The sequence below is a fragment of the Marmota monax genome, unplaced genomic scaffold, assembly GCF_021218885.2.
Source record: "Marmota monax isolate L192 unplaced genomic scaffold, Marmota_monax_Labrador192_F-V1.1 WCK01_AAM20220418_F8-fsc00128, whole genome shotgun sequence".
In the NCBI taxonomy this organism is placed as follows: Eukaryota; Metazoa; Chordata; class Mammalia; order Rodentia; family Sciuridae; genus Marmota; species Marmota monax.
The window spans coordinates 4,378,663-4,501,718 of NW_026693452.1; the positions used below are offsets into that span (position 1 = coordinate 4,378,663).

Consider the following 123,056-nt stretch of genomic DNA (forward strand, 5'->3'; position numbering starts at 1 on the left):
AAGAAAGCAAAATTGTTGATAAGATTACTTCTCAAAAAATAATACTGTTACACTTTTAGAAAAATATATTTCTACAAAAATAAGCTAAAACTCATCATATTATACATTTAGTATGTTTATATTTGGAAATTTTTTTTTAATTGGCGCATTTAAAATGTGATATTTATGGTTCTGAAACTCCTTCCTATGTGATAAGAAACAGCAAAAACTCTGTATCAGTCTGGATCATCTGAGAAGCAGTCCCAAAGATGGCATTCAATGTGCAAGAGACATCTGTGAAGAGCAGGATAAAACATGAAGAAGCTTCAGAAAGTCATGCATGTCTGACAGCTGGGAAAGAGAAAGGGAAGAGGGAGTGTTGGACAGGAGTCTCAGACTGCCTTGCAAGCTATGAATGCTGCATCCTAATTGGTGGGGAGTCCTTGAGCCACAGTCCCTTGTTAAAGCAATCTCCTAAGAATGGGTTCACATTAACACTAGCACCATGCTCAACTCCTGGCTGGTACAGGGGGCTGGTGGCTACAGCATTCATAGATGCAGCAGGTAGAGGTCCTCAGCCAACTATGCCTCCACACAGGGGGTTCTCTTGTGGGACACCTGAGTTGGTCAGGTCCATGGCCATTACTCATGCCATTCATCTTGAAGAAACTATATCATTAATGAAGATGACTTATGTTTTTCTTTATGATATTTTTTTATTACTAATTATTACTATATCCAACCTTAATACATTAAAAAATTATACTTGCTCAAAAATTGAGCTTTCTGTATTTCTCTTACAATTCTTTTCATGAGAAAAACTCTGTATCTGAAAATGTAAATAGAGTAAAACTACAGTTTTTCTTGAAATGATTTGAGTTTTCATTAGTCCATCTATTTAAAATTCCACAAATGTTTAATAGATACAGATATCATTGGATTCCAACTTATGTAAGCACATCCCTCTGTAGCAATCAAATTTATAATTCACATGAGTTTAATAAGGGAACTAAAATATTGCTCTTCTCTTGATAGGCTTTTTTTTTATTCTAGTGTTATTTGACAATTTGGTCAATTAGCTTTATTTTTCCAGTGGACATAAACCCTTTTCTCTTATACATATAAAATAACTACTGGCTTTCACAGAAATTCCAAATATAGAATAAGACTATATACCTCATTTCTTATTTATTTATTTCTCTAAGGGAAAAACTGTAAGCACACCAACAGTTTAAGAGTTTTTCATGGAATTCTCATTACATGGGCAAAATTAATTACATTGTGCCCCATTTTGATTGACTGAACTCAATCCCTAGCCTCCCTACCTCCCCCAGAGGTGGGGTGGGGACAGTGATGGTAGAGCTGAAAGTTCCAACTCTCTAGTCACATGATTGGTTCCCCATCCTGAACAATTTAGAGACATTCCCTCTCCTGTGGATCAGGCATTAGCTTACAAAATCCCATGAATTCCTAGGATTTTGAAGCTATGTCTCAGGAACCAGGAACAAAGATCAAATATTTACTTATTATACCACAGGCAAGTGCCTGGTCTTTGACCACACACCCCTTATAGTAAAAGGATCACAAAAGTCAAAAGATAATAGCACATATTTTGAATCCCATTCAATCATTAATAACCAGTCTGTCCACTATCCCATCATAGGAAAATGTCTCCCAAGGGGAAGCTACTCAAGTTACAGGCTTCAGTTTGATCTTGTCAGTTTCCTAAGCAGGAAAGGTCTTAGAAATATATGGCTTCACCTTTTTGTTACCAGACCCAGTTAGGGCTGCTCACTGCTCAAAAGCCAATATTTAGCAGATGAGAATGATGGAAAGGAGTCAGGTTTATTCAAAGGCCAGAACCTTGGAAGATAGAGGCATTATGATCCTCAAAACTCCATCCTGATGGCGTAAAGTTCTTTTTTTTTTTAAGCTGTCAATGAACCTTTATTTTATTAATGTGCCATGCTAAGAACCAAACCCAGTGCCTCACACGTGCTAGGTAAGCAACTAGCACTGAGCTATGACCCCTGCATCATAAAGTTCTTTTGAAGTGACAGGAAGTGCAGGGAGCAATGGGCAGGAAGACTATGCACTGAGTGGGTTCTTCAGCTGTCCTCCAGGGTTTATGTCTCTTTTTCCCTTCTTCTCTGGTCAAGATATCACTAGGGACCTCAACCTCCTGGGGCTTGTTTCTGTTACTCTTTATACAGGTATATTACTTTTTCTGCATGTTAAACCTCACATTAATTTATATCCTTTGTATTAGCTGATACACAGGATTAGAAGAACAAGGTGGGGGAGTGGGGATGTAGCTCAGTGGTAGAGTACTTGCCTAGCATGACTGAGGCCCTGGATCCTATCCCCAGGAATAACACACACAAACACACACAGCGCAAGTACAGGCATTACACATTCTGATGTTATCTGAAGGTCTCAGATGTTCTGAGTTCTGTAAAGATACAGAAAAATTATTTAGCAGTTAACATCTTAACCACTTAGGTAGGGCTTTTCTTTAGAATTCAGAATACTAGGCATAGGGAGGGAACATGACCCTTGCACAAGGCACAGGGAAGGGAAGTAATTTTGTAAAAGGGCAAAGGAAACAGAAGTCAAAGTAAATGCCCATGACAACTCCCAAGGGAACAGCCACTGTTATACTTTCAGGCATCTGATATAATTGTGCTGAGAGACAATATCATCGCTTGCTCTGAGTTTCTGTCCAAGTGTTGATATAATATTGAATTTCCCTCATTACACAACCCATTTATTCATTCTTTTACTTTAAGCTACTATTCTTCTCTCCACTTATATCCACATTTTTTCCACCTTTGGAAGGAACATTTGCCTAAGCACACTGTGGTGTTCTGGATTTCAGGCATCAATGCTAATCATTTTGTTTGTTTCATTTTTGCTTTTTGGTTGTGTGTTTTTGGGTTCTTTTTTGGTTTTGTTTTTGTTTATTGTTGTTGTTTGGGGTTTTTTATTGTTCTTTTTTGTTTGTTTGTTTGCTTGCTTGTTTCTTGTATCAGGGATTAAATCTGGGAGGCACTTAACCACTGAGCCACATTCCTAGACCTATTTATGTTTTATTTTGAGACAGGCATGTAATCTGGCTATCAGTGCTAATGTAATGGGGTTCTCTTGCTCTGTTCTCCTGAAGCAGGCATAAATCACAGAAAGAATTATCTTAGTCCAATTTTTTGCTATTAGAATACTACAGATTGAGTAATTTATAAATATACGTGTGTGTGTGTGCATGTGTGTGTTTTCCCCCTCACAATTTTGGAGGCTAGAAAGTGCAACATGAAAGGCCCTATCCAGAGGCAGTCTTCTTGCTACTCCTGCATGGTGAAATGTATCACATGGTGAGGAACTGTGCACAGAGACAGGGAGAACAGAGACATGAAATCAGGCTGAACTCATCAGGAACTCACATGAGATAAGAGCATTAATCTTACTCATGAAGAAATCTGCCCTCATGACCTAATCACATCTTAAAGGTCCCGCCTTTTAATACCATCAAAGTAGCAAATTTCAACATGAGTTTTGAAAGGGACACTAAAACCAAAGCACAATCCTAGACTGAAGCGCGCGACAAAATTTGTGAGTACCTCCCAACAATGAATACTTAGATTTTGGACTAGATAATTTCCAACTGAGAGAGGAGGTGCCCATCACTGACCTGACCAACTCTAAGTTAACTGCAGTTAACTTGGATTCTAGCAATCACAAATCTGATTGGTAAGTATATTTATGATGTGGGACCAAAACTACCCTACAACAGTTATCCTCACAGAACAGATCTCCCCATGATGAGATTGTTCCTCTAAGACAGAACTGAGGCTAGCTCCTAAAGCAGTAGCAATCAAGTTACGATGGGAACTGAATTGCCCCCTTGAGTGATGATGACCTTCCCAGAGCTTTAGTCCTGAGATATTGATCAATCAGACCATAGTCTGATCAGAATGAGTTACTCTGCCAGTCCAAGTAAACCTCCCAGCCATACAAACCCCCAGACCTTGCCTTTGTTTTCATTTTCTATGAAACCTCAGTTTTTGTGAGCCCCTTGAAGATAGATCTTTGTCACTGTATTGCCATCTGTTCTTCCTGGTGTGGCCACACTGATTAAAACTTTACCACTGGTTATCTTTGATTAGCAAATTGGAGTGTGTGGGCAAGACTGATCTGTTGGGACCACTAGAGCCAGGGATTTTTGTTCTAGGATTGTTACAGTTCAGATATAAGGTGTCTTCCAAAAACATATGTGTGAGACAATGCAAGGATATTCAGAGGTAAAATAATTAGGTTATGAGAAGTCTAACCTAATCAATAGCATTAATCAACTGTATGGATTAAATATGTAACTATAGGCAGGTGAGTGTGGCTGGAGGAGACAGGTCACTGGGGGCATGCCTCTGAGGTTTATATTTTGTCCCTCATGAGTAGAGCTCTCTCTACTTCCCGATTGTCTTATCCTGAACTGCTTTCCTCCTCTGTTCTGTCTCATCTTGGGCCCAGAGTAATGAACTCAGCTGTCTATAGACTAAGACCTCTGAAATTGTGAGCCCCAAACGAACTTTTCCTTCTCCCTGTTTTTCTTGTCAGGTCTTTTTGTCACAGTGGAAAAAAGAAAAACTAACTAAAATGAGAACTCTGGTAACAGTAGTACCAGCTTGCTATCAGATATTAATTTAAATTATCCCTAATGGCTGAAGGAGACAAAATATCAAAACCCAAAATACTCACACTGTCTTGGGTGGTATGAGAGAATCACTCTTAATAGAGGATGGTGTCCAGAATAGTGTCATAATAAAGTAGAAATGGCTTACTCAGAAACATGTGAAGAAAAGACACTCATGACATGCAGGAAGCCTCTTTTCTCTTAGACTGACTCTGGAACCCCTTTGTTCCAACCTTATTGATGTCTGTTTATTCACCCCCATTTATTTTTTTCTAATTTTAAATAATTCTTTCTTTATTGCAGTGCTGGGGATTGAATTCAGAGCCTTGTGCATATTAGGCAAGTGTGCTTCTGCTGAGCTACACCTCCAGACTAGCATCTCATTTCTTAATAACCATCTAAGCATTTTCACCCTACTGGTATATCTACATTCTCTCTTCTGGTTTTCCCCATTTTCTTGATAATTAATTTAATGTTTTTATCAGCCTCTGTAAGACCCATGAAGGGAAGATAAGACAGCCAATTTGATAAGGCTTTTCAGGATATTACTCAGTTTTGATCTTTGGTTGATTTTGTGACCCATTGTTTCAAGTTTAATGGTTGTTTTTGTTTTCGTTTGATACTGGATGTTAAACTCAGGGGTGCCTTACCATTGAGCTACATCCCCAGTCCTTTTTTATTTTTTGAGACAGGGTTTTGCTAAGTTGCTTGAGGTCTCGCTAAGTTGCTGAGGCTGGATTTTGAACTTCTTTTTTTTTATTGGTTGTTCAAAACATTACAAAGCTCTTCACATATCATATTTCATACATTAGATTCAAGTGGGTTATGAACTCCCATTTTTACCCCAAATACAGATTGCAGAATCACATCGGTTACACATCCACATTTTTACATAATGCCATATTAGTAACTGTTGTATTCTGCTACCTTTCCTATCCTCTACTATCCCCCCTCCCCTCCCCTCCCATCTTCTCTCTCTACCCCATCTACTGTAATTCATTTCTCTCCTTGTTTTTTTTCCATTCCCCTCACAACCTCTTATATCTAATTTTGTATAACAATGAGGGTCTCCTTCCATTTCCATGCAATTTCCCTTTTCTCTCCCTTTCCCTCCCACCTCTCATCTCTGTTTAATGTTAATCTTCTTCTCATGCTCTTCGTCCCTACTCTGTTCTTAGTTACTCTCCTTATATCAAAGAAGACATTTGGCATTTGTTTTTTAGGGATTGGCTAGCTTCACTTAGCATAATCTGCTCTAATGTCATCCATTTCCCTGCAAATGCCATGATTTTGTCATTTTTTAGTGCTGAGTAATACTCCATTGTGTATAAATGCCACATTTTTTTATCCATTCATCTATTGAAGGGCATCTGGGTTGGTTCCACAGTCTAGCTATTGTGAATTGTGCTGCTATGAACATCGATGTGGCAGTATCCCTGTACTACGCTCTTTTAAGGTCTTCAGGGAATAGTCCGAGAAGGGCAATAGCTGGGTCAAATGGTGGTTCCATTCCCAGCTTTCCCAGGAATCTCCATACTGCTTTCCAAATTGGCTGCACCAATTTGCAGTCCCACCAGTAATGTACAAGAGTACCCTTTTCCCCACATCCTTGCCAGCACTTGTTGTTGTTTGACTTCATAATGGCTGCCAATCTTACTGGAGTGAGATGGTATTTTAGGGTGGTTTTGATTTGCATTTCTCTGACTGCTAGAGATGGTGAGCATTTTTTCATGTACTTGTTGATTGATTGTATGTCCTCCTCTGAGAAGTGTCTGTTCAGGTCCTTGGCCCATTTGTTGATTGGGTTATTTGTTATCCTATTGTTTATTTTCTTGAGTTCTTTGTATACTCTGGATATTAGGACTCTATCTGAAGTGTGAGGAGTAAAAATTTGTTCCCATGATGTAGGCTCCCAACTTCTGATCCTCCTGAACTCAGCCTCCTCAGTTGCTGAGATTACAGGAGTGTACCACCACACCCAGCACCACACCCAGCTGGTTGGTTGTTAGTTTTTTTTTTTCTTTAGTTGTAGTTCTTTATGTATATTTTGGATATTAATCTTTTATCAGATATATGATTTTCAAATATTTTATCTTATTCTATGGGTTGACTTTCTCTCTCTCTCTCTCTCTCTCTCTCTCACTACTGGGGAGATTGAACAGGTACTCTTTAACGCTGATCTACACCTCCAGCCCTTTTTATTTATTTATTTTAGTTAATATTTTTGTGTGATGCTAGGAATTGAACCCAGGGCCTTGTACATGCAAAGCAAGCACTCTACCAACTAAGCTATATCCTTAGCCCCCTGTTTATTTTAATTTTGATACAGGGTTTCTCTAAGTTGCCTAGGCTGGCCTCAAACTTGCAATCCCCCTGCCTTAGCCTCCTAAGTCACTAAGACCACAGGCATGTGTAACGTCTCACTCCCTCCACAGTATACTTTGATATACAAAAGAGTTCCATTTTGTTGATGAACTCCTTGTCCATTTCTTCTTTCATCATCTATGCCATTGCTATCATATTCAAGAAGTCATTGCCAAATCCAATGTCATGGAGATTTTTTTTCCCTGTATTTTCTTCTAAGAACTTTGCAATTTTAGCTCTTGCATGTAGATCGTTGATCTACTTTGAGCTAATTGTATACAATGTAAGGTAAAGATCTAACTTCTTCTTTTTTTTTTTTAACATTTGTTGAAAAGACTATCCTTTCCCCCATTGAATGGTCTTGGTACTCTTGTCAAAGATCTTGTAACTGTGTACACTGGTAATTCCAGCAAGTAGGGAAGCTGGGGCAAGAGGATCACAATTTTGAGTCCACCTAGGCAATTTAGTGAGACCCTGTCCCAAAATTTTAAAAAATTAAAAAGACTCTGGGATCTAGCTCAATGGTAGAGTGCTGCCTAGTATGTGCAAGGCCTTGAGTTCAATCCCCAGTACTGAAAAAACAAAAACATCATTTGACCATATTTTTTGGGACTTATTCCATACCTTGTCATAGGTTTTATTTTATTTTTAATCCTTTATAACATTAGTGCCCACGAAACACAAATGTAGAAAAATCTTTTTTTCTATCAACTGTGATTCTGTTGAAACAGAGGCACAAAATTTAATTTTATGGAATATATAACCACTCAGTGTTACTCAGCTAAACATGGCTGTAGCGCAACAAACTCCAGAAATGTGCAATACTAATTCAACCCAGTAGTGCTATATTTTGCCAGCTTTCAGTCATTAAAAAAAACACATAATTTTCGTATCTATATATATAAACATGGGTGTGTAAAATATATTTTTCAAGCCCGGGTCTTCCCAACCACTTTAATATTTAATCAAATGATCCAACACAGTATAATCATGCTTATCAAACAAGCAAGCAAATAAACCGAAGAACCACACCAAGCATACACACAACTCCGTATGAAATCATTGGAACATTCTAGAACCAACAATCCCAGAAATGGCTGTTAGTATTCTAGGAGTTTCAATAGGTGAAGGGCAGTGTAATGCAGTTTGAAAACTACAAAGGTGTGCTATTACAATGTTGCTAAGAAATTCTTATTCTTGTAACCATTATTTCTCTTGACCCTGTCGACATTGTTCATTTTCATGATTTTGCATATATTCCACGTGTTGCTCTGCAGCACCTGGCCCCTGAAACCTGCTCCAGGTCTCTGCAGGGGTACCCCTTTGGAGCCCACAGCTGCGCGAGGTTGCCAGTATAAACCAAGGAAGCACCCCGCAACAGCCGCCTCGCCAACAGGGGGCGCGCCTCCCTCCGCAGAATGCCGGGAGGCCCTAGCCCGGGCTCCCGGCCCCGCCTCCACTTCAGCCCCGCCCTCGCCGCCAAGCCGCGTCCGGGTCCGCGCCCCGCCCCCCGCGCGGGTCGTCTCGGTAGCGCTGCGACGGCGGTATGGAGGGCGAGAGCACGTCGGCGGTGCTCTCCGGCTTTGTGCTCGGCGCGCTCTCCTTCCAGCACCTCAACACCGACTCGGACACGGTGAGCCGGGCGCGCAGCCTCCCTCCCTCACCGCGCCGCGGCCGGATCCCCGCCCGGGGACTCTCTGCGCCGCCAGGCCGCCTCTTCCCTCGCGGTCCAGGAGGTGCCTCCTGCCCGACGAGCCTTTCCCAAGAGTAGCCCTCCAAGGCCTAATCCCTGCTCCCCTTCCCCGGCCCGAATGCCCCACACGCCCCAGTCTCATTCATCAGTCTCCCTTTTTCCTGGCCAAACTTGGGCGCGAACGGATAGAAAGTTCATCTCGTGCTCCGCTACCGCTGGGGAGGCAGCAGGTTAACTTTCCGTTTCGCCTGACTACCCGTGATCGATTGCAAAGACAACCGTGGACTTTTTCATGCCGGGCAGCTCCTATGATAGGAAGGTGAAGGAGTAAAAATAGGTGTTGCATCCAGTGTCTGTTTTTCGGCAAATCCTAGTGAATGAAAAAAACCCTTAATTTGATGTATCAGATACCTGATTTGTTTGCACGTGCCATCAAGTTTCTTAAAATTATAAGGTTTCTATTTACTTTTCTGATACTTTTGGTTATAACTTAACCACAAATTTCCCCAAAATATTAAACATTTAAACGTTTTGCCTAGCTTCAAAACCACTGGATGAAATTAAAAAGTGAAGTTTTTAAAAATATAGTGCCTATTTTCTAAAAATTTATTAAATGAACAAGTCACAGTAAAATTCTTGTAAATTACGGTACCTTCTTGTCAGACAGCAGTTTCTCAGATCTTTTAACTAAATTCTTTAAATGGTGTTTTTTTAAAGATAGACTTAAGTTATCCTTGCTGCACATTTCTTAGTTTTTGTTTTCGAAGTACCAAAATCAAGAACACTGGAGTGTACAGTTCTGGGTTTTTTTTTTCACCTTGATTCAAGTGAAAACATTGTAGAAACATTCCTTTAGCGCTTTTTATCCTTTGATGAAACGGGGGGTATTAATAATACGTATTATTACGTATTATTAACCAGTTTTTAAAAAGGTAAAATTTAATTACCAAGCACACTAGGTCTATTTTTGGTACTGGGGTTTCAACTGAGGGGTGGTTTACTATTGTGCAACATCCCCAGCCCTTTTTATTTTTTGAGAGGGTGTCTCAAGTTAAGTTGCTGAAGCTGACATGAATTTAAGATTCTCCTACCTTACCCCCCAGAGCGGCTGGGTCACCCTGCCTGGCCACACTTGGTCTTTAAATGCACCTAAAGGAATATCTGAATACTCTGAACCAGGACAAATTCACCACTGCTGTGAGGATATACCTGTAGTTTCACAACGAATCAGGCCTACAGGACCCCTTTTAGAAAGCAGACTCAAATTGAATTCCAAAATCTTTAATCTTTCATATTTTGTACATTCTTCCCCATTTTGTACAATTTTAAATCTGAAAACACTTTCATTGTGTCATAGTTTAGAAACCTCCACTGACTCCTAGAAGCACTTGTTAAATCCAGACTCCCTGGCTAGTCATACAGGATGTTTTATTATTGGCTCCACTTAAGTTTGCCTCTGTTTCAAGGCAAACTGTTCTACTAGTGTGTGCTTATTTTTGGCTTTAAGCCTTTTATGCTTTCAGGTGTGCTAAGTGCTTCAAGCTCTGCCTACACAAATTATCAACTTCATTCTCACCTCTTCCACAGGGCCTTCTCCAGTTATTTCCGTCTATGTTAATCTCTTTCCCCTTTATAAAATCACAGTGGTGTTTATAATCTCTTCTTATTTTTTTCTTCTAATTCTTATTTAACTGGTCATGTTTTACAATTAAACTGGAAGCACCTTAGGTTTTTATGTGTCCCCTAGTAGCACACACATGTATACACTGTAAAATACTGGGAAATATGAATTATTTAAGAGACTGGACAGTAATTCTATCAATGTATTCCAAATTCTGCTTCTTTTTATTTTATAGGAAGGTTTTCTCCTTGGGGAAGTGAAAGGTGAAGCCAAGAATAGCATTACTGACTCCCAAATGGATGATGTTGAAGTTGTTTATACAATTGGTGAGTTACATACTTCTGTCTATTTTTGATAGTTTATGATGAAAGGGATCAGCATAAGTTATTACTTTTAAATTGTTAAAAAAAAATACACTGATTTTTAAAAGCAGAATTTTTAAAATACATTGCACTCATCTTCAATTAAAATTATGGCCATGGACTGAAACAATGTGAAATATAGGAAGCAAATAAAATTGCTGCAGGGAAACTAAGAGGAAACAGCTGCTGTTTCCTAAAGGAAAAAAAGATAAGGGAGCTTTAAAATATATAGGAAGTCTTCTGATTACCTAACATATACAGTTTTTAATAAGGAGATGTGTGTGTGTGTGTGTGTGTGTGTGTATACATTTTTTTCTTTTTTTTGTATTACTGGGTGTTGAACCCGATTGTGCTTAATCACTAAGTTAAGTCCCCAGCCCTTTTTATTTTGAGATAGGGTTTTACTAAGTTACTTAGTTAGGGCCTCCATGAGTTGCTAAGGCTGGCTTTGAACTTGCGATCATCTTGCTTCAGCCTCCTGAGCTGCTAGGATTACAGGCATATGCCACTGTGGCTAGTAGGATATATATTTCTTTTTTAAAACAAAATAGTATTGTACTTTATAACAGGTTTGACATCATGACATATTTTGTCATGACTGATATCTCTATAATATCATTTTTCATAACTGCAATATATTCCACTATGACCTTTCTGTGATTTAAGCAGACCTTTAAATAAATTATAATCAGCTATTTCCATTTTTTATTATAGATTACACTACAATGAATATTCTTGTACATAAACATTTGACTTTATTATCAATTCCTAGATATTATGCTGTTACAGGGTAAAAAACTTTTTTTTTTTTTTTTTTTAATGGCATGAGGATTTTGCTCTGGTGCCTAGGCTGGCCTCAAATTACTGGACTCTAGTCATCCTCCTACTTCAACTGGGACTGCTTGGCAAGCTGATATAATTTGCCTTGCATATAACTTTTCATTCTTCCTAATGATTATAACTGTCCCATTGTGTGGACACAGCATAACTTTTAACTACTATGAATAAGTTTCTGTTTATTAATACAATATTACAGTGAATATTTTATATATCTTTGTGCCCTTGTCTCTCTGAAAACCAAATTCATATAGGTAGACTAGCTAATAGTACTTTGGAAAATTTACTGCATTTTAGACTCCTCCGCAGTCTATAATAATGCCTGTGTCTCCATATTCAGGCTAACATGAAATATTATAAGTTCTTTTAATCTTTGCCAATTTGATAAATTTTTTTTTTTTAGAAGTTAAGGTACTTTTTTTAGAAATATTTTTTAGTTGTCAATGGAGCTTTATTTTGTTTATTTATATGTGGTGCTGAGAATCAAACCTAGTGCCTTACACATTCTAGGCAAGCGCTCTACTACTGAGCCATAACTCCAGCCCCAATCTTATAAATTTTTTAAAAAGTAGTTTGCTTTTTTTTTTTGGTGTTGCTGGACATAGAACCCAAAACCTAGAGCGCTGAGCTACTGTTAATTTGTATTTCTTGAGTATAAAAGAAGTTAAATATTCCTGGTTTTTACTTTTTCTTTTTAGCCTTTGAAAAGCACAGACCTATTCTATTCTTTGACTATATTTCTACTGGCTATGTTACTTTAATTGATTTGTATAACATTTTAATAATGGCCTTTTGTCATGTGCTATACACATGTTTATACAGGTTGTTATTTTGTTTGGTGCTGGGGATTGAACCTTAGGCATACTAAGTATACACTTCCCACTGAGCTACACCACCAGCCCAAGCAGTCTGTAATTCAACTTTGTTGATTTTTTTCTTTTTGCTAGTCAGACACTTGGAGTTTTAAAAGCAAGATTTAGAGCATTTTTTCCCCTAACTGGAATTAGCATGCCACCCAAAGAATGTAACACATTTAGAAAAATTTAATTAAGCAAACATTTCTTGACCAACTACACTGTGTACACAGGTACTTTGCTAAGCTTTAAGGTATTTGGTCAAATTATTTTAAAAGATTACTTTAACACAGATGGAGAATAGATGAAAATCCAAGATAGACAAATTACTGCCTCACATTGGTCATAAGATGTTCATCATTTTTACACTTTTCTTTCTTAGTTTAACATTGCTATTGACAGAATAAAATTTGCCTCTTAAAAGATATTAGGGTCTGTTTTTGTTTTCTTTAGTTTGTAGCTAACACAGACAAAAGTTTTATGAAATAACTACTTAAAACAAGATATTTCTATTTGACAGATATTTCTAACAGTTGGTGTAAATTTAGAGCATAACCTTTTTAGTACACAATGAAAATATTGCAACTTTAAACTTATATTTTGTACTGTATTTATTAAATCATTATTTGAGGGAATATGGCATTGTGGTTCCCAGGGAAACTCTAGGTTTGAATTTTGGCTCTATCACTAGCTTGAGGAACCACTTCATCTCTCTTTTTTTTTTTTTTTTTTTTTTTTGGTCCTGGGGATTGAACCTAGGAGTGGTAAAACCTAGTTTTACCACTATACCTCCCCAGTTCCACCCCTTTTTAATTTTGAGACAGTATGTCAATAAGTTGCTGAGGCTGGTCGATTTGCAATTCTCTTACCTCAGCCTCCACAGTTGCTGGGAATACAGGTGTGCACCACCATGCTCAGCCTATTCCTCATTTTTGAAAGGGAAAGAATGATGGCATCTGACTTGTGAAGATTAAATGAGATAATACCAAAGTACTTCCTGGCATGAAGTAAATGCTTGGAAGTGATTATTTAATTAATCATAACCAAAAATTCAGTATAATTGTGCTAAGAGTATCATATCTTGCTGAGTTTCAGTCCAAGTATTAATGTAATTTGGATTTCCCTCATTATACAACCCATTTATTCATCCCTTTTTCCCCCTAGACATTCAGAAATATATTCCATGCTACCGGCTTTTTAGGTGAGTAATAGTACTAGTAAGAGCAAGTAAACCATACATTGCGAAAGTTCATTCTCTGCAAGTGAAATAAGTTTTAAAACTAACGTAGTATTTTAGTTACCAATTATACGATGAAGGTTTTGTTGTTGTTGTGTTAATACCTGAAAATTCACTTGTGCATTGTCAACCCTGTTTATAGTTCTTTCTCTATTATATTACTGACTTTAGCTGGGCTCTGCTGCCTCTTGCAAGTACCAGTTTACCTTGACAATTGCTTTTCCATCTCACAACCAGTCACCCTTTTGCAACTTCATTGCATATTATAAGCTCACTCACTGGCATGTTCTTGTAAATTGATGGCAGACTTTCTTTTTAACCCTTTGATTCTAGTTTATTTTAGCAACTGTTTCCTCATTGATATTTTTTAGTGTTATATTATTTATCTAACCTGTTTCCTGTTGCTTTTTTAGGGTGAAAGCTTGTGATTTTAGTCCTACAGATAATAATAGAACCATTAGCTCTAATATACTGTATTTTTTTAAAAAAACTTATTGAGGTATAACATACACACGGAAAAGTAGAAAATAAATGAATTTTCACAAAGAAAACACATGTAACCATAATTTTAATGTAGTAGCTTTACGATTTACTTAAACTACATGAGAAGAAGCATTATTATTGTATAGTCACACTGTCTATATACACATCTCTAAGAATGTGTAAAATTTACAGTAGAGTTCATGGCTAAAATAAGAAAGATCTATGCCAGGGATGTGGCAGAAAAAGGGGCTAAGTGTGGTCTTAAAAACCAATGTACCAGAGATAGGGATATAGCTCAGTTGGTAGAATGCTTGCCTCACATGCATAGTGCCCTGGGTTCAATCCCCAGCACCACAAATAAATAAATAAATAAAACTGATATACCAGAAAAAAATTACCTTATGAAGTGCTTTAATGTACAATTGACATTCAAAATATCTGTTGATTAAATGAGAAAGGACTTCTTTAAGGAACCCAATGGACCAGTAAAGAGAGAGAATAAAAAAGTGATTCAGTTTCGTTTGGCAGCTCTATTATCATCAGACCAACTGAGCTGAAGAAACCATCTAATCCAGTAATGCCTGAACCTTTTTGCAGCTACCAAAATTAAGGGACGGGTGCATAGGAGAGCCATTTGAAATACTTGTTCCTCAAAAGATTTTATACATGTCATTTTCATTTAAAAACAAAGAGGCATAAAAAGTTCACGGTTTAATGAAGGCCAAAGAACTAATTAATTGTAGAGTAAAAACTAAAAGAAACAGGATTATTTCTTCTTCTTCTTTTTTTTTTTTTTTTTTTTCAGTGCTGGGGATGAAACCCAGGGTTTGTGCATGCTAGACAAGTGCTCTACCACTGAGCTACATCCCCAGCCCTTTTTATTTCTTGAGACCAAGTCTCCCTAAGATGTCAGGCTGGCCTTGAACTTGTGAGCCTCCTGCTTCAGCTTCCTGTATAGCTGGGATTACAGGCATGTGCCACACTATCTGGCTTATTAAAATAGTTTTTTTTTGTTTGTTTGTTTGTTTGTTTTTTGGTGTGAGGGAGTTGTTTGTTTTTTGGTACTAGGAACTGAACTCAGGGACACTCAACCATTAAGCCACATCTCGAACCCTATTTTGTATTTTATTTAGAGACAGGGTCTCACTGAGTTGCTTAGTGCCTGACTTTTGCTGAGGCTGGCAATGAACTCATGATCCTTCTGCCTCAGCCTCCCAAGCTACTGGGATTACAGGCGTGCACCACCATGCCTGACTTAAAATGTTTTTAATGGGAAAATTTTCAACTCTTTTAAAAACATATTGCCTATTAAGTTACATTTTTTTCAGCTTTCTGTAACTGAACATTTTCAGTGTATGCTTTGGAAGTGCCCAATAAAAGCCTGTTTTAATTAATATTATTTATATAGGATTTTGTATAACATTTTATCATCATAGAAAATATTGTTGATCTCAATGCTAAAAGGAAGGAAATAATTTGCGATCTCATAGGAAGGGAAAGAAAGTCAGAAGCAAATGTTTTAGAATCCTAAATTTAGGATTATCTTCTGATTCTTGGACATTCCAATTACATAATAAAGACCACTGAACTTAACCAAAATCTATTCCTTTCCCCCACCACTCCCAAAAACCCAACCATGTCCTAAAACAATAATTGAAATCAGCAATAATTTGTTCTTTTGTTAATGTGCTTCAATACTCAGTATGCATTCTTTCATACATATCAATAACTGTAAAAAAATTAATAAGTAAAACCAAATTAATTGTGAACTGGCTATATGAACTTTCTAATACCTGTATTTAATGGATAGTTTGTTTCGTTTTAGGTTAATAAAAATATATGATGTGCAAACTTATCTCTTGAAGTTTCTCCATTCCTTTTCCTTTCACTGCTTATGGACCTCATGTTTCTATCATTTTAAGTCTGTTAATTTGTGAATTTTCTCTACTATTTACTTTAGGACTTCCATCTGACAGGCAAGTAGGTATTGATTTTGGTTGGGTAGTTTGAGTTAAGAGTAACTAAAATTTAAAACATTAATAAAAGTATCCAACTTCTACCTTATTTGAAATGTCTTTGTGACTTTTACAGCTTTTATAATTCTTCAGGTGAAGTAAATGAGCATGCACTGAAGAAAATATTTTCAAGTGTCAAAAAGGTATTCATGGTTTACCTTTTATTTTTGATATTATATGCATTATTTTCAGCTCTTGAAAACAGTATTTTGACACAAATTTTAGCAATATTTGTCTTCACAGTATCCAGTAAAGCAGATAAGAAAAGGCTTGCTCTTCCCAAAAATTCAGAGAAGTTGCTTTGAATACAAAACTAATGGTTAAAAGTATTTATCTTGTTCCCATCCTTCCCTTGACTACTCTAATTAACACTTAATACTGATTTCTTCTCTTCTATATTTCCCTATCCCGGTATGATTTATTCTAGGACTTAATCCATTTCTGTTATTTTATTTAGCTGTGGTTCTTTTTTTATATATACAGGGTACAGGGTCTTGCTATGTTTCCCAGGTTGGTCTCAAATCCTTGGGCTCAAGTGATCCTCCAAACTCAGCCTCCTAAGTAGCTGTGACTTCAGGCACTTGCCAGTACACCTAGCTTTGCAGTTAACTATTTTTATACCACAGGGACAACTTCCTATAGAGCACTTAATTTGAATTCTCCACAGCTTGCTTCAGGTTCAGTTAAAAGTTGTTAGACAGTCAAAATGGATTATTTTTCCCCAATGCAAAATTTTCTCAAGTTAATAATTTTTCCCCCTTAAAGTTTGTATCTTTGACTTGAGAAGAAAAACAGAAGTATCATTCAAAAAGCATCCTTAGTTGAAAATGCTTGGGCTTTTTTCACAGTTACATTTGAGTATTTAAAAAAATGTCCCTGCAAAAATGTTTTAGGTTTAAAAAAACAGAAGCAATTTTAGTTTAAAAGTACAAATGTCAAATTTAGTTGTTGAAACTGTCACAGATTTCTATGAATCATGGTGATTATTTTTCTCTTTGTTCCGATTACTAAGTTTTCAGTAAATCAATTATTTTTCTGATTAAAAAATGACTTAGTGATACTAACAACACATTTGTTTAGCATGTTATGTTTATAAAACTCGACTTAGTCATCTTGAATTTAACTTTTGGGGCTATGTGATAATCATTCTCGTTTAAATTTCAAGTAGAAGCTAAGGAATCAACCAAGCTTATTTAATAAACTAAATATCAATACAGATAACTAACTGTTTTGAGGGGAGTGACTATCCATTAAGTGAAACAATGGCATTAATATTTTTTATGTGTATTTACTAAAGATTAAGATTGCACAGGCCTGAGGTTGTGGCTCAGTGGTAAAGCACTTGCCTGGCGTGTGTGAGACCCTGGGTTCCATTCTCAGCACCACATATAAATAAATTAATTATTTTAAAATAAAGATCCATTGACAACTAAAAAAAAATTTTTTTAAAAATAGATTGCAATATAGTACATGCCCTAAATAGACTAGAGTAAGTGAAGAATTATTTTATCTCTTTAATCTACATTGATCAAAACTGTGTCCTTTTAACTGAATAGAAAATAAACTATAAGACAGTTTGCATACTTTGCAAAGGTAAAGCATATAACCATGTGAATTCTTTGTTTATCTGTGACTCAAATCTTACTATTAAGAAAGTCATTTTAAAAGCCTGGCAAGCTGGTGCATGCCTATAATTCCAGCTACTAGGGAGACTGAGGTAGGAAGATCACAAGTGAGGCCAATTTTGGGCAACTTAGCAAGACCATGTCTTAGAACAAAAAGGACTGGGGACATGTAGTTCAGTGGTAGAACACTTGCCTAGCATGTATGAAGCCCTGGGTTAAAACACTAGTATCGAAAAAACAAATAAGACTCAGTTTTATTGCTAAATTATATTAAGACATGCAATAATAATTATAATCATTAAGATATGTATTTAATTTTTTTCTGTTTTTTTTTTTTCAGACTGTGGTAGGTTGGTACAAATTCCGTCGACATTCAGATCAGATCATGACATTTAGAGAGAGACTGCTTCACAAAAACTTACAGAAGCATCTTTCAAGCCAAGAACTTGTTTTTCTGCTGTTAACACCAAGTATAATAACGGAAAGCTGTTCTACTCATCGGCTGGAACATGCTTTATATAAACCTCAAAAAGGGTAAATGTTAGTTGGTCATTGGCTATTTTAAGCTAATAGAAAAAAAAAAACTAATATTTTTATAGTACTTTTGGCAGTTTATAAAGTTTTCATACAGTGTTGTATTACATTGTCACAACAACTCTCTGAAGTGATCTTACCCATCTGTTAATTACAGATGAGAAAATGAAAGTCAAATAAGGAAATCAGAAACTAAGTGCAGAATGATGAATTGCTGTTATTTACTATGTGAGGTAGAAAAATAATTGTTGTAGATATTGGTTAATTAGGATATCATGTAGAACTTAAGCCTGGGTACTTGTGCAGCTTTTTTGTAACCTTCTTCAAAGAAGCAAGGTAGTTTTTGATGGTCTACCAAAACGAGTCTAATAGGAACTCCCCTTCATTCTATAAACATTTGCATTGAACATAAGAATTAGGATAAAGAGTACCAGTTAAAATAAAATTTATTGTTCATGGAAGATAGGATAAATCTCAGACTTAATACCGTAAGGTTATCTGAAATGCTTGGGACCAGATTGGACTAAACATGTATCAGATTTTGAAATATTTGCAGATATCTAGGAAATGAGACTGAAGTCTAAACACAAAATTCATTTATACCTTATACATAGTCTGAAGATGATTTTATACAGTATTTTTATTGCTCCTGTGTTTTGAGTGGGAACTAAGGGGAAGTATAGAATTTCCCTTGTGGAAGGTTTCATATAGCGATTTCATATTTTGGATAAGGGATGCTCAACTCATACTGCCACCCCCCACCCACCCACACTTTTTTAAATTGCAGTGCTGGAGTTTGAACCCATGGCTTCATACATGCTAAGCAAGCACTCTACAGTAGGCTACATCCCCAGCCAAATTTTCTTTCTTTCTTCTTTTTGTGGTGGTACTAGGATATTAAGAGATTGAGTCTAGGGGTGCTATCACTAATGTACATCCTTAAACATTTTGATTTTTGTTTGTTTTTGGTACCAGGGATTAAAGCCAAGGGCACTTAACCAACTGAGCCACATTCCCCAGCCCTTTTTATTTTTTATTTTGAGGCAAGGTCTCACTAGGTTGCTTAGAACCTCACTAAGTTTTTGAGGCTGGCTTCAAACCTGAGATCCTCCTACCTCAGCTTCCAAACTGCTGGGATTATAGATGTGCACCACCACACCCAGGTCCTGTTGATTTTTTTTTTTTTTTTTTTTTGAGACAGGATATTGCTAAGTGGCCAAGACGTAAACTGTTTTTTTCACAAAATTTTCTTATACCATGTTCATTTCACAGCTTTTAAAAACAGGTTGCTTTGTGTTGCTCAAATAAGTAAATTCTATCTTGGTAAACAGTAAGGAATGGGGGACCATTGTTTAATCTTGTGGAGGTAGTCTATTGGGATTGTACATGCTATTTTTTCTCTTTATATTTTAAACTTATAAAATTTTATTTCATCAGACTGTTTTATAGGGTCCCTTTAGTGGTTGCCAATCTGGGCATGTCTGAACAGCTGGGTTATAAAACTGTATCAGGTTCCTGTATGTCCACTGGTTTTAGAAGAGCAGTAAAAACACACAGGTAAGATTCCTGAACTGTTTTTCCACTAAACCTACTCTTACTTATTTTTTGAAATTAGGTTTATCACACAAACAGAAGAATAAAAATGAAAGGAAAACTGATAAAATGAATATATTACTCAAGAAAACTAGACTGTTTGGGCAGGGAAGGAGGGGTACCAGGAATTGAAACCAAGGGCACTCAGCCACTGAGGTACAAACCCAGCCCTATTTTGTATTTTATTTAGAAACAGGGTCTCAATGAGTTGCTTAGTGCTTAACCATTGCTGAGGCTGGCTTTGAACTCTCGATCCTCCTGTCTCAGCCTCCCAAGCCACTGGTATTACAGGCGTGCACCACCGTGCCTGGTGAAAACTAGACTGTTTTACAGTCTCCAAGTTTCATTCTACTACTAGTCTATTTACACAAGTTATGTATATTTACCAGAGGAAATTGTAATTTTTCACAGCTCTGAATTTTTTAAAGAAGATGGATCTTTAAAGGAGGTACATAAGATAAATGAAATGTATGCTTCACTACAAGAAGAATTAAAGGTAAGTTAACTAACATCAAACACTTAAAGACTACTTCAGAGTTCATATCAAATGACCACTGAAATTTTTCATGATTAACCTGACTTCAGATTTATATTATATTCCTTTAGTCATAAAGACTGTGATCTTAGTAGTGAATAACAGTTTAATCTTATCCACATTATATCTTGGCTATAGCCATTCATTTTGGAGATGTCACCTCCATTCCAGAATCTATGCTGAAGAATCAGCCCTTATTTGGGACATGTTCTTGTGTCAAAAAGAAAAAAGCCAGAAAGATTGGAAATTCACAACAGCCTTAAAATTTAGCTCAAAACTGCCATGCCATCACATATCAATGGCCAGGGATACATAATCCTTTTACAGGATGAACAGGGAAGCAAATATTTGGTAACAATGCAACTACCATAGCATTGCAGTCTATCTTATTATATCATGTACTTTGAGAAGTAGCATCAATATGGGAATGGAAGTGCAAGAATTTACTGAGCCTGTGAAAGATAAAGGAAAGGGATCAAGAACAGCCAAGAAGAGCCTTCAGACTGCAATTTTGCAAAAATCTGAGAAAGAAGAAGGGGATAGGACTACAGTTGGTTAGGTAGAACCTCAGATTACAGTGCCATTTAAGAAAGTTCAGGTAGGCTGATGAGCAAAGTTGTTCTACAGGTATGGATTTGCACTGTTCTAGCACCTAGCTCATTAACTGGTTGGAAACAGCTGTGGCTTAAGCCTAATCCAAAGCTGGTGATGTCCTTAACTATGCTTCCCCCAATTGGATATCTAAGTAATATATGTCCATGGATACCCTACTTGTCAATAGAGCACATTTAAGAGAAAAAGGGTTAGTATACTTTACATACCACTAATATTACATACTGTTTTTAATATGAGGGGGGAAAAAAAAGCAGGAATTTTAGAAAGTAGAAACACCCAGATCTCATCATTTAACATAACTATTTTCACTTTGCTATAGTCTCCAGTTTTTCCCCTAATGTATACACACTTTGTAGTTGACAATCATGGCAACAAAAATGTGTTCCGTAAGTTAAAAAAAAAAAATTCCTATATCATTAAACATTTTTCATATTGCTACATATTCTTTATTTTTAATACAGTATATGTACTTTTTAAATTTTTAAATTGTCAGATTTATCATGTAAAACATGTTTTTATACACATTGTGGAATGGAGAAATTGATCTAAATAACAAATGTATTGCCTCACATAATTATTATTTTCATGGTGAGAACACTTAGTTTTCACTCTACATTTTTTAAGAACACAATGTATTGTCATTTACTATAGTCTCAAAGTTGTACAATGGATTTCTTTTTCTTTCTTTCCATTTTAGCAGTGCTGAGGATTGAATCCAGAGCCTCATGCATGCTAAGCAAGCACTTTACCACAAAGCCACATCCCCAGCCTTGTACAACAGATTTCTTGATCTTATTCATCCTACCTGCCTGTGATAATTTTTTGCAATATGTCTCTGTCCCCATTTCCCTACAACCACTCCAGCCCTTGATAATCACTTTTCTATGAAATCAACTTGCTAGCTGGGCATGGTAATACATTCCTAATAATTCCAGCAACTCAGGAGGCTGAGGCAAGAATCACAAGTTTAGACCAGCCAGAGCAACTTAGCAAGACCCTATCTCAAAATGTTCTAGGGATGAAAAAAATAAAGAGGAAGAATCCTGTCATTGGTGACAACATAATCAAGCTGACTTCTTTTTGTTTTTCTTATGGTACTGAGGATTGGGCCCCGGGTGCTCTCCCACTGAGCTACATCTCCAGTCTTTTTAAATTTGTTTATTTTGAGATGGGGTCTCACTGAGTTATTATTGATCTTGCCAAGTTGACCAGGCTTGCTTTGAACTTGCAGTCCTCCTGCCTCAGCCTCCTGGGTTGATGAGAATACAGGTGTGTACCACTCATTCTTTTTTTAAGAGTGAATAGTATTCCATTGTGTATATATTACCACGTTTTTTTTTTCTCCATTCATCAGTCAGTGGACATTTACATTGATTCCATGTCTTGACTATTTGAATCATGCTGGGTAGATATCCTAAAAGTATCCACTGAAACTGGCTTAACTTTTAGCCTATAATTAGAAGTTAATAATATTAAGTTTGATATAATATGAACATGATCTTTATAAAGTTTTGTTGCATATTGAGATATACTCAGGAAGTGGAATTATTCATACTTTTAAAATTGATGATACACAGCCACTTGCTTTTCAAAAGTATTGTCTAATAAGAATTAAAAACTTTCAGTTTCCTTTCATAACATGGAAATAGTCATTTGTCTTTTTTTCAATGTGTACAGGAACTTTTCATCTCAAAATTACATCAGTGAATTAAATATTCCAGTTTATTTCTATTGTCAAGGAAATATTTGGTATGATAAATCCATCTCTTAATGAGAAGTTAATATGTCCGAAAAGCATTTTACAACCTATAAAGTACCATACAGAGTTATTATTAAAGTCCTCTAGAAAATAGCAAACTAAAATAAAATTTATAGGAAGTGTACCATTGAGGGTTTTATATTACTTGTGAATCTAGACTGTTATTTCATGATTTGGTGTTTTACCTATGCTATTATCTTACTTTGTAGACTGTATGCAAAAAAGTAGAGCAAAGTGAACGAGAAGTAGAGAAATTAATAAAGGATGTAAACAGATTAAAACAAGAAATTAAAAAAAGGCAACAAGCACAGATTCAGGCAGCACGTAAGTAAAATGTTAACACATCACTACTTTCCTTGCATTTCTCACTGACTGGAATTATGGATGGACCAACTGCGCTCACTGAAGAATATGTCCACTTTGGGATTAAAAGCAGTCATTTTATTAATACTCTTAAATTTTACCAAAAAAAGGAACTAGTACTATAGTAGGTATGCTGTATTTGTTGATATTAAAGTATATAACTTAAAATTTAATTTTCTCCTAGAATATTATGGCATAAAAATAGGAATTTGGGATTATACATGTCATTATTCTCACTTTGAATAATTTGATAGAATTGTTGAAGTCTTTTTGACTCTTTTGACAAATAGCTAATTATAAAAGAACATGGAATTTTTATGGAATAAAAAATGTTGATCCTGTTGTTTTCTTTTGTGTAGGAGAGAAGAATGTCCAAGAAGACCCTCAGGAGAACATTTTGCTTTGTCAAGCTTTACAGACCTTTTTTCCAGACAGTGAATTTCTTCATTCTTGTGTTATCTCTTTGACCAATAGGCATATTTCTAAAAGTAGGTGTAACACCAACCACCATCTGGATGTGGTTGACAACCTGACCTTAATGGTAGAGTATACCCATACTCCTGAAGCTAGCCCAGCTAGTACACCACCAACAACTAAGCGAAAAGCTATAGACATAGAGGACAGATGGAAAATGAAGAAATCACGATTGTTAAAGAGAGAACACAAACTATCTAAGACAGGTACTGATAGTAGTAACCAAGAAAAAGCATCCACAACCAGTAGCCCAGAAACAGATGAAGAGATTGAGAAAATGAAGGGTTCTGGTGAATATCCACTGTCTCCCACATTTTGATCCTTTTAACCCAAAATAAGACTTTTGATTTGGTCGAAGGGTAAAGACAAATGTTTATTATTTTTATTATATTCAGCTGTTCATAGTAATACATGGATAATGTATTTTGTTTTTACTATGTTTACCTTTTTACAGTACTACATAGACAAGTTCTACTGCATTTATTTTATAAAGTACTTCCAAAAATATCAGATGCTTTTATTTATTTATATTTTCGTGGTGCTGGAGATTGAACCCAGGGCTTTGCACATACTAGGCAAGTGCTGTACCACTGAGCTACACCCATAGCCCAAGATGTCTTTATTGTAAAATCAAAACTTTTCATCTTGCTTTCACAACTGTTGAAGGAAAGGCCTTAAAAAGGCACAACATTCTTTTAAACTAGTATGGCTCTTAGAAATGGGAAAGAGACTATTTTTCACAACATGGGAAGAAGCATAAAGTTCATATGAAAATTTATATAATCTTTATGTCATTAACCTTATGTAAGTCATTAAGATTTTAGTCCTTATGCAGTGATACAAAGTATATTATTAAACTGGACATGATGGTACACATGTGTAATCTTAGGTACTTGCTACTCTAAAGGCTGGGGTAGAAAGGTCACTTGTGCACAGAAGTTAGAGGCCATCCAGGGCAACATAGCACTCAAAAGTGTCATGACAGGTACCGTGGCAGTGGTGCACACCTGTAATCCCAGTAGCTTGGGAGTCTGAGGCAAGAAAATGGCAAGTTCAAAGCCAGCCTGAGCAACTTAGGCCCTAAGAAATTTAGTGAGACCCTATCTGTAAATAAAATATAATAAAAAGGCTGAGGGTATGGCTCACTAGTTAAGCACCCCTGGGTTCAATCTCTGGGACAAAAAAAAAAAAGTGTTTATGTGCAGTTGTATTTATATGTCTTCCATCACATGAAGGCTTTACCACTGGACATCATACTGAATATACACTTTGAACTTTGTACTCCTATTGCTTTTTAGAGACATTACTAAATAGAAAAAAATATATAATCTAGTAACAGAAACTTGAATCTTCTGTGTTAACATGCATTAATTATTTATTATGGGATGTTTATGAATCCACATCATAAATCAGGATGACTTGTGTAGATTTCTAGTGTTGTTTTAACTTAAATAACTGGTACTGTACACAGCAGGAAGACAAGAATCATTCTGAACCTTATTTGCAACACTGGAGTAAGAGAAGATGATTGGCAGTAGATTTATGCATTTGTCATCCCTTTATGTAAAGAATACTATCAGTTTAAGGATAGATTCATCCAGGAATGAATGTTTTGTCTTTCTGAGACAGCCGAGTGTACATCTCTGCAAAGAGAAGAACCGCCCTCCTAACCAGGCACACTTACATTTGATAATTAGAAAATGATTTCAAGCATTTATAACTTCATGGGATCCAAACATTACATAAGAACTACACTTTGCTGCACCCATTTCCCTAAAGTCATCCCATCTGTAACACAGAATCTGACCCAAAGTAGTATTCCAACACAAGCCATCCCTCCCATATTTCCTATTCCTATTAGTGGTTCATTACTTTATGAATGAACTACTGGGGATATAAGTGACAATCAGACAGGACCACTTTTATTCAAGGTACGTACCATTTAATGAGTATTAACATTTTAAGTAAGCAACCTATTCCATGAATAGTCATATAAAGGAGATGCTTCACTCCTGATCTCTTGAAACACTTTTCTTCGAAAAGGTTAGTTTGAGTCAGTAGAGGTCAATTTATTATAAAATAAGTTTATTGTTAATAACCTTATATCATTTATTCCCGATATTTGATGTTACAAACTTTAGGGTCTTTGAGATATGCAGGATCCTTGTATGTAACTGGCATAAACCCTGTAAAGAGATATTAAAGTTCTTCACAAAAAATAATGAGCAAACTTTTTACTAATTCAGTTGTTCAAGGCACACTTACCCATTATTTGAGCTCTCTTAATAGCTTTTGTAATTTCTTTCTGTTTCTTCCCACAAAGACCTATAAAAATTTAAAAAGAGCTGTTTTATTCATAAAAATGCCAGTACTCAAACTATAACAACTTGTAAGTCAAAGGTCAGATTTTCTTTTTTTTTCTGTAAAGGGCCAGAATATTAATATTTTGGCCTTTGGGGCTACAGTCTCCATTCACAACTACTCTACTCTGCTGTTTTAACTACAAAGCAACCATGTGGCACTATGTAAATAAAACTACAAAAACAAGAGGCAGATTGGATCTAGTCTATTTATGGACAGTCTGCGATCAACAAGTTTTAGTTTAGAATGTCTGAAGTATAATTCACAACATAAGGTATAATTTTTTTAAGCCCAAGTTTTTCACGTGGCCAGTGTATAGTTAATCCTGAGTGTTTTCCCTTAAGTACCTAAATCCAGTGTGGTCTAACAATGTAGTATCTGGTCTAATAGTGAAATAACATGATCTGAAAATTTGCCAGTTTTCTTAAGTGACAGAGATACATATAATTCTTATTTAAATTGTTATGATTAAAAAACAAATACCTGTTATATGTCTTCCATAAATGCATCCAGTAAACGGAGAAATAAATTGGGATAGAAGCTGTGTTTAGAGTTTTATGTGGAGGGAAAAAAATTTATATTAATACATTGGTTATTCAACCCTGAATGTAAATTTCAAGGAAAAAAAATCCATATACATGACTTTCAAGTAATATAAATATCTAATAAGTTTTAGACAAATTTTAATTGAGATATCATGTTAACAAGTCATCTCTCTAAATACTGAAAGTTAACATCTAATCCAGCATATCAAAAAGTCTATATAGCAATAACATTAATTAGCATATGCAATCAATGCTAAAGCGGTATTGATAAATCACAGATATCCTTCTAAAATACTGCGCTTATAACAAGTTACCAAAATATTTCATCTATCATTATAAGCTATTACATACTCATGAAGATAAATTATCAGACTGAACTGGGATCTTCAAGAAGTACACGCATCGGGCCATTTTCTACAACTTATGTTCTATTAACTTAAATACTGTTCACTTTGTAGGTGCCAGACACTGTTCTTAGCACTTTGCATAATCTTCCTCCTATACTGTATTCTAATAATTTTTTCCCTCAAAGACAATTTACAATTTATATTACCATCAGTACACTTAACTCCAGCACCATTCACTCCCCCTAAATTTACCACTTCTAATTTACTGAGAGTAAACAAGACAAAGCATTTGAAGCAGTGACAGGGATAGTGAGGTACAAAGATCAGCTTCACCAGAGGAACTTTTTTCCAAAGTATTTACATCTACCAAATGAGAATCACTGCTATGAAGAGCTATATTATCCAAACCTTTGGAGCATAGAAAATAGAGAAATTCTGAGCTAAAATAATAGTAAATAATTGAAGTTGAATAAAGATACCTTACAAATAGAATTATAACCAGATTTGAAATTATGAAGTTACTAAAATAGTTGCCTCTACATAAAACCTGCTATAAAACTGATTAATAAAAATTAAGTATCAGAGTAAAACCAGATCTCACCTGTACATTTTTATAATCTACACGTTTCTCACACAAGATACATTTCTTAAGAGGCTCCTTATAAGGATTTTCCATTGGAACAGGCTAGGATAAAGAAAGAGAAATCTCATGACATATTGTGATCTGGATTTGAAAAAATATATTAAAGTTAACAAATGTAAATCCATTCAAAGGCACACAGTACATTTCTTCCTGTGTACATATTTTGCACAAGCACTTTATTTTGTGTCAATTTGGCTTAAGAAGGAATTAACTCATGAAGATTCTGGAATAAAATATAAACTTTTTAGAAAAGAGTTTATAGGAGAAACAATGCAAGTCTGGTAAAAAAAAAAAGTGACTTTATGTTCAAATGCTTTTTTCCAATTACAGATGTTTAAACATTTTTAATTTAAATTCAATAAACTTCTTTAAACTAAGATAAACTTAAAGCAGAATAGATGACATGCTATTCCTATGTTAGTATAATCATTAAATAGTTTATTCATCCCCTTATTATGCTTTATCTATGGCCCCAAACTGTTCTATAAGTTAGTGTTAGCCTTTTTGACTTCTCTGTCTTCACTACGGTCTCTGATGCTTCTGTTACGCCTTCCTCCTACTGTCAGAATGTTTTGTCTCCAGTATGGAGGTGCTTTATAGAAATGTTTTTGAAGTCTACAATCCCCTGTAATTGTATGCAAAATTTTAAATGAATATGACCATGTCCCTTTTTCTGTAGAGAGGATCTATATCTTTCATTAGTCTCAGTGGGGTTTATGGCCTAAAAAGGGAGTAAACTTCCTTTATTCTCTTAAAGTATGGTGTGTGGATTAAATGACCAAGATAGATGCACAGAGGGAATAGATAAGTGCTTTTCTTTTTTCCCCATTTCTCAAACTTTCTTAGTCTGATTTATATTCAGCTCACATATAAAGACTATATTCCTTCTCAACACTGGCTAAGTGCTTTGTATGGGATGATTAGTGTCAAACAAATTACCTTTGCATGTAGTAAGGAAACCTATGCTGCCCAAGTCCATGATAGTACTTCAATCCTATAAAAATATAGGTTAGAGGAAACTATTAAATGTCCTGGTGTAAAACTTTAATTTTGATGCCACATTTATTAAGGCAGAATACCAAAAGTGACAATTGAAATAAAGGTAGGACAATCCCTTTGTTCAATTATATACAATTATTCTATTCACCTAAACTACCTTTTGAAATTCCCAAATAACATAATCTTATGTTTAATATCTAGGAAGAAAATATGGCAAGAAGCTATGCTTCTAACAAGAGTCTACGAATTCTCTTACTTCGAAACTCACCTAGGAAACTATAATCAATGAGTTATAAGTTCCAAACTCAGAGTAATGATAATTATATTATTTTATCCTACAGCTGAACTCCAATTAGTTATAAAAATTTGGTCATATTTGCAAGTGCTTTACTAACATAAAGAAAAAAATTCTTACCAGGTCCTCATTGCTGGTTCTCTGTTTATATTGTGAACAACCTCTTCTCCACAGCACTGCAATTAAACAGAAACAGTAATAAACAGTTCCTTTTGTTAGCTGAGTAGCTAATAAGGATTTTTGTTTGAGCTCAGTGCAGTGAGTGTTTGTAATCCCAGTTACTATAGAGCCTGAGGCAGGAGACTCAAAAGTTCAAGGCCAGTTTGGGCAACTTGGACCTGTGGCAAAATAAAATTTCAAAAGGATTGGACAAGTACTTCAGTGACAGGATGCTTGCCTAGCTTGAGGGAGGTCCTGGGTTGATCTCCAGTACCACACACACCAAAAAAAGATGTATGGAGTTAAGACTAATCAAGGGACAAAACATAAAGGTTTTATAGTCTTTAAATTTGGGTCAGAATAAGACATAAAACGTGATTCCTAGGGCTTTAAGGATAGGGCATATATTTTCCTCCATAAAACCTTTCACCTGCTCTCTTCCTGACATTTACTCTTTTATTCCACAGTTATAGACAGATTTTAACACTAATACGTATAGAAACAAAAGAAAGGCACTGTTATACCAAAGGGAAAATGAAAAATGGATTCTTTCCAGAGAGTAATTATTGATAGCGAAGAACAAAGATAAACTTCCATAAATTATAGATTCGAGGACCTATGTCACAATTCCGCTCTGATCTGGGACCTTAGACCTCTGAAGTTTGTTGTTGGGTGACTGTGGAAATGTTCCTTTCTCCCCAAGTTTATACGTAAAAATCTTAGGCAGGGCCCTCCCCTCGGTACAGAGGATTGAACCCTGGGGCTCTCTACTATTGGACTAGATCCCACTATTTTTTTTTTTAAAGCCAAGGTCTCGCTAAGTTGAGGAGACTGGACTTGGATTTGTGATCCTCCTGCCTTAGCTCCCTGAGTAAATGATTACAGGCCTGCACCACCGGGCCAGCGCCCTTTTTACAGAATTATTCCACCCATCACTTTCCTTTTATGTTCAAAAATTTTTAAGGAGTTGACTTAACATCTCACGGCCCCATCAGGTCTAAAGCAGCAGTCGTGGACATTACTGATTCCCACCCATTTCAGAAAAACTTTATCGCCTAGAAATCAGCTTCGTTTTGTTAACAGTGATGAGTCCACCGACTAATAGGGCCAAAGCAATGGCTATGGTGCTACAATGGAGACTTTACCCGCGCGAGTTCCGGGATTTGGGAGGCAGACAGTAGCCGTTATCCAATGTGTCAACTTCTTCCCTAAAGTACCGCAAGAAGCAATCACACCTGCCATGGTTCCTCGTTATTCCTTTTCCTTTCCTTTTTCTAAGTCGTCCAAATAGGTCCCTTCCGGTAATCTTCCCTGTGGACTCGAGGACTTCATTCTAAGGTTCCGTAGGCAAACGCGGAAAAACCGCGAAAGGGGGTTTCTTAGTGCGCCTGCGCAGCAGGTTATGAATCCCGTCCTCACCGCGCCAGAATCAAGTGACATTTGTGATTGGACCGAGAGGGCGGACGCCTAGTTTGTCTTCCAGGTTCCGGTCCGAGAGCCCTGGGAATAAGTTTGAGGTCTTTACGAAAGGTGGATGGAGACGCCAGCACTTTCTCCCTGTATCCACCTCCGCTCAGCCCTCCTTTCGAGGTCGGCGGCTGAGTCACTGTGGACAAAGTCGGGGCAGCGTTTACGGACACAGTCATGGAGGAAGGTTGTTCCCGCATCCGCCGGCGGGTGTCGGTCTGCAAAAGGAACCGCCCTAGCCTAGCAAGCACTTCTGCCATCCCCTCGGCGGCCCAGCTCCAGTCCCGCGATGAGCAGGAAGAGGAGGAGGAGATGGTAACCCGGAGCCGGCGGCGGAAAACCGTGGGCGTGCAACCTGTTGAGGTACAGCCCCATCAGCTCTCAAATTCCCCCAAGGGCCTTGTCCTCCTTATGACCTTTGGGGCGCTGATACAAACCTGGGCCTCCTACTTCGCTTGCCCACCTAAAGGGGTGAGAAACCAGATAAAGAGGACGTGAAACTGCCAAATTGAGGCAGTTTCTTCCCAAGTGCGGACAATTAACCAGTTAGATAAAATACCTTTCATTTCCTCCCTCACTTTTGTTACTGCTGTTGTAACTTATTTTGTTACTGCTGTTGTAACAATACTGAGGTATTGCCCAGTTATCCCCACTTCTATATAGACATGAAAGGTAGATACAAAAATTTTACATCCAGCAATTAAGTGACATAACTGAGACGCAAACCCAGACTTCGAAATTGCTACTGCCCCTACTTTACTAATAAAAGCTGTTTATTGAAGACCCATTACGCCCTAGTTACTGTGTTAAACAAGCTACATTATCTAGATTTTACAACAGTAATCAGACCCTAAGAAATTGAGAAACTACTTTCTCACTTCAAATTCTGTGTCGCTATACTCTTGCTGTCTCAAAGTGTCTCTTCTGTTCAGTAGAGCTCCCCAAGTCAGTGTACACGCATTCTGTATCAATTCCAAATTCAACAGAATTTCTCTGTAGTATATTGTGGTACAACTTTTTGTTATAGGCCAGTCACTGCCTCAGAGGCTGGGATTGGAAGGGAGAGATGCAATTCCCAGAGGCTGTCGTTCTTGCAGTTGTTTAACAATTTAGCACAGGTTTAAGCATTAGAATCCTAGGGGCATTAGAGAGCCTGTGCCAGGCCATGGGTTCAATCCCCACCACCAAAAACCAAAGAAGTAGCCCAGTGTTGCTTCCAGTAGCACTTCTGGGCTTCCATGTTTCCATCTGTAAAATGGTAATAATTATATCTATTATAGGGTGGCTTACAGGACTTAAATATAATTATGTACTTGATACAGCCCTAGGCTGAAGATTTTATTATTTGCTTTAGTAATGAATTTTTTTTCATTCCACATTTTTTTAAATTTATTTTTTAGTTGTAATTTGACACAATACCTTGATTTTATTTATTTTTATGTGGTGCTGGGGATCAAATGCAGGGCCTCACACATGGGAGGCAAGCACTGTACCGCTAAGCCACAACCCCAGCCTTCATTCCACATTTTTTATTTATGCATTTTAGTTGTATTTAAGATGGGATTTGTTGTTGCACGTTCGTACATGCACACAATATAACAATATGATTTGGCCAATATCACTTCCCAACACTTTCCCACTCCCTCTTTACTTCCCACTCCTTAGGCCCTTTCCTCTATTGATCTTCCTTTGATTTTCATGAAATTCCCCCACCCTACCCAGCCTTGTTTTCCTTTTTCCTCTGTAGTGAAACTTCTGTCAGTCATGAATCTGGAATTGCCTGTAAGTATTTTTGTTTTCTTTCCAGCATAATGACAGTGAAGAGGACATGTTTGGTGACTATGATAGCTTTACTGAAAACTCCTTTTTAGCTCAAGTTGATGATTTGGAACAGAAATACATACAACTTTCTGAACAAAGGAAGCATGCTACAGACTTTGCCACTGAAGATTTTTGTTCAGAAAGCATAAAAAACAAACTCAGTGTTACTACTGTAAGCAATTTTACTGAATACAAAAGTGATGAGCACACGGAGAACCAGACTGAGCATGAAGATGTCCCTGTTGAACCTGGAACTGATGTTTTGTATGATTTGCCTTCTTCTCAGGTTTTATACTTTGAAAATTTGCAGAACTCTTCAAATGATTTGGGTGATCAGTTGACTGAAAAAGGGGATGGGAGTTCATCCTTTCCCAAAACTGTGAATGAAGAATTGTCCCATAATTGCATAAAGCAACAAGAGCAAAATGATGGATCCTCTTCTAAAGTCAGAAGTAACTCAGATACAAGTAGGAGAAAAAGTATTAAAGATCATCTAAAAAGTACCATGACTGGAAATGCAAAGGCCCAAACACCAATATTTTCTAGGAGTAAACAGCTCAAAGAGACTCTCCTATCTGAAGAAATTAATGTTGCTAAGAAAACAATTGAGTCTTCATCAGATGATCTTGGTCCTTTTTACTCATTGCCCAGCAAAGTGAGAGACCTTTATGTTCAGTTCAAAGGAATTGAAAAGTTATATGGTAATGCTTTTTTCTGGAATAAAAACAAAATTCTCCATTATCATAAAATTAGTGTAAATCAATAGAAGTAAATGCTTCCATGATTATATTTCTTATTTTGAAAAGTCCAGTATTATTTGTCTCAACCTTCCATCCCTATCCTGTCACCTTGAACCTCTTTTCTTCCCTTCATACTCAAACATTTCTCAAACCGTTTTTTGTGCTTATTTAATTTTTCCTTATTTTGAGTATTTCTTTGGCCCACTCCAATTCCGGGTTCTGTACTCTTGCCTGAGAAATGATTATGGTATCTAAACTCAATGGTAATTCCAATATTTAACCTACCTGACTTCTTGGTAGCTTACCTGCAGATATTGACCACACTGTTCTTGAATTTTTTTTTTTTTTTTTTGACACCCTGTTTCTGTTTTTTCTTTGATTATCTAGCTGTACACAGTTTTCTTAGCTGGCATTAGCTAGCTTTGTTTTCTCTACCAAATTTAGTTGAAATTTCTTTGAACATTCTCATGTCTTGAATGAAGAAGTTAATAATCCTATTGATTAAAATTAAGCATGTTAAAAGACAGTGCCATTAATATTTAAGTGAAAAAAAAATTGTAGCAGAGTAATAATGTACTTTATGTTTTTTTAAAAAATCTGGGTCCTTTTACATCATTTTAAACAAAGAAGGGATGGTTGCTGCCGTACTAAGAGATCAGTTCATCAACCTATCACTGTATTAGTATTTCTGAAACTCCTGTTGGGATCTTAGGAGCTGTATGAAAATGTGGGTTTTCAAGAAGACAATCAGGTTGGAGAAGCAGGACTACAGGAAATAAAGTCTCTACAAGAGTAATATAATCATTGTAAATATTTGGGACTCACTAAACAAAACAACAAATAATTTTTAACACTTATTCAGACATAACTATTTTAAATAGCTTTGTAAATATCCTATAAACCATTCCTTTAATTCTTAAAAAACTATATTTAAGCCCAACTTATGAATAATTTTTTTCAAATATTTGCACATGCTTTGGTTCATGTTCAACACATTTATGATCTGCTTTAACTATATATTGAACATATAAAAATTGTCCACATATGGATTTCATTTTTTTTTTTTTACTTATCTGTTTATTTGGTACCAGGACCTCACACATGATCACTTTTCTACTGGGCTACACCCACAGCTTTTTAATTTTATTTTGAGACAGTCTTGCTAAATTGCCAAGTTGCCCTTGAACTTTTGCTCTTCCTCCCTCAGCCTCCCAAGTAGCAGGGATTGCAGGTGTGCACCACCACACATGGCTTGTACTTTTATTTCTGATACTGCTAGATTACTTTCCAAAAAGATTGTAGTAGTTTATGTTCTCACAAACTATACAGAAGAACACCTGTTCTTACTCTAGTCAGCTCTAAATTTCACAAGCATGGGACATTTATTTTTTATTTATTTATTTTTTTTTGATAATTTGTTTACTTTTCCAACCTAACAGATTATAGTTGAGCATATTTTATGTAATTATTGGCCACTTGCAATTCTTCCTGTTGTGAAATATGTCATTTGCTTTTCTTCTGATAAAATACTAATGCATATTTTTGAAGATTTTTAATGTTCTGCCTTGTCAAATTACTCTGGAGTAACTATTATAGTTTTCACATCATATCTTGAATCTGATCTGTTTTCATGAATCCCATTTTTGCAAATTGTGGGAATTGACTGCCAGGTAGTAATCTTTACCTTTTATGATTTAAACAATTCTGTCAGTTTAAAGTGGTTTCCATTCCATATGAAGTTCAAGTCCCCAAGTTTGTGCAGAATCTCATAGGGTTTTTTGTTTGTTTGTTTTGTTTTGTTGTTTTGTTGTTGTTTTGGTTTGGGTTTTTTGGGGGGTTTTTTTGTTGTTGTTTTTGGTTTGGTTTTGCTTTGTTTTATTTCTCCTCCTCCTTCTGTTTCTCTTTAAAATGGCTTTTAGGTAAACGAGGAAGGTAAGCTTACATATTCTGCTTACAGGATGTAAAAGGAAGAACTTAGAAGTCCCACAGGTCCTTTTACTGTCCTTTTGATCCTCTGATGTTCTAAATGACATGCCCTTGTCCACCGGGCTGCCCTGTTAGAATCTTACAACAAATCTCCAGCTGGTGATGAGGTAGAGTAGTTGTTCACACTGTTAAGTAGGCCTGAACTAAATTCTTACTGGCTGTCCACATTGCACATTTGGTATTTTTGACATTTAACATAGATTATAACTGCATTTGCTTCTAGGAGAAGATTGCCACAAGACGAAGGAGTTGATTTTTACCTTCTTGGAAAACTTCCTTGAGATTAACAATAAGAAAAGAGGAAATAATTTCTGTTTTTTCTCTGTAATTCCACAGAATGGCAACATACTTGCTTAACACTGAGTTCTGTGCAAGAAAGAAAAAATTTAATATATTCCTTACCAACAAGTGGTGGAAAAACCCTTGTGGCCGAGATTTTAATGCTACAAGAACTGCTTTGCAGGCGGAAGGATGTTTTAATGATCCTTCCATATGTGGCAATTGTCCAAGAAAAGGTGTGTTTAAAAAAAAGTGTTATTTGCTAATATTGTTGTAACATTAAGATCTAAACATCAGCATAAACACTACTAATGACTTTTACTGACTATAAAGCAGTACCTCTTTGTGATAATAATAGAACATTCTATCTTAAATATTTACTACTTTGTAATTTATTGACATTTTTATTATACTAACATACTGTATTCATCAGTCTGATTATTATGTGAAACTGCTTAGTAACTATATAATAAATATTAATTTATACACACACACACACACACACAATTCAGTAGTACTTTTAGGATGTACAAAAGCAACAGAATACTTACCTAAAATCTCTTCTAGTACTAGTTTTTTTAATTGTGGATTGAATTCTACCCTAAATGTTCTATTACTATTTAGCCTGTTTCTAAGGCAAAAAATAACCAATTTGTATAAAACAAAAGAGTTATTCTGATACTTTTTTTGACATCAAAAGAGGAAGTTTATTTTCACATTTATTATGTGGTTTAAACATTGCATTTATTTTGCAAAGATCAACACCTTATTTTTATGATATTTATTAGATATGTGTGTCTAATCTGACCCATTCCTATTGACTGATATTAAACACCACTTTAGCTTTTCTTTTTTAAATCCTTGTGAGCACTTAATAATTAGAGTTCTTTGTGTTTTGTTTTTGTTCATTTTAACTAATATTCTAGATTTCAGGTTTGTCAAGTTTTGCTATAGAACTAGGTTTCTTTGTTGAAGAATATGCTGGAAGCAAAGGAAGATTTCCTCCAATTAAAAGAAGGGAAAAGAAATCGCTATATATTGCCACTATTGAAAAAGGACATAGCTTGGTGAACTCCTTGATAGAAACTGGAAGGATTGACGGTCTGGGTCTGGTTGTTGTAGATGAGGTTGGTTACTACTTTGTAATTTATTGACATTTTTATTGTACTAACGTACTATATTCATCAATCTGATTATTATGTGAATCTGCTTAGTATCTATATAACAAAAAGTATTTTGATATATATACAATTCAGGTGAAGATATTTCATACTTGATAATCTTAAATTTGGTTTTATGTCAAGTGTTTCTTGCAGTGCAAATATTTGTATTTATAGACAGTTTTATAATATTACTTATGAATCTCTGATTTGTTAGAGTGTTTCCCCCAAAACTCATTAACTTAAAATACCAGTGGATTAATATATATGTACTATAGTTGTTATATTCAAAATGTTGAAAAGTTATAAAGCAAGGATTATATATTCATTCTATACAAATATATTCATGGTTTATGTGGGCATTGTATGAAGATTTACTTCTCCGACCCTTTTCTTTTCATTTCAAAGTTGCACATGATTGGTGAAGGGAGCCGGGGTGCTATACTGGAAATGACCCTAGCAAAAATTCTCTACACCAGCAGTAAGTATTTATTGACTTCTAATCAAAATACCTATATATAAATAACTTAATTCTACCAGTAGATTACGTAACCTATAGCAACATTCTTAAGCTTTCTGCCTTAGGGTGTTTTTTTTTTTTAATTTCTAAAGTAAATATATAAATTTTTGTTGAATGAGTAGAATTCTTTTATTTGGTGGTGGATGGGGCAGTACCCAGGATTGAACTCAGGGGCACTCAACCACTGAGTCACATTCCCAGCCCAGTTTTATATTTTGTTAGAGACAGGGTCTCACTGAGTTGCTTAGTGCCTCAAAGATGCTGAGGCTGGCATTGAACTCACGATCCTCCTGTCTCAGCTGCCCGAGCTGCTGGGATTACACATGTGTGCCACTGCGCAATAGGAATGAGTACATTAGTATTTAAGGAATACCTCTTATTCCTGTACACTCATTAGGTCTGTTTGCATAGTCACATCACTCAATTTTTGTGTTTCTTTATCTATGGAGATAGTAACAGCTTCAACCTGAGGAGAGAATTGTGAGTGTTATGAGTTAAAACATTTAAAGCATTCCACAGTGCCTGGACCATTCCACTCAGGAAGGATGTCATAACTATCATCATCATCCCAATAAAGTAGGATATTTAAGTGGTTACTTTAAGGAACTAGTTTGCAACATCAAATAGTCTTTAAATGTACATGAAATATTTATTCTAAATGTCATCTCTACATTTATTGATATAATGCTGTAATACTTAGCCTGTATATGGAATAGTTATTAACAATAAAATCAAATCTTAAGATTTGTGGATGGAGATGCTGGGGATTGAACTCAGGGCCTCACACTTGCTAAGTGCATGCTCCACTACTGAGCTACACGCTCAGCTTCCCCAAATTAATTTTGACAACAGCTGTATTTAGGTAGGTTACAGCACTTTAAAATCATTCATTTAAAAAAAAATTTATTGAACACTTACTGTAAATACAGCAGTAAATAGAACAAATCCCTTCTTTCATCAAGCCTATATTTTAATGAAAGTGAACAGATAATGAGCAAATGAATAAGAAGACATATGGTGGCCAGGTGTGGTGGTGACACATCTGGAATTCCAACTACTTCAAAGGCTGAGTCAGGAAAATTGCAAGTTTGAGACTAGCCTGGTCAATTTATCAAGATCCTGTCTCAAAAATAAATAAAAAGGGTTAGGGATGTAGCTCAATGGTTAAAACCTGCCTGGTTTCAAAAGAAGAAGAAAAGATGGTTTGTTAATGGTCATAAATTCTGTAGGACTTAAAGAAGAGGAAGAGAGGAAATGATCACCTATTTGTCAAATTCAATGAACATCTTAATTTTATTTCAATGTTTGACTATTTTTCGTTTGTGTGCAGAAACATTTTCTCTTGACTTTCCTACTATCTCTTTGTAAGTGGGATCATAGCTTAGCATTGAAAGATAGCAGAGCATAATGGCTGAAGACAGACTTTTTGAATCTTGGCTCACTTTTCTACATGACCTTGGGCAAGTTATATCAACAGTGCCTATGCTTCCTTAGGCATTAAATGTGGGTGAGAGTAATAGAACTTTTCTCACTGAATTGCTGCAAAGATGACACAGGTTAGTCTTTGTAAAACATCTGTACCTGCTACATGATGTTTGCTATTGTATAATTTGGCCTATCACCAGTGCCTTACGCTTAATAGATATTTGAATAAAATTAACCTTTTTAGTGGCTCCTTCTTTTTATTCTGTGTCATAGCTAAGCTTATTCATTTTGTACATTTTAGTTAGCATAAATTCATCTTAGGCTTTTCACATGTTTCCTATAGTGCCTACTAATTGTCATCCATACTCCTGACTTCAAGGACTACTTGTGTGCCAGTGACTCCTAGTCTGTATTTCCCAGTCTGTGTTTCCAGACTATAACTCTCTTCTGAAAAATATCAGCTGCCAACTGGAGACTCATGTTTGAATGTTCTGTGAGCAACCAAGCCTAACCAAAGCTTGGTCAGAGACTCACTCATTTCCTTCAAACTCATTCTTCAATCTGAATCCTTAGCCAGCCAAGTTAGACCTCACCACCACCACCACCAGCCCACCCCCGCTTGCATTGTAGCCCCATCAGACCTCAAACTCCTGTACTCAAATGATTCTCCCACCTCAGCTGGATAAAATCTTACAGTCTTCACACTTCCTATCTGATTTACCTCATGAATGTATTTTAAATTATTTTCTTTCTGCCCCTTTTCACTACTACCTCTTTAATTCAAGACCTCACCCTTTACTTACTTGGATTGCTACAGAAAGTACCAAGCTTCTCTTTTGTTCTTTCTTCTGCACTGTCTAATGTAGAATCAATGATCTTTCCCAGAAGCAATTAGTTTATTTTACTATTTGCCATCCTTTAATAGCTTCCCTTGTTTTCTGCGTAAATCCCAAAATTCATAGCACTGCCTTTTTGATTTGACCCTCTGCTCACCTCTTCAGATTCAGAGTCCACCTTAATGAAGTAGGAAGGAATAGCACTTAGTTCTTTTTCAGATAAGATCCTGAATGATCCCTTCAAAACAAGAGAGTAGCAATGAAGAAACATTTGCTAAAAAGGCTTCTTGGGTTTTTAATTTGGTAGCTAAGTACAAAAGCAACCATTTTTTACTCCTAGGAATTCATAGAACTTCATGAGCTTCATGTATTTTTAAAAATTTTTGAAAAAGTTGGCAACCTGATAGCAAGATTACGTGAAGAACTTTCAAGTTGCAAGAGTTTTGGACTCATTTAGCCCTATATCCTACAAGTGTCCATCACCCAAAGAAACATACTGTAACTTCTCATAAAGATGATTCAGATAGCCACATACGCATTTATACCCATTATTTTTGTTTAAAAGCCTTAATAAATATCCTACTTCTTGCCACATTTGAAATTTTATAAAATTCTAAGTAATAACTCTCAGGATTTCTGAAAGATTGCATTATTTGATTGCCAGATTAATATTCTGGTCAAATGCAGTTTGAGCATTCCCAATCTGAAAACCAAAAATATGAAGTGTGTCATAATCCAAAACTTGAGGGCCAAGACAATGCTACAAGTGGAAAATTTCACTGACCTCATATGATGGTCATAATATTCCTGCTTGAAGGTTCTATGAGCAACCAAGACTAAGTCAAAATGCAGGTACACTAAAATATTATATAAAATTACCTTCAAACTACGTGTATAAGATGCTTATGAAATAAATGAATTTTTTGTTTAGTCTTTGGTCTACCTCCCTAAGATATTTCTTTATGTATATTCAAATATTCAAAAATCTGACAAATCAAAAATCTGAAACAATTCTTTTACCAAGCATTTCAGATAAAGGGTATTCAACCTGTATTTTTAGTTTTCTTACTCTCTCCCCACTTCCCCTTTCCCATATTACTCAGGAAGTATTCAGAGCATAAAATATTGCTAAATTGTTTTATGATATATTAAATGCTGCATTTTCTTAATACTTTTAAGATTTTTTTGTTTTTGTTTCAGAAACAACTCAGATTATTGGCATGAGTGCAACATTAAACAACGTTGAAGACCTCCAACAGTTCCTTCAAGCAGAATATTATACCAGTCAGTTTAGACCAGTATGTACCCTAAGGTTTGCACTGTATTGATTTGTTATATATTCATATTAGAAATAAAAGTAAATATAGTATATTTTAAAATTCTATGGGGTAGTGAAGGGGCATAACTGCACTCACCATAGTATATGCTAATAGTTTGTATATAGAGAATATTAATTCTGTGAGGTCATGGATCTTGGCTTGGGTCCCTAATGTATCCATAGCACTGGGAATAATGCCTAGCCTATGTTGCCTCAGTGAACATTTATTGAGTGAAATTTTTTAAAATATTTTTTTTAGTTATTGATAGACCTTTATTATTTTTTATTTATCTATATGTGGTGCTGAGAATCGAATCCAGTGCCTCACACATACCAGGCAAGTGTGCTACTGCTGAGCCACAGCCCCAGCCCATATTGAGTGAATTTATTCAGACTATTTTTTTCACTTCTTATTTTCTAAAGTAAATTTTTAGCTGGCGACAGTTTAGTGAGATGTGCTTGGAGTTACTGACACATTGAAGATTTTATCTTAAAATATTTTCAAGTAGCTATGTTTTGGTAGTTATTCTTTCTTAATAAGTTAAGACTTAACATGCATTTAAATTTAAACTCCTCAGTAATAACGTTCCCAAGGTATTTGAAGGAAATAAACAAACATACTTCATATTTATTTGAAAATATCTCATACGTGTACTGCCTGTCTACAGTAATAGTACACATGTTCTTTGTCTTAAGTAGGCTTTCAGAAAATAATGTTTGAAAAACACCAGTTCTTAATTTGAAATATAATATTTTTACATTCCAAATTTGAAAATTTTCTAGAAATAGGTTTTAAGGTGGGCATGGTGGTGCATGACTATAATCCCAGTAACTTGAGAGACTGAGGGAGGAGGATCACAAGTTTGAAGCCAGCCTCAGCAACTTAATGAGGCCCTAAATAATTTATTGAGAAACTATCTCAAAATTTTTAAAAATGAAAAGGGCTGGGGAATGTGACATTGGATCTAATCCCCAGGGAATATTTTCAAATATTTTTTGAACTTTACATTAGACACTATCTTTTTTTATTTTTTGGTACCAGGAATTGAACTCAAGGGCATTCAACCACTGAATCACATCCCCAGCCCCATTTTGTATTTTATTTAGAGACAGGGTCTCACTGAGTTGCTAAGCGCCTCATCATTGCCGAGGCTGGCTTTGAACTTGTGGTCCTCCTGACTTTTCCCAAGGCACTGGGATTACAGGCATGTGTCAACATGCCTAGCTTAGACACTGTTCTTTTAAAAATGAAATGAGATGTGTTCACAAACTATTTTTGTCCACAAATACTTAAATTAAAAATAATATGTTGGTGTTTGGAATTAAAGCTGATGACTAACATAGGAAGTTTTAGATCTTAAGAGAGAAGGTAATTCCTTTACAGAAGATAAAGGATGTAAGCACTGTGACTCCCTTGTACTTCTTGTAACAAATACCAAAGCATTTTCCTTTTGGACATTAGACTACTTAATTCAAATCTTTCTTCAAAAGTATTAATCCCTATGTTGATTTAAAGAGGCAATAAAGAAATGGTAAAGCAAGAACTTTACCATTTTAAGTTGAAACGTATTTTAGATATCTTAAAAAAGCTAAAATCTTTGCATAGCTGTCCTTTCTATATCATATTTCACAAAATTTAAAATTGAAGCTATGTGGTATTAATTGAAATGTTTTAAAATTCAAGGTTGAACTAAAAGAATATCTGAAAATAAATGATACAATATATGAGGTCGACAGCAAAGCTGACAGTGGCATGACTTTTTCACGTCTCCTCAATTATAAGGTAATGTTTATAACCTTTATATCCCAGGTTCCTGTACTTTGCCCATGTGTGCTGGGACATCACAGAAGATTTGCATGGATGCCATGAGACAGTTTAAATTTTTGAGAAAAATGGCTCATATCTGACATATGTTGGACAAGATACGACTGATTCAGTGTAGCTAGTTTCCAGTTTTAACACCATATCACCTTATCTTCCTTTCTGTGACACTAAATACTTGTGAAGTTGTGTTTGTGTGGGTTTTGTGTATGTGTGTATGGTGCTGAGTATCAAACCCAAGACTTTACAGCAATTACTGCACCATTGACCTAAACCGTGGGCACTAAAGTTGGGGTTTTTGTAGTCACTGTAAGCCAATGCCATGTGAAAATTAACCTGGAACAGAAGAAGGCAGCTGTGTTTAGTTTCATTCTAAAGTTATAAAGACAGTACCAAGTTTGTACGTATCCCTTTATTGAGTTATTTGAGAATTAAATTTTTTTAAAATTCAAGTGCTACTAAGTTGTGAGGAAGTATGGATCTATTAAATTGTTTGGATCTAATAAAACTGTTATGTATATCTTTTTTTGGAGTTCTGTGAACCAAGAAAATTTGGAAACTTCTATAAATGTTTATTTATTTAGCAGTAACAACAAAAGAATAATTCATGGTCCAGGTAGGTCAGATATTGGTGCATAAAAATGTTAATTTCTACTGTGTTAATGTATTGTGACTTTTATGAGGAATACTGAAAAGAAGAGAAAGGAATTTTATAGCAATCTTAAAATTCTTTAAGATATCCTAAATCTACATCTTAATTCATTTTCAGTAAAGTAAAATGAACTGAGATCTTATATAACTTTACCTTTCATGTTCTTTGAATTCCTCATGCCTGTTTAATGTTACAAAAAAATCATAGTTCAGTGTTAAATTTTTTTATTTTTTAAAGTCTGTCCTTTAGTATTAGTGAATCTGTGTTTAAAAAATATATATTTGAAATTGTAGAGGATATGTCTTATGCAGTCCTTTGACAATATTAGGATCAATCTGTTTCTCTCTGGACTCTTGTTCTGCTTTGGTGGATATAGATATGTAGTAGAGTTATTAATAATATTAACCGTTTTCACTTCTGCTTTTTTTGCCATCAGGGATTGAACTCAGGGGCACTCAACCACTGAGCCACGTCCCTACTACTTTTTTGTATTTTATTTAGAGACAGGGTCTCACTGAGTTGCTTTGCACCTTGCTGTTGCTGAGGCTGGCTTTGAACTCAAAATTCTCCTGCCCCAGTCTCCCAAGCCACTGGGATTACAGGTGTGCATCACCATGCCCAGCTCCATTATCACTTCTTGAATTTAATTCATTTTTTATACCTTTTTTTAAAAATTAAATATACCCAGTAATCAAATCTCTAACAAATAACCTAAAAGTGAAATTTTGATATATTGTGTAGGTTTTCTCTTTTCTTTGAAATGATAAGATTAATTAAATGATAAATTCAGAATTATGGATTATTTGTTTATCTTTTAAACACACAGGTTAAAAAAAAAAAAAAAGGACAGACTTTCAGGGGGGCTGGGGTTGTGGCTCAGCAGTAGAGGGCTTGCCCTGGGTTCAATCCTCAGCACCACATAAAAATAAATAAATAAAATAAAGGTATAAAAAATTTGTTTTAAAAATGGTAGGCTTTCATGGTTTCTAACTATCTGGTTTCTACATCTTATTGTTTTGCAGTATTCTGATACCTTGAAAAAGATGGATCCTGATCATTTGGTAGCATTGGTAACAGAAGTTATTCCCAATTATTCTTGCTTAGTTTTTTGTCCCAGTAAAAAGAACTGTGAAAATGTAGCAGAAATGATATGCAAATTTTTAAGCAAGTATGTTAATCATTTAAAAATATTTTGTTTTATTTTTATCATGAATTATGGACTATGTTATATTTATTGAATAAGCACTGACTACTTCTTGCAGAACACTGTATTCATATGTTATCCTAAATTTTGAAGGAAATGACCGTAAAGAAAGAAAACTTAACTGTGAAATTCACATGTGAATTTTTATAGAGGTTTTACATGTGAAATGGAAAAATTCTAAGGTTACATGTAAGCTAATGCTGGCCAATGTAAAGGCTGAGATCAGTGATTGGAAATATTGGCTGCCCTGTGAATTATGTTGGAAATTAAAAAATTCTAGTGTCCAGGATACATCTTAGACAAATCAGAATCTGGGAGCAGGACCCAGGCAAGTCCAGCATACAGCCAAGGTCAAGAACTACTATCTTAGATAGTCAAAAAGGACTAATCATTACAATGATTATGGGATAAATCGTATCCCATATTCAGCTTAAACTTCTCTTTAATTACATACCGTTGCCTTTGTTTTCTTAGTCATCTTCACACTTAAGTAATTTGGACATTTGAATTTAATTTTCTAAGTAATTAAGAAATTAAGTCTTGGACTGGGGTTATGGCTCAGTGGTAGAGCACTTGACTAGGATGTGTGAGGCCCTGGGTTTGATCCTCAGCACCATATGAACATAAATAAATAAAGATATTGAGTCCAACTAAAACTAAAAAATAAATATTAAAAAAAAGAAATTTTAGTTTTCGGGACACAACATCTTTGTTTGTATGTGGTGCTGAGGGTCGAACCCAGGCCGCACGCATGCCAGGCGAGAGTGCTACCGCTTGAGCCACATCCCCAGCCCATGATTTTTTTTAACATTGGCTTTGTTGTACCCATAGAGATAAGTATAAAATGTCTTTACAAGTAGTTCAGTTTTTTTCTCCACATGTTACTCTTGTGTGGTTTTATCATTTTTTTCAGACTCTTTTTGGCCCCTTAGCCAGTGACTATTAACCTGGATCCTAATCTAGTCACCTTCCATCTACCCTTCCAATCCTATTGTAGAGATTAGTCTAATATAGAATTGATTTTATTGAATATTATAAGAATATAAATGTTTTGGAATAAGATTAAGGAGTTGCTCTTTTCAGTAAATGATAGTGTGCCTTTATAATGATGATTTAAAAAAAAAAAAAAAAACTAAGGAAGTTAAATTAGCATTGAAGTAAGGCAAGTATTCTACCACTGAACTATATACCCAGCCCAAGAGTTCATATTTCTAATGGATCTGTATTTTAAGGGAATATCTGAAACAAAGGGAGAAAGAAAAATGCGAGTTGATTAAGAACTTGAGGAACATGAGCAGTGGCAACCTGTGTCCTGTCTTAAAGCGCACCATCCCATTCGGAGTTGCCTACCACCACAGTGGTTTAACAAATGATGAAAGGAGGCTCCTGGAGGAGGCCTATTCCACAGGCACTCTCTGCCTTTTTACCTGCACATCCACCCTAGCAGCAGGTGTCAACCTACCAGCAAGAAGGTAAGAGATAAGAATGTGTTGGCCAGGCTCACAACTTTTTAATTCCCAGATTATGAAGAGTTTTGGTATTGTTTTACTCCCTTAGTAGTGGTGCGAATTTATCATATGTGTTTGTTTTTGGTTTTGCTTTGTTTTTTTGAGCATTTGCTGAGTCAATTGTTGTTGTTTTTTTTCCTTTAATCCTTTTTTTTTTTTTTTTGGTACTGGGGATTGAACTCAGGGGAACTCAACCATTGATCCACAACCCCAACCCTATTTTGTATTTTATTTAGAGACAGGGCTCACTAAGTTGCTTAATGCCTTGCTATTACTAAGGCTGGCTTTGAACCCACAATCCTCCTGCCTCAGCCTCCTGAGCTGCTGGAATTACAGGCATGTGCCACCACACCTGGCTTCCTTTAATATTTTAATGAAAAATAGCATTAGCAGATTTCCTGATATTAGAATTCTTTCCTGCTTTTCTTTTTTCCCCATCTGTTTCTTGGGTTTTTTGTTTGTTTGTTTGTTTGTTTTTGGTACCAGGGATTGAACTCGGGGGCACTCAACCACTGAGCCACATCCCCATCTCTATTTTGTATTTTATTTAGAGACAGGGTCTCACTGAGTTACTTAGTACCTTGCTTTTGCTGAGGCTGGCTTTGGGAACTCTCAATCCTCCTGCCTCAGTCTACCAGGCCACTAGGATTACAGGTATGCTCCACCATGCCCAGCCCTATCTGGTTTTAATGTTAGGATCTATTATTCTAGTTGTATAGACAGTTGGCAAGCTTTTTCCTTTTTTTTTTTTTTTTTTCCTATTGATCTGAAAGAGTTTAACAAAGACTTCCTCAAAAACCTTAGGGAATTGATTCATAAGCCATTTAATTGTGAATTCTTTTTATTTTTTATTTATTTATTTATTTTTTTTTGGTACCAGGAATTAAACATCCAGGGGCGCTCAACCATTGAGTCACATCCCCAGTCCTTTTTTATATTTCATTAGAGACAGGGTTTCACTAAATTGCATAGGGCCTCCCTACATTACTGAGGTTGGCCTTGAACTCACAATCCTTCTGCCTCAGCCTCCCAAATGGCTGGGATTACAGGTGTGCACCACCACACTGAGCTAAATGATCAATTTTTTATCAGTGTTAAAAGATGCAACTAATTAGAACAACAACAACAAAAAAAAAAGCGAGTTAAAAAAAAATGTATATATTTTCTGTTGGGAATACATGTTTATATCTCCCAATCAGATCATAATTGTTTTATCATCTTACTAGTTTTGATTCCTTGGTCTATCAATTTCAGAGAAGTATGTTCATCTCCCACTTATGAAACTGTCAGTGTCTTCTTTTTGCATTTCTAGAAATTTTTGCTTTTAATATTTCAAAACTATTCAGGTATACCAAGATTTACTTCAAATATATTATTACTGAATTATCAGTATATAATATACTTTTATCAGTACAACAGACCTTGTTTTACTCTTAATGATTTCGCTTTGAATATGAGGACCCGTATTTTACTCATTATCTTTGTTCGTTTATTTTCAAATCCTATAACCAATTTCTTTTAGTTTTTCAGAAAATTGAAGGAAAAAAAAGGAAGCAATACATCATATTTCTATTATTCTAGGGGTTACTCTTCCAATTTTAACAGTTTTATTCAAACATTTTTAAGCACTTTAGAATCAATAACTATCCTCTTCTGAGCATAACAAGAGTCTTAGCATTTGTATATTCTATTTTACCCTATGTATGTTCCTGTTACCTAGAATCTTACCTTATTTCAAAATGTTTTTTATCTTATGAACAATAATCATTTAAACTGACCTATAAATTGTACTTGTTTTTGGCTTACCACTATCTCTTGTATTCCACTTCTTCCTTCTATGATTCCTTTTTTAATTTTTTCATCCTTAAGTAATTATTTTTAAAATACTGCATTGGGGGTTAAAAATTTTGAGTCTTTGCATAGCTGAAGTTGTCTGTTTGGGCCTCACACTTTAAATAACTTCCATAGGAAAAGAATTCTAGGTTCAATTGTTTTTTTCCTTTTGGGTATTGTAGATATTGTTCCATGTCTTCTAGGTGATGCCTATTTTTGTTTCTGATGAATTTGCAGCTTTCTCCTCTCTAGAAGCTTTTAGACTTTTTAACCTTAAAATTTCATCATGGTGTAAAATAATAACTGCAGTTCTTACAAGTCCTCCCTCCCCATATAGTAACTGCTTTATATGCCTTTATAGTTTATGCTTTAAATACTTTCAGTCTTCACAACTCATCTGTAAGAAGGCTCATTACCTATATATTTCTTTTTTCTTTTCTTTTTTCTTTTTTTTTTTTTGTGTGTGTGTATGTGTGTGTGTGTGGTACTGAGGATTGAGCTTAGGGATGCTGTGCCACTGAACTATATCCCCAGCCACCTGCACCCTCACCCCCACCCCTGGCTTTTTTTTTTTTTAATTTTTATTTTAATACAGGGTTTCACTAAGTTGCCAAGGCTGGCCTCAAATTTGTAGATCCTCCTACCCCAACCTTCCAAGTGGCTGGAATAACAGGTGTGTACCATCACACCCAGCTGTTACCCACATTTTACAGAAGGGAAAATTGGGGCATGGAATAATTAAATAATTTACCAAACCTCATACCCAATGACTGAATTTCAGTGTCGAGATTTGTATCCAGGAAATCTGATTCTTAACAGTTTCAACTTACCTGCTTGTCATTCGTAGGGTTTGGCATTTGGGTGGTTTTCAATCTGGGGCTTTACACCTTTCTTCAATGTAAACTAATTTGGGCGGTTATTTCTCTATTTCTTTCTCCCATTATCTCTGTTCTCTGCTTTTGTAACTTCAGTTAGACAAAGTTAAGGCTTCCAATTCTCTTTAATTACACATTTTCAGTCTATCTGAGCTATGCAATTTCTTCAACTTTACTTTCCACATCAAAAAATCAGTTTTTTGCTGGGTGTGGTGATACATAGTGGTAATAGTGACTTGGGAGGCTGAGGCAGGAGGATCACAAGTTTAAGGCTGGCCTCATCAAGTTAGCAAGAACTTAAGCAACTTAGACTTTGTCTCAAAATAGAAAATAAAAAGGGCTAGGAATGTAGGTCAGTGGTAAAGTACCCCTGGGTTCACTTGCCAGTACTGCAACAACAACAAAAATCAATTTTTAGTCATATCCTTTTGCTTTGTTCATTCTTTACTCAACAGTTCAGTAGAATTTTTTAATGAAGTTTTAATTTCCAAAAATTCTCTATTATGGTACTTTCTTATAACAATATACTCTCATTCTTAACATAATCTCTCTGGAATTTTCTATGGATACTAATTAGAACTTCTAAAAATTCTCTACCATTTTGTTTTATCAATTTTAGACATTTATTCTATATGTTCTTGTTTTTCTTCTATATTGTTAGTTTTCTTCAAGTAGTCTTAAGATTGTTGAGTTTTATAAATAAATAAATAGGTTGGTTAGTATAGGTAAATGACATAGCTATTTCTTATTCTTTTGTACAGGAAAATTGACCACAGACTTCTCTATATCTGAGTATGACTCAAATTGTCATTTTTGTACATCAAAAATAGTTGATAGTCAGGAGTGGTGGCATATGCCTGTAATCCCAGCAACTTGAGAGGCAAGTTGGAGGCCAACCATGGCAACTTAACAAGACCCTGTCTCAAAACCAAATAAAGTAGGTTGGGAGTGTGGCTCAGTTGTAGAGACCCTCTGGGTTTGATCCCAGTACTATAAAAACAACAACAACAACACATACACACACACAGTTGTTATCTGCAATTTTAAATAGTTCAAAATAAAATAAATACATAAATATGGATATTTTGCTGGTGCATGTCAGATTTTTCATTTCTGGAATATAAAATAAAGAAACTTTAGAGCTGGTTGCAGTAGCATATGCCTGTAATCCTAGTGACTTGGGAGGCTGAGGAAGAGGATCAAAAGTTTGAGGCCAGCCTGGGCAACTTATTGAGACCCTGTCTCAAAATAAAAAGAGTTGGGAATATAATTCAGTGGTAGAGCACTTGTCTAGTCTGTGCAAAGCCTCAGGTTTGATCCCCATTACCACACATGCACGCAAAAATAACTTTGGGGACTACTCCTATTGATTGATCATAGGCCTTGAAGCTATTCAGACTAGAGTTCAAATGATGGTACTGGCAATTACTAATTTTTTGGTTTAGGGTAAGCCACTTAACTGAGATTTGGCTAACTCCTTTGTAGAAAAATAAAATAAAAAAGGGTATTATTAAGTATTTTTTTTAAAAAAATAACTGAGCATTAGTGGAAATGCAAATCAAAAGTACACTGAAATTCAAAAATACAAATAATAATGCTGAAGAAGATGCAAGGGAAAAGGAACACTTTTACATTGTTGGTGGGGTTGTAAATTAGTACAACCAGCATGGAAATTAGTAAGAAGTTTCCTCAAAAGACTAGGGATAGAACCACCATATGATCCAGTTGTACCATTCCTCAGTATTGATCCTAAAGAATTAAAGTCAGCATACCATAGTGCTATACACATGCACATGCTTATAGCAGCACAATTCACAACACCCAAATTATAGAACCAGTCTATATGTCCATCAGTTGATGAATGAAAAAAAAGGTGGTATATGTGTACAATAGAGTTTTATTCAGCCATAAAGAAGAATGAAATTATGTCATTTTCAGAAAAATGGATGGAACTTGAGAGAATTATGTTAAGCAAAATAGGCCTGACTCAGAAAGTCCTGTTTTCTCCCATGAGAAAGCTAGAGAGGAAAAAGGAAAAGAAAGCAGGGGTGGGGGTGGATATTTATGAAAATCAAAGGGAGGCCAGTAGAGTAGGGGAACAGAAGGATGGAAGAGGAAAGGGAGAGAGGAAGTAATGGGGGAAAAACAAATTTTATTATTCCTTTGTGTACTTGCCTATATGAATGTGTAACAATGAATTTCACTACTATGTATAATTACAATGTACAATAATTTTTTTTAATTTTTAAAAGAATTACTGAAAATATATACATAAAGAACCTAAGGCATCCTAGTTTTTGGTAAATAATAATTACCTATTATTTTGTTAATACATCATTAAATTTAATATCACATAGATCTAATTAAATTGAGTTTAAAAATAGATGCTATTGCTGTAGATTCAATTTAATTAATTTTGTCAATTCCATAGAGTTATTTTAAGAGCTCCCTATGTTGCTAAGGAATTTTTAAAGAGGAATCAATATAAACAGATGATTGGCAGAGCTGGCCGTGCTGGAATAGATACTATTGGGGAGAGTATCCTTATATTGCAAGAAAAAGACAAGCAACAGGTAGTACTCAATCTGGTTGGTTGATTTTTTTTTCCTCCCCTTGGTCTTTGGTCTAACCCCTTATATGTGATCATCTTTTAAAATTAATTATTAATGTTCCTTTAAATGATGTATCTTTCTCTTATATGATTAAAAATTAGAGTTTGAATATTTTTATATTTCAGACAATGAAAAAGTATTTTCCCTATTTAACTTTTTAATTTTATAAAGATACCTGTTAAATTTTTATTCTTTGTCTTTTTGAGTTTTGTTGTTTTGTTTTTGTCCCCCTGGCTCCACAAGTTTCATGCAAAAGTACAAAATTTTATATTGAACATAATTCATGTTTAATAATAACACAAAACATAACATTATTTTAACTTTTATAGGTCTTGGAGCTAATAAGCAGACCACTGGAAAACTGTTATAGCTGTCTCGTTCAGGAATTCACCAAGGGAATTCAAACTTTGTTTCTGTCTTTGATTGGTTTGAAGGTATTTTTAAATATTTTTAGTGTTATTACTGTTACCTGAGAGAATAGAGGTAAAAACTTATGCACATTATAAATTATGAAAGAAATGTTAACATTTCTTTATGTTATCTAATATCTAATATGGAAAGGAAGTTTATGACATACTAAATCTGAATCTGGATTTATATGTATATTTTTTAATCCTTGAGTTATATTTCAAATTTTCATTTCTTATAACTGGCATATAAATATGAGACTTTAGTGTATACTATGTCATATCAAAAGTAAGAGACTTTAGTGTATACTATGGGGAATAAAAGGAACTGTAAAGCAGTGGGTTCTTGTGTGGGATAATCCGACATGTCTGTCCGTATTAGGAGTTAGGTACAGCAGTCTTGTGACCATTCTAGGATATTATTAACACTGGAGAAATCCGTAGAGTTTTTATCAGATGGGAGAGAGAAAGAGAACTATGACAGGAAAACATTCTTTTTCCTGATATTAAAACTTAACTCTCTCACAGTGATCCTTTAGTTAAATCTCTCTTTTAGGGTTACTCTTGTTAATTAAAATTTATCCCTATCCCTGAGGTCTTTCACCCACAAAGTGGCAAAGCCAGAGTTTGAATTTAGCTTTGTCTTTATAGATAGTGTTCTTACCCATCATATAGTTTGCCTTCATCAACATGAACAGTTTAAGTAAACATGTAAAATAAAACTGATAAATAAGAGATATCACAAGACAAAATTTTTTATTATCTTGCAGAAGCATGTATAATTATTGTATCACCTGGTGACTTAAAAGGGTGAAAGAAAGGAAAAGGAAGAAAGGAATTAGTGTTGGGTTTGAAAGAGAAACAGATATTAGATAAGCAGGGGGAAGAGAAAAATAAAAAATGAAAGATAAGAAAGCTTAAATTGATGTGGGTAATAGCCAATAGACTAGATACTCTAGCTCTACAGGAGGGCTGAGGACTCTGAAGAGTAGAAGACCAAAGGAAAACATTGGCACAAGACCATGTGCCATAGACTGGGGAGAATGGAGGACCGTGCTTAAATACTAATCTGAAGAGTTGATATGGTCACTTGTGGAAAATTAGTTTCGTGGTCATTCAAGTATTGCACATACCTGGGTATTATTTGAGTAATACATCCAGTTCTCTTTTTATCCTAAGTTATTAACTCTCTCTTAAGCCTCACAGAGTTATCTTATCTATAAAATGAGGATAAAATGGTCACTGACTTACAATGATTCAAATTTTGATCTTTTCCCAAGCTAGCACTATGTGCTGTGGTAGCTCACAGGGTGCTGGACAGTGACAGTGAGCTATAACTCCTAGTCAGCCTTGCAATCATGAGAGTAAACAACCAATGCTACACAGAGTACCATGTTGCTAAGTTATGATGTTAATTAGGCTAGATATATAAAATGCATTTTTAACTTATAATATATTCAACTTATGATGGATTTATTCAGGATGTTCATTGTAATGTGAAGAACATCTGTAATTGTAGGCACTATTGCAAGACTAGTTTGGAAGCAAATCCATGTATAATAAATAGGAGAGTTGCCAAGGAGTTAATAAGGGAATGAGAGAGATCATAAAGATCATCTGGTTTTAGTACATATATATATTAGGTAAAGTAACAGACCCAGAGAATTAATGATCAGTTTGGTTATTCAGTGAGTTATGATTAAGATGGGACTGTAACTCGGATTTCTGACTTGTTGGCCTATGCTCTTTCCAGTGTGCATTGTATATGTGGAACATTTGCTGAGTACACATGAAACATTTACCAAGATAGGCAGTATTACAGGCCATAAAGTAAGTCTCAATAAATTTAAAAGGATTGAAAACATGGAATATGGTATCGAATGACAATAGAATTATTAGAGTATACATCAACAATAAATAGATACCAAGGAAATACCACATATTCAGGAACTAAAAACACTCTTTAACCCATGGTCAAAGAAGAAATCACAAGAAAAATTAGAAAATATTTCCCATATAATGAGAAAAAAAGCAATAAATCAGAAGTAGTGAGATGAGAATAAAGAAGTGCTTCAGGAAAAATAAAAGTGCTTCAGGGGAAATTTTATAGCTTTACATGATTATTAAATATAAAAAGATCATAGTCAATGATCTAAATTTCACTTTAGAAAGCTAAAAGAAAGATTAAAGGAAGTAAATAATACAGATACAAGAAATAGAAATCAATGAAAACAAAATAGATAATGGAAAAAATTAATGAAACCGTAAGCTGGTTCTCTGAAAAGATCAGTAAGGTTATCAACTGGGTTGGTCAAGAGAAAAGAATGTATAAAAATACTAATAGAGACCATATAAACAGTTAATGTCAGGACTGAGAGGAAGATAATCAGTAAAGATCCTAGAGACATTAAAAAGATAGTAAGGGTTTATCCTTGAATAAATGTATCCTTAAATATTGTAAAATAAATGAAACAACTTGGATGAAATAGGAAAAAAATTTGAAGGATATGAATTTCCAAAATTAATTGAAAGAGAAATTTTAAAATATGAATATTTTCAAATCTCTTGTCTATTTTTGTAATTCAGAACTTTCTCACAAAAGACAACTCCATATCTATATGACTTCACTGGTGAAATCTATCAAACATTTAAGAAAGAAATAATACCAGTTATACACATATTCTTCCAGGAAGTAGAGAAAGAACTGCTCATCTCATAAGACCAGCATTATTTGATACCAAAACCAAACAAAGATGTTAGCAAGAAGACTACAGACTAGTATCTCTGGTAAACATAGATATAAAAATCCTTATCAAAAGAGTAGCAATCCGGGGCTGGGGCTATAGCTCAGTGGTAGAGTGCCTGCCTCGCACATGTGAGACACTGGGTTCAATCCACAGTACCACATAAGAATAAATAAATAAGATATTGTAGCCATCTATAGCTAAAAAAAAAAAAATTAAAAGAGTAGCAATTCATCAGTACTTTATAAAAGTACTATTGCATGATCAGTTGAGGTTTATTCCAATAATGCAAAATGGGTTCAACATTAAAAAGTCAATGTAATTCTTCATATTGATAGAACTCAGTACTCGTTCATGATGAAAAAACTCAGTAACTAATAGAGTAAAAGAGAACTTTTTCAACATAATAAAGAGTGCTTATTTAAAAATCTACAAGTCTTATCACACTTAATAGAGGAAACCTAAATATTTTTCCTCTAAGATTAGAAAAAGCAACAGCATTTGTTCTCATCATACTCTTCAACATGTTATCCATGGTCATGGCCAGTATAGTAAGGTAGCCATACAGACTGGAAAAGAAGACATAAAGTCATCTGATTTGCTGATGTCAATGAACTCAAGGAAAGTCCAAAGGAGTGTGCAAAAACTATTGAGAGTATAGTTAACATTGTCATAAGATACAGGGACAACATAATAAAACAATTATGCTTCTAAATGCTTACTGTAAGTAATTATGAAAACAATTCCATTTACAGTGTCATCCAAAAAACATGAAGTACTTTGGGATAAATTTAACAAATATGTGCCAGATCTATACACTGAAAACTATAAAACACTGCTGAGAAAAATTTTAAAAGACTTAAATGGAGAGAGATGCCATATTCATGAATTGGAATTTTTAGTTTTACTTTTTCCCAAATTGATTCATACAGTCAGTGCAATCCCAATAAAAATATCAAGAGATAATTTCTGTTATTATATTTGAAGAATTGGAGGCAAAGAAAAGTAGGTTGTGTAGGCTGCTTTTGACCATGTATCTGTGCTTGCATATTCTTTTTTTCTTTATTTTTGTGGCACTGGGTATCAAACCGAGAGCCTCACATCTGCTCTTCAAGTGCTCTACCACTAAGATGTACTCACAGCTCTCTTTATTTTGAGACAATGTCTTGATAAGTTGCCCAACCTGGTCTTGAACTTGCCATCCTCCTGCCTCATCCTTCTGAGTAGCTGGGATTACAGGTGCATGCCACCATTACCAGCTGTAATTATATTCTTCGTGAAATTATTTAATAATGACCTTGCCCCACTGGGATGTAAGCACTGTGAAAGCAGGGCTCACAGTTTCTCTCTCTCTCTTTTTTTTTTTCCATTCATCACTGACTCTCAGTCCCTTGGACAGTGGTTGGCATTTGGACAACACTCAGTAAATACTTGAATTAATGAAATTAACCTTCGAATTAGGTATGAGTGAACTTGTAGGTTGGAGCATCAGTGAAGAAGCTAGCTTTAAGAAGCTCTGGAGAGGCAGAGGTTAACCCAGTAGGGTAAAGTCACTATTGTCAAAAAGGTTTTCAGGGAAGAATAGAAAGATAACATGAAAGTGGTAGAGGAATCAAGTAAGATGTCTCATCCACCCATCCACCTAGCCTCCCACGAGGTTAAAAGTAATCAGTCAGGTAGGAAACAATACAGAAACTAAGTACATTTGTAATCCACAAATTGAGTATCAATTCTTGGATATCTTAAAAGTGCATTTTTAGTTTAATTGAATATTAAGAATGATTTTTATTAGAAGGAAGAAGAGAAGCAATATAAAATGTGCCCTATAATATAACTACTAAAATTTTCCAGTTGAAGTTTCATCAAAATTATAAGAGAAAGAAATATACTTATTGATTTACTATATTTTAGTATAACATGCGGATTTCATTGAAATTGATTATGAAAGAATTATTTTAATTCAAAGTCAATTGTGCATCTGAATTCCAAGTGGAGGGCTGAGCGTTACTTATGGTCTCCATTGTTAAGTAGTAAATAATAAGAGGGGGTGGGGGAAAGGGCGGTGAAAGACTGGGAAAAGGCGATGAGAATGAGAGAGAGACAAAAAGTGATAAAAACAAACTATTTATTTACAAGAAAGTTAACCTTTCAGGCAAAGTTTTGCCTGATCCTGTTTTAGTCCATCCTGTTTTAGTGGATTCTTTCAGTTACATTTTCCATGTTTCTTTATTTTTAATGCAAGTTTTAGAATTAAAAGATACTTTCACAGTTGGATTGAAAGGGCAAAGAGAGGTTTCTGGAAGGAGGTTGGTGGGAATTAGTGAAGATGCATTGGGCACTAAACAGCACAGCTTTGGAGATACTGTGAAAAAATTATTTAAAAACCTTAAGAGTTTTTTAATGAAAAATATATATGTGCTTTCACCAAAAAAAAAAAGCGTGAACATGATATCTTCTTCCTTTAATTACTTTTCTTGTTAATTTTTAGATTAGTTTATAAAATCGTATGCAACTATATAGATTTTATACCAATTTTTTTATTTAAATAGCTTTGAATTACAGAAATATATAATAATCTTGCTTAATGTACAAAATGATGCCTTGAATTTAAGGAAAATGCTCTGATGATGTCCTGGATTGTTTCAGATTGCAACAAATCTTGATGATATATATCATTTTATGAATGGTACATTTTTTGCCGTTCAACAAAAGACTTTATTGAAAGAAAAAAGTCTCTGGGAAATAACTGTCGAATCACTTGGATACCTGACAGAGAAAGGACTCCTACAAAAATATACTGTTCTGTCTGAAGAAGAATTGCAATATAATTTTCGTATTACAAAATTAGGACGAGCTTCTTTTAAGGGTAAGAGAGATTTAGGTAAACTCATACCTCATTATTAATCTAAGGCAATGTATTGGAAAAATACAAATTAAATTTATCTTTCTTTAAATTGGATTTGTGATTTCATATTTATAAACATTCATTTTATAAGCTGATAAGCTACTTCAACTTTCAAAAGTTAAAAAATATTTTGAATCAAAAGTAAATTAAAATACTGCAAATGTATATAGGGGAAAAGATGGTGATCCCACTTTGATACTTCCCTCCCCAATAACCACACAGACCTTGAAATCCTACCAAGAACAGCAAGTTGGTTTATATTTTCCCAGACCTATTCTGTGCTTTTCATTTCAATTAGTAATACATGCATTTATACAATTTTAAGTTTTTATTTTTAAAGAAATAAATCATTCATATTGCTATGGAACTTACTTTTTTGCTTAATATGATACCTTAGAGATTATTCTATACCTAAAGAGTTTCTTCCTCAATGGTTATATCATAATTTACTTAATGGAAACTAATACACTTCTGTTGTTTAAAAAAAAAAAATCCCAAAACTCAGGATTATATTAAGGAAAGTTCCATACTCAGTCCTATTTACACTCTCTCAGGAGCTACCACCATTAACAGTTCAATTTATGTCATTATACAGTTATACACCACAAAACAGTGCTTGAGTCAACAACTGACCACATATACAATGGTAGTCCCGTAAGCCCATAAGATCATATCACCAATGGTGTCCTTAGACATCTTGGGTGTTTTCTCAAGGATGAAATATCTCTTTGTCATACCCAACTGTATTTTCATTGTGTATATATATGTGTATATGTATGAACTTTTTTTAAAATGGAGTCATTGGGGTTTTTGCAATTTGCTATTCTCACTTATAAAACATAATGAATATCTTTTTTTTAAATTTTTTTGGTTGTAGATGAACACAATACCTTTATTTATTTTATGTGGTGCTGAGGATCGAACCCAGTGCCTCACGCATGCTAGGCAAGCGTTCTACCACTGACCCACAACCCTAAACCCCACCATGAACACCTTAACAGGTCTATTCTTTTTAGTCTATCACATTTTTCTTTTAATACCCTATTCATCCATAGTATGGATGTAACAGTTTAACTATTCTTTATTGAGGGAAATTTGCATTATTTCTGATTTTTCTCGGTTGTGAATAGAGCTGTATGGGCATCTCAATTTATGTATTTTGTATTATGTACATATGGAAATATTTCTCTTGGCTAGATTCCCAGAAATAGAGTAATTGGATCAAAACTTATTAAATATTGATTATTCTATCAAAATGGCCTCCAAATAAGTGAAGATTACATAGTAAGAGACTTTGAAGACTTTTTGTTACATTTAATTAACTTCTAAATAAGACTTTATTTAAAATCAGCTCGTTCCTCCTTGAGTAATTATGAAAGATGAAGTATCTGTATCTTTCTTTTAGGAACTATAGATTTGGCTTATTGTGACATTCTCTACAGAGACTTGAAGAAAGGTCTTGAAGGGCTTGTGCTTGAAAGCCTTTTGCATCTCATCTACTTAACAACTCCCTATGATCTGGTTTCACAATGTGACCCTGATTGGATGATATACTTCAGGCAGGTGAGAATATAGGATTTTTCTACTTAGGCTACTTAGTTTATCAATGATGTTTGATCTTTACTTTTTTTTCACTCTATTAAGATATATTTATTGTAATCCTAGCGGCTTGGGACGCTAAAGCAGGAGGCTCATGAATTCAAAGCCAGCCTCAGCTACAGCGAGGCCCTAAGCAATTCAGCAAGACCCTGTCTCTAAATAAAATATAAAACAGGGCTGGGGGTGTGGTTCAGTGGTCGAGTGCCCTAGAGTTCAATCCCTAGTACCAAAAAAAAATTAGAATTGGGTCTTTTTTGTCTGTGAGATTTTTTTAAAAAATAATATGACAACAACATTTTTGGCTTGTTTAACTTAAATATTACTTTTCTGTTATATATAAACATATTAATTATCCAAAAATAAAGATACCAAAAAAAAAGGATTATCACTGATCACATTCCCCCCAAAACAGTTCTTCTAAAGTTTAGTGACTTCTGCATTTTATAATGCCTAGAGTGTAAAGAAAACAATGAAACTATCACTGATGAGTGAGAGTTTAGTTATATGAAAGGTCTGTCAGAGCCAAGCCTGATGATACTCCAAACCCAATGATGTTAATACATACAAAGGAATATTTATTTTATTGCCAGTACCAAGGTAGAATTAGCCCCACTTATAACAAACCTAAATGATAGAGTATATACTTCATTTTGATTTTACTGTGAACAGGCTAGCTATATGAACACACATTATGCAGAAAGAGTATATAACTTCTATTATTATGATTTTGATTGAACCTAAGCCTTCATGCATACTATATCTCCAGTCCTGCAATATGTATCTTTTTGCAGGGTGTGGGGTGGTGGGTACTAGGATTTAACCCCGGGATGCTTTACCACTGAGCTATATCCCAGCCCTTTTTTTGGTTTTTGAGACAGGATCTTCCTAAGTTGCTTAGGGCCTCACTATATTGCTGAGGCTGGCTCCAAACTTATGATCTTCCTGCCTCAGATTCCAAAATCACTGTGATTACATGCATGTACCACCACACCCAGCTAGCATATAGCTTTTAATCTCAGGAAATTAACTTCTACTTTTAATGTCATATTTTTAAATCATTACTATAAGATTTTTTTAAGTGTTGCTATATATAATGCAATTACTTTCAAAACCTTTCCATCTTCTCCCTCTCCCCAGCCATCTGTAGTATTAAACAATCACATGGAAACCAGTATTTGTGGCCATGTCTTTAAGTAGAGTCATGTATCACTTAATGGCAGATATGTTCTAAGAAACACACTGGTAGGTAATTTCATCACTGTATGAACATCAGATGGCTATGACATTACTAGACCATGTAATCTTATGGAACTATCATCATATATGTGGGCCTTGACTCATTTTGCCACATGAGACTGTAATTCTACTAAAATATGTTATATTCTAAAGAATATAACATATTCTTTTAAAACTTGCAATATTTATAAATAAAATCGTCATTTTTCATATCCTTTAAAATCATGAAAATGTGATTTCCAAAGAAATGCCATATTTGTTTCAAGTGGCACATTTTTAAGATACATTGATTTTTTTTCCGTGCATGTATTCTTTTTCTACAGTTTAGTCAACTCAGTCCAGCTGAACAAAATGTAGCTGCTCTTCTTGGAGTCTCTGAAAGCTTTATTGGGAAGAAAGCATCTGGTCAAGCCATCAGGAAGGTACCACAGTCATTTACCCTTCCTAAATAATGAAGTTCATTCAACAAAACTAATACCATTAAAAAAAAAAAAAACTAATACCATTCATCTCCTTTAGTGATTGGATCTTTTTGTTTCATTTTTTTTTCTTTAAATTAATAAAATTTCCATTTTGCTATTTAAAACATATCTTTCTGAATACCACAAATGTAAGAATTTTTTAAAGGCTATTTCTGGATGGTGTGATGGCCATTTTTTTTTCTTTTTGATATTTTTGCATTTCTGTCATACATGTATAAGGCTATCATAAGAAAGGATAAACCTTATTAATCTACCTTTTTTTTTTCTTTACAATGGAGTACACAGTTTTTAATTCTGCAAAGCAGACAGGTACAGTGGTCTAGGGTCTAGTCAGAGATAGTTGTACTTACTATTAAAATAAACAAATCCTATAATCAACAGTTCAGGTGAGCTTGCTGTGGGCTTGCTGCAATATGTCAGCTGGATTTGCAAAGTCTGAAGAGCATCTTGGCTCTCATTAGTTTTGGAAGAGTCATCCTGAAATAAGCACAAATGTTAACAACACTGATAAAAAAGACCCAGGTTCAGAAGGAATCACTTTTTCCTCAATTATGCAACTTTGGGCACTGGGAGAATTGATGACAGATGGAGGAGAAATAAAATGTTAATCTACTTTTCTTAGGCTACTTGTGACTTATATAATAAAAGTACTAAAACATTTATAAAATATTTTCACAATATCATATGTTCCCTAAAATAAGTTCAATTCAAACAAGCCAATATATTTTACAGAAATTTACATCCTATTTGGTATCAGGGATTCTAACATAGGACAGGTCTAGATGTTTTTGTTGTTATTTTTTGTCCTCAAAAAACTTCAAGTTTAGTCCTTGTAGTAAACAAAACATTTAGAATGTTAAAGTGGATCGGTTAATATTCTTTTGTGTGATATCTTATATCTTAATGTTTCACAATTCAGTCGGTAGGCATGAAGCAAGTGTTTAATGCATACACTAACTTTAAGAGAAGTAGAAATAATTCTGTGGTAACCATACCTTCAATTTCCTTAAGCTAATATCATTTTTCTCTCATACTTTTTCATTTTTAATTTTATTTTTTAATTAATCTTTCATTGAAACAATTATCTTACTTGCCATTTCCCCTATATCTTTTAAATTTATGTAGACAGTGCTAATTTCACTTTGAAAAATGGAAGATGGTGTTTACTTACATTTGAATTGAATGGTGCAGCTATCTTATGCATTGCTATATCATAAAATTAATAGCATCTATATATTTTTTAACAATTTTTAAGTTGTTGATGTACAAAATAACTTTATTTGTTTTTATGTAGTGCTGAGAATAGAACCCAGTGCCTCACACATGCAAGGCAGGCACTCCACCATTGAGCTACAACCCTAGCCTAGCATCTATATATTTATATCTACAAATATATATATTTATAGATATGAATGTACAATTGTATATATTTATAAATATATAGATATATGATATAGTAATATAATATCTATTTTAAACATTCATATTTTTATAATTTCGAGGGATAGATCCTCCTGAGCTGCATCTGCAGTTCTTTTTCTATTTTTTTTATTTTGAGACAGAATCTCCCTAAATTGCTGAAGCTGGGCTTGAACTTGCAATCCTCCTGCCTTAGCCTCCAAAGTTGTTGAGATTACAGGCATGTGCCACCACACCCAGCTACAGTCTTACAATTTTTAGATTAGGTCTTTTACTTTAGAAATGTCTATGTTGTTTAGACTTTCAATGTTGAATAAAAGTTTTTCTTAAAACAAACCTTTTATATCCAACTCTAAAATGTAAAGTAAAAACAAAATCATATTATGCTGGAACTCATTACCAAATAATAAACATATGCAAAATCATAATAGAATAAGGCGTCTTTTAAAACTTGAATCAAGGATTTAATTTTGTTATAGTTTATGGAATATAGTCAATAAATGTTTATTAAATTGATAATTAAATGTGTAAAGTAGTAGAGTATGGATTTACCTTAATTATGAATGGATTAGTTAACTAATTCAATACCTTAGAAGTATCATCATTGGAATCCGAAAGAACATGATATATACTTAAAATCTAATTGATTTCTCCATATTGAAAAAGAACCCCCTTTTAATATCTTACAAAATATCTTAAAATTGGCACAAAACATCTTGCCATATAATAATTATATTTTTTTCTTGGTTAACAAAATACGTTCTAAGCAAAACCTACATTAACTCAATTTGTAGTTAATAGTAAAGGTACATTAAAATTGTAAAATTAAAAAGCTATCTTGTCCTACTTGCTATTCAACTAAAGTTTTTTAGCTTAATACTTTTCAAGAATGATCCAGCATCAATATTCAGATTCTATAACTCATAAATGCTCCAATATATCACCCTGAGTTCTCATATCGAACACCATTTAGTAGAAGGTATCATTTTACATTCTATACCCCCTTTTTTTCCTTCAGGTTCATCCTTGTTTTCCTTTAATTTTAAGCACAAGTTATTTTCTCAGTTAATTTGATGCTAACAAGGAAATACTTTACTCAGAAATAGTCACTAAACACCACAGACACCACAGGCAAAAATATGCACAGAAACAGAAATCTTCAAAAACAGCAAGCATTTTTCTCTTTTAATGTTTTAACTTTGGGAACATCAGTTAATTTATCATGATAATATGGAAATCATAGCATAATATTCACTCTTAGTTTACAATATAGTCATGCTTATCAACATATTTATCAACATGCATTTATGTAATTTATAATAGCAATCACACAAATGTACAATTTATAAATACCACAGTAAATATATACAAATCTCTGCAGCTTCCTCCCTGTATTTGTTTCCTAGTGTTGCTGAGAAGGAAACCATCCTTTGCCTCTCTCCTGTGTATGGTAGTTACTGGCAATCAAGTGATAATCAGTTTAAAGCTTACGTTAGAAATTAGTTTTATTTCCTTGGAATCATTCTATTCTTGCTGTCCTATAGTACAGCTTCATCCACTTTACCTGTTGTCCATCTGGGTACATGAATTTATTTGTCTTTCTAGAAGGTGGACAAGGACATTGTCAACAGACTCTACCTGTCTTTTGTTCTTTATACCTTGCTCAAAGAGACCAACATTTGGAGTGTGTCTGAAAAATTTAACATGTCTCGAGGATATATACAAAATCTACTTACGGGAGCTGCTTCCTTCTCATCCTGTGTGTTACATTTCTGTGAGGTAATTCCACTAAACATATAATTTATACTTGGTACATCTTCTTGTTTTAACTGTTACTAAACCCACTAATAAATACTGACAGTATGTCAGTATTCCTCATTGTTGACTTATTGTGTTATTTCAAAGCACTCAAAATTTATCTAAAAAGTATCTTTGTTTTTATCTGCCTACAAAAGAGTACTACATACATACTGATGGTAAAGATATAAAAATTCCTGAATTAACTAAAATATAAAGTAAGTAGAAAGTGCCTAGTTAATCTACTTTTAAGGCCATCATTAGTATTTTTCAGGTATTTCCTCAAAAATATATAACAAAGGATTATAGACTTTCCTTCACAGATAATTTTTAATTGAATTTATAACATAAACCATTTTTCCTACATTTTAATTTTTTATTGGGTAGCATAGTAATCCTTTCCATGTTTGTGTCTATACTCAATTTTTAAACTCTTTCCTCATGAATTCTGTTTTTCTAAGATTTAAATTTACTTCATTTTTTCTACCTTAAACATTGATGTTCTATGTATTTATATGACAATTAATTCTGTCATATGTACTCATGGAGTAAATAATCCAAAAATACTTGGCTTTGGATTGAATGATAATTATTTTAGCAAATTTACCTTTCTAAATATAATTTACTTAGGACAATTTTTAAGTGTTAGTTTATAATCCCTAATCATATGCCAGTTAAGCATCAGACAAAAATTACAAGTTATAAGGTGAAACAAATTTTTTAAATGTATATTCTTAATTTTTTTGTTTGTTGTTCTCCATAATTAAAATTGCTCTCCTTGATATTATTTCCCTTTGTGTTATTTAGGACTGAGGGTTTAAGCCTAATGGAATTGCTCAAATAAAATAATCTATACATAGAACTTGAAAAACAACTGTAATTTGATGGCTGATCCTAAAAAAATCTGATAACTTATATTCTCAATGTATTTTTAATATTTTAAAGTGTTTTTTTCTTTTAAAAAGTTTTATAAGTTGTATAAAATAGTATACCAATCATATTAGTAAATTATATTTAACTACAATTAATAGGAAAATTTAAAAGAAGTTTAGCCAATAAAGAAAAATGATTATCTTATGTAACAGGAAGGCAAGAACTAATGCAATTCCAGGGTTGATTGATTCAGTAGTTCTATTCATGGTCTTTTTACTCTGCCATCTTTATTGACTACTTTCTTGGTGGTCTCGATATTGCTAGATAGTGCTATTACATGCATCACAAACTCTCACAATGGCTGGAATGAACCTTTTGATAAAATAAACTACTATTATAGAAATTTCAAACATACAAAATAGATAAAATGATGTGATCATTTACCCACCAAGAGTTAATAGTTATTGATTCGTGATTTCCGGTATTTGTGAAAGTTTAATAATGCTGCATTGAACATTATCATGCATTTGAATCTTTCCATATTTAATATTTTGTCTTCAGGATAAATTCCTAGAGATAGGAATTATTTTTAGTCATTTAGGAAAGAAAAATCATTCACTTTCTGATGTTTTGATAAAAATGAATAGAGCTCTTTCTATTCACTTGTTTTTCAATTTTCAATCTTTTTCCACCTCCCTAAACTACTTTATCCAGTTCCTCAGAGTCTCTACCATGTTTCCTCTTAATACTTTGGCCTGGAATAATCTTTCATTTCTGGTTTAATCCATGTTCATAATAAGATAATATCCTATCTGAGCCTCATACCACACAAATTAAACTTGGAAATAACTTACAAAAATTAAATTTGATATATTTCCTTGCATTCTACAGGAACTTGAGGAGTTTTGGGTTTATAGGGCCCTTTTGGTAGAACTTACCAAGAAGCTGACTTACTGTGTGAAGGCAGAGCTAATCCCTCTCATGGAAGTGACTGGAGTCTTAGAGGTTAGTAGCTTTTCAATTTCTCAACTGACGATTATTACAACTAACAAAAAAATTAGGTTTCATTATTTTGTGAAGTCTTACTACAGGGCAAGTGATAGAGCCTTGTTGCTCATTTTTCATGGCGAGATATATATGGCATTTATTATGTGTGTGCATATATACACATATATACATATACACATGCATATGTTCCACTTATATACATGCAAATATACATACACACATATGTACATACACATATATGTATATATAAATGTTTTTTTGTGTGTGTGGCTCCCATGACAAATAAGCAGCAAGGCTCTATCACTTCCACTGTAATAAGACTTCACAAAACAATAAAACCTGACATATATAATAAAATATATATATATACATATAAATAAATACACATATATGTGTGTGTCTATGTAACTAGCTGCTGCCATGGCCTTCCAGAAATCCACTGCTAATTGGGAAACAAATCTAATGAAAAATCTCAGTTGTGGAAAAAAAAATAACAGTAGAGGTGGGAGTGACTCTCCGCAAGAATGTTCATGCTACCACATCACTTCCCTCCTCCATTCCAATGTGGAATTACCTTCTCTTAGTTTGTACTCAGTGCTTGTTTAAGATAGTGATGATTCAGTGACAGCAAAAGTCATTTATGTTTTCTAAGAGAGTGGTTTCTATTTTTAATTAATTTATTCTTTATTATTTGGTTCTTAATTCCACTGAGAAAACACACACACACACTGGTCTCCTGAGTAGATGATGAGAAAATTTGAAAGATATCAGGCGAGAACATTTTGCTTGAAGAACTTTATTAGTACCACTAACATAAATGCCTTAATGGCTTTCTCATTCCTGATTTTAGCACACATTAGCTGACTTAAGCTACATAAAAAACTACATGCACTCAGATTGGAACTACTCAGCTGCATCTTTAAAATTGTTTAGATTCTGAGGTGTTATCTCTTCACACATATCTACTTTATTATCTTAGTTTATTCCTATCTCTGTGTGTGAATTTTTTCCTAATTTCAAATTCTCATCCTACTTATTTTTGTAACACTTTTTAGGGTCGAGCAAAACAGTTATACAATGCAGGTTACAAAAGTCTAATGCATTTAGCTAATGCTAACCCAGAAGTGCTAATAAGGACAATTGATCATTTATCAAGACGCCAGGCCAAGCAAATTGTTTCATCAGCAAAGGTAAGCAAGGAAACTATTTTTTAACTTTTATTATAAATTTCGTAGTATTATTTCCTTGTACTTTATACTTCAGAACAAAATATTTAATATCACATGAGTTTATTTTGATAGAAACAAATATATGTATTCAGAATTTGTGAGTACAAATACTGCACCTGTTATGACACAAGGCTTGCTAAAAAGAACAGACTTCCTAAAATGTAAAGACAGTTTTGAATGTTCATTGAAGTATAGGAACCCTAGAAGTCATTGAGTTCTGCCTCCGAAGTCTTTTCACGGAAGTTCTTTCCTCAGCATCTCTGACATCTGGTCTTCCTACCTTGAACACCATCATTGACAGGAACTTTTTAGACACTGAGGAAAGAAAAACCATTCACTTTCTGATGAATTCACTTTCTGAAAATTCAGTTTCTTCAATTTTCGGGTGCTCTTAGTATTACAAAAATTATCCCAATATATTGAGGCAAAAAAATTTCTACCACTGTACTGGAGTACTACCCTCTGGAACTAATCTATTATTTCATTCTTTTTCTTTTTTGAAGTACAAGGGCATTCTACCACTGAATTACATTGCCAGATCTTTTGGAGTTTTTTTATTTTAAAATACAATCTCACCAAGTTGCCCAGGCTGGCCTTAAATTTGTGATCCTTTTGCCCCAGCTTCCTGGGTCACTGGGATAACAGGTGTGTGTGTGTCACCATGCCCAGCTATTCTTTCATTTTTATGGTAGTTTTTCACAGCTCTCATTTTGAAAACAGCTCTCTTTGCCCCAAAGAGTTTCTGTTTCATGTATGTTTCCTCATCCATATTAAATAATGTTGTTTTAGGCCATTCACTATCTAGGTACCCTTTGCTGGATCCAATCTGGATTACCATTGCCCATCTGTCTACATAGAAAGCTATTACTCAATAATTTGGTTTATTTCTTACTTATTCTCCACTATAGTTATAAATCTGAAATTGTTTGGCTTCTTTTAGACTTCATTGTTACATAATTGCCATATATAAAACAGAAATAGTTAGAAAATAAATTTCCATCTTATTTAAATGGGGCTCTCATTGAATACATTACCTTAATTAATCTTTATGATGAGCCTATGTAGTGGGCAGTGTTGGTACTATCCCCAGTATACAGATGAAACTACTTAGATGGTCTTTGTCCCATTAGATTAGAAGTTCTTTGGGTTGGTGGGAAGAACAAAGTTATAGTCCATTTCATTTCTATAGCACCTAGCACAGCATTAAGTCTATGTGTTTAACAACTATTTGAATAAATAAATGAGACCTAACGAAATTAGGTGATGTATACAAGGAAACAGGAGGTAGGATAGCCAGGACTGTGGATTATTAAGGCTATAAATGGAGCTGTAGTAACAATGAACAAAATTAGTGACTTTAAGTTAGAAAAATTTATTAGACAAGTTTAAACATAAATAGTTTAGAAGTGACATGGGAATGAGTGGTGTATCCAGGGACCAGTATTCCTTGTTTCTTGCTGCTCAGTCATTCTCAATACAAGGCTTTCATCTTATAGACTAAGATACTTTTTCTGATTCAATCTCATCTACTTTCCAGCCAGATTAAAGAGTAAATGGATATTTGCAGCAGGATTTTGAGTACAGTATTGGGTTATAAAATTGTAAGTAAGGCCGGGCACAGTGGTGTATGTATGCCTGTAATCCCAGTGGCTCTTGGAGGCTGAGGCAGGAGGATTGGGAGTTCAAAGCTAGCCTCAGCAACTTATCAAGGCCTTAAGCAACTCAGTGAGACCATGTCTCTAAATAAAATATAAAAAAGGGCTGGGGACGTGGCTAAGTGGTAAAGCACCCCTGGGTTCAATCCCTGGTACCCCCCAAAAAAATTGTAAATAAGGGATCCGGGATGGAAATAAGGAAATGAATTTGAAGTTATACATTTTTTGGCAGGAATGCCCAAAAATTATGTGTATCCTTCAGTACATCATATCAGGAGCCACATGATTATCATTTTTGTTCCATTGCTGACATTAACTTAGACCATTTGGTTTAAGGAAGTGATGTTTGCCAATTTCTTTCACTATAAAGCTATTATTTTCCCTTTTGTGATTAGTAAATATTTGGGGAATGGATACTTTTAAGATTGTAGTAGATAGCCTATTCCTTATTAGACTTTCACATACTCATTTTAGCATGTACCAGTGATTTTCTACATAACTCAGTTATTTTCTTAGTTATAGATGGACACAATACCTTTATTTTGTTTATTTTTATGTAGTGCTGAGGATTGAACCCAGTGCTTCACACGTGCGAGGCAAGCACTCTACCACTGAGCCATGATCCCAGCTCCCCCGTTACTGGAGCTTTCAACTGGAGCAACTGCACATGGCCTTTCCATGTGGCTTGGGTCTCATTACAGGGCAACTAGGTTAGGAGAAGGAACATCTGAGGAGTGAGCATTTCCAAGAGATCAAGGCAAAAAATGCAAGAAATCTTCTGAACTAACCTCAGAAGTAACACAGTATCATTTCTGCTGCATACAGTTGGTTATCAGTCATTAAGACCTGGATTGAAAGGAAGGAAAATTAGAATCCCACTTCTACATGAAAGGAATGTCAGATAATTTGCAGTCATTCCCAATGCCCTCCTTGTGGTCATAGATTATCTACATTTCTCTTACATATATCATATAGTCAACCCCAAAGACTTTTCCAGTATGGCATCAGACATAGGTTCATAGGAGTACTTGCAGTCCTTCTGCCTCAGCCTCCAGGTTCAAGGTACAGTATTTCTCTTAAATCAAGTCCACATGCGGGTGAAGTACCTTGATACAATTTCACAAGCTCTTCTCAGTGAGGACTTGTGAACTGAAAAGACACAGGATACAATGGTGAAATCAGAGGTAGGCTAACTACTATATATGAGCAGTGCATTGCAGCAATTCTAGAATCTATCCAGGCATTTGTGACCAGTTCCTTTATTAGGACCCAGTTTTCTCTGTAAATTATTCCTGACTTTGGGTTTCCTCATCCAAATCATTCTTCCTTTTCCATAAGTAACAGCCCTTGCTATTATGTGCATAAGTCTGCTCTTATAGAAGTTCAGGAGTTTAGGGTTAGTGGTACAGTGCCTGCTTAGCATATGTGAGGCCCTGATTCAATCCCTAATAAACACCAAAAAAAGAAAAGAATAAGAAATTCAAGAGTTCAAAAACTCTTTGTATTTTGAACTGTCTCTCTTTTTTTATTATTCAGTCTAGTTTATTTCTTTTAAAATATTGTGGTTTCTTATTTATCTTTCTATAATCTCCATGTAACTTGGCTTTCTTCCAGCATGGGTGCTGTGATCTAAGAGAGAGCAGTTAAATGACCTTGCAGTGTTCTCATTCCAAGAAACCAAAGCAGAAGCTACAAGACTTCTTTCAGTTGAGCCCTATCATGCAGCATCATTTCTACTGTACTCTGTTAGTTATAAGTAGATCACCAAGGCCATCCCAGAACCAAAAGGAAGAGAATTAATTCCACCTCTTAATGGAGGTGTTGAAGAATTTCCAGTCATCATTCATTTTCCACACTCATCCTACACTACAGGACTTGTTATAGAAGTTTCTTTTTGTATTTTTAATTCCTTTCTCCAACATTGAGAAACTTGCTTCCTGTTTTCATTATATATCTGTCTATATTGTTCAATAGAATACACTGAAAGTAGTTTCAGAATTGCTAAATTTTACCACTGATGTGGGGGGGGGCCTAATTTGCTAACCAGAATTCAATATTTATTTACAACTCTTTTTTTTTTTTTCTTTAATTTGAAAGTACACAATAGAAATAATATGTTGAAATGTTACTTGGGGTTGTTTTTTTTTTTTTAATTTTTAAAAAATCTGCTTTGGTGTAGTTGTTATTTATTTGAAGCACAGATTTTATTTGCATTCTTCTCTCCTCTCCCATTTTTGTTTTTGTTTTTTGGTACTGGGAATTTACCACTGAGCTGCATCTCCAGCCCTTTTTTATTTTCTGAGACAGGGTCTCATTAAGTTGCTTAGGGCCTCAATAAATTGCTGAGGCTGGCCTTGAACTTGCAATCCTCTTGCTTATGCCTCCCAAGTTGCTGGGATTACAGACATGCACCACCATGCCTGGCTCCCTGCCCTCCTTTTTGTATATAAAACATTAACCTATTTTCTTTATCTTTAAATCCAAGTAGTTTCATTAGGACATGTCTTTATTTCCTCTTATTTTAAGAATTTTTAGGGGGTTGAAGTTAATATTAGTTCTGATCCTTTTCTTTAACAATTCTAATTGTATTTATATTGGATCTTCTTTGCCTATCTTCCATTTCAATATCACCAATCTCTTTTTTATATCTTTTTTTTTTGTTTTTATTCTCCTGATAATTTTCCCACTTTTCATATTTCAGTGACCCTAATTAGGTTTTTTTATTCAGATCTGTTCTTCTTTGGACATCTGTTCTTCCTTGAACATAATTATAGTTATTACTTTTTGTTATGAACATTTTGCCTTTTTCTTCCTATTTCTTTGTGAGCTCAGAAAAAAAAAAAAAATTGTTTGCTTTGTTTGTACCTAGGATTAGACCCAGGAGTACTTACAGTCCTTCTGCCTCAGCTTCCTGAGTCTGAGTCCCTGGGATTACAGACATGACATATACCATCACACCTGGCAGGGAGGGAATTTTTATGAACTGAAGAGCTTTGATTCTCATTTCTGTTTTTCTTTCTCAAGCAGTGATGAGAACTGCTTATACTGTTGCATTTCTTGGACAGGGTTGCCATTTGGAATAGTTCATGAGACTCCCAGTTCAAGACTGAGATTTTATCTCAGAGTCGTGAAATATGGTGTCTTTCATGGATAGCTCAGGGTGGGGAGAAGTGTACCAAGGTTTGTGTCCTTGGAATTTTTTATTCCTTTTGTCCTACAGCATCCTAAATTTTGCCCTCATTTCCTTTTTCCTTCATGGCTCTCCTTCCAAAGGGCACCTTTCCCCTTTTAGCCAGTCTTTTTCTGAAAACATAGCCTTTCCAAGACTGCCTCTTAGAGTTCTGCACGTACTTTAAATACCTTCCTATAAACAGCGTTTTAACCTACCAAAATTTGTTTCCAGTATTTTTATATTACTGTAACTTTTCTCTCTCTGGAGATGATTTTACTTAATCTTAGACTCTTGGTTCCCTCTTATCACATCTGTATAGGTTTTTCTCAGCCTCACCTCCATCTCTGCAAATGCTTAAAGTAGGAGTTCAAGAAATAGATCTGAGAATTGGTAGATTTTTTTCCTTTTTTTTGGGGGGGGGGGGTTATCAGGTATTGAACTCAGGGGTGCTAAACCACTGAGCCACATACCCAGCCCAAATAATATGTTTGAAAACCAACTTGGAGCTTTTTTCTTCTTCTTTTTTTTTTCCCCCTTTTTTGTGGTCCTGGGGATTGAATCCAGGCCCTTGTGCATGGGAGTTAAGCTCTCTACCAACTGAGCTATATATATCCCCAGCTCTTTGGTGGATATTTTTAAAACTATAAGTAATTTGAGGTAGTTGGTGTTCTCTATACTATTACTGGAACATGGTTTTTGTGTAATTTACTTGTTGGTTTGTGTACTTTTTAGAGGGAGATTTATCTTACTTGGTGGTCCTTCTCTCAGATACTGGAAAGTTTACTTGATTACATTTTAATCACTTTTATATAATGTGTAGTGCTATACTTTATCAAATTGGTAGAGTATTTTTGTTTTTTTTTTATTTTTGCTTTCATATTATTTTTCCCCTTTTTATGATTTTGATAAACATTTTATTATAAAAATGTTATAACAGAAGTAGTGCTAATATTTCACCCCTACATATATGAAACCCAAATTGTTTCTGCGTTTTAGAAGAAAGGGGAATCGTTATTTATTGAAATCTTCTATGTGTCTTATTTTAGAAATACTTTTTTTCCTTTTTTGTTACTTTTGAAATCAACCATAGTCACTAAAGAAGTTGAATAACTTTTCCTAAAAATACTGATGAATTTTTAAAAGCATACTAAATTTTGAGGATTAATAAAATGCATATATAAAGGATTACTTTTCCAGGAGCTCATTAAATTTTTGCAAAATTGTCTAAGATTTTATAGATTAAAAATTAATTTTCAAGTGGCCAAGTCTCCAATAAAACAAATCTTGGAGAGTATTAAAGCCTCTTTATTTTTGGAATACTATGCAATGATCAGCTAAAATGGTTTTAACTAAATGCCTCAGCCTCATTTACTATAATCACTTGTTCTTAAATGGCCATTTTTCAATCTTGTTATTTTAGTTTTAATGTCTAGATTATTGATGTGTAAAGATTCAGGCTTCTAATAGTGGTAAAAATGTTGGCAGTTCTAGCAATGTACATTTTGGCCTCAGGTCTTGATTTTTTATTGTAGATGCTGTTGCATGAAAAAGCAGAGGCTTTGCAAGAAGAAGTAGAAGAATTATTGAGATTGCCTTCTGATTTGCCTGATGTCGAGGCATCTTCCAGTGAAAAGGCATGAAGCTATCTGATGCACATTTTCAAATATGAATTATTTATTACATATATTTTATTAAAGAGTCCTTATGCTTTACAAATGAAATATACTTAAATTATGCATTAAGAACTATGGATAATATTTGAATATAATGCTCATATTTACAGTAACCTTCTACTAATAATCCATCTTCTTCAACATTTACACATTATTTCTCTGTTCAAAATCTATAGCGTCCACCACAAAATGAATTCAAACTGCCACAACATATCTTCAAGCTTCCTTTGTAGTCATATCTTTTATTATTCTCTTACCTTTGTTGGATTTTTTTTTTTTTTTTTTTTTTTTTTTGTGGTGGTGCTGGGACTTGAACCCAGGGCCTTGTGCTTGCAAGGCAAGCATTGTACCAACTGCGCTATATCCCCAACCCCACTTTTTTTTTTTTAATTTGTTTTGCTGTGGATTGAACCCAGGACCTTGTTCATGCAGAGCATATGCTCTACCACCGAACTACACCCCAACCCTCTCTTACCCATTTCTTCCTTCAAACTGGATTATTTGAAATTCCCAGAACTTTCCCTGTGATTTTTCAAACCCATCATTTTCTACCTGAAGCTGGATCACTAGGGACATGCCCTCAAAGAAGATATTGGGATCCTAACCCCTCCTCTCTCTCTGCTTTCTGGCTGCCATGAGCTGAGCAACTCCTCCACCCTGCACTCCCACAATGATGTACTGTGCTGCTACCAGCCCAAAACAATGGCCAAACAACCACAAACTGAGACCTCTGAAACCATGAGCCAAAATGAATTTTCCCTCCTTTTTAAGTTGATTTATCTCAGGTATTTGTCATAGTGATAGAAAGTTGACTAACATGGTATTAACACTAAAGGATATTGAAGCATGAAGACATTGAAGCAGTTTAGTTCTAGAAAAGTAGATCAGTGGGAACAGATGGAGAATAAAATAGACCCAAATATTTTTACGAATTTATAATAAACATGGTTTTTCATTTTTGAGTGATTAAAAACCCAAGGATATCTAGTTTAAGCAAAAAGGGATATTTAGCCACCATATTCTCAAACTGGCGGCAGCAACAAACCTACCCTTAGGGCAATTAGAATCAGCGAAGCTTAACACCATCAGTACTTGCCACCTGTCCTCTGTCAGGCAAATTAAGACTGACTTACATATAGATTCAAGACCAAAGCACAAAGATCTCACTGCTGCCAATTTCAGTTAGGAAAAAAAAAAATCTGGAAAAAGCTATTAGTGGTCAGTTGGGTCCATTTCCCACCCCTATGACCAGGGTATAGAATTTTGATGATTTTTTCCAGAAGACAGGAAGTGGTGGTAAATGAAGAAAATAATAGGTAGTACAGGTGATACTTCAAGTCATAGTGGAAAATGTGGGTCACTCAGTGAATAGAGTTGGAATAAATGGCTACTTCACCATTTAGAAAAATATTAAATCTACTTATCTCAGACTTAATTTAAATTTTATGTATATCACATTCAGATTTGAAATTTTTGTTGCTGTCATCTGACTGCACTAACACATCAAGGAAGGTACCTGTAGTTCCTTCATATTAAATTTCAAAACATTAAAATGTTGGGAATTCCAATGTGGTATCAGGTTTTCCTTTTTCAATGTTTTTAAGTTGTAAGTCAGCCTGTCCATTTCTAGGATGCCTAATTCCATTAAGCTCTTTCTAATGGCCACACTTGTTTTGCTTTGCCCTATAAACTTAAACAACCACCACCCAAACAAAGCTTTTCTGTGGAGCACACCCAAGTTTTGGTCAAGTATAAGCCTTTTCAAACTTAGTTATTCTCTCAGCAAATCTCCACACTGATATTTTTTTTTTAGGAAGGACTGATGGAAAACCCTCCTTGGCTTTATGCTTCCATTTTCAAGAACCTTCCCATACAATCATCACTGCAGTTTCTGAACTCCATCTCACTGTGACAAGAAGTAACACCAAGCATTACACATAAGCATTGTTATACTTGATTTTCTTTGATAATTTCCAATAACATGATCATAGTGATGTGTGTATTTTCTATGGTACTCTCACTGATAAGTTAATAAACAATAAACTTCCATTTATTGAAGGCTTGCCGTGTGCCAGCACTATGCTAAATCCTTTGGATAGCACTATTTAGATGATTCCTTACTGACATCTAAGATGCTATTTTTTTTTTTAGGCATAAACAGGTTTATTTAGGATGATAAATATACATTCAAGGGAGAATGCAGGCCTCCTCGAGAGTGAGAAGCCATGATGTTATTTTTTTACCCTATGTTACAAATAAAATGTGGCCTGCCTGGAACCCACCATTAATAAGTGACAACCTGGACTCAAACCTGATCACACTGATTATTCTGTTGATTGTGCACATTGCAACAAGCTACCCAACAAATATTTGGAAAGTTGTGGGTCAAGATGGCAGGCTGAACATATCTGTTTACTCTTCCATCTGTCTAAAACCCTATGAAATAATTACAAAAAAAGATATGAAACATAGCTTAAGTATATAGTAGAGGTGGGGGGAAACAATGAAGATGGGCACTAACACACAGTTGTGATGATTAAAGAGCCAATTGGAACATCCAGGCCATAGGTCTTACTCCCTTTGTTGATGCAGAATAGCACATTTTTATAGAAGCTGCATTTTCTACATAAGCTAAGGCAGTGTTGAGGAGGGTTCTCTATGGAATCCATAAAGGAGAAAAAGATAGATGACCTCCTCCTACCCACAAGAAAAGATATTGGCACACGCTCTCAGCATGTTAGCACAATCTGATAACAGCAAAAGCAGAGAACAGGGATTCTCAGGTGCTAAGTTTCACAAACAACCAAGAATGCCAAATATTAAGGAGGAAATGGTGGATTGGATTCTGTTTTAGTTGAACCAAACACATTAGATAATTAAACTTCCCCAAAATGAATTATATGCACATACATAGATATAGCATTAGAAGCTTTAAAGTTTGTACCAAAACCAATGAGTAACCTGGCAGCACAATATGCTTGTAGTGTCTGGTGTTTAAAGTTCAAAATATTATGCATTTTAGTATTTGTTTCATTTCTTCTGAGTATTCTAAATAATTAACCTGGGTTTGTTTTTTTCTGTTTTAAGAATTTAACTTAAATGTGTGTAATTCTTGGGGTGATAGGCATAATAACAACCTGCCCAGACATGTTTGCCTTATAATAACTGAACCTATAAATTTGATATGTGGTTAGGTTGCAGATGGAATTAAGGTTGCCAATTAGGTGACTGATGATGGCAAGGTTATCTTGAATTATCTGGGTGGGCCCAATGTAGTCACAAATGACCTTGTAAGTGAAAGAGGTGACAGGAGAGTCAGAATGATATGATGAAAGATTCCCCAGCCATTGATGACTTTGAAGATGGAAGGAGACCTTGAGCCAAGGAATGAATAGTGCCTCTGGAAGCTGGAAAGGGCAAGAAATTGATTCCCTTCTAGGGCCTGCAGAAAGAAATACAGTCCTGCTTATACCTTCTGTTAGCCTACTGAGACCTTTCTAGACTTCTGACTTTCAGAATTGTAAGATAACAAATTTGTATTGTTTTAAACCACTGCACTTTGTGCTAATTTGTTACAGCAGCAATAAGAAACTAATACATCTGAAAATTGCTCTCTGGCATCTCTATGGAACACAATTAGAAAATCACCATTTGGGGGGGATTCTTTCTGGTTATTAGCACATAGCAATTATGCCCATGAAAGGGTATTTTGTGTTTCTAAAAACTCTATGGAAGTTAACTATGATAAATACCGACCATTTTTATAAATTATAATTTTCTCTAGTGAAATGGTTTCTTTTTTACTTATCCTAACAGCAGCTTATATAAAATGTTAAAGTTCTATCCCTGATTAAAACAAAGCAACAAAAGAGATCCAATTACTGCAGAGAACTGGACATTTGAATCCTTCTGAGGAGTTTTATGAGCCATCTAATCTAGGACATCTTATAATTTTTTTTCTCTTTAAAATGGGCGGAAAGTATATTATCATAATAAAGAGATATGCATAAAGCTATGAAAATGTAGGCTAACAGCAATTTAAGTGTAAAGAACCAGCTGTTATAATGTAACATGCCAAATGATTTTCTTTTGTGGTAAAATACAATATTACTGTATGGTAGCACATACAGTTGGGGAAATTTTCACAGACAATAGACTTCTCACTCTGTATAAAATACAGTAACACTGGTTTAATTCTGTATATATTTGTAAGCACTTTGAGGGTCATAATAAAATTCTGTTGTCCACCCAATAAATGAAGTTCAACATCATTTTGCTGAAATTTTTGTCAAAGCCATTTGAAATCTCAATGAAAATATTTAAAATACAGTTTACTGAATAATTTCAATATATTTAGTTTGATGCTAGACACAGGTGGAAAATAAAGAGGTGGAATATCACACTGATAATTCCCTTGTTTCTTTTAGGCACAAATAAAATGACTATGTGCCAATGACAGGAACAAAATGAGACAGGGACAAATGCTGTAGACCCCAGAGACAGAGTCCTCGAGGAAGAACTGTGCAAGAAATGAACCATGAACTAGATGCTAAAAAGATAGGAGAATTCCGAATGTTGGAGACAAAGAAAGAAGGGCATCTGCAGAAGGGAGGACATAGGTACTCTTCCAGCTGAGGTGTACAAAGAGAAGGCGGTGAGCCACACCATCTATGTATTTGAGTTCTAGAAGAGGTTATGAGAAACCATAAAAAAAAATCACTCATGGTTTGTGCTGAGCCATCTCCGCTTTCTCATCTGGTCTCCCCTGTGATCAATGAAAGGCATCTGTGAAACACCTGACGGAGGAGCACACAGGTGACCACAGTGCAGGCAAAGCCATATGGAGAATAAGTTCACAACCTTGGCCTTCTTGGCTCTGTGATCTGTCGAAACTAGGACAGAAAGAAAGTGTATTTAATCTTTGTCAAAAGTAAAGCTGGACACTAAAGTGCTACGAATATTCTGTGATAACCCCATAGTGAAGGGGAAGAGGTCCAGCGTGAACCGAGATCAACTTCCATTTGTGCAGGAGTGACCAGGTGTTTCAGAGGCAAATTGAGGGATTAGGGTAGAAGACAAGGAGAGGGGTGAGCAAAGGCTGGGTTTGTTAATTGGTGCCTAACTAGCGGAAGCAAACTTCTCATATTGTTATGCTAGGAAGGACTAGAAAAGACAGAGCAAGGCATGCACACTGAGACTTATTTCCCTGAATGTTTACATTTCAAAAATGCTCTCAGGTCTTAGAGAAGCCATTCTGGCTGGTTGGAGATCAACATCTCAAAGGAAGAGAGGATTACAATGGCAAGCTTTCTAAAGGAACTGCTCTATAGCTGGTAGGAAGTTCAGGGGCCTATTAACAGGTGTAGCTGGAACAAACTATTCTCTTGGTAGTGTTGACTTCCTCAGGCAGACATTTTAACACGGGTTGGTTCATTCTAGAGGTGTAGCCCTGAGTTTTTAGAAACTGTGTTAATCTTTGTTCTGTTGGGCATGGTGATGCTCCCCAGAATCCCATCTACTTGGGAGGCTGAGGCAGGAGGATCACAAGTTCAAGTCCAGCCTAAGCACCTTAGTGAGAATCTATCTCAAAAAAATAAAAGGAGTTAGGGATATAACTCAGTGGTAGAGTGCCTATGTGTCCAATTCCCAGTATTGAAGAAAGAAAGAGAGAAAGAAAGAAAGAGACAAAGAAAAAAGAAAGAAAACTATGTTAGTGTTTTTCTAGTCTTTTAGTGCAGGGGGGACAAAATTATTTGTGGCAACAATTTGTCATTTTTATAGGCCAAAATTGAGGCCTAGTTGAAAAGAGTCTATCTAAAGTTTGGTTGAGAGGAGAGTCTTTGTCACCTTCCAATATTTGTTGAAATTATCCACTTAGCTCAGTTTAACAACACATGCCACCACTAATATTGATATTTAATTCCTTTCAATCTGTGTTATAAACCTGGGTCTTGATCTCTAGTTTAACTTAATTTTAATTCTTGGGTTTTTTTCTCAGTATAATTACCAAGGAGTAGGAAGAGGGTTTTGCTGTTCTTTTGGCTCTTTAGCTCTTTGGTTCACCTTTCAGGACTCCTGTAGCAAAAGGAAAACTTTAAAAACTGGAACAACCTTGAAAAGCTCCCTCTGCCCATCACTTGACCCTGAGCAGGTGCAGTTCAGAATGACTTCAAGAGGGCTTGAACTTTTATAGGCAACATGCTGCACTTTAGTTGTCCCAGCCTGTGTAGACATACTAAATCAAAATTAAATGTTAATGATGGTGGTGTTCATGCCACTCTGCTGGGGAAATTAAAACACAGACAAGCGAGGCTCTAACAGCTGTCAGTAATCAGGTCACTGCCTTCCCCAGAGCACTGGCTGCCAAGGCTTACACCAACACCTATCATTAATGGTCCTGCTGCCAAAACAACTTGCTTTTGCCAACGTGTTGGGCCAGAAGAACATGAGTTATTTAAGGAGAAGCTGAAAGTCCTTGAGGGAAGTACAAAAAGAGGGCATGAATACATACATAGAAAAAAGTAAAAATGATCTGGTGTATGTCCCACTATATAGTGCTGAAAACAGAATGAACTTGGCAGTTGCTGAATTTACCCTTCTGCTACTATGAGCAGCCTGCACTTCAGGGGAGTCTGGCTTTCCCACAAGCTTATGGTATGTTCTTTATTGTTGTCTTTTTTTGCAACATGAGAAGATTCTAACATGCCATCAAACTACCTTGCTTGTCAAATTAGCAAAAGTAAATAATTTTTCCCATTATTTACTCCAAATGCATAATTGGTGAGCTACTGATTCTTAATGGCTAGTGGTTTCATTCACAAATAATGGCTACGGAATTCCAAGATCTGATTCAGGTCACTAGAAAGGGTAAGACCAGAGAAACCCATTTCACATTTCTGCTTGTCCATAATAAACTTCAGTGATCTTCCTTGAATGAGAAGCATGGATCCCATCTTTGGTAACTTTCCCTGACTTAATTTTTGGGGGGAATTGCAGAGAAAGTGTTCCTGGTAATTCAAGTGGCTTGGAAGAAAAAGAGTTCTCTCTATTCCATATTCCATAAACCCAAATAAGTTAATAGTTTCATGTGTGTCACCATTGGGGGTAGTGAGGTCTCTCTAATAAAAAGCTCTTTTTGTTATTTAGGCAGTACCATCAAGTTAGTGATTTAAGTAGACCCAGGAGTGAACTGTCCAACTTGCTCTTGGAGGGGTAGGCATTGCTTCCTTCATAATGGAGGACTAGAAAAAGGAAATAGGAAAGCTATATCACAGATGACCACGGAAGGCTGGTGGTTTGTCTGTTCTCAGACCCATTCCTTGCTCCTGTCTTCTCCAAGGCGCATTGACTAGAATCTGGCCATCTACATTTTCCACGCCCTCTTGAGCAACTAGCATTCAGTCAGCTTTAGCCTATGGGGACCCACTGGTATTATTTTAAGCTGAAGACATTTGAGATTCAACGGATGCAGGAGAAATAAAAAATTTTAAAAAGCCTTCTCAGAGCTTCTCTTGTCTGACAAAACCCAGAAACTTCTAAGAAATAAAACCACCATAAATCTCCTCTTTGGAGGCAAATCTATTGCTAAAAGAGAGAATAATGGTGACCCTCCCATAAAGCCCCTCTTTGGGGAAGCAAATAGCAAGGAAGAAGACAGAAAGTCCACTCACACCTGCCCAAACATTCTTGTCTCTCATTCATTCTCATAAAATCCTATGTGTCCTTACTAAAGAAACCTATTTGTTCTTCCTTAGGAGCCTTTTCTCCCCCATTCCCTTTCCTCAGTGAAGTTGAGTAGTAAACCCCCAATTTTTTTTTTTTTTTTGGTACCAGGGATTGAACTCAGGGGCACTTGGTCACTGAGACACATCTCAAGCCCTATTTTGCATTTTATTTAGAGACAGGATCTCATTGAGTTGCTTAGCACCCCACCTTTGCTGAAGCTGACTTTAAACTCATGATCCTCCTGCCTCAGCCTCCCAAGACAGATTACAGGTGTGTGCCACCTCACCCAGTGTAAACTCCAAATTCTAACCACCAATTTGAATTGCTTATAACTGAGCACCCTTCCATGTATGTGTGTTGCACAAACTGAATTTACTCTTATATCTCTTATTTCAATTAATTTCACAGGCACCCAACCACTAGACCTTAGAGGATAAAGGAAAAATTTCCCCTCCCCACCAGCCAGTGGGAGAGGCACTGCAGGCAACTGGCAGCATCTCTGGCTGTGTCCTCCAAGGTTCTAGCTCCTGTGCGACAGCTCCTTGGTAGATTCAGCCCCTCTGGCAGGCTCCAGTATGGTTTGTTGCCATCAAAGTGTTGAGCCTGGTTCCTGGGCTCCTAACACCCCTTCTCCCTTGCTCTCTCTAGCCCTCTGGGTAACTGCAGCTCTTTGCTGCTCTCATCTGGCTTGTCCCTCCTGCCCTGCTCCTTTGCTTGACTTTTCAAATTTTTTAGCACTTTTGTACGTTTCATGTGGTAATTACTCCCACTGTTTGTCAGGTTTCTGTTGCTGTAACAAAAATACCTGAGATAATCAACTTGGAAGAAATATTTGTTTGGGCTCATGTTTTCAGAAGTTGCAGTCCACATTCACTTGGTCCCATGGCTTTGGGCCTGGAATCACATGGCAGAGAAGGTCTGTTTACCTCGTGGCATCCAGGAAGCAGACAGAGAGAAAGAGGAAGGATCAGGGTGCCAATATCCCCCTCAAAGCCATATCCCCCAATGACCTAATTTCCTTCCACCATGCCCCGCCTCCTATAGGTTCCACCACCTCTCAATAGTGCCACGACCTTTAACATAAGGTCTTTTGTGTCCCAAACCATAGCAATTACCTACATCAAATTTCTTCAAATTATCTGAGATGAACTGTTTTCCATACTGGATCCTCTCTGATAAAATAAACAGCATGGTTTGGTCTTCCTTGTCACCATGCGGGGATATGTCTCAGTTGGTAGTGTGCCTGCCTCACATGGTTCAATCCTCAACACCACAAAAAACAAAAACAAACAAACAAACAAACAAACAAAAACCTCTTCAGGGGATAGAGATTAGTGTTTTGAGAAAGAAAAACAGTTTTAATTACAGCTGTAGGCATAAAAGTTCATCAAGAAAATTGTAGCTGGGGAGGCAATCAAATGATTGACACATATATACAATCTGAGTCTAAACAAAGGAAAAGATGTTTGGAACTTAAGGACAGAGAAGATAAGTTATAGAAAGAGGAGGGGAGGAAATACATGGTAAAAAAGAACTGTCTTGTTATGCAGATAAGAGTCCAGTGATAAGGTAGCTCTGTACAGAGACACCTTTAAAGATGGAAGTTACCTTTATATATATAGCCTTTGTATTTAGGCAATTAGGGGGAAATAAAGAGCTTTTCCTGTGTTTGCTGGTTCTCAGTTGCCTTTAGCTCAAAATAATATATAAACCAAAAAGTCATGTTTTGGGATGGCATATTCTGGTAGTCTTCAAGAACAGAATACACTGGCTGGCTAGCCAAGGAAAGGATGATCGAGCTGTTTGGCCATGATTTGTGTCCATAAATATGAGTGAGGAATGCCGAGAAAAATAGAGTCCAGCATGCAAAAGAGAAGAAGCAGACCCAGCTTCCAGAATCTGAATGCTGCTGAAATTTTTCCTTGAATCTTACTGTGGGAACCAGAAAGGCATCAATTTAAGATACAGGTAGATCAAGGCTGATACCCATTGGAAGTTGCTTCATGTAGCCCCGGCTTTCTTTTGTGAGTTCTCTGTGTGCTGCAGAGGATATAAAGGTGAACCTGATGGCTGTGGTCCTTAGGAAACATATAGCTTAGCTTCAGGAACAAAGCAGACTCATAAATAACTACATCAAAAGTGGTAAGGACAGGGATTTAAGAGGAGGGGACAAAGCACAGAACTGAGGGGAATTAGAAGAGAATGTGAAAGAGCTGCTTCCTCCACCTTCATCTCTGATCTGCCTGGGAGAAGGGAAGGCACGGAGGGTCTATGAATACTGCATGCCAGTTGCACACTAAATTCAGTTACAGGGAATATTGTTCAATGATCCTTATCAAAGCACAATGACAGTGCTACTGGAGTCCTGGGCCAGAGGCCTAACCGTGGGGATCCAACAAATCAGGTCTGGCCGCTGAACAATCTAACAGAAAAGGTAATGGTGAAAGGAAATTTAATCAGTGTAGCTACACTGGGAAGACATGGGGTCCTATGTCCTTAGCCCTGTCTTCAAGGGGCTGATAACTTTGAGGTTTTACAGAAAGGGAAATGAGGGGAGGGGTTGGGGGTTTGCCTAGCTGGAGGCTTTACACAGCTGCCCAAGCAGGTGATCTTGAGGTCTGGTCTCAGGATTGATCGGGCAGGGCTTTGTCAGCATGAAAAAGTTGCTGTTGCCTGGGGTGGAGGGGTAGCTTCAACTCGTCACAAGACATGTAATAATCAGATCTGTTGTTCCTGGCATGCAAGGTGACTCAGAGGGTAGGAGGCAGATGCAAAATGCAGGTTGAGACACCAAGTCTTTAATCCTGCTTTTAGTTACCCGTCAGACATTTGCAGAACAAAGTGAAGAGTCTAAGTCCTTGCTACTATAGGGCTCAGATGTGTCTTCTAAAATATGAGTGCAAGAGCCCAGAACATGCCACCCCAAAATTTGCCTCTGTAGGATAAGGATTATTTTGAGGTGGTCATTTTGAGAAACTGCAGGCCCTGAAGCTCTGGAAAATGGTCCTTTTGTAAGAGAAGTTGACATCTATAAGGGAAATTGCCACTTATTAGGATGTCTCCCCCACTGCACTGGGAAGAGAAGGACACTTTGCCATTAGGCCTTTCTCGGAGGCGAACACACTGGCTCCATCTACATGGCAAACCTCACCTGGGTTTATGGTGCTTTTCCTAGCCATCTCATCCTCACCAGGCTTCTCTCACAGCCTTCTTTCCTTGTTTCAGAAACCAATAGCACTTAAACCTGAAATTTAAACTCTTTGAGGTCTACTTTAGCAATTCACTCAATATCTGGATTATCTCCCATGTATGCAGGAGGCATTCATGGTATTAAGCTTCTACTTTTTTTCCCCCTCTTGTTAATTTGTTTTCTGTTACAGAGACCAAGCTAAGAACTGAAGAGTGGAAGATTATTTACCTCTACTTTATCAGGTTTGTGGTCCCCCCACCTTTTGTATTGTTTTGTTTTTTAGCTGAGAACTCAATTGGCATATGTGAGACCCAAAAATGTGCCATCATGAAATAGATTTCTTTGGCACATATTGAGTTGGTTATTCAGAGAAATTGTAGACTTTCCCAAAAACTTGTTGTTTTGTAAAAAGAAATCTATGTCTAAAAAGGAAATCTCTGTTAGTGAAGCAAACAGCAGATAGCTACAAGCTTTCTGATGTCTCCCTTTCTGCCTTGTAGAGTTCTTTCCAGAGAAAGAGAAACTGGGAGTCTGACACCTGACCCAAACAGAGGTGACCACAGGTACTGTTACCTGGGACACCTCATGTGCAAAACAAGACAACCTTTGCTGTGCAGACCTCCCCCAGCCTTCCACAGCCTATATCACCTCCCTTCCTCCAGAAGCCCAAGTCCCTCTCCTGGGATTAGCTATATAAGGGTCAGCCATCTTGCACTTATACGAGTCTCATACTGTGTGTTGTGGGAGACCAACCTTACACATAACTGAGTCACACTCTCCAGCTGGGTGCTGAGGTGCTCAGTCACAGAAATGTGGCAGAGCTTTCCCCACCCTTCTTGGGTTTGAGGGTCAGTGTCTCCTGCATGGGTGTGTCTTGCTACAGCCCCATGGGTGAAGCTATGTTCACCTGTTCCTTTGAAATATAACCCCTTGCCCTGTTTAGGGTAGAATCTTCCATGGAAGTGCCTTGTGTGTGTCCCCTTCTCTTACTGTGCCCTTGGGTGTGGCCTACCCAGGTGTCAGTCAACCTGCTGACAGTGGACATCAATGAAGATAGACTCAGTCCCCTGAAACCTGACCCCTTGCCTCATTTGAATAGCTTCTCCTCAATAAAAGGGGTCAGCTCTCTCTCTCTTCCTGCGGACCCTTAAGGTCAGAGGAGCCATCACAGTGACCCCAAAGAAAAAGGTATTTGTGTCTCTTGTGTGGTTATTTTGCACAGCCCTGTTAGCCCAGTTTAACTGGAGTGACCCCCTAAACCTTTTAGTCGCGAGAACCGCAACCTGGCAGTGTGTGTGACTCCTATGCTTAGGCATAAACCTTGTTTGACTTTTTTTCCCCATTAATCTCTCTATTGTCTATTCATTTCGTAGACTAAAATTATCAAGCAGTCAGAGGGGAAAAGAAAATTTAAAACTTCCCTACATGTAGAACAGATTAAACAGGAGAAAGACTTACAAATACAACTTTTACATGGCAGAGGGGAGATTATAGGGAAATGAAGACCCAAAGATTCAGTTCGAAGCAAACACTTTTATATGCTAAATTGGCTAGAGTAATAAATTGCAAAATGTAATGAAGCAAATGGGCTTGGGGTAGGGTCGTTAAACAGGTAGAGAAGTGGCCAGAAAGATAAAGGTTAATAAGGTTATGTGCAATTATTTCCATTGGCCTCAACTTACCATCCTCCATAAAGTTGACATTTTTCTTCTGGTATGAGGAGGGCATCTTTCACATAGGAGCTTCATCTCCTGATTGTAAGAAACAGAAAAATAGAGTAACTTCCCTGCCTCACTCGGTATTGGGGATTGAACTCAGGGGCCTCTGCCATTGAGACACATTCCCACTGCCACTCCCTACCTTTTAAAATTTCAAGCAAGGTCTCACTAAGTTGCCAAGGCTGGCCTCTAACTTGTGATCCTTCTTGGTTGCTGGGATCAGAATGATCTTTTTTGTGGAAAGGTGGGTACTACAGATTGAACTCAGGAGCACTCGACCACTCGAGCCACATCCCCAGCCCTAATTTGTATTTTATTTAGAGACAGGATCTTACTGAATTGCTTAGCATCTTGCTTTTTTGCTGAGGCTGGCTTTGAACTTGTGATCCTCCTGCTGTGATTACAGGCCTGCACCACCACGCCTGGCTAGGGATCGGAGTGATCTTGTATCTGCTGTATTTTAAGTGCTTTTAACTCAAAATAACTATACCAGACTGTGTATTTTGGGGTGACATGTGTTTAACTCCTTCACGAGGTAGATTTTATGCAGGACCATCTCAATAGTTATGGAGACCAGCAATGGGTTTGAGCTCAACTGTGAGTATGGCATGGGCAAGAAAGAATTTACAGCCAAGAAGCAGGGTCAGTGGGTGGAAAATTACTAAGAGGATACACAGGGTAATGGGGAATTCTGGCTAAGCAGGATTCTTGCAGAAAGCAGCATAGGGTCATCAGACATTATCTTGGGGGATGGTAGAGGATGAGGTACCTGGTAAGGGCTGATCAGATATCATAGTTGAAATGTCTTGCTAAAGTGAGAGAGTTCTTAGATTTTTTTGTTTTTTGTTTTTTTGAGGTACTGGGATTGAACCCAGGATCTCACATATGCTAGTGCTCTATCACTGAGATATATCTCTGGACTTTTTTTGTTTTAATTTGATACAGGGTCTCAATAAGTTGCTCAGGCTGGCCTCAGACTTGTGATACTCTTGTTTCAGCCTCCTAAGAAGCTGGGTTTAGAGGGATGTACTACTGAGTCCAGGCTCAAAACTAGATTTTACAGTGAAGTGCACAGGTGTCCTAGGGCCTGATTAAAATTTGGTCAAGCAAAGAATCTTTGTCACTTTCCAACAATGGCTTTAATAACTCATATTGACAATTTGTAAGCAATGACTTCAGGTCTAACTTGATCCAGGACTCAAATTTGGGTCTCCAGAACACTATCTCCTTTTATCTTAATTCTTCTTACCCCTGAACTGTTTTCATGATGGTGGCAAATAGTAGTCTACAGGTTCATGCCCTCACAGGCAAAACCATACAAAAAAGAATTCTCTTTTATCCTTTTCATGGTGGCTAGAACAGTGAATTACGTGGACAAGGCCTTGGATAGAAGACAACCCCCAGAGCTACAATGGTTTAGATCACAATGAGTCTCAAAGAATGATACCCCCAAAATATGGCATTTGCTGAGCAATTTGATATAAATAAAATTAAAAGGCCTTGTCTTCCTCCTCTCCCTTATAAGCACAAGGAGAGACTCCCTCTGGAATCCTCTTGTTTGCCTTGAGACCAGACTGCAGGAGGGAACACAACTGCTTTCCATCCTACCCTGAAGTCTCATTGTTCGTCAAGAAAAAAAAAGACTTAAATGATTGAGTTATCTGTGTGTTTTGAGGCCAGATTGTGATAGAGTATTTGTCGTGGTCTGAGATTTAAAAAAAATAAGAAACAAATAACCAATTTTTTTTATCTGAACAGCTTTCAGTGAGGTTAAATTATATGAAAAAAATACTGAATGTTTTCAGACGCTTTGTAAATGCAAATAATTGCTATCATTGCTTATTATCGTTCGATTAGGAGATTTCAGCTCCTATTAGCACTGTCAGGTTTCTTTTAATGTACAATATTCATCAGAATTAAAAATAACAAATTAAAAAAAGAATACAGGGATGGATAGACACTGGACAGACTTCCCTTTCAAGATGATGTATGTCACTTGAGATCAATCAAATTCCTATGAGAACAATTTTTCAAGCTAATTCCTGTCTTTGAGGACCATTTATTCTCCTAGTAAAAATTTGTGTCCCCCTTAAAATTATCTATATTCCTCTTTCTGCCCCTCCTTTATAGAAAGGGGTAGATAATCTTGTGAATCATGTTGTACTGGGTAATTGCCCCCTGGGATTGCCTCCAGGCACATGTGTAAATGTGTGTGTCTTTGCTCCAATTTGTTTTTGTCATTTTATTTCAGTGACTCTTGAGAAGGGTGTAGGGGAAAATTCCCTTCACCCCCACGATCAATCCTCCTGATCCTCCCTTCTCACACCATAAGGACTGAAAAAGATAATCAAGGTGCTGTTACAAAAAAGAAAAGGAACCTGGCTGCTGGGCAGGTCCATACGGAGCTGAGCTATCATCCTCTCAGAGGACTGTGAAGAGGAGAGGCCAGGTCCCATGTCACCAGACACTCCTGCCACACACTTCAGATGGGCCTGGAGCTACAGGGAGAGACAAGGGGGTGTTGAAGCCTGGTCCCTGTCCAGGCCCAACTCAAGGTTTGGTCTGCTGACTTTGGCAATTTGTCTAGGCCAATGCTTCTCAATAGAGCCCAATTCCCACCCCTCCTCTAGCCCCAGAAGAAAGGAGTGAAGACGCAGAGACTTAAGACGGATCTGAATGAACAGGCCTCGCTCAAGTTACTGCCATTAACTATCATTAGACCAACTCCCTTGTCCACTTCTTCATCCAACCTCAGCACACGAATGAAGTTTTCCCCATTTCTTTGGGTGTTCATTTCTGAAGGATCCGTGTCACATAAAACTTCATTCAAGAAAGCCAATTTGTTATGCTTTTCTCTTGTTAATCTGATTTTGTTTTTGTTTTTGCTTTTCTGATTGGAGTGTCAACTGGGAATCTTGTGACAGGGGAGGAAAAGATCTTACTTTTCTCCCTTACACCATTCTACCGGTTGGATCTTAAATGCCCCCTAATGCCCAGGTGTTAAGGGATTAGTCTCTAGAATGGCACTTTAGGGAGGTGGTGGATTCTTTAGGAGGACTTCAGGTTATTGGGACACACTTCCCAAGAGGATTGTAGGACCCTGGTCCCTTCCCCTCTCTCTCTTTGGCTTCCTGGCCATGAGGTGAGCAACTTTGTTACACCACGTGCTTTGCCACCTGCTCAAAAGCAATGGAACAAATCAATCATAGGTCCAAACTTCCAAAATTGCAAGTCAAAACAAACCTTTTCTTCTTATAAGTTGATTGCCCCGGGTATGTGCAATAATGATGGAAAACCGGCTAAAATAGCTTCTTTCTTTCTTTTTTTTTTTACCTCTTTCATCCATTATTGGTAGGATCCTTGCTTAATAAAAAATAATTCCTATGGCTGTAAGAAGTAGTGATTAGGTGTGCAATTGCAAAAAGTAAAATAAAATAAACTCTGAGCCAGGCACAGTGGCACAGCTTGTAATCCCAGCAGCTCCAGAGGCTGTAGCAGGAGGATTGCAACTTTAAAGCCATCCTCAGCAATGGCAAGGTGCTAAGCAACTCAGCAAGACCCTGTCTCTAAATAAAATACAAAATAGGGCTGGGGATGTGGCTCAGTGGTTGAGTGCCCCTGAGTTCAATCCCCAGTAACAAAATAAATAAATAAATAAGCTCTGACTTCAGGCTTGGAGGCAAAGGTTAAATCCCTGCAGAGACTGCAAAATCCCAAAGGAAAAAACTTCCCTTTTACTACTTATAACCATCCAAAGAGCAAGGAATGCTGAATATACATAAATGCTTAAACAGCAATGTTAAATATGGATTGAAGGTTAAAAAAAAAAAGGTAAAAATACCGGCAAACAAGAGTGATCTAGAGTATGCCTCTTATACCTTTTAATTACTTACTTTGGTTTTCAAGTTAATATTTATTATGGAGGACAAAGCTTTATTATGATAAAACTAGTATTTGCTGGTAAAAACTTAGAAAATAAAAATAGCTGCAAGAAAGGAAAATTTAAAGCTTCTTCATCCAGAAATAGCTTCTGCTGACACTTTAGTATGCATTCCTTCTGTCTTCCCTTGCAAACAGATACATTTTAACAATGTACCTGCTTGTGCTGTGAGTCCTGTGTATGGGAGAGAGGGGTCACTGGGGACATCTGTGGTTTAGATGTATTGCAGCAATTGCTAGAAACTGATGACAGCAAAAATGAGAATCATCCATCTTTGTTAAGATAATATTCCAGGATATTTGTATTTGTACATAGTTAAGCCACATGGCCACAATTTTTTTAAAAATGGGCTCCTTTAGGAAACACTTTTTCCTCTACCCTGTTATATTCTGTGTCTGGGGGCTGCGGATTAAACTGACAAAAGACATTACCAAGAGAAAATTGCATGCACACGGGAGCCAACAACAACAACAAAAAGCAGTTGGCTTCTTCAATGGTTAAAGGTTTATGATGTCTCTAATTTCGTACGGAAAAGGGAGGAGGAAGAAAAGGCTACTATGGGAAGAACAAATAGGTTTCTTCAGGCAAGAAAAGTGAGGTTTCAGGAGAACAAGAGGCAGATTGGAAAGTTTGTGATAATGGGTGAGATTGGTCTTTCCATCTTTTTAGGCCATAAAACTCCCATGGAGAGGAGACTTATGGAAGGGTCACTTAGTTTCTTAGTTTCTCTCCGGGGAGTGGACCTGCCCCAAAGAAGAAATTTATGGCATCCTCTCTTCTGTGAACATCCTTATTTGTTGAAAATGTCTGCTCAGATAAGGGAAGCTCTGAGAAGGCTTCTTTCTGCATCTGTGGGATCTCAAGTGCCCTTCCGCTTAAAGTCACCTTGGTTCACATTTTGGTGATCCAGGTGGCTCCATACCCTCAAAGAGGAAAAAGCAGCAAAAGGGTTGGAAGCTAACCCTCTTCAAATCACGGCACTGGGGCCGGCTCTCTCTCAAAACAGTGCCATGTGGGTGGTTTATGAATCCCATTTTACAAATGGCAAACTAGAGGCTCAGTGAGTGGAAGTCAAAGGCCAATAATCTGAACCTCAATTGTGTTTGGTTGGACATCTAGAACTTTTATTCAACAAACATTTAGTGAGTGAACTTTATGTGGCAGATTTTGTAACCAGGTACTGACTCAAAGACAAATTAATTGCTTCTGCTCTGAAGGCGTTGCAGTCTAGGGGGAAATCAAAGCAGGCTGATGCCTATTGTATAGTTTGATGCTGTGATAGAGACTGCTCTTCTGCACACACAGGTAGGTGATGTAGAAACACAGAGGAGAAAAAACTACACCAGCTATGTGATAGCTTTCTTGATGAAGGGGACCTGTGACATATGGTATTTGACCTACAGGTTGAACTGTGTCCTCAGAAGGTACCTTAGAGTCCTCACCTTCAGTACCTCTGAATGCAACTTTATTTGGAAATGATTGCAGTTGTAATTTGTTAAGATTCAAACACGAACAGGGTGAGCTGCTAATCCAACACCTCTGATATTCTTACAGTGTTATAATGTGGGACTTGGGGGGGTATCTCAGTGGTAGAGCATTTAGCATGTGTGGGGCCCTGGGTTCTATTCCAAGCACACAACAAATAAATAAAGGAAAGAAATATGATGTGAAGGAAGAATAGATTGTGACTGCTGAGTCTGGGAGAAGGAACAAGGGTCACATCCTAGCTCTGTCTTCTCCCACTTTCCTTTTTGGGGTGCTCCTGCCCTCAAAGAGCTTCTCTTCTGTCAGCCCTGGCCTGCCTCCATATTATCAGGCTCCCAAGAAGAGCAGAATCTGAAATGGGAATTCTTCTTTTTTTTGGGGGGGGGGGTTTGTTGCTGGGGATGGAAGCTAGGTCTTGCACACACTATGAGATGAGAATTCTTGTTAAACTTTGTTAAATTCTTGTTGGGCTTTGCTGGGGGAGTGCTCACAGGAGAAGCAAAGTGAGGAAAGCAGGATGAGACTGGGGAATGAAGCTCAGCAAGAAGGGGCTCAGCTGAGGCCTGGCGGCTTAGCTTTTTCACTGCTGTGATGGAAAGACCTGGCAAGAACAATTAGAGGAGGAAAAGTTTATTTGAGGATCATGGTTTCAGAGGTCTCAGTCCATACATGGCCTACTCCATTGCCCTGGGCCTGAGGTAAAGCAAACCATCATGGTGGAAAAGTATAGAGGAGGTCAGCAACTCAGGACATGACATCCAAAAAGCAGAGAGAGACAGCTCGGCTCACCAGGGACTAAATATACCCAAAAGTTATGCCCTTAATGACCTACCTCCTCCAGCCACACGGTGCCTACAGTTACCACCCAGTAAATCCTTATCAGGGATTAATACATTGATCAGGTGAAGGTTCTCATAACCCACTCATTTCACCTCCAAACACTCTTGCATTATTTCACACATGAGCTTTTAGGGGACACCACATCTAAACCATATGCCTACCTTCAGGTGAACCCCATCAAGATGTTCTGGGATGCAAATTGCAACAGAATTAGTCTCCTTGAGGAGACAGGACCAGCCTCTTTTGGTCCCTCCTCCATGGGTCAGTCATTGCAGAACGCAAGGGCAGGTGAATGAGAATGTGGCAGAGCCTGCTAGGCAGGTCACAGCAGCTCCTGTGTGGCCAAGGACAATTCTCTAACAAAGGGACACCTGGGGGATTTGTCATCAGCCCACACCCAGCAGCTGGGGTGGATGCACCCACTGGCAAAGGGGATGTGGCCCTCAGAGACTTCTCACCTCCAGCTCAGGGGACTGTCATATAATCCAGCACTGGTTCTGCTTGAAGGGTCAGATGAATAGAAGAACCAGACTAGGAGAATATCCTTCTTCTTGCAGTGTCTTTCCAGGGCAAAACCTAATAAAATGCTTTGGAGGCACTTCCTGTGCACTTTTCCTTTGTGCTAGAAAAAGCCAAACAGCCAAATTCTGCCATACTGATGTTCAAGCAATGACACTGCTCAGACTTTACTGAGAAAATGATGAAGTTCTTGTGGCTGGATTTGCTCACAAAGGTCATCCTATTGCTGACATTTCTGGAGTTTGATTTAAGGTTGTCAGAGTAGTTAGTGTTTTTCTTTCGGCCTTACATAAAAGAAGGGAAAAAAAAAACAAACTCATAAGTTTTGATGATGCAAACACAGTATTTATGGATTTTCATTAAAATATGCAAAAAACAAAATTTCAAAAAATTATCAAAAGAAAAAAATCATATATTTTCCAAATAATTCTTTTTCATTTTTATTGTATTATTTTGAGAAGATAACAGAAGAGACTGTGCAAAGCGTCACAGAAGTTTTCCTCCTGTGGCCTTGTCTTCATTGATTGACCTCCACAGTTAATTTCAGATAATGTGCTCAGCAGCATTAACTTGTGACTTTGGAGCTGAGTGAACCCATGAGGCACAGAGCTCATTTATACTCCTGAACTTGGAAACCAAAAAAAATCTGAACCACTCACCAGTGTGATATGCTTCTTATTCCTATATAGTAGGAAATAGCCTTACATTACTTGCTTTGCTTGATTTTTTAAACTGCTTTAATTGTGCACTTACGTGCATCAGAAAAGCTATTCATTTTTTTCCAGTGATCAATACAAAAAATGTTCTTACAATCAAGAATTGCCTTTAACTTTATGGGGTGATTTCAGAAATTATTATAATGATGGTCTTCCATTTCTGGGAATATTACCATTTTAAAAATTAATGGCAATTAGTGAAAAGCATTATACAGCATATGTAATGAAATATATCATTAGTATATTTTCTATTTATTTATATCTAATTTTTGTGAATGAAACAAGTCCTTTAAAATAATTGTCAACTTGATACAGATAAGTCTGAATAACTAGACTGGGTACCAATGTGGTATCTTTTAATACAGGTAATATCTCTATAGTCGCATCCAGCCAGTCTCAACCCTTATGGTCTATGTCTCTTTGAAATGCTGAATTCTGTCAGTCAACCCCATACTCTTCTTTATTTTCAGGTGCTCAGAAGCCAATTATTCTCTTCTTTGCCATCTACTACTCCACACCTCTGTCTGCTCTACTTTCCCCTCTGACCTGGGCATATACCAGGTACACTATCTCCTCCTGTTCACTACAATCATAGGATTCAAAAAGACATCTTCCTGGTCATAGGTTTCTAATCCTTCCCCCAAATAACCTTTCCCTAGGGATTTCTGTGAAACCAAATGAAACTCGCATCCATCTGTACACTCTCAACAAGGGTTCTCAAGGGAATGGGACCACGAATCAGAAAACTTGGATCTAAATCCCAGATTTATTCATTCCAAATCTGTAATACAGGGACCTATTCCCTACATTGATTCATGAAGTTTATATTAAATTATACATACAAAGTCATTTTGTTGAAGAAAAACTTCTTTATCAAAATTTGACAAAAATGCAGATACTATTGAGATATTTTACCTTACTATTTTATTTAATTCTAACAACAACCCTGTAAGGTATACATTATTATCATTATCGTTATTATCATCATCATCATCATCATCATTATTATTATTTTATAAAATGAGAGAAATTGAGATTTAGATAGTTTAAGCCTCTTGTTCAAGTCCAAAAAGAATAAAAAGGCTGAGGTAAAAAACCTGTAGTTAATTCCAAATCTCACCCCCAAGTGTCAGTCAGGGTTCTTGGATGCAGGTGCCAGAAACAACTCCATTATAACAGAAAGATAGTGGAGGTTTACAGCACTGGCCTGTGGTCTGACAGCCAGACTTGGGAAATGAACCAGAACAAAGGTAGCTGCTTAGAACAAAGGAGGAGGAAGTACAGAAGGTCCTTTAGTTATGACAGTTGGGAGGGGCACTGTGACAGCAGACACTGCTGCCATCTCAGTGGAGCATCACTGTATCATTTCTTCCAGATTAAAAATCCTGAGTGAGTGTCAGATGTGCAGAGCCTGCAACATACAACCTGGCCTTGACCACAGATGGATGGGACAGGGGTGTCTTCCCAATTCTTCTTCCACATTAGGAGGACACTTTGACATGCCAGGCAGGGACTCTTCCGGTTTCTGCACACGGCCCTTCCTCAACACACATGCGTGTGCACACACCCACATCCACACACACACTCCCACCCTTTTCTTTCTTCCCTCTTCAGACAATGAAGAGTTTTCTCTTATGTCCAAGTCTAATCTTTTTATCTCCTCATCTTGAGCACAAAGCAAAAGAATTGTATAAGAATACCATTTTATAAAGGACAGGGCATCACATCAGGTGAAGAAAAAAAGGCACATTCAGAAAGTGATGTTGAAACCATTAAAAACTGAGAAAAATAAAAACTGATCAGATTCTTACCTGAATAATATCCATAAGCTCAAGATACTTTAAGGATATATAGATAAATTTGTCAAATCAAACAAAAAAATAAGAAACTAGAGTTTCAGAGATAAAGAAGTAGAAATTAAAGGAAAGGTGGGAATATCCCAGAGGCTTGGGAGTGGAGGCAGGAGGATCATGAGTTCAAAGCCAGCCTCAGCAAAATCGAGGCACTAAGCAACCCAATGAGAGCCTGTCTCTAAGTAAAATACAAAATAGGTCAGGGGATGTGGCTCAGTGGTTGAGTGCCCCTGAGTTCAATCCCTAGTACTCCCCAAAAAATAAAAATAAAAGAAGGAAAGGTGGGAATATTTAATTATATAAAACAATTTTAACATCTATATGTCAAAATATAATTAGATTTTAAAAATTATTTGCAGTGGAGGAGAGGCAAAACTTTACCTTCAACTTCTTAGAGTTTTTTGACTGGGTTTGAGAATTAAATTGACATAAGATAGATCAATGGGAGAAAAGTATATGAGTTTATTTAATAAAACTTTATGTGTAACTCTTGTAAGGAATGAGACCAAATACGTAGTTAGAGTTGGACTCGTATGCTGACTTGAACAAAGAATAGTAAATTGTGAAATGGGCCAAGTCAAAGGGACTTGGCCTCAGGTAGTTAATTGGATAAAAAGCGACTAGGAAGACAAGGTTGTTGGCCTTGACTTTCCGTGTTTGATGATAAGAATGCTGTTTTCCTTTTGATAGGTATCTTTCACTTGGGAATTTCATTTCCTGCTTTTAAGAAACAGCATGAAGATCAGAGTGATCTCCTTGTGTCTGCTGTTGTTTCATGTGCCTTTAACTCAAAATAGTCAATGCGCCAGAGCAGGATATTTGGGGATGGCAATGTCTACACTCTTTCAGCAGCAAGTTAGACAGTTAAAGGGTTAGTATATTTTTATCAAAATTACTTGTGTAAGCTGGGCATGGTGGCATGACTGTAGCCCCAGAACTCAGGAGGCTAAGGAGGATCATTTGGCCCAGGAGTTCAAGACCAGTCTGGGCAACATAACAAGCACACCCTATGCCACCCCAATTGCTTATATAAATTGGTAAGAAAATTGCTGAGAGCATGAAAGTCTAGTTGGCAAAGGACTACTGTTGTAGGTTGAATGGTGTCCCCTCCCCACCCCAAATAAAGAAAATTTCATATGTTGTAGTTCTAACCTTCGTACCTCAGAAGGTTATGACTGCATTGGAGATGGAGGTCTTTACAAAATAAGTTAAAAATGAAGTCATGAGAGTGGACCCTAGGGCTGGGGTTGTAGCTCAGTGTTAGAGCACCGGCCTAGCACATGTGAGGCACTGCCTGGGTTTGGTTTTTAGAGCCACATAAAAATAAACAAATAAAATAAAGGTATTTTGTCAACAACTAAAAATCAAAATTAAATAAATAAAAGAGTGGACCTAAGCCAACGTGACTGGTGTCTTTAAAAGAACAGGAGTTAGGGTTAGGCACAATAGTGCATGCCTATAATCCCAGCAATTTGGGAGGTTGAGGCAGGAGGATCAAAAGTTTAAGGCCAGCCTCAGCAACTTATGGAGGCCCTGTTTCAAAAGAAAAAAGAAAAAGGGCTAGGGATGTGGCTCAATGGTAAAGCATCCCTACATTCAATACCCAAGTACCAAAAAGGAAGAAGAGGAAGAGGAAGATGGGATGGACACAGACACTGACAGAGGTGAGACCATGTTCAGATACAGGAAGAAGATGGCCATCCACAAGCCAAGATGACAGGCCTCAGAAGAAACCAACTCTACTGACACTTGACCAGGGATTACTAGCCTCTAGAATTGAGAATTTTGTGTTGTTTAAACTACCTACTTATGGCATTCTAGCAAATTCATATAGACATAAGTATTTTATAGAAGAGAACACAATTAATAAAAGAGGTGACCGTTGGGACTGAAACATGAAGGAAAACTATTTATATCTATTGAGCTTTTGATTATTATTCAGGGTGGGTTTGCTTGTTTTTAAAGAAAACCTTTCATAATTTGCCAAAATATATACATTTGAAAAACAAAATTTAAAATTGTTTGTAATTTTGAATCCATAAATAAACACAGACAACAAACTAATTTATGCTTCTTTCAACAGGAATGACTGTCAGCTATAATCTAGACGCCATCTGTATTGCTCTGATAGGGTTTTGTGGTAGGCTAATCTTAGGACAACAGATGATTAGATTGGATGCTTTGAATGACTGCTATTGTGACATTTTTGCCATGATAAGCACTGGTTCTGCAGCTGCCCCGCAAGGATGGACAGGATGGACAACCACACAGTTGCCATTCTATCTCCCTTCTAGCGCCCTCAAGAGTTGCAGAGTTGGAAAAACCAAAAGCCATACTTTGCTTCCCAGAATTCCTTGCAGCTAGGTTCTAGTTACCTCCATTTCCTTGTTTTTAAAATGAAGATAAGAGCATCTCTCTCATAGGGATTTTATAAAAACTAAGTGAGTTAATTATATAAATTGCTTTGCCTGGTACATGGTATCAATGGGAGTGCTGGCCTTATTACAATCATCATTGTTGTTTTAGCTGCTATTCTGAAAGTGGATGTGAGGAGGAGGCGGCCATCTTTCCTGTTATGCTACTGTCTTCCTCTGGCAAGTGCTGCCTTGGATCCACTGAAGTTTTCTACAGCAGGGTTCAGGTCCATAATTAGCTTCCTAGAGTCCAGAGATAATCATTCTGGATCAAGGTTATGGAAGTCTTTCCTTAAAGTCAATATGTCCTGCTCCTATTTCAGTCTCTGATTCCCTAGTCCCTGGGGAACTAATTATGCCATATATTCTGAGAATCATCCCAAAGGCCCAACCTGGAGTTCTTTCTTTACTACCTAAATACCTTCATTTAAAAAAATTCCTTTCCTCTTAAAACATGTGTGGAATAGTGTCCCTTTCCTACAACAGAATCCTGGGTGATCTATCCATGTGAGCACCTTTCTCAATTTCCCTTTGCTCCATTTCCAGCTGTGGAAAAGGACAGGAAAACTAGCATAGGGGAATGTTTCTGCAAGCTAGATACAGGAACCACAGAGGTATGTTAGTGCTGGCAAAGCCTAGCCTGAAACCCAGGTCTCCATTCTCCTATTCAATGCTCTTCTGTCAGCTTAGGTTCCAAGGAAGGTCTATCCAGACCAGCTGTTACTAGCTGGTCCTGTAATTTCTTCCATCTCCCCATAGAAGTCCATCAGCAGAGAAATGGGAGGAAAGGAACTTATATTTATTTTTTTTACTCTCTTGGTTATTCAGGATGCGATAATGAAGAACCACAGATGGGGCAGCTTAAAAAAAAAAACAATTGTTTATCATAGCTCTGGATCTTGAGATCTAAGTGTGAGGCAAGCACTCTACCCCACAGGTTCAGTGTCTGGCAGGGGCTCATTTCCTGGTTCACCGATGGTGACTTCTCTCCCTGTTCTCATGTAGTGGAAGGAATGCAAGAGCTCTCAGAGGTCCTTTTTATAAGGGCACTAATTCATGACCTCATCACCTCCAAAGTCTTCACCTCCTAAAATCATCACCTTGGGCAGGAGGTTTCAGCCCAGGAATCCTGAAGGGACACAGACATTCAGTCTATGGCATTGACTTTCTCTATTATTGGACACAACCTTTAGAAGTCAGAGACCACTCTTAATCATTTTGTATCCCCAATATTGGCACATCTGTATATACTCATTTAATATCTGTTGAAAATCTGACTTAAGCTGTTAATCAGAGTATACAACATTATAGAATTTAAAAATTTGTTCTGGAAACTGGGGGCATTGGCTCATGCCTATAATCCTAGCAACTTGGGAGGCTGGGGCAAGTTCAAGTTCCTGGGGAGGACTGCAGGTTCAAGATCAGCCTCAGCAACTTAGAAAGGCCCTAAGAAATTTAGTGAGACCCTGTCTCAAAATACAAAGGCATGGGGATGTGGCACAGTGGTAAAGCACCTCTGAGTTTAATCCCCTGTACAAAAAAAAAAAAAAAAAAAAAAAAAAAACTCCACTGGAAAGTAAAAATTTTCAAGGTTCTGGCTGTAGCTCAGGATGGGGCACTGAGTTCAATCCTTAGCACCACATAAAAATAAGCAAATAAAATAAAGGCATGCTGTCCATCTACAACTACAATTTTTTTTTTTAAGTTAGTAAAAGGCTGTAGCTGTAGCTCAGTGGTAGAGTGCTTGCCTCACACATGTAAGGCACTGGGATCAGTCCTCAGCACCACATAAAAATAAAGATAATGTGTCCAACTACAACTAAAAAAATATTTTAAAAAAAGTAAAAATTTCTGTGGACTGGGGATGTAGATCAGTGGCAGAGTGCTTGTCTAGCATGTGCAAGGCCCTGAGTTCAATCTCAAGTACTGCAAATAAATAAAATCATGTTGTGCATTTTTATTGAGAACTGACTTATTATGGTTTAGCTGTGGTGTCCCCCAAAAGCTTACGTGTGAGACAATGCAAGAAGTTTGGAGAAGAAATGATTGGGTTAAGTCTTAACTTAATCAGTAAATTGATTCACTGATGGGGTGTGGCTGGAGGAAGTGGTTTATTGGGGGAGAGGCTATGAGGTATATATTTTGTATAGGGACAGTGGAGTCTCTGTTTTCTGATCATCATGTGAGCTAGTTTCCTCTGCCACACTCTTCCACTATGATGTTCTGCCTCACATGGAGCCAGTGGAATGGAGCCGACCTTCTATGAACTAAATAAATCTTTCCTCTTCTACAGTTGTTCTTGTCAGATATTTAAGTCATAGCAGCGAAAAAGCTGACTAAAACATGACAAGGAAGGAAGGAAGGAAGGAAGGAGAGGGAAAGAGAGAGAAAGAAAGAAAAGTAGATAGGTTTGGTTTGGTGGGGGTTGGGGGGATGCTCGTCATTGAACCCAGTGACACTTTACCACTGAGCCACTTTTTTTAAAATTTTGAAACAGGATCTTGCTAAGTTGCTTAGGGCCTGGCTGAGTTGCTGAGGCTGGCCTCAAACTTGTGATTCTCTTTCCTTGGCCTCCCAAATGACTAGGATCACAGGAGAATGTCACTGTGCCTGACCAGTTTGGTCTTTTAGATGGAAGTTACTGCACACTGTTAATTACTGTAAGCTGGGAATGGAAACCCTAATACCATAAAACCTAAAAATCTATGTGGACCATGATTTTCTTTCATTGAATATTGCATTATTTGTTGAGAGCCACAGTTTAGTCGGAATGACGCCAGGCATTTTGCCAGAGGGAATGGTTGAAAGGTGACCCTGCTCCGGGAATAGGGCAGCTCGGGATTAGGGCGAATCCTGCTGGGAATAGGGCAGCTCCTGGATTAAGGCGGATCCTGCTGCCTCAGGCCCCCCTATTTTGAGTTCCCGTTGAGTTCTCGTGGGGTTCTGGGGGAATTGGCGCATGGAGCCCAGTGGAGGGAGTGTGTTCCCGGGAAGTGTGTGTAGAGTGCCAGTGAGAGTTGGGAAATAAAGAGTTGCTGTTTGAACCTACAAGGCTTTGTGGCAGCTCAGTTATTTGTGCCCAGCCAGACTGTGGCATTTGGTGGCCTGTACTGGGAATGCCTGAATCTGGGAGGTAAATGAAATTGCTCGCCCTTGAGGAAGAGCGAGAGAATGGGTGACCATTTCAAAAAACAATGTGTTCTTGTTTTGATTTATTTTGTTTTTATTTCAAGTTGCCTATCTCTAGAACTTTCTCAGGCAAACTGGGGAAAATGGTTGGCTCAAGGTTTGAAGTTGTTCGCCCCTGAGGAACAGATAGAGATAGACCACAAATGCACATGTCAAGAAAATAGAAAAACTGATACAACGATTTTTTGTTCCATTTTTGTTTCATTCTGTTTCGGTTTTGTTTTGTGTTATCTTGTTGGGTTGCATTATCTTTATAGTAGATCAAAAATTAGTAAAAAACAAACCGAAAGAATGTTAAGTAAATTGTTAGAGGTTCAGACTATGGTAGATCAAGTAAAAGAGAAGGTCTCTTGATTTAGTTAGACAGAAGAAGACAATTTAAAGGAAAAGGGGCTATGAGAAAAAAAAGTTACAACAGGAGGCTGCTACTAACACCTTTCTATCACCAGAGGGCGTAAGTGTCCAACCAACAGCTCCATCTATAGAGACAACATATGCTGGGGTGCCCCCAACCCCCGTAGTTGATAGATGGGATCCTGAGACAGGACCTCAAAGATTAGCATGCCCTGTATTTGAGCAGACAGGAGGGCAGCGAATTCACCATGCTTCAGATTTCAAAACAGTGAAGCAGCTAAAAGAGGCTGTAACAACCTATGGTCTCCAAGCACCCTTCACTATAAGCATGGTCAAATCCATTACCAACTTGGACATGACGCCAGCAGATTGGGCTAATATGTGTAAAGCTGTGCTAAATGGAGGGCAATATTTGTTATGGAAGGTTGCCAATCAGGTATTTTGCACGGAGACCGCTAGGCGAAATGCAGCAGCTGGTTATCCTCAGAGAAATCTAGATATGTTGTTAGGACAGGGACCTTATGAGCGTCAGTGGCAACAAATTGAATATGATCCTGCCATATATTCACAAATTGCTGCAGATGCGGTTAGGGCATGGAAGACTTTACAAGGACATGGAGATTTACAAGGTCAATTATCTAAGTTTATACAAGGAGCTAATGAACCTTATGCTGAATTTGTAGATAGGCTTATTCAAACAGCTACCAGAGTTTTTGTGGATACAGAACAAGCAATGCCATTAATTAAACAGCTAGCCTATGAACAAGCAAATCATTGGTGCAAGGAAGCCATTAGACCATGGAAACATGAAGATTTAAACACATATATTAAATTACGTAGAGACATTAATGAACAAGGGCAAGTCTTGGCAGCTGCAGTACAACAGGCTTTAGATGCCAGGCCAAAAACATGCTACAATTGTGAACAAACAGGACATTTTAAAAGGAATTGCCCCATAGGAGGAGGGTTTAACAAAACTAGGTATCAAAGGGGTAGAATACAGGGTATTTGCCCACGATGCCATAGAGGGAGACATTGGGCTAATGAATGCCATTCTCAAACCACCATAGAGGGTACTCCGTTATCAAAAAACGGACAAGGACCAAATCTTTACCCACGATATCGTGGAGAAAAGCATCGGGCTCCATTGCCAAAAAATGGACAGGGGGCCCAATGCTCCGGGGCCCACGATATACAGGGCAATGAAGGAACCCAGCAACACCATCAGGATAGTGCCCAGGACACATTATCCATTAGATCCCTCATCAGACAAACCAGAGGGAGCACACGGTTGGACATCTGCACCTCTGCCAGAGCAGTACTAACTCCAGAGATGGGAGTTCAAATCATTCCCACAGGGGTGAAAGGACCTCTTCCCCAAGGAACAGTAGGTTTATTATTGGGATGGAGTTCTTCTACTCTAAAAGGACTTATGATAAGTCCTGGGGTAATTGATACTGATTATGAAAGTGAAATAAAAATTATAGCCAGTTCTCCAAGGGGTATATCAGTAATTTCACCAGGAGATAGAATAGCACAGTTATTAATAATACCCAGCCTGCATGATAAATTTTCCAGCCATACTATAGAAAGAGGTTCCAGGGAATTAGGCTCCACAGGTGTAGATTGGGCAATGCTTTCTTTAAATTTAGATTCTCGCCCAATGCTAAAACTAAATATTCAAGGACATGAATTTATTGGGCTACTGGACACAGATGCAGACCTTAGCATCATCTCTCATCAAGAATGGCCGAAATATTGGCCATTTAAACAGGCCACTCAAACACTTCAAGGCCTAGGAATAGCAACTAATCCCCATAGACGTGCAATGGTATTAGATTGGAAGGATCCTGAAGGATGTGAAGGAACTATACAGCCATATGTATTGGATCATCTTCCAATAAATTTATGGGGATGAAATGTCCTAGATCAATTAGGTTTGACATTAACAAATAGCATCAATCCAAATGTGCCCACTATTAGGGCTAGACAAGGTTTTAGGAAAGAAAAAAGATTAGGAGAACAAGAACAAGGTATAGCAGCACCAATTCAAATAGATCAAGGAATAGATAGACATGGATTGGGTTTTCAGAAGGGGTCACTGAGACACTCAAAATTACTTGGAAATCAGAAAGACCAGTATGGGTTCCTCAGTGGCCCCTGACTAAAGAAAAGATACAAGTAGCCCATGACCTGGTCAAACAACAATTAGTGGAGGGACATATACAACCTTCTGTATCTCCCCATAATACTCCCATTTTTGTCATTAAAAAGAAATCTGGTAAATGGAGATTATTGCAAGATTTAATCTTGGAGTCAATCCTAGAGAACTGATACCTAACCATATTTGGCAGATGGACGTCACACACTTGCCAGAATTTGGAAAATTAAAATATTTGCATGTTACAGTTGATACTTCTTCTGGATTTTTGATGGGCTCCCTTCATGCCGGAGAAAAAACTAAAGATATTATAGCTCATTGCTTACAAAATTTTGCCACTGTGGACGTTCCAAAACAGTTAAAAACAGATAATGGCCCTGGTTATACTTCTACCTCTTTTAAACAATTTTGCTCATCATTTGGTATTACTCAGGAATCCCATACAATCCACAGGGACAAGGCATAGTTGAAAGAGCTCATCAAACTATTAAAATGTACTTATTAAAGCAAAAAGAGAGAATTGGGAAGGGGTATATATCCCCCAAAGATAAACTTAAAATAACCCTTTTTACTCTAAACTTTTTAAATTTGGATTCATCAGGGCTTAGTACTGCAGAAAGGCATATGTGTCCAAAAAATGTACATAAGCCCAAGGTACTTTGGAAGGATATTCTAACAGGACAATGGAAAGGTACTGACCCAGTGATTGTCTGGAGTCGGGGGTCTATTTGTGTGTTTCCACAGGGAGAACAGCAGCCGATTTGGATTCCAGAGAGATTAACTAAAGCGATTTCTACAGACCAAAAAGAAGATGATTTGGCTCAAATCCATAACAGCTGATATTCAGAACTCCAGTTTGGCTATTCTTACATCTGCGACAGTGATTCTCCCACACCTGGAGGCTAATGAATAATGAACACCATTAAGCCTCTTTCAAATGTAAGAAACCTTGGGACTTACTTGTGGGAATACCTTCAGACTCATATGCAAGTTACAGGAAGAAGGATGGGATATCATAAGAAGAGTCAAACCCAGGTGGTAACCAGGATGCTTTTTTTTTCAATATCTATTTTATTATTGCCTTTTCCCACATCATGAAGTTTTATTTTATTTTTTGAGCTCATACAGACCTAGGTTAATGTTTTTCTGATCAGTTCTATTTTTTGACTCTGGAGTTTTTAAACATTGCAATGGAGATTTCACCTGTGAAAAGCTACAAGGCCTTTACTATTTTGTTATGTGTTGTATGTATTGTGTTATGTGTGCACACTTCTGTTTTGTGTTGTATGTCTGTGTGTGTGTATGTCCATATATTATATATGAGGAGCACTCATGAAAAAATGGATCCGAATTTTTTTTTATTCACGTTATTTAAATGGTTTAATTTAAATTAGGTAAACAGCTGTTAAGGATTGTTTTTAAAGGTGATTAACAGATCTGTTTGTTTACTTTCACCTTTCCTTTTCATTATATTTAATAATTCTGTTCAGGATAATGTAAATTGTTCAGAAAATTGTTTTCTTAGTGCCTGCTGGAATGTTACATAATTTTTTTTTAGCCATTATTGCCAGAATTTCTATCTTCATCCCAGTGCCAGTGAAGACAAAGATAAAACTAAACTACAGCTTCTTCGATAGCTATCACAGTAAACTGTATAAACTGATGCATCAATGAATAATAACTCAACAAGTGATGCTCAATCAAGAAGTCGATTTACTTTGGGAGGAAATGGACATATTAATGGATTCCTCTGCTTTGAACTGCTTGCAGAACTTGTCTGGACTATGTATCACTTGCATGCATTGTGAACTATCTGTTGGTGCAGCGAATTGTGGTAGTGCTGGGGTATCTTTGCTGATGGTGTCATCGGTGGTACAATTTTTCCAAAAAGAGCCATCATTTGGCTTGGTGCCGTGGCATTTTGCATCCTCCTCCCTTCTGCTTGTGATGGTCTAAAATTTGGAGGCCAACAGAGATGAGGCAAAGAACCTCACCCCCCCACTGGCACCAAGGCCAAATTTGGGGGCCAACAGAGGTGAGGCAAAGAACCTCACACCCCCCACACTGGCACCAAAGCCAAATTTGGGGGCCAACATAGGTTAGGCAAAGAACCTCACCCCCCCCACACTGGTGCAAAGGCCTATCCACAGGTGTGGCTGTATGCTGGACCGGTAGTCAATGACGGGTAAGATCCAATTACAATGGTACCAACCTAAGACAGGAGGCTGACGCCTTGAGGTCAGCTCATTCGATGACGGGTAAGGACCATATGTACTATTGGACAACCTAAGACAGGCACGGTCCCTAAGCCACATGCTTGCTGTTTAATTAAACAGAAGGGGGGAGATGTTGAGAGCCACAGTTTAGTCAAAAAGCCTGGCATTTTGCCAGAGGGAATGGTTGAAAGGTGACCCTGCTCCAGGAATAGGGCGGCTTCAGATTAGGGCGGATCCTGCTGCCTCGGGTGCCCTCTACTTTGGAGTTCCTGTTGAGTTCTCGTGGGGTTCCGGGAGAATTGGCGCGCGGAGCCCGGTGGAGGGAGTGTGTTCCCGGGAAGTGTGTGTAGAGTGCCAGTGAGAGTTGGGAAATAAAGAGTTGCTGTTTGAAACTACAAGGCTTTGTGGTGGCTCAGTTATTTGTGCTCAGCCAGACTGTGGCAATTATTTTTCTCCTAAATTAAGGGTAATTTTTTTTTAAGATTTAGATTCTATGACTAATATTTAGAATATTTGCTGCAGAATGGCTGCCCCGCAGCAGTGACCTCAGAATTCCCATTACAGGGCCTGGCATTTGCACACCAACAGGCACTTTCCCACTCTGTAAAGTCACAATTTCCAGAAAGGAATGGCTGAGCTTAAATTAGATTTCCATTCTTGGTCAATCAGCAATCACCAGGAAATAGTGACTATCATGTAGTACAATTTTTATGCACAGAATCAACTCTGGACAGGTGGAAGGAGCTGTTCTTGGAGGTGGGAGGAGAAGGCAAACACATTGTAGAACAAGGGTGACAATATCCCAGGGAACAAAGACTCTGTAACTTTTATGAGAAATTAATGTAACTATTAAACTGTGTGTAGATAGGAATATCATGTTCTCTTTTTTAAAAAAAAATTTTAGTTGTAGATGGACAATATCTTTATTTAACTTATTTACTTATTTTATGTGGTGCTGTGGATTGAACTCAGTGCCTCATGCATGCGAGGCAAGCGTTCAACCACTGAGCAACAACCCCAGCCTGAATATCATGTTCTTCACATTTAAAAAATTATACTCTTTGCATATGAATATGTATTCTTATATAGTAACTTGAACTGGCTCCTATTAGCTCAGTGACATTAATTTTCCTTATCCAAGCAATATGATATAGGTACTATGAGAATAGTTATAAAAGAAAATTTAAAAGTTAATTAATGAGAAAAAATAAAAATGGAATTCTAGATGTTGCTGGCTGGCTAAATCATGCTCACGATGCAAATTAGGCAATTTGAAAGGGACATCCATTTATTTGGGCCACTAGGGCACCATTTAAGGAATTCTTATTCTGGTAAATGAGGGTAAATAGGACCCTAGTGACTGAAAAATTTAAAGCGGCTTCCAAAAGCTCTAATTTTCACCTAGGGAGTACAAAAAAAAAAAAAGTCTGTATGGAATAAATAGCCAGATAAATAATGCAAAAGCAGAGAGTTCAGGCCAAGGTGGAATCCATGTTTGAGAGATCAGGTACTGATGGCAAATTTCAAAGTATGTTTTACAGAAAGGCAATAATAGGGAACTGATAGAGGGCTTTGACATTGGTGTGTCAGTGTCATATAAATTCACAGATAAATTCATAGCTCAAGCAGAGTTTGCTCTTGAGACCGAGACCAAAATATGACACAGATGAGGCTTAGTCAAAAGGTGCAGGGTTTTCTTCTCACATCCCAAAGCAGATGTTCCCCGGTGTGGCACATATGCCAGAGCAAGAATATTTTCCATATTCTGTTGGGTGGTTTTTTTGTGCACAGAATGTTATTTTCATTTTCTAAATTATCACTCAGATTATTAAAAATCTAATTATTCCTTAAGCTTTATAGGAAGTAAGACACGGTTCTAAAAACATATAAAATATACCCAATGGAATATTACTATTTTAAAAGCAATATACATTGCTTTAAAAATCCAGACAATTTTCATACCTGCTTTAAAGGATTTTTAATTCAATTAAATAAACTCCCTTAAATAGTAACAACTATAGTAATACATTTAGCATCTTTGATTTTCCTATCAAGTACTGCTAAAACAAAACCTTCACATGTTCTCAGGTAAACTATAATCTAATAAATTTATAACATTTCGATTTGAAATGATGAACTAGGACAACTGTTCAATTGCATACTTACTCGGAAATTATAAAACTAATATATTGCTCTAATAGGCCAAATTCAAATGTTTTCATATCCCATATGTACAGTTCCTTTAGCCCCAAAATATTCCTGTAAAGGTGTGATTCTCCTAGCCACTCCTATACTTTATGTTTTCAGAAGCTGAGAGGCTCTGACCTGCTAAGGAAAAGATGACATCATCCCATACTCTGGGGATTTCCCTCTCAGATGTGTGAGCATTTGCAGAGCAACCAGAGATTTTATATATATATAGATACACACACACACACACACACACGCACAATATAATGCATTTTGACATATTATATATACATAGAGTATAACTTATTTTAATCAGGATCACATTCTTGTGGTTTCATATGATGTGGAGTTACAGTGGTTGCATATTCATATATGAACACAAGAATGTTATATCTGTTTCATTCTACTATTTCATTCTCCCTCCCTTCTCTTCACTCCTCTCTGTCTAATCCGATGAACTTCTATTATCTTCCCCTATAAGAGAGAACATTCAGTCCTTGGTTTTTCAGGACTGACTGACTTAGTATGGCAGTCTCCAGTTCCATCCATTTAATGGAAAATGCCATAATTTCTATCTTCTTTATGACTGAGTAATATTCCATTGTGTATACATACCACATTTTTTATCCATTCATTTGTTGAAGGGTACCTAGATTAGTTCCATAGCTTTGCTATTACGAATTGAGCTGCTATAAATATTGGTGTGGCTGTATTACTGTAGTATGCTGATTTGAAGTCCTTTGGATATACATTGAGGAGTGGGACAACTGGGTCAAATTGTGGTTCCATTCCAAGTTTTCTGAGGAATCTCCATATTGCTTTCCAGCGTTGCATCAATTTGCAGTCCCACCAACAATGTATGAGTATACCTCACCAACATTTATTGTTACTTGTATTCTTGATAATAGCCACTCTGTTTTAATTTGCATTCTCTAATTGCTAGAAATATTGAACGTTTTTTCATATATTTGTTGACCATTTGTATTTCTTCTGTGAAGTGCCTGTTCAGCTCCTAGGCTCATTTATTGATTGGGTGATGATGATGATGATGATGATGATGATGATGATTTAATGTTAAGTTTTTTGAGTTCTTTGTATATCCTGGAGAGTATGCTCTATCTGAGGTGCAGGTGGCAAAGATTTACTCCTATTCTATAGGCTCTCTCTTCACATTCTTAATTGTTTCCTTTGCTGTGCAGAAGCTTTTTAGTTTGATACCTTCCTATTTATTGAGTCTTGATTTTACTTCTTGAGCTTTAGGAGTCTTGATGAGGAATTTGGTTCCTAAGCTGACATGATAGAGTTGGGCCTACATTTTCTTCTAGTAGGTGCAGGGTCTCTGGTCTAATACCTAGGTCCTTGATCCACTTTAAATTGAGTTTTGTGCAGGGTGAGAGATAGGGGTTTAATTTCATTTTACTTCATATGGATTTCCAGTTTTCCCAGCACCATTTGTGAAAGATGCTATCTTTTCTCCAATATGTGCTTATGGCAACTTTATCCAGTATGAGATAACTGTATTTATGTGGGTTTGTCTCTGTGTCTTCTGTTCTATTGTGGTTGTATATGATGTGGCATTACAATGGTTGTACATTGATATATGAGCATAAGAATGTTATATCGGTTTCATTCTACCATTCCACTCCCCTTTTCTCCATTCCATTGCTCTTCATGTCTGTCGTGGTTACTATATCTCTGTAGTATAATTTAAGGTCTGGTATTGTGATGCCTTCTGCTTCACTCTTCTTGCTAAGGATTGCTTTGGCTATTCTGGGCCTCTTATTTTTCCAAATGAATTTCATTTCTATTTCCATGAAGAACATCATTGGAATTTTAATAGGAATTGCATTAAATACAACCAGAGATTTTAGCCAGGGCATTAGTCCTGGACTGCACACCTCCAAGACAGCTTTTGTCACAACCCTGACTCAGGTTTGACTTTCTTTTATAATTACAATAGCTCTTTATGTCATAAGGAGCGCATGGCTACTTCAGAGCTGACACACTTTAAGCAGAGTGGTACAGTGCCTAGAGCCCATGATACTTTAAGCTGCCCATAAATATGTTTTCATTTCTTTTAAAATCAGAAGAAAAAATTAATGTAGCAATAATGATCACATACTATCAAATTCAGCTTCAATTATATTAATTTGTGTATCAAAACACTGGTAAGATATAATTCCTAATACTTCTCCCCCAAAGCTATAATGTGGTCCTGGTCACTTTAGCCCATATTCCTGGTGTGAGTCCTATCCATGGTCTAATTTTTAAGTCAACTTACAGAATGACACCCCACTTAGGCTAACAAATTATGCCAATGTATTTGCATTTCTTTGGCTCTTTCTATACTTACATATCTGAATCACAGAATTCTCCATTCTTTTCTTTTTACTATCTTAATGAACATACAACCCTTCTACACATTAAAATGCTATCCAATGAACAAAAACTTGAACAGTCATTTTATAAAGAAACCTATTCAAATGGTAAATAAGCATATAAAAACCATCATTAGTCATCAGAGAAATGAAAACTAAAACCACAACAAGATAGGATCATACACCCACAAGAATGGCTAAAATTTTTAAACTGACAAACACTAAAAATGGTACATCAATGTTAGAAAATGTTTTGGTGGTTTCACATCAATCCCAGGATCTAACAATTTCTCTCCAATTTACCCTAGAGAAATGAAATATAAATGTTCTTAGACACTTTATTCAAACCAGCTAAAAATTGGCAGCAACCTAGTATTAGTTTTTCATCACCTAACAAACAACTGAAAAGGAGGAAAGATTTACTTTGACTCACAGTTTCAGAGTTTTCCATTCATGGTTGGCTTGTTCTATTGCTTCTGGGCTGTGGTGAGGCAGAATAACATGGCAGGAGGGTGTGACAGAGTAAAGTCCGTCACCTTAGAAACTTTAGGAGTCTTGTTGAGGAATTCAGTTCCTAAGCCTACATTTTCTTCTAGAGTTGGGCCTACATTTTCTTCTAGTAGGTGCAGGGTCTCTGGTCCAATACCTAGATCCTTGGTCCACTTTGAGTTGAGTTTTGTGCAGGGTGAGAGATAGGTGTCCAATTTCATTTTACTTCATATGGTTTTCCAGTTTTCCCAACACTGTTTGTGAAGCACAGACAGAAAAAAGGGCCAGGGACAAGATTTAGCCCACAAAGGCATGCCCCAAAGAATCCACTCCCTCCAAGTAGGTTCCACTTCCTACATTTTCCTTTACCTTCCAATAATCTATTCTGCTATGAATTCCTCAATGGATCAGTCCATGGATAAGGACCCTTATGATCCAATCAACTTCCTAAAATCCCCACCTCTGAGCGTTGTTGCATTGGGGACCAAGACTTCAACTCACAAGACTTTGAAGGATACTTTATTTAAAAACTGTAACAAACCTCAAATGCCCCCTAACAGGAAAATGAATCAATAGCCTATTTTATATTCATACAATGGAAACTACTTAGAAAAATAAAAGAATGAACAACCTGAATTGATTTCAAAAACTTTATACTGAGTTAAAGGAGCCTTACATGAAAGAGTATGTATCATGTTATGATTCTTCTATTTTTTTTTTAAGTTCAGAGCAGTCTGAACTAACTTTCAATGAATAAAGTCAAAATAATTAATGCCTCTACAGGACAGGGATTTACTAGGAAAGGACTTGAAGAAACTTGCTGGAGTGATAGAGTTTTGGGTTTATGCATTTATCAAAATTCATCCAATGCAGCTGGTGGGGCACACTTGTAATCTTAGCAACTTGGGGAGGCTGAGGCAGGAGGATTGCAAGTTCAAAGCCAACCTCAGCAACTTAGCAAGACCCTGTCTGAAAAACAAAAAATAAAAAGAGCTGGAGATATGGGTCAGTGGTTAAGTGCTCCTGGGTTCAATCCCCAGTACCAAAGGAAAAGAAAAAAAACTCATCCAATGCTATATATAATATTTGTGTATTTCAATGTATATACATTTTACCTAAAAACAAAAAAAAATCAAACAAATGTTGAACTCTAGTTAATAGTATGAATGTTGAAATCTTTAAGAGTAAAGTACACTAATGTCTGCAGCTTGTATTGAAATGTATCAAAAAAATAAGATAGTGGGCAAAGGATTTAAATAGACATTTCTCCACAGAAGATATGCAAATAGCCAGTAAGCACTAGAAAAATGTTCAGTATCATTTGTCATCAGAGAAATGCATCTCAAAATCACATGGGATGTCACTTCTCACCAATTAGGAGAGTGAAAAGGTTCAGGACATACCATCTCCCAAATATGTCACTTTTGAAAATTGAATATTTTGAGCTACAGGCACTTGGGAAGCAGCAGATGCAGGAAGGGCTCTCCGCCTGCCCCTTGCTACCCAAAAGCAGGTCACGAAATTTCCCACTAGAAGTGTACCCTATCTGCACCAGGGAGAGGAGAACATTCTCATTGCTAGACTGGGGCGTCCAGCCCTTTGCCTTGTCCCATCCCCACAAATGTGTCATTCTTTGTGTAACAGGGTACATAAGCTTTAAGGCTGGGTCCTTTGGGTCTTCATTTTTCTTCTGAAGGTGCCCATGTACATGTAAAAGTACTGGGTGAACTTGTATGTTTTTCCAATTCATCTATTTTATATCAGTTTCATTCTTAGGCATAGACCCAGAGCCTAAAAGGGTAGGAAGAAGTTTTTCCTCCCTTACAATGACTGTAATCAAAAAGACACGGGCTGGAATGGTGGCATATATCTGTAATCCCAGTTACTAAGAGGCTGAGGTAGGAGAATCACAAGTCTGAGGCCAGTCTGGGCTATTTAGTGATACCCTGTCTCAAAATTAAAGAAAAAAAAATTAAAAGACTGGATGTGTAGCTTAGTGGTAGATTACTTGCCTACTGTGTGTGAGCCCCTGGGTTCCATCCCCAACCTGGAAAAAAAGAAGACACACAATAACAAGTGTTGTTGAAGATGTGGAGAAATTGGAATCCTCATATATTGCTGGTGAAAAATGTAATATGGCAAAGTCACTGTAGAAAACAGTTTGGCATTTTCTCAAAATGTTAAACATAGAGTTATCATATGACTCAAAAATTCCACTCCTGGATATATAACTCTAAATTGGAAAACATGTCTACATAAAAGTTTGTATATAAATATTCACACGAATATAAGACATAATATAAAGAGCACATATGTTCATCAACTTATTAATGGACAAATACAAATGTTTTATCCATATAAAAGAATAGTATCCAGCCATAAAAAAAGGAATAAAGTACTGATTCATGCCACCATACAGATGAATCTTGCAAACTGTGCTAGGGAAAATAAATCAGAAACAAAAGGCCACATAGTCTATTTCTTTTGTATGAAATGTCCAGAATAGTCAAATCCACAAGAGATTGAAAATAGATGACAGTGGGAAGTGACTAATTAATGGATGCAGATTTTCTTTTTTAAGGAAATGAAGATGTTTTAATCTTAGATAGTAGTGATGATAGCTCAACCTTGTGAATAAGTAAAAAAAAAATGGCAGGTAAGCACTAGAAAAATGTTCAGTATCATTTGTCAATCAGAGAAATGCACATTTTTGTACATTTTTAAAGTGTAGATTTATGATATGAGAGTTGTATCTTGACTTAAAAAAATAAGACAGATTAATAAATGGATAGAGGGGTGGTTGGTAAACATATGATAAAACAATTACAGCAAAATGCTCATTATAGAATTGAGGTGGTGGTTACATGAGTGCCTATTGTACAATTCTTTCCATTTTTCCGTATGTTTGCAATTTTTATAATAAACTGATGAAAAAATAGCCAGTGATACAAATTTTAAGATTATTCTATTAACATATATAAAAGAACTTGCTTTAAAATAAAAAGCAAAAGAGAATAAGTAGATGATAGATAAATGCCACATACCTTTGAATCAGCAAGTGGGCTTCATTCAGTCTCTGGCAGTTGGGTTCCCAGAGGGGCCATCCTGAGGGAAGTACCTGGAGAATCAGGTGGGCTTTTTATTATGACCTGGCCTCAGAGGTCACATTGTGTCATTCTGTGGTACTGTGTTGATTAAAGCAGTATAAGCCTGAATAATATCCAATAGGAAGGGACATAGACCCCTCCAACTTTGTTGTTGTTGTTTCTACTGGTGATTGAGCCCAACCCAAGGGCCCTTTACCACTGATACATCCCCAGAACCTCGACCCCTCCTTTATTTTGAGATGGTCTTACTAAGTTACTTAAGCTCTTGCTAAATTGCTAAGGCTGGTCTCAAATTGGTGATCCTCCTGCTTCAGCCTCCCAAGTTGCTAAGATTACAGGTGTGTACCATCAGGCCTGGCAGGTCCCTACCCTTCTATAGAAGAACCAAAAATTATAGAACACTTGTTGGTTGAAAACAAATATTATTACATTTAGAAAACCAAGTCTGCCACAGCTATGTCAATTACTCAGCCTCAGTAATTATCCGCTCATCAATTACTCAGCCTCAGTAATTATCTGCTCATCAATCTTGTTTCATTTATCCCTGTCTACCTTCATTCTTCCTCTTAGATTATTTTGAATGAAATTCTAAACATCATATCAGTTTACCTATAAACCCTCCAGCAGGTATCTCTAAAAAAAATAAGGATCCTTGAAGAATAGTCGTAATGCCAATATCAACCCTTAAAAACATTAACACTAATTTGTTTAATACATTCAATATCCCATCCATGTTTCCCTGATTGCCTTGTAAATGTTTTTTAATAAAGTTTATTTGTTGGTTCTTTCATATGAGTTTTTCTTCAGAAATAAATGCACATTTGACTTGCTTAAATCTGAAGAGCATCAGACTGAAGACACAGATTTATCTCAGACAAACAAATCTGATCTCAGATAGGCTTACCCTTTTTCGAACTTTACACAATATATGCATGTACTGAAGTATCACATTCTACCCCACAAATACATAACTGTTTATGTATTGTTATAGTTTAGCTATGAAAAGTCCTCCAAAGGCCCATGTGTTCAAGGCTTGATTGACAGTCCATGCTGTTGAGGTGGTGGAAATTTTAAGAGGTGTAACATTTTAGAAGAAGATTGTGGGAGCTGATCTCTTCCACTTTCTTTTTCACACCAGGCCATGAAGTGAACAGGCCTCTACCCTTATGTGCTCCCACCATGAGGCACTGTGCCATCGCAGGCCCAAAGCAACAGAACAAATCAGTCATGGATTTAATCCTCCAAAATCGTGAGCCAAAATAAGTCTTTCCTCTTTTTAAGTTGATTTGTCTCAGATGTTTATTACAGCTACAGAACACTGTCTAATGTATGTCAATTTCAGGAAAAAAACTGTCTGTATCCATACACCTAATGATATCCCACCCAGTTGCAAATGAAGTAAGCAAATTATGTTTCTTATCAATGATATTTTCCATTTTCTATTAATTTTACGAAATGCTGACAAAGTTTAGTACAAAACTCAAATAATTGTCCAATGATGCCAATCTTAGTTTGTTTTATAATGCTATGAGAGATTATATTAAATTAAATTACCTGTCAATAGGTAATTTATATTGAAAAGAAATTTATTTCTCACAGTTCTGCAGGCAAGGATTGAGGGGACAGCATGTAGAGAAGGCCTTGTTATTGTGTCTTCCCATGGTGGGAGGCAGAAGGAGAGGGCAAGAGAGAAAGCAAGAGAAGGTTGAACTTATCCTTTTACAAGGAATCCATTCCCATGATATTGAACACTCCATCAATAATGATGTTAATCACCTAGTTGTACCATTAACAAAAGCAATGAAATTTCAACATATGCTTTTTGGGGTATGTAGTCAAACCACAGCAATGACTGAACCAACTATTCAATAAATGTCGGAGAAGCAATTACAAACCCAGCTTGTTGACTGCTCTCGCATGCACTTTGGCAAAAATCTGGGTGTAAACAACAGCTATTACAAGGCCTCAGTCACCAGTACTAAGTCAGAAGGGACTGTTTATACACAGGCAGCCCCCATTATTAACTCCTCATTTGGAGTCAACAAAGAAGTAGATAATTTTTGCCCACCTTCAGGACACTTTCTTCCCTTCCTTTTTTGTAATTCTGGGAATTGAACACAGGACCTCACACATTTGAGGCATGCATATACCACTCAGTCCCAGCCAAAGCACTTATTTCTTGAAAGAGCCCAAACCTGACTGTATTAGTTAGCTTCCTGATGCTATAACAACATACCTGTGATAAACAACTTGAAAGGAGGAAAGATTTAATTTGGCCCAAGCTTTCAGAGGTTTCAGTCCATGGCCCTTGGTCCTGTTGCTTTGGGCCCATAGCAAGGCAGAATGCCATGGTGGGAAGCAGCAAATTGCTTACCTAATGGTGACCAGGAAGCAAAGAGAGAGATAGGGTGAGAGAAAGGACGGGCCTGGGTCCAAACACACCCTTCAATGTCATGTCCTAGTGGCCCAACTTCCTTCACTTAGACCCCACCTCCAGAAGTTTCCACCACCTCAATAGTACCGCCACCTCAATAGCACCTGGGGACTCAGCCTTCCACACAGGAGCCTTAAGAAGAATATTCCAGATTCAAACCATAACACTGACAATTGGCCACAAATCAAGAACACTCTAGACTGAGTCTAGCCTACATATAATATTAGGATAGGCTACATGACAAAGTTCCCTGAAGAAGCAGCAGCTGTATTAAAATCCTACAGACTGCCCAGCATGGTGGCACATGCCTGTAATCCCAACAGCATGAGAGGCTGAGCGAGGCAGGAGGATGGGGAGTTCAAAGCCAGCCTCAGCAAAAGTGAGGTGCTAAACAACTCAGTAAGAACCTGTCTCTAAACAAAATAGGGCTGGGGATGTGGCTCAGTGGTCAAGTGCCCCTGAATTCAATCCCCAGCACCTCCCTCCCCCCAAAAAAAATTTCCTACAGACTACAGACTGCTGGGCTGTGCCTGACTAGAACACTGCAATTGTAGAGAGACAGAATATTACATGTCTAGAGCCAAGTTTATCTTGGCCTATCTTTTTTATCTGGCCTAACATTCTATCTAACTAAAAGATAAGTTTCTTAGAAGGTAGCACGCAGCTTAGCAGACCTCTAGGCTGCATCGACCCTAAAGCTAAGAACATCTGAAGCCTACAGAAGGGATGTACCTTGCTGTAGCTGCTCCCACCAATGTCACTGGCAAATGTATTGCTTTATGATTTTTCTCTCTGCTGTGACTATAAGAGTTCATGTAATTTTTTCAAGGGTAAAACATATTCAGGGTAACTTAAATCCATGTTCCTGGGCAAGGTCACTCATATTGGGCTCATAATAAACTATTTTCTTCTGGTGGTGCTGGGGATTGAACTCAGAGCCTTGTGCATTTTAGGCAAGCACTCTACCAACTGAGTTATATCCCCAGCCCAAAACTATTTTCTTGTTTCCTTATTTTACCAGAACAGATACTTTCTCCCATCCCACCACTTCCTTATTTCCAAAGCATTTGCTGGACTTCTTCATTCTCTGCCCCATGTTTGGACTATTTTAACTGTTTGTGTTTATATTGTTTATACTGTTTACAGTTTACTGTTTATTGCTGAAGGTAACAATAATTAATGTACTACTTTACTTTATTATACTTTTGGAATGAGTATAATTAGTTGGGTCTCCAAGGGCCTTTATCATTTCAGAGACATATGACCAAATTTAGGCAACCAGCTTTTCTCAGAGGCCTTTTGAGTAACCTCCCAACTCCATAAATTATCTACCTGGTTATCATGTGTGGCCACTGGAGCACATTTTTTCTTATGATTCTAAGAACAATTCCTGCTTTTCCTGACATCTTCTGGTTCACAGTGCCAGTGCCCAGCTGGCTACAGATACAGAAATACATATTTCATATTGCATAGTATGGTATACCTATTTATAGTGATACTCATACATTATATATACATATATATACTCATACATATACACATATTACAAACTAGAAATTCTGTCTGTATCTATAGAAAAATGCACATCCATGTACTATAAATAGTCATCAACCCCAAAGAGGAAACATTTACAGTTTATCTATTTTTTTTTTTTTTTTTGCTTTTTGCTTTTTTTTACAGTGCTATGGGTAGAACCCAGGGCTTCACATGTGCTAGGCAAGCACTCAGTTATACCTCTAGCCCTATAGTTTGCCTTTTAAACATACTAAGCTAATTATATAGCATCCCCTACCCTAGGCTTGAAGCCCTTTCAATGGCTTCCGGTTGCACCAGGGCTACTGTAAGTTTCTGCAGTGTTTGTCCCTGTGTCCCCAACCAACCCCTTGCTCTCTCCAATCCAGCTGCCTCAGCCTTCTCTCAGTCGTACCCTCTCCTAAGACTTGAACGAGTTCCCCCATCTTGGACTAGTTGTCTACTCACCTTTCAGGTCTCAACTCAAGTATTACCCCCTCAGGAACCCTTTCCCTCACCCAGATGCAAATCCTCCATCACACATATGTAAAGCACCGCCATCTTTGGAGAACCTACTGCACTTGCAATTTTGCTTCTGTGTGATTTTTAAAAAATACTTTCTATTTCCCTAATAGAAGGGGAAGTCTGAGCCTTCCAGAGCACAGGAACCATTCCTGCTTGTGCTTACTGTTGCTTAGCTCAGTGCTTAGTACATGGTAGTCACTGAATAAATATTTGAATGAATTGATAAAGAAATGAATATGTGAAAACACTTTGAAGAACAGGATGGACTCAATAGATGTTAAATTCCTTTCTTTCAGCATCTAGCAAAGATTTTCTTTTAGTTTGTTTTAGAGGACAGTTTGATCAGCAAATAATTAAAACTTAAAGTTAGCTTTAGTAAGTCACAAACCAATAACTTAGAACAACATAGTATGTAACTATTTACAGAGCTTGGAAGTAATCACAAATGCCTAAACAAGTTTTGCCCCTGAAGAGATTTCTACATTAGGAAAACCTTAATTTTCTAGACAGACAATTGAAAAGATTGATATTTTCTAAAAACACTCTGAAATCAATTTATTGTCTTATAAGTGTTTATATTCATACCAGGCGAATCCCCAAACCAAAACCCTAATGAAACTACTGGAAATCAATCCAAAGTCCACATAGAAAGGATAGTTACTAGAGTCCTAGGACAGAGGGAGGACTGACTCTGGGAATCCAACAAATCAGGTCCAGCTACTTGCCCCAAAAACCAAACAGAGAAGGTAATAAGGAAAAACATGAAAAGAACTTTCATCCACGTAGCTACATCCAGAAGACAAGGGGACCCCTGCCTTAGAGGGCTCTCAATGACTTTGAGATTTTATAAAAAGGGGAGTGAGGGGAAGGGCTGGGGAATTTGCATAACTGGAGGCTTTTCACAGATGCCATAGCAGATGACCTGGACAAAGTGTAGTCTGCTTTATCATTATCTCAGGATTGGTCGGGTGGGCCTTGTCAGCATAAGAAAGTTACTGTCTAGGGGGTAGTTTCTACTTATCACAAGATGTTTGTCAGACCTTGTTCCTGGAATCCAAAGTGAGTCAGAGCAAAGGAGAAAGATGCAAAATGAAAGTTGAGATATTGAGTTTTTAAACCTGCTTTTAGCCACCCACCAGACATTTACAGGCAAAAATGAAGAGGCATTGGCACATACCTGTAATCCCAGTAACTCAGGAGGCTGAGGCAGGAGGTTCACAAGTTCAAGGCCAGCCTCAGCAACTTTGTGATCCCCTCATCAACTTAGCAAGACCCTGCCTCAAAATAAAAAGTAAAAAGGGCTGGGGATGTAACTTAATTATAAAATGACCCTGGGTTCAATCCCCAGTACTGAAAAAAAAATTTAAAATAATGTGAAGAGTCTAAGTCTCTGTTACATTACCATATTATAATTATTAAGTGATTCATATACATTGTCCTAGTTTATTTGAAGATTTTTATTTCTAAGTTGTCATCACCACCTAATTTGTGAGTCTCCAAATCTGGGTGCTGCAGAGGAAAAGCTGGTCTTGGAATCAGAAAGCTGGGTCTAAATTTAGTTGACAAATTTATTTTGAAGAATAAATTGTGATAATATTTTTTAAAATTCTCTTATCTGGTGAACTTATATTTCATATTGCATCTGAAGCTAGGTGTTTTACATGTACATGTAAGCCAACTAATTCTTTTTAATATTTATTTTTTAGTTATAGGTGGACAAAATACCTTTATTTTATTTTTACGTGGTGCTGAAGATTGAACCCAGTATCTCACACATGCTAGGTGAGCGCTCTACCTCTGAGCCACAACCCCAGCCCCTCAACTAATTTTTAATAAATGACTTTGAGCGCCAGGCTTGGTGGCACATACCCATAATACCAGTGGCTCTGGAGGCTGAGATAGGAGAATCACAAGCTCAAAGCCAGCCTCAGCAACTTATCGAAACCCTAAGCAACTTAGACTCTGTCTCAAAGTAAATTTAAAAGGGCTGGAGATGTTGCTCAGTGGTTAAGCACCCCTGGGTTCAATCCCTGGTTAATAATAATAATAATAATAATAATAATAATAATACATATTTCAAAGTCTTCCTTTTTAAAATTTTTTTTCTCCATATCAAGGATTGAACCCAGGAGCGCTTAACCACTGAACCACATCCCCAGCCCTTTTCATATTTTATTTTGACAGGGTCTCACTAAGTTGCTTAAGGCCTTGCTAAATTGCTGAGGCTGGCTTTGAAACTTCAACCCTCCTGACTCAGCCTCCAGAGCCCCTGGGATTATAGGCATGTGCCACAGTGCCCAGCATGAAATATATATAATTATTCCCACTTTACAGATGAGGAAAGTGAAGCCCTTGGATGTTGAAAAATTGTTCCAAGCACCATTTGATGAAGAGATTATCTTTTCTCCAATGCATGTTTTCGGTGCCTTTGTCTAATATAAGATAATTGTAATTTTGTGGGTTAGTCTTTGTGTGCTCTATTCTGTACCATTGTTCTACCAGTCTGTTTTGGTGCCAATACCATGCTGCCTTTGTTACTATTGCTCTGTAGTATAGTTTAAGGTCTGGTATAGTGATGCCATCTGTTCCAATCTTCCTGCTAAGGATTGCTTTATTCTGGGTCTCTCATTTTCCAGATGAATTTCATGACTGCTTTTTCTATTTCTATGAGGAATGTCATTGGGATTTTGATCAGAATTACATTAAATCTGTATAGTGCTTTTGGTAGTATGGTAATTTTGATAATATTAATTCTGCCTATCCAAGAGCAAGGTAGATCTTTCCATCTTCTAAGGTCTTTTTTGATTTCTTTCTTTAGGGTTCTGTAGTTTTCATTGTAAGATCTTTCACCTTTTTCGTTAAGTCGATTCCCAAGTATTTTATTGTTTTTGAGGCTATTGTAAATGGGGTAGTTTTCCTCGTTTCCCTTTCTGAGGATTTTTCACTGATATACAGAAATGCATTTGATTTATGGGTGTTGGTTTTATATCCTACTACTTTGCTGAATTCACTTACTAGTTCTAGAAGTTTTCTGGTGGAACTTTTACATCATCTACAGGGACACAGCCACATCAATGTTTATAGCAGCACAATTCACAATAGCTGAACTGTGGAACCAACCTGGATGCCCTTCAATAGCTGAATGGATTAAAAAAAATGTGGCATATATACACAATGGAATATTACTCAGCAATAGAAGAGAATAAAATCATGGCATTTGCAGGTAAATGGATGAAGTTAGAGAAGATAACGCTAAGTGAAGTTAGCCAACCCCCCCCAAAAAAAAACAAATGCTGAATGTTTTCTCTGATATAAGGAGACTGATTCATAATGGGGTAGGGAGGGTGGAGCATGGGAGGAATAGACAAACTCTAGACAGGGCAGAGTGGTGGGAGGAGAGGGGTGGGAGTGGGGTTAGAAATGATGGTGGAATACGATGGACATTATTATCCAAAGTACATGTATGAAGAAACAAATTGGTGTGAATATACTTTGTATACAATCAGAGATATGAAAAATTGTGTCTTATATGTGTAATAAGAATTGTAATGCATTCCACTGTCATATAAATTTAAAATTTTTTTTTAAATGTAAGGTGTTGTTTTAGTCAGCTTTCTTGCTGCTGTGACTAAAAGATCTGACCAGAACAATTGTAGAGGAGAAAAAGTTTATTTGAGGGCTCCTGGTTTCAGAGTCTTAGTCCATAGAAGGCTGGTTCCATTCCTTGGGGCTTAAGGTGAGGCAGAACATCATGGCAGAAGAGTGTGGCGTAGGAAAGCAGCTCACATGATGGTCAAGAAGCAGAGAAAGACCCTGGTAGACCCAGCCTGATTTTCTCTTAAAATTGGGAGCCATCTTACCCCAAAGCCATGAAACTATAATTTCGGTTTTACTATAAATTACTGCAAATTCTGAACTAGCTTAGAATGCCTGCCCGTGCCTTGAACTTACCCATGCCTGGCTCTCTGACCAGATAGCAGCCCTCTCTGAAACTTTAGTGACGCCTCACAAATCTTGGCCTTTCCTGGCCAGATAACAACTCTCTCTGAGGCTCTAATGACCTTCATAAATTCTGATGTCAGGGCCAGCAAAAATGTAAACTAGCCTTCATGTTATGCTCGTCAGAGTTTTGTTATCTGTAACCCCCCTTTGGGTAACTTTCTGGGCTATAAAGCTGGGCAGCAAGAAAGCTGCGGTGCTGTCTTGTTCCTGCAGTTTTTGGTGGGAGAGGCATCACAGCCGGTCAAAATAATAAGCTTGCTTTAATTTGATTTTAATTTGAGTCAGTGGTCTTTTCTTTGCGTCCTGGTCTAACAACCCCACTCTCCAGATACAAAATATTTACCCTAAAGCCACACTCCCAATGAACCATTTCCTCCAGCCATACCCCACCTGCCTCTAGTTACCACTCAGTTAATCCCATCAGGGATTAATTCACTGATTAGGTTAAGGCTATAACCCAATCCCAATTTCTCCAAATTTTCTTGCATTGTCTCACACGTTGTCTTATTATAAAATATCTTTGAAATTACAATTCTCTACTAATATTCCCACATATTCTTCCCTCCTATCTGCCTATATAAACTTCTTACCCAGCATAGTGGATCAAACCAACTAACCTAGCAGAGTCAAGAGCCAGAAACTTCTGATCTCAGCCAATGAATCATCATGTGAGCACGTTACTTCTCTTTGCTTCCTCATTTATGTTTTCTCAGTTACGAAATCAGTAACTTGCATGTGGATTACACTGACCCACATCTCAGAATGTCATGAGTGAATACTGAAAACTTAGAAAACTTTCAATGATCCACTTTTCAAATCACCCAAATATTCCAAAGAAATTGGTAAGATTTGTGCCCCATGACAAC

At 36.7% G+C, this 123,056-nt stretch overlaps 3 protein-coding genes across 12 annotated transcripts; 2 read left to right on the forward strand and 1 right to left on the reverse strand.

Moving 5' to 3' along the window:
- The first annotated feature begins 8,528 nt into the window (after positions 1-8,528).
- On the forward strand, positions 8,529-24,134 carry Abraxas1 (abraxas 1, BRCA1 A complex subunit). 4 transcript variants are annotated; one of them, XM_046457622.2, is made up of 9 exons: positions 8,530-8,660; positions 10,577-10,667; positions 13,559-13,595; positions 16,206-16,272; positions 18,095-18,288; positions 19,726-19,845; positions 20,293-20,377; positions 23,000-23,114; positions 23,513-24,134. In XM_046457622.2, the coding sequence occupies exons 1-9, from the start codon at positions 8,574-8,576 to the stop codon at positions 23,944-23,946; spliced, it is 1,230 nt and encodes a 409-aa protein (XP_046313578.1). In that variant the 5' UTR covers positions 8,530-8,573; the 3' UTR covers positions 23,947-24,134. The 4 variants fall into 4 exon arrangements, with proteins under 4 accessions (XP_046313579.1, XP_046313578.1, XP_046313581.1 ...); XM_046457623.2 differs by lacking the exons at positions 13,559-13,595; positions 16,206-16,272 and having other exon boundaries at positions 8,529-8,660; XM_046457625.2 differs by lacking the exons at positions 8,530-8,660; positions 16,206-16,272 and having other exon boundaries at positions 10,576-10,667.
- A 1,389-nt stretch (positions 24,135-25,523) lies between these two features.
- Mrps18c (mitochondrial ribosomal protein S18C) lies at positions 25,524-30,365 on the reverse strand. 4 transcript variants are annotated; one of them, XM_046457629.2, is made up of 6 exons: positions 30,212-30,357; positions 28,938-28,993; positions 27,482-27,565; positions 26,472-26,529; positions 25,893-25,952; positions 25,524-25,813 (listed from the first exon to the last, which is right to left on the reverse strand). In XM_046457629.2, exons 1-6 carry the CDS (start codon positions 30,216-30,218, stop codon positions 25,737-25,739), a joined length of 342 nt encoding a protein of 113 aa, XP_046313585.1. In that variant the 5' UTR covers positions 30,219-30,357; the 3' UTR covers positions 25,524-25,736. The 4 variants fall into 4 exon arrangements, with proteins under 4 accessions (XP_046313585.1, XP_046313583.1, XP_046313582.1 ...); XM_046457627.2 differs by having other exon boundaries at positions 25,524-25,834; positions 30,122-30,355; XM_046457626.2 differs by having other exon boundaries at positions 30,122-30,349.
- On the forward strand, positions 30,360-77,504 carry Helq (helicase, POLQ like). Of its 4 annotated transcripts, XM_046457619.2 has the most exons (18): positions 30,360-30,806; positions 32,251-32,965; positions 35,327-35,505; positions 36,196-36,396; positions 36,838-36,910; positions 40,411-40,508; positions 42,213-42,311; positions 44,025-44,170; positions 45,439-45,678; positions 50,854-50,995; positions 51,364-51,468; positions 56,832-57,051; positions 58,496-58,653; positions 60,249-60,347; positions 63,432-63,605; positions 65,388-65,501; positions 66,560-66,694; positions 73,093-77,504. In XM_046457619.2, exons 1-18 carry the CDS (start codon positions 30,621-30,623, stop codon positions 73,198-73,200), a joined length of 3,192 nt encoding a protein of 1,063 aa, XP_046313575.1. In that variant the 5' UTR covers positions 30,360-30,620; the 3' UTR covers positions 73,201-77,504. The 4 variants fall into 4 exon arrangements, with proteins under 4 accessions (XP_046313575.1, XP_058439405.1, XP_046313576.1 ...); XM_058583422.1 differs by lacking the exon at positions 63,432-63,605; XM_046457620.2 differs by lacking the exons at positions 30,360-30,806; positions 35,327-35,505 and having other exon boundaries at positions 32,787-32,965.
- Positions 77,505-123,056: the final 45,552 nt, after the last annotated feature.

Coding starts and splice junctions, on each gene's coding strand:
- Helq (XM_046457619.2), top strand. CDS start 30,621: ATGGAGGAAGGTTGTTCCCGCATCCGCCGGCGGGTGTCGGTCTGCAAA. Junction 35,506..36,195: donor TGGCAATTGTCCAAGAAAAG/GTGTGTTTAAAA, acceptor CTAATATTCTAG/ATTTCAGGTTTGTCAAGTTT. Junction 50,996..51,363: donor AAGAAAAAGACAAGCAACAG/GTAGTACTCAAT, acceptor TAACTTTTATAG/GTCTTGGAGCTAATAAGCAG.
- Abraxas1 (XM_046457622.2), top strand. CDS start 8,574: ATGGAGGGCGAGAGCACGTCGGCGGTGCTCTCCGGCTTTGTGCTCGGC. Junction 13,596..16,205: donor CCATGCTACCGGCTTTTTAG/GTGAGTAATAGT, acceptor TGACTTTTACAG/CTTTTATAATTCTTCAGGTG. Junction 20,378..22,999: donor CACTACAAGAAGAATTAAAG/GTAAGTTAACTA, acceptor CTTACTTTGTAG/ACTGTATGCAAAAAAGTAGA.
- Mrps18c (XM_046457626.2), bottom strand. CDS start 30,218: ATGGCAGGTGTGATTGCTTCTTGCGGTACTTTAGGGAAGAAGTTGACA. Junction 28,994..30,121: donor AAATCCCGGAACTCGCGCGG/GTAAAGTCTCCA, acceptor GTTTAATTGCAG/TGCTGTGGAGAAGAGGTTGT. Junction 25,814..25,892: donor TAAGAGAGCTCAAATAATGG/GTAAGTGTGCCT, acceptor ATCTCTTTACAG/GGTTTATGCCAGTTACATAC.